Genomic DNA, 144,179 nt, shown 5'->3' with positions numbered 1-144,179 from the left:
CATTCGGTGGAATAATCCTACTTCTACGCAAAATTCTATCGTTTTGTAGACTCAATTCGTCTTTAACTTGTAAATATTGTTTGTACTTAAGCAACACATCAGACTCACCCCAGCAATTCATAATGACTTCTCTCAATCCTTTATATTCCTCATCTTTTTCCACCGCTTCCTTCCATTCATCTTGACTTATGGCAAATTGACCATCAACTTCCTCGACCAATTCTTCCACATCTACAACACCAGAATCTCCTTCCACTGGCATTCTGGACAAACAATCTGCCAAGACATTTTTTTCTCCCCGCACATACTCTACAATAAAATTATAATCCAATACTGATGTCAACCACCTAGAAATTCGGGGAGTCACACTACCATCTAAACCCCGACCACCCTTGAATAAATGAATCAAAGGTTTATGGTCTGTCTTCAGTACAAAAGGTATACCCCACAGATAATACCTATAATGCGCTACAGCCCAACAACATGCAAGGGCTTCTTTCTCAATCGTGGAATAATTCCTCTCTGCACCCTGCAATCTCCTGGAAGCAAAACCTATAATTTTCTCTTCCCCATCAGACTCCTGCAACAACACAGCACCAATACCCACATTACTTGCATCACTAACCACAATAGTTCTTTTCCTATGATCAAAATGCCCCAACGCGGGTGCTCTTGCAAGATAAGATTTTAAATTTTCAAATGCTCTTTCACAATCCAAGTTCCAATCAAAAACTACTCCCTTTTTCAACAAAAGTCTCATAGGTTCCACTATCTCACTGAAATTGGGAACAAACTTTGAACAATATTCCGCCAATCCCAGAAAAGATTTTAACTGCTCTTTATTGATCGGAGAAGGTGCATCTTTAACTGCTCTCACAATACTATTTTTCGGTCTTATACCTTCCGCCGATATCTGATGACCCAGATAATTAACCGTTCCCAATCTAATTTGACATTTCTCTTTCTTTATCGTCAATCCATACTTCTCAACCCTACATAAAACCTTCTCCATAATCTCATCATGGTCTTTGTGTGACCTCCCCACTATCAAGATGTCGTCCTGAAAACACATCACTCTCTCCAAACCCTTCAATATGTTGTGCATCACTCTCTGGAAAACTGCGGAAGCCGATGCCAGACCGAATGGCATCCTCCGGTAGCGAAATGCCCCTAGTGGTGTGACAAATGAGGTCAAATGTCGTGAATCTGGGTGTAAATTCACCTGATGGTACGCCGATGACATATCCAGAACACTGAAAACACAACCCCCACCCATCCCACTTAACATTTCTCCAATATTGGGCAAAGGTTGCCTGTCTACCCATATATTTTTGTTTAAATCTCGTAAGTCAATGCACAAACGAATATTATTACCCTCCTTAGGAGCTACAACAATCGGAGATAACCACTCTGAGGACTCAATCGGTTCAATAATCTTAGCTTGCAATAATTTTTCCAATTCTTTTTGCAAGGCTTCCTTCATCATGTAAGGTACAGACCTTACTTTATGTACCACAGGTTTCGCATTGTTTTTTAACACAATCTTGTGCGTAAAACCCTTCAACATACCCAGATTTTCAGCAAACACTTTGGAGTACTTATTCATTATTTTTTCACCCCAATCATTTTTTGTATCTCCATCACAAGACTTGCTCCCAACATTGTTTTCCACTGTCATTACTGGTTCTAGCGCATTAGGATTCAAAATTATCCCCAAATCTTTCTGGTGTCTCCACCCGAGTAAGTTAGATCCCTCATCCGTGATATATACTCTTCCATATACCCCTCTTTGTTCAAAAACTATGCTTGTCCATTGCATTCCCACAATGTTGATTTTAGAACCCCCGTATCCTACTGCCTTCACATCCGGGGTTGTAAGTTCAGACATTTCTCCACCCAAGTTTCCCACAAAAGCATCTTTTGAAATGAGAGTGAATAAACTCCCTGAATCCACCAATAATTTCACAATACCCTTTCCCACAGTAATTTCACAATGTGGCTTTTCCAGTTTTCCTGTGCTTTCCATTTTTAAGTTCATCGGATTATTACTGACTTTCAAAATCACATCTACATTATCTTTCTCGCCTGCCTCCATCAACTGGCGATCTCCCAGTTCAATTCCATCAACAGTTAAAAATATCTCTCCACAATTTTCTTCCTCATTTTCTATTTCTTTCACACTTGTTGTCGGAACATTCCCTCTGGACCTACAGGCCTTAGCCAAATGACCCCTCTTTCCACAAGACCTGCACGTAGCATTCCTGGCACCACATGCAAAGCTTGAACTTATATGCCCAGGACATCCACACCTGTAGCAGATTATTGGCCTTCGCTCTACCTGTTTCATCGATGTGCTTCCATACCCCTTATATATTGTTTTCTTAACATCTTTTTTTATGTCTTTTACCTCAGCTGCTATTTCTTTCACCATCACTGTTGACGGAGTTTCTGAAATTTTTTTTTCACTATCTATCTCTCTGATCCAATGGTCTGTATCTTCCATGCTTCTAGCGATCTGGATAGCCTCTTCTAAAGTAGGATTCTTTGATAGCAACTTTTCTCTAACCTTCTTATTATTCGTGCATCTGACTATTTGATCTCTTATTAACGAATCACACAATATTCCAAATTCACACGTGACAGCTAACCCTCGAAGAGTCGCTACATAAGATACAACGCCCTCATCAGACTTTTGTCCTCTAGAAAAAAACCTATGTCTTTCAAACACAACGTTAATTTTTGGCAAGAAGTGTTTCTCTAGCATTTGCAATGACATTTCATAAATGTTTACCGGCTGCCCATCACCCATCCCCAGAGAAATTTCTGGCAAATCATCATAAATGCGCCTCCCTTCAACACCCAAATGATGTAATAATATGGCTTGCCTCCTAACAGGCCCATATTTATCTCCACCAATGGCCAATAAATAAGTGAAAAAAATATTTTTCCATCTTTTCCACGGAATAATGGGATCACCAGGCACCGGCAAAAATTTTGGTGGAGCTGACATTGAATCATCAGACATTTTCTAAGTATGAATAGGAATAAAATATAACTAAAACAATTGACTGAAATAATTAATTAAAACAATTAATTAAAACAATTAATTAAAATAATTAACTAAAACAATCAATCATGATAGTCACTGTATACACTGCAACGTGAAATTCAGTTTTCTTTCCTCTTAGCAATTTGCACGCAAGTCCTTTTTCAGTTTTCCATATATCTGGCTTTTACTGTTAGTCCTTCTGCTGTTTCCACGAATCTACAAGTTCCTTGTTCGTACCAGCGTTGTTGTTTCCAGCTTATCCGAGATTCCGCCGATCTTTGACCTTAGTAACAGAGCAGGTAATTATTTAATTGCTTGAATCGTGGTATGAATTCCTTAACGCGCGCGCACTGTTGTCATGCGTTGAGCTCCTTCAACACGCGCTGCGCTAACTCGCGCTGTGTTTATCTTTGAAGACGCGGCTTGACTCGCGCTAATCTTCATTGAGTTCCTTCACCGAGGATATTGTCAACACGCGCTGCATTAACTCGCGCATGTGTTTACTTTCGAAGACACAGCTTGACTCGCGCGCATGTGTTTACTTTCGAAGGCACAGCTTGAGTCGCGCTAATCCTCCTACACGCGCACTGTCAGCACGCACTTTGTTTAATTACTTTTAAGGAATCGAGTACTTCCAATTACCGTGCTCCAAACTTCCTTACACCGGCTTGTTCATCATTCGAGGCACGCTTACAAAACGTTACCAAACTATTAACTGTCTCATATCCCGTAACGCGGTTAACAACAACTGCTCAAGTGCTCCAGTTCAAATATGCAGTAAAATCGTCAGTTTCGGTCTTATACCTTCCGCCGATATCTGATGACCCAGATAATTAACCGTTCCCAATCTAATTTGACATTTCTCTTTCTTTATCGTCAATCTATACTTCTCAACCCTACATAAAACCTTCTCCATAATCCCATCCTCGTCGCCAATTTGTAATAAATAAGTCCAGTTCCAAGTTTAAAGATAGAGATCTTTACTGGTATCAGTCTTCATGACAACCTCCAGCATTACACTGATACTGGCTCCAGTCAGAACATTGGAATACCATAACTCCATTGCATCATACCCTTAACATTCTATTCCAGCATCATCACACATACACATTGCATTCTTTTCATTGCAGAGTGTCTGATTGCTACGTTACGCATTACAATATTTTTACATTGCAAAAATGCCTGATTCTAACATTACAAACTGTATGACATGATATTAGGAGTACAGGTGAAGGTTTAGAAGTGCTCATTAATATCGCCAGAACTTACAAGGGCTGGTTGGCCTAACAACTGGCCAGGAGAAATATTACACAACCTCATATGTTGGATTCATATTGTGTGGTCTTATCGTATATCTTTTTACATAAAGTTTATACTTGTTTTTATAAAACTCGTGTGGAGTCTATTTGTGGTGTCATCATTGGATTATTGTGAGCGTGGTTGCAAATACTTTACACATTTGCCTTGAAGATAAGCCTGGCCTGGCAGTTTGGGCTGGACTGTTTTCATTGGGTGCAGGGTCAAGACTGATTTGCATATGGCTGGGTTCAAACTGGAATGGCATAGTGAGCAGAAAAACAATGGATTTAGGCCCAGATCTCTGTACTGGGGTGAATGTATGACATTGTCTGCATTCTGTCCATCAACTGTTGTTTTTTTATTTACACCGTGAGTTGGACAGGTATGCCCAGACCTGGGTCCCGTTCTCTCCATGCCACTGGAATCAAACTATCCTGGTTGATGAGAGATGAAACCCTGAAACCGGTCCTAGGATGCTTTGTTTCCAGTCCAGGTAGGACCTGGCCTGACAGTTCGAGCTGGACTGTTCCCATTGGGCGCAGGGTCAAGACTGATTTTCATATGGCTGGGTTCAAACTAGAATGGCATGGTGAGCAAATAAACTATGGATTTAGGCCCAGATCTCTGTACTGGGATGAATGTATGACATTGTTCTGCATTCTGTCCATCAACTGTCATTTTTGCATTAAGCCTGGCTGCTCAGGCCAAGCTACCGAGGGGGTGAGCAGGGCCATCTAAGATGACCTTCCTTTCCTTGATGTTGGAACGCGGGTCCCTACTTGGCCTAAGGTACCTACCTCAGCCAACCAGGGATCCTGGGTCTAACACTATCCCATAAAATCTTGTTTTCTGTCATCCATTTCCAACTGACCACAAAACCATGCTGTGCTCGACCTCAAATTTGAGAAAGTAGAGTTGCACTCGAAAGGAGGCTGTAAAATGTCCCTGGAGCAACAAACTGGTATATCATATCTAAAAACATTTAAGCTGTGATCGTTTAATTGGGGATTTGTGCATTTTTAGTTACACCCACATAATCTAGAAAAATTTAAAATTCCGCCCTACAGGTTGCAGCCAGAGTTTTCACTCCTGATACAATTTGGTGAGATTTATTTAGCCACTTTTTTATAACAGTTTTCTGCTCAAGAATTTTGATTGTGGATTGTGTGCTCTCCCACGACCAGAAGCAGGTAGTGTTGAGGGGGGTAGATGAGACTGTTTGGGCGGAAGGAGGACCTCGACATTTTGTAAATGTTGTGTTGTGTGAACATTTGATGCTTTAATCGTACTAAAGCCATGGAAATATTGCAGAGGAATTTCCTAAAGTGGCTGTACATATCTGTATCATTTGTGCTTTATTGAAACCGCAAACCTGTTCATTTGGTATTGAACATTAAAGACAAAAGCAATGTCTATGCGTGGTTATGTAAAATTTTCATCAGTTAGGGGTATGCATTTACTGATGTGCAGGTAGGGTGTGTGTTGGCCGGCTAGATTAGCGGACAGCTAGAAATATTTGTGCTCTGGGTTGGGTGGCTTATGGCTAAGGATGGAATGACTGGATGCTGAATTATTTCAGACCCCCAGCTCCCTCTAGTGGTGAATATTAGCACCCCAGTGACAATTTTTTTGTGTCGTGGCAATACTTGCTCTCACAACAAACCTTTTCACACTAAAGTAACGAGCCTTTGCAAAGCAATAGGTCTCGCATTTGGTGAAGTTGGAGCTATTGGCATTGTAATTGACAATGTGTTTTATTTATGGTTTTAGGTCTCGCCTGAGCCAGCGCTTTAGCGCTGCTCTCCCGAGAGCTTTTGTAAAAGGGGGATCTGGAAGTGCAAACTAGTGCTTTTCAGGCCTCCAAATACAGTGCATGTGCGCCGGGCACGCGCACCATTTGGCAGCCTGAAAAGCACTACCTGATCACTTTCACGGCCGCTTTGATGTCCTCAGTGAGCCGCGCGGCCACTGAGGACATCAAAGCGGCCGCAAACGTGCACACCATTTGCCACCCCCTTCCTGCTTGTTTTAGTTATAAACTAAACTTTCACGTTTCCACGACGATGTGTGAGCCAATAACTTGCCAACACAATTCAATACCGCGACGCATTGCAACCTCAGTCAACAATATATCACCACAGTAACACAACACAGTGCACAAACACCATCACAAAAGGAGGCACAAGACCAAACAACACCGTCCGTATCACAAAATACCGTCACACAAAGAAAAACACCACTATTAACAAACATTAGCATAGCCAATGGCAGGCAGGCTTACCCCATGGGTATTTTTTTTTTTAGTTGCAAGCATATGCAATTGGCACTTAAACATAGCCACCATTCTTCTGTAGATTATATTTTAAATGACCAAAACATTCATGGATGCAGCTTTTTTCTTTTTAAATAGTGACAAAAATTATTCCAATCGCGCCAGGCGGGTACTCGCAAGCATGCGTGCTATTTCTCAATACACTGTCCCTTCAACTCAGGCTGTGGAAATTGTCAACTTAGAAAGATATGGAAACGAAAACATTTTATGCTCTCACTCTGCTGCTCAGCTCTTTCTTTGTGCATCGCCTGTCCTTCCCCTCCCCCCTCATAAAGTTGGTACTAAAAATTAATTTGTAGACCAGCCAGCAGGCTTTTAGTCACAGCCTTCGGTTTATGGTGCAATTAGACTGGAAATTGTCGTTTTCGTGTTTTGGACATTATCTGCCACGAAACAGCAATACTAAGGGGGTAAGGCTGGTGACAGGGTTAGAGTTTAACATATTTGGCTCAAAACGGCAGAAGCTTTGGTTTTCCAGTTACTAGTATTGTATTTTACCATCTATCGTGCAGTTAATGGTGCATTTATTTCTACAAAGCCACTCTGAATTATTCGTCGGCTCTAGTCACCTGACCTGGGTGAAAGGGCGGCACGTGCTCTTCTCCTGGGAAAGAGGCTGGACTCACTCTGAGAGCCCTGGTAATAGTAAATGAACGATCTGTGTTGTTGCTGAGGACTCCCTGCTCTGTTCTGCTTGTCTTGAGGAATGTGCTTCCTTGAGATAAGCACAAGTTTTATGGGGTCCCTTTGCTCGACCCGAAGAATTCCTTGTCTTTGCTTTTGAAGTGTAGTGGGGGGCGGGGGGTTTATGACCCCTCTACCCCTTTGCTTAGCAAACTTTTTGCAGACGTGAGCTGCATCTAGTGTCGCGTTAGAAGTTCTAGAGCCCAGATATTTACTGTTTGCGATAAACAAAAAAGGCTTGCATTTCTGTGAGTCCAAATCATTTCTGATGGCTTATTGCCTGTTTTCTCCGTTGAGGTGGGAAAACATTTTTGGGAGGCTACTCCTGTGAGAACCTGGATATTGTTGAAATATCCCTTAAATCCGGTTTCAAGTAAAGACAAGCATTTGCAATGCAATAGGTCTCACATTTACACAAGTTTAAGCTATTGGCATTGTAAATGAAAATGTCTTTTTTTTTTAACATAAATAAAAGGCATTGTCATTTACAATGCCAATAGCTTAAACTCGCGTAAATGCGAGACCTATTGCCTTGCAAATGCTTGTTTTGTTTGCAGTGAAGTGATTATTTAAATAAAAGAAGCGCACAAGTCTGCCTCACCAGCCCAAAGCAAATTTCCAGAACAAAGGGTGAAACACATCAGATGCAATAGAAAGGAACTCTGTCAAATGTATCTTTAAAGTAGACACCTTGTCAAAAACTTCTCCATTTGTTCTAATACCACAGCGTTTGGACAGAAATATCTTTATTGAAGCAACCCACGAAGGAGCAATCTCTGAAGCTCTCCTTTTGTTTTAAAGCCTAATTTTACTGCATATCCATTTAAATATAGTGTTCCTGGCAGGCGTTTCCCTATGTATGCTTCTAATCAATAGGGCCATGGAACGTCCAAGAAGCACCTGAAATCACAGCAGGGGGTACGGAAAAAACACAGAAGCAGACCACAAACTGATACATCTTAAAATGACTTGGTTTAGTGCTTTGTTTGATCGTTATGAAATAAAGCCTTAAAGAGACATGACTCAGCTCGTTTATTAATTGCCTAGATAAAATGTTGAAAGTCCCAGAGTGCAGTTCACCAGGAATATAGAATTGGTATGCTCCTCACCAAGAACAAGGGCATCGCCTTTCCTAGATTGGGCTTGGATAACTTTTGGTAGTTTATCCAGTGTCAGCTCACAACATAGCCTTACGTGCAGCACAATCCAACACGATTGTCTGTTTAAACAATTGACAACCTTTACCGGCCAGAAAAGCCAATAAGCAACTGCTTCGCTGTCGTGAATACTTCTGAAAAAGAAACATGAAAACAAAGGTCTTTGAACTTATTCCTGCTCTTCTTTACCCTGGAAAGACGCGGCAGAAGAAAAATAGATGGGTAATTAAATGTTTCGAGAAGATAGAAATCAGACATCACTTTAGCATGAAAGACTTCTACGCAGTCCTTAATTTGTCCTGATGGTTTAAGGAGGAACTGGTGAGCCCGGAGTACGTGCATTTAAGTTATGCAAACTCCGGAGCCAAGGCAGGAAACCACTAAAACGGGCATTGTGCTTAAAATATAAAGCAACAGTGCCTGTGCCATGAATACAACAAAAAAAGCAACACAAGGCAGGAAACTATTAAAATACATTTAAAAAGCGGGCCCATGCTAAAATATGAATTAAAAAAAAACATGTGATGGACAGAATTTGAACTATGTCAAACATTCACATGAGTACACAAATCTGGGCCTAAATCCATCGTTTTTTTTGCTCCCCATGCCATTCCAGTTCAAACCGAGCCATATGCATATCAGTCTTGACCCTGTTCCCCATTGGAACAGTCCAACCTTAACTGCCAGGTCAGGTTCTACTGGACTGGAAAACAAGCATCCTAGGACCGGTTTAGGGGTTTCACCCCTCATCAACCAGGCTAGCTTGACTCCAGTGGCATGGAGAGCCTGGTCCCACTGCAAAAAGAACATGTGATCGACAGAATGTTGAACAATGTCAAATATTCACCCTAGTACAGTGACCTGGGCAGAAATCCATTGTTTGTTTGCTCACCATGCCAATCCACTTCAAACCGAGCCAAATGCAAATCAGTCTTGACCCTGTTGCCCATGGGAACAGTCCAGTCCGAACTGCCAGGCCAAGTTCTTCCTGGACTGGAAAACAAGCATCCTAGGACCAGTTTCGGGATTTCACCCCTCATCAGCCAGGCTAGCTTGACTCCAGTTGCATGGAGAGCACAAGACCCACGTCTGGGCATACCCAGATTAAAGCTAGCCTGAGGGGTGTCCCCTAAACCGGTCCCAGGTTGCTTGTTTCTGGTCCAGGGAAGACCTAACTTGGCAGTTCGGGCTGGACTGTTCCCATAAGGAACAAGGACAAGACTGATTTGCATATAGCTGCGTCTGGCCTGGGTTGGTGAAGTGAGCTAAAGGATGATGATGGATTCAACCCAGATCTGTGACTTGGGGTGAGTGTTTAAAAAGTTTCAGCGCTCCGTCCATCATCTCCTTGTGTTTGCTGCGCTAAAATATGAAGCACTGTGCCTGTGCCATGGTGAGAACAAAAAAAACTAACATGAGGCAGGAAACAATTAAAAAAAATGTAAAAAGTGGGTGCCATGCTCAAATATAAAGCTCAGCACCCGTGCATATTTAAGGTATGTGCATGGCGGCCCGTGATGCAGACAGCTTGGAGATAATAAAACAAAAAAATCAGTGAAACTGAGTGCCATGCTAGGCACCGTGGTGGCAGAATACAAAATAAATGAAGTAGTCCATAAGCAGAACAGAGGAAAACTTACCGGGTAACAAAACTGTAGTTGGTCAGTGCTCTTTGTGATACAATGGAAGTGATGTATCGGGAGCACCAGCCAATAAGGAGTCAGCAAAACAGACTGACTCAGCAGTCAGCCTATGGTAACCAGAAGGCGGAATTACACGTCGTATACTGACTACCGCTGATGCTCGACCTAAAAAACGTAGATGGCATGGTGTGCAGAATAACAATTGACTGGGATGCAATTCTGAGTAATTACCAGGGGCTGAGATTAATTCAAGCATTCCATCCGTCGTTTTTATGTATACTTTAGTGTTTTGCTCTAAGTGAGATGGGTATGCCCAGACATGGGTCCCGTGCACAATGTCTCACTGGAACCAAGCTATACCTGGCTGATAAGCCCTAACTAGGGTGAAACCAGTCCTTGGTTGCGTGTTTTCCGGGTCAGGGAGGACCTGGCCTGGCAGTTTGGGCTGGATTTTTCCCCTCGTAGCAGGTTCAAGACTGATTTGCATATCGCTGGGTGGTCCAAACTGAGGTGGCATGGATTTTCAGAATAACAATGGACTTGGGTATGACATGAGTAATTACCAATGACTGAGATTAATTCAAGCATTCCATCCATCACTTTAGTGTGTGCCCAAAGTTGGATGGGTATGCCCAAACGTGGAGCCCTTGTAAACTGTGTCACTGGAGCCAATCTATACCTGGCTGATGAGCCCTAACTAGGGTGAAACCAGACCTGGGTTTCTTGTGTTCTGGTTCTGGGTGGACCTGGCCTTACAGCTTGGGCTGGACTGTTACCATCGGAGTAGGGTCAAAACTGTTTTCGTATGGCTGAGGTGGCAAAATGTGCAGAATAATGAAGGACTTGGATGTGCTGGGGCCCAATTTTCTTGAACCAGTTATCTCAAGAACCCACTCTGGTCGAATGAACCTTTTTACTTGCCCAATAGCGTGGAGGGAGCAAACACAATTATCAAAGAATACCTTCCGCAATTTGACATAATTGAAGACCCGGAAGTCAATTTCTATTCCTTTCGGAATTTTATTATCAGGAAAAACATCTGCAGATACAAGCACCTTAGCACAAGGTTCAGCAAATAAATGGGTACTAATACAAATGCCACTCTACGAAGAATCCGCATACGGCTGAATATGAACAAAAGCACAGCTTCTAAAAGCATGAGGTAGATAACTACCAAGCTAATGTCGATATTAGGAATCATTAAACCAAAGCATTTCTGTCCCTACTCTATGCTGGATGACATCCCTGCTTACCATTCCCTTGAGACCCAAGAACTCGTGAAAAGGTGTCAGAAGTGAACTTCCTAAGAAGTCATCACTTGGAGAGCTCGATCTAAAACGCTCCTTCTAGCTCCTCGCCTATCTCCTCTCTGCTCAACCCTCGGGGCGCTGTCCCTAATACGAAACCCCAAAACACAGAACACGCCTTCTGGCACACCTCCTCAACCAGGTCTTCTTCCAGTAATTTTCCATTCAGCTCCGTCCATCTTCCCTCGTCCATCACCTTGGCCTTGAGTCCCAGACAGCGTCGGCACTAGGAGTTACGATTGGCACATTCCAATGCACTCCCATGTCTGGCTTTCTCCATAATTCAACTGTTAAACAAAGACCTTTTTACTAAGGAATCAACTGTCCTTGCACCTGCGGTGAGATCACAGAGTGAAGAAATACTTTGCATCCCTTACTTCTACAATTTACTGCAGCCTAAAACCTCTGCTAAAATAAATCACTTGCGGCCTACCGCATACAGCTAACATAAGAAAATACCAGGCCTTTCTCGTCCACGATATATGTGACTTCGGGCCTCTACTGGGTTAAACACACTATTAAATTACATTTTAACGTTCATGCTTCTACTTTCACATACATGAATAAACGCCATACATGAATTAATTCAATCGAATTACACATTTAGTTGGGTACATTGCATTAAACAGAAACTTATCGTTTTACATTTCCTTAAATACATTCATTATATGTTTTCTGCACCTCCTAATGCTTCTACATTGCGACATAACTACATTTTCTTACAACATTTCGCACAGCACAACTAAAATACGTTCATTGTATGCGGGTGCCAACTAACAATGAATATGATGCACCCCTACAATTTTCAATACATTTAGGCGCTACATCAGTTCCCCCCTTTGATGACAACTGTCATCACACCATCATTCTCATTCCTCCTGGACTATGGCTGACTCAAACAGCAGTTGCTACCATCCCACCATGTTGAATCCCTTCCATTCTCTTAAGATTCTGATACTGACGATCCTGCAATCTCTCCATTCGCTGCTCATTTGCTCTGAGGGCTCTTTCGGCCTTATTCCCTCTATACCACTTCCAGGCCCTTAAGAGTCCCCACAAACAGATCACACATACCACGGCAATTATGATTGGCTTCAACACAGAACCCAGGAATCCTATTCCGAAGTTCGCAAACCAAGTCCCCACTCGACCAAATCCTTGGCTAATCTTTTCCCACACATTCTCTTCTGTCAAATCTTCTATTTCCTTATGGATCGTGGTGATGTTGACGATATACTTCGCCAGGTCCTTACTGTTGTCTGGAATATACGTGCAACATTCTTGGACCTTCAACAATTTACAGACACCGCCCTCTTTTGCCAATAATACGTCTAACGCAAGTCGATTCTGCAAAACCATATTCCGTATCGACAACATCTCTCCATTCACCAACAGCAATGACCTCGCCGAATTCATCGACAATTCATCCACCACAGTCGCCAACTTTCTTATCTTCACATCATTCAGGACCACACCCAAACTAGGTATTGTCACTCCGTATATGTCCCCAATCACCATTCCTACATTCACAGCTCTTCGCACCTTGGAGTGCCTTCCCGTATCTAACAATTTCAAATCTTCCGTATGGTAAATCTTGGGGAATATAATGGCCAAGTAACACGTACCATACCAATTTGCAGGCAATATCACATATGCATTCCTTCCACACACATAATACACAGTCAGAATCACCTGTATAGACTTCTGTAAGAAATCCTTAGCCGAGTCCTCCATAGTAAAAGTATGTTCACACGTACTATGCCCCACTAAGACCTTCTCCTTAGGAGTGTGGGGCCGGGCAACACACAACTTTCCCCTCTGTACCTCATCCAATGCAATCGGTCCAGAACTTCCCTGGATTTATGCCATCTCTCCTCATCCGTCCAATCCACTGGACTATCTCCTGTATCTCGTGTCTGAGTCAATTTTCTATACCTATCTTCTATCTGGCCTATGAACTTCTTTTCCGTTTCGGACAACCAGCATGTCAAATTATGTCTATGAGCATAAGCAGTATCTAGCTTCGCAGTCGGCTTAAAATACTTCCGAAGCCTATCCTCTGTCTTATAATAGTCATATTTATTCCAATGCTTGTATGCCGGAACTTCGGGAAGTACTGTGTCATAATTTGAGAAGAAATACTCAAACTGTTTCCTTTCATAAAACAAACTAAGCAATAGGCTGCAAGAGATCCCATATGTCAGTGGGAGATGATGGTACCTAATACCCTCATCTACCGAAGCAGGCAACTGCATACACACATAGCAATCTTTCGCATCCATCGCATCCACATATTCGTACAACAGTTTCGCATAAGCATTGAGTTTGAAGTCGGCGCTGGACAAATCTATGTGGAACATACGATTCTCCTCGAGCGTCTGAACTCTCTGATCCCTGTCAGTGACCCCTCCCTGTCTTGAAGTGGTAGGTGTGGGTGCTCCCTGAACCTCCCCCTCCTGTCTATGGGCCACCATATATGAAGTCACTACTACTGCAAATATGACCGCTATCACTACTCCTAACAGTGTGCCTATCACTATTTTGGCTCTACGATGCGTAAACCCAGGCTCTGCCATCTCTGAAATGTTTTCAATGTTCAGTACAGTCTCTGCAGACACAAATCTCTTCCTCATCCAAGGAGTTCAATACAACTGCTCTCTCAACCCAGGGAACTTTTAGCAAAGATCAATTTCTCGTTTCTTCCGATCAACCAGGCTTCCCTAACTCTTCTTTGTCCTTCAACGGAAAATCCCTAAATTTATTCTGCCTCCACTCGGGCCTAGTTTATCTTCTTCTCAACTTTATTGTGCAACAACCTCACAATCAGTCCAGAATAACTGCCGGTCCCAACAGTTCTAGGACCGCCTGCAGTATTTCAAGCTTAAGGGTGGTCAGTTCTTGCGGTGCGGGTATAACTGCAAAGGTTGGGAAGTCTAGTGTTTCCAAAATCAGACCACGAAGGATACTCAGGAATGGTGGATTCGGAATATTGATGGTCAGTACTCCTTCGATCTCCAAGCCTGGAATCTTCAACAACACTTCCACTCTCGGAAACGGGAGACTGTTGACCAGTGTGATCGATCTCAATCTTCCCGTGCTCAGTAAGCTTGGCATCAGTCACTGTGTATGCCCACTCTGGTGAGGCGTACTTTTGGCTCAGCACTCTGATTCGCTTCGATCTTCTCAGAGCACCTTGGGATCGATCTACGTCCTCTTGCTCTGCTTCAGATTCTTCAGAGACTGGGGCAAGATCGGTTCTGGGTGCTGGTTTCAAGTTCTCCAGCCTCTGACTCACGGGCCAAACTTTTCCTGCTTCTGTGGCACCTCCGCGCTCCCTTCTGGTACCCTGTGCACTGTTTTCTTCCTCGGCAGAATCTGACTGAGTACTGCCCCCTGCAGCTTCTTCTTCTTCTTCCGAGTCTTTCAGCGTTATTTTCAAGTCCTTGGTTCAGTGCACAACCAGCTGCGTCAGCAACCCCTACAGCTTGACTTGCCCTCTCAGATGGCCCTGCCACCTCAACTGGGTTTTCGTTCTCAAGAGGGGCTGTTTCTTCCAAGGGTGCTGGAACTCTACGGGTATGGGAGGCGTGTATCCAGTTCGGCAGTCCCCCACACTTCACTGCTGTATTCGTTATCAAGATAACCTGGTATGGCCCGCGCCAGCGAGCATCCAGACAACTCTTCCTCACGTGTTTGCGCACCAATACCCAGTCGCCTGGGCACAGGTCGCTTGCGGCGGTAACCGTTGCTGTCTGCACCTGCTGAGACACAGAACGGACCACGTCAGCCAGGCCTTTACAATAGTCCAAAATCATGTCATCAGTGATGTTAATCAAAGCAGTAGCAGGTATTGCTGGCAAGCGCATCGCCCTCCCCATTATTATCTCATGGGGTGACAATCCAGTCCTCCTATCGGGTACACTCCGGAGACTCATGATAACTAAAGGTAATGCATCTGGCCATTTCAAGGATGTCGAGGAGCATACTTTCGCGATTCGGGCCTTCAAAGTTCCATTAACTTGCTCCACAATCCCGGAAGCCTCTGGTCGGTAGCTGCAGTGCAATCTTTGGTCTACGTTTAAGGCAGCACAAAGCAGCTTCATGATTTCACTATGGAAATGAGTCCCTCTATCTGATTCAAAAGAGGTCGGGAACCCGTACCTCGGGATCAATTCCCTCAATAGCAACTTAGCTACGGTGAGTGTGTCACACCTACGTGTTGGGTAAGCTTCCACCCACCTGGAAAAGACACATACTATAACTAATATGTACCTCAGCCCATTACACTTCGGCATTTCAATAAAATCCAGCTGCATCCTATTAAAAGGTCCACCGGACCTACCTATGTGACTCAATGTCACAGCGGTTCTTTTTTCGTCATTCATCTGCTGACAGGTAACACACCTTTGACACACAGCCTCAGCTACTGTTCGAAACTTCGGATTATACCACGTTTGGCGAAACACTCGCATCATCGCATCATCGCATCCCTGCCAAGATGCACAGCGCCATGTATCAGTCTCGCCATGGGACTCAACAAACATTCCGGTAACACAGCACGTCCATCACCCGAAACCCATATATCCACCTCTCCTTTCTCACATCCCGCTCGTATCCAACTGTCCCGGTCTTGGTCGGTGACCCTATTTTGCAACTGCTTCAGTTCTTCCCATGAGTCTGCCATAGCTAGCATTGCAATATAATCTGTTTCCTCTTCGCTTTCTGCAACATGATTTTCAGTATAATTACATCCCTGTTCTGCACAAAATCGAGCAACCTCATCTGCGTTACTATTTCCCAATGACACAAAATCAGTTCCCATAGTGTGTGCAGAACATGTAACGACAGCAATTTCATCTGGGCTTTGCAATGCTTCCAGCAATTGTCGTACATAATCCCCATTCCTAATGGGTGAACCAGAAGATGTCATAAACCCTCTCTGGGACCATAGCTGTCCGAAGTCGTGAACTACACCAAACCCATATTGGCTATCTGTGTAAATCGTTACACGGATCTTATCAGCGGCCAAACAGGCACGGGTCAGCGCAATAAGCTCAGCCACCTGTGCAGAGTGTACTCCTTCAAGACAAGCGGCTTCAACCACCCCTGTGATGGTACACACAGCAAACGCTGCTCTCAGTCGACCGACACTGTCTCTTAAGCATGAACCGTCCACAAAGAAAATCTCATCTGAAACTGGGAGTGGTTCATCGACAATGTCAGGCCTCGGTTTGGTGCATAGTTCCGTCACATCGAGACAATCATGGTCCTCACAATCTTCATCATCATTTACATTTGGAATAGGCAACAAGGTAGCAGGATTTAAAACAGAACACCTCTTCAACGTTACATTATCTGCAGCAAGGATAACTTGTTCATAACTAGTCAACCTATTATTCGTGAGGTGCTGTGTTTTAGTCCTAGTCATCAACAGTTCAACAGAATGTGGCACATGAACAGTAAGCGGATGACCCATCACAATGCTCTCACATCTTTCGATACTGACACCCGTTGCAGCAACGTATCTAAGACATCCGGGCAACGCAGAAGCTACTGGATCTAGAGTAGCTGAAAAATAGGCAACTGGTCTACGGACACCTCCGTGACTCTGAGTCAACACTGCTAATGCGCAACCTTCCTTTTCACAACAGAATAAGGCAAACGCCTTGTTATAGTCTGGCATCCCCAATGCTGGAGCGGTGCACAAAGCTTCTCTCAGTCTCAAGAACGATTTTAAGCAGTCTTCGTCCCATGGTACCGGATCACTCACATCCTTTCGCATCAGCCTCTGTAAAGGCTTCGCTTCAAAGGAGAAGTTTGGGATCCACTGGCGGCATTAGCCCACCATTCCCAAAAACATTCTGATCTCCCTCTGAGTCGAAGGAACTGGCATCCTCAAAATCGCATCAATACGATCTAGAGACACCTTCCTCTTTCCCTTCTCGATCCGGTGCCCCAAATACTGTACTTCTCTCAAACAGTATTGCAGTTTATTTGGAGACACCTTATGACCATTCTCTCCCAAATAATTCAACAGAGCAACTGTGTCAATTCTGCAGGCGTCTTCTGTCTCCGACGCAACAAGCAGATGATCGATGTATTGCACTAAAACAGAGTTTTGTGGCAACACAAGACCTTCGAGATTCTTCTTCAAGATCTGATTAAAGATAGATGGGCTCTCCGTGTACCCCTGTGGGATACGACACCACGTTAACACGTGATTCTCCAGCCTAAATGCAAAAAGAAATTGGCTCTCCTCATGCAGAGGAATCGAGAAAAATGCTTGACACAAGTCAATCACCATGAACCATTCAGCTTCACATGGGATCTGAAATAGGATCACGGATGGATTCGGTACCACTGGACAACATGGAACAACTATTTCGTTTATTTTTCGCAGGTCTTGCACAATCCTAAATTTCCCGCTTGGCTTCTGTAGCCCCATAATGGGCGAATTACATGGGCTACCCATAATCTCCATCAGTATTCCCTGTCTAATCATGGACTCAATCACAGGTTTAATCCCTGCGACTGTTTCCGGGGATAACTTATACTGGGGTGTCCTCGGGAATTCTGCGTTTGGCTTAACCTGGATTTTCACAGGATCTGCTCCCTTGACTAGGCCAATTTCCTCGCCGCTAAGATCCCATACATCAATAGACACTGAATCTCTCAGATCAAGTGGAAGTTCCTCCACCGTTAAGGCTGGGTACATTTCCACGCACGCGCTCTGATTTGCAACCTTAAAGGTCGCATCATCGTCTCTCGTCTGTACCTCCACTCCTTTCGGGGTACAGTAGATCGTACAATTGAGTTTGCACAGTAAATCTCTTCCTAACAGGCAAACCGGATTAGAGTCGCACACCACGAACTGGTGCCGATCACTGAAATTTCCTATCCTGATCGGAATTGGCTCCGTCAACGGACTAACCAGCTTCTTATTTGCCACTCCTACGACCTGGATACTCTGTCCAGAAAGGGCCAACCGTGGAACCACGGCCGACCTTATAGTCGATCTAGTAGCTCCCGTATCGACCAAAAAGGTCGTAGGATGACCGTCAAGATCTGCTTCCACAAAGGGTCCTGCCTGGTCCACTTCTAGAATGGCCCTAAGCATTCAGTCCTGGTCCTTGTTAGACCCTAGTCGGGCCAACAAGCTTATCTCATTTCCCTCACTCACTTCAAACATTGGCATCTGCAAATAAGTGCGAGCTCCCTGCTGTACAGTCTGTATTCTGGGTGGCTGGGGAACCTGCATCTGTGGTACGCCAGTCCCCCCTTTCACCATTCTAGGTCTGGTTACTGTCTGTACCACCTCCGTCCCAGGGACCTGAACTACCTCCCCTTCCGGCTGCGTCTGATTCCATGGATTCAAGGGACACTCGCGTCTCCAGTGTCCAATCTGATGACACTGGTGACAAGCTGTGGTCTTTTTCAATATCGCCACATCCATTCCCGTCCTAGGGTCTATTGGTCTTGGCCTTCCTTGCCCCTGGACGTTCTGATTTCCTGCCTGATAATTCCCCTGTCTCCTTACCCCTGCTCCACCATTAGGCTGTCCCTGAGCGGTTTGCATCTGAACAAGCATGAGATTGTCCTTCAATTTCCTATGCTTAGATTCAATCTCATCAGCACAGTACCTAGCATACCGCAAAATTTCGTCAACCGGTTTATTCTGCCAACAGATCAAATGTTGCTGTATCATAAGGCTAACCTCTGGCCTCAATCCCAACACAAATTTTGAGACAAACTGTCCCATATCCTTTGTGCCCAACGCATCTAGACCACTGTACTGCTTAAAAGCCTGCAAGAGTCTCTCATAAAACTCATGCACCGTCTCTTTCAGTTCCTGCACTGTCCTGTCTATTTTTACCCAATCGATGTCTTGAGGAGAAACCTTCTCATTCAGCCAGGCAATCACTCGCTCATACAACCTCATTACTGCCGGTGATGGACCATTCGTGTACGCATTTCTCTCAGGCTCTTGAGTTGGCCAATCAATGGCAGTCTTACATGCCGCCCACAGATCTCCCGGGACCACGATGTCGAACAAAGTATTCAGATCGGTCCACAATACCTTTGAGATCTTAACAAACCGATCAACTTGCTTATACCACTCTACCGGCTTCTCCCTAAGCCGGGGAAAATCATTGGTAAACGCCGCCAAATCACCCCTACTCCAGGGTACGTACACGTAACCTCCATTCTGCACTTCCCTTAAAGGGAAATTTCCTATTTTTACTTGGCCTCCACCCGGAGGTAGGGTCCCTCCTATCATTCCTCTAGAACTTTTCTTTTTGGACCATTTTTCCTCCCATTTATCAAGCGTCATCCATATTCGAATGGCCAGGATCAGTTCTCTACTGTGAGCCCTTAATCCAACGACCCTTTTCTCCTCCAGTTCCTGGTCACTGTACTGCAACCTATGGCTTCCTTGCAAGGTTTTAGTCTTAGACAAATCTACCTCATATCGCCTAGCCAATTCTGACAATTTCTCATGTGCCGCTCGTGCCTTCCGAGTCACATCCTTCGCCACAAAAAGTATTTCGTCCGGTCCATATGTTACCACTGTCTCAAGAGATAAGCTTCCGCTTATCATCTCATCCACCTCTGCTTTTAGCCTTACTACATCTATCATTTCAGCTCCTAGAGCTCCTTTCAGTACCTCTCGGCAGACCATCCTTCCTCTACCGTCTTCCTCACATTCCTGATCCCGTGACCTCCCTTCTCGAAAAATTTCCCTTGAGGCGGACCGATCCCCGAAGCTGACCTGCTCTCTCTCTGCCATTCTGACCCTCGGGTCCTGGCCTCTCTGTGGCGGTACCCATGATCGTAAATCTGATCGCGACTCCATCAAGGACCTCGGCCTCTCTGATCTCTGCTCTCTTTGATCCCCTGAGGAATCTGACACAGCTGGCAAAGGTGTACTCCATTCTATAGGATTCGGATTCCGGGTCATTGCACCCGCCAGGCCACTTTCTGCGACCTCTTCCCTGACCTCCTCGGTTGTCCGCTCCGGGTTTTCGCCCTCTCCTGTATCTGGGTGGTAAATCGAAACTATGGGTCCAATGGTAACCGGTACCTTAAAGGCGTCCGGTAACCTCCCCTCTCTCTCTACCTTTAATCAACAAGGGGTAAAGTCTCTCCTCTTCTATCGCCTGCACCCTCCATCTTTTCTCCGCTGCGTCCCATCTAGCATCCTGATAAGCCCTGATCGCCTTCTTCACTCTCTCTTGATTCCTCCCTCTATCTCTATCATGCGCTGCTCTAATCCACGCATGTTGCGCTTCAAACTGTGTGGGCCTTGGCAAAGGTCGTAACCCCGCCATTACAGATTTCAACTGGTACAACACGGCTAGCCTGAACGAGCCTTATCTCGGGAATGCTAATTCCCCTTCACTTTGGGTCATTTTATGCCAATTCTCGAGCCAAATAATCGTGTGCAAACCCACATTCTTTGCCATGTAATGTGCTGGAGTGTCCTCGGGAGGGCCTCTTCCCCCTCTCGAGTAACCACATGCTTATCTCCTCTACACATTTCTCGAAAAACCTTAAAACAGTTCATGATTGACAAATTCGGTCTCACGCTCTGTTTACCTCTTGATATCAAATCCTCCTATCACAGCGCGACACTTTCTGACGTCACCTGTCTTCGTTCGCAGCAGTTCCCTCTCCTCACCATTTACCTTTCACACCCGCACTCGTCCCATTCATACCCTAAATACAAGTTACTTGCCTGGCTGTCCGTCCACAGCCTCTGACTGTTCGTCCACAGTCTCTCGAAATTGTTGACCTCGGCTGGCAACTATCTGTCGCCTCTGATAGATTACAAATACTCAAATCCACATGCAGCAACTCACGGCCAGCGTCAAGTTGCCATACACTCACACATTTACTCCCCCTATCTCGGTCCAGGTGATCGATGGTACCTCACGATCTCCTTTGGGTGGTCAACAAAATCTACCATGGGTGTCTTCTACACCACACTTCCCGGGCTGCGCGCGCTCACAGCCTGATCTCGCAATTACTCAACATTCGCTCTAACTCCGCAAGACATCACACAACAAATCAACACCGCAATCTACAACATCTCATCCTGTTGATAGTCACTCCACGAACTGCTGCTTCCTGCCGTACTGCTACTCGCCGTCTATGTTCATCATCCGCCGTCGTCCGCTGCTCACCATCTGATGATTCACCATTACTTATCGTCTATGGATCTCAAGGATCACTTATCTTATCTAATCATCCCTCGCTATCGGAAGTAACCATCCTACTCTGCTACCAACTGCTGGGGCCCAATTTTCTTGAACCAGTTATCTCAAGAACCCACTCTGGTCGAATGAACGTTTTTACTTGCCCAATAGCGTGGAGGGAGCAAACACAATTATCAAAGAATTCCTTCCGCAATTTGACATAATTGAAGACTCGGAAGTCAATTTCTATTCCTTTCGGAATTTTATTATCAGGAAAAACATCTGCAGATACAAGCACCTTAGCACAAGGTTCAGCAAATAAATCGGTACTAATACAAATGCCACTCTACGAAGAATCCGCATACGGCTGAATATGAACAAAAGCACAGCTTCTAAAAGCATGAGGTAGATAACTACCAAGCTAATGTCGATATTAGGAATCATTAAACCAAAGCATTTCTGTCCCTACTCTATGCTGGATGACATCCCTGCTTACCATTCCCTTGAGACCCAAGAACTCGTGAAAAGGTGTCAGAAGTGAACTTCCTAAGAAGTCTTCACTTGGAGAGCTCGATCTAAAACGCTCCTTCTAGCTCCTCGCCTATCTCCTCTCTGCTCAACCCTCGGGGCACTGTCCCTAATACGAAACCCCAAATCACAGAACACGCCTTCTGGCACACCTCCTCGACCAGGTCTTCTTCCAGTAATTTTCCATTCAGCTCCGTCCATCTTCCCTCGTCCATCAGCTTAGCCTTGAGTCCCAGACAGCGTCGGCACTAGGAGTTACGATTGGCACATTCCAATGCACTCCCATGTCTGGCTTTCTCCATAATTCAACTGTTAAACAAAGACCTTTTTACTAACGAACCAACTGTCCTTGCACCTGCGGTGAGATCACAGAGTGAAGAAATACTTTGCATCCCTTTCTTCTACAATTTACTGCAGCCTAAAACCTCTGCTAAAATAAATCACTTGCGGCCTACCACATACAGCTAACATAAGAAAATACCAGGCCTTTCTCGTCCACGATATATGTGACTTCGGGCCTCTACTGGGGTAAACACACTATTAAATTACATTCTAACGTTCATGCTTCTACTTTCACATACCTGAATAAACGCCATACATGAATTAATTCAATCGAATTGCACATTGCATTAAACAGAAACTTATCATTCTACATTTCCTTAAATACATTCATTATATGTTTTCTGCACCTCCTAATGCTTCTACATTGCGACATAACTACATTTTCTTACTACATTTCGCACAGCACAACTAAAATACGTTCATTATATGCGGGTGCCAACTAACAATGAATATGATGCACCCCTACAATTTTCAATACATTTAGGCGCTACATCAGATGCGGGCAGAGCAATTACCATTGGGGGAGAATAATTCAAGAATTCTATCAGTCACTTTTTTGAATGCTTTAGTATTTTTTCGAAGCATGAACCTTGTACTAATATATGAGTGAGGCATTAAAACATTATCAGAAATTGATTAATTGGAGTGAGAATTCATAAATTGTAGCCAAGTTTTATTTATTTTCATTGTATTCATGACTTTGCTTGAATTAAAGCTCAGAGCCAGGTTACCTGTTTGCTGATATTCATTGTTGCTTTTGGCTACTATTCAAGCAGAGGCATCATGGATGCTTGCCAATATGCTGGTCAAGGGCATGTCTCTAGAACATTCTTGGTACAGGAATCTGGGATGGTTTCCAAGTGTTTGTAACATGTCCGGATATTGTCTGTAATTTAAATTGTACTTGGACAAGTTGTTGTCTCTATAAGACAAAGAAGGTTTGACACTTTTCAGACCTGCACATAATCAGAAATAATGTAATTCGAATACGTTTGCCGAGACCTTAAGTTAAGATTATTGCAATTGAATGTAAGCCAGTGAGACTACTTGAGAGGTGTCCATCCAAAGTGAAAGACAATGGACAAAAGCTCTATGAAGGTTCAGGGTCAGAAAATATGAAGCTTTATGGAATGCTGCTGGACTGAAGCCAGAGAAGTAGAAGAAGCATAAACGTGCCTGGGTGTCCAACTCTTGACCACAATATACAGCTGCAATTCTCAGGTCAGCAATGCTGGCTCTCTTATGGGATATGAAGTTTTGGAATGAAGTCCGCTGAATGGCATAACTGCTTTTAGTCCTATCAAGATCTATTTTGAGGAGAACCTTACTGTTTCCTTATAGTAGTAATGTGATCCCAAATAAAGCCGGGCAACCTTCATACAGGTGTTGTACAACCAACATTGTCTATTTCTATAACCCTGCCAGAACAACCTACTAGAGTTGGAAAGAAGTCTTCACCCACGGTTGTCTTGTGTCATATTTGATCACTGGCATCCTCACAGAGAACAATGGTACATCTTGGTGAGATGTACCAGTAGCATAAGAGCTCCTGTCGTATTTTTTACAAGACAAGTACGTGCAGACACTCCTATAGACATACATACAAGAGGAGATACACTGATTATCATGCTTGTTTTTGGTCCTGAGAAGACCTGCTTGGCAGTTCAGGCTGGAATTTTTCCATGAGGTACAGGGTCAAGACTGATTTGCATATGGCTGAGTCTGAACTGGGGTGGAGAAGTGAGCTAAAGAACGATGATGGATTCAATCCAGATTTGTGACTGTGGATGAGTGTCTGAAAAGTTTCTACAGTCCATCCATCATCTCCTTCTGTTTGCTTTGTTTGCCCTTAGCTGGCAGGGTATGCCCAGACATGGATCCCTTGCTCACTTTGCCACTGGATTCAAGCTTTGCTGGCTGATGAGGGGTGTTACCCAGGAACCGGTTCTAGAATGCTTGTTTTTGGTCAAGGGAAGACCTGGCTTGGCAGTTCGGGCTGGACTGTTCCCATGAGGGACAGGGTCAAGTCTGATTTGCAAATGGCTGGGCCTGAACTGGGGTGGCAAAGTGAGCTAAAGAACGTTGATAGATTCAACCCAGATCTGTGACTGGGGACGAGTTTTGAACATTTTCAGTGCTCAGTCCATCATCTCCTTGTGTTTGCTATGCACAGAACCACTACAATTCATTAAACAAATCCCTAAGTAAGTACTCCTCTAAGTACAAAGAGGCTAGGCTAATTTGTACTTACTCATGTTATAAACTACCAGCTCCCACCACATTTCAAACAACAGTAGCATGACTGGGCTGCATCCATGCAGGGCTCCATTGGCTTGGGTGTGGGCTTATATCACCTACACCCATGCTTGACTCTCGTTCTGGACAGATGACACCATGATGGATACTGCGTAGAAGCTAGTGAGTAGCTTGTATTGCTGCCCTACACAGGACATGGTCAAAAGAAGGAAAAACCTCTGGTGCTTCCCTAAAAGACTTCCCTTATGTTCCTCCTCCAAGAGAAAGTAAGTTCTTCTCAAGCCACCTGGAGCTCCTGGTCTCCCTGATCAATGCTGCCCCACTCTCCTCACACTGCACATTTACATCAGCCAATAAAACACCAGTGGCAGAGCTGCATCCGAGCTCCAGAGCACACATGTGCATTGTATTCACTCTGTCCATACCAGTACTGGACCCTAGCAGGGCTGGTCACAAAGGTAAGTCACACTTGTGAGTAATTCACACATGTAAATTTAGCCTTACACTTTTGAGGTTACTTTAGCATTTTTCTATTCACAAAATCTGAGTGTAAACTTACTTAAAGTGTAGACTTACACGTCTTGTGGTGGAGCCTAACTTACAAGTGTAAGTTGCTACTTAAAAAATAGCATGAAATGAAAAAGGCACTTATAAAGTGCATGGCTACCCTAAGGCCTCCCAGAGCTAAGAACCAGAGATAATCAACGAGCGTTTTAGATGGTAGGGAACAGAAACGTTTTTAACTGTCTGCGGAAAACTAGGTTGTTTTGTTCCAAGCGAATGCGGGCTGGAAGAGCATTCCAACTCTTGGAGGCAATGTAGGAAAACCGTTGACCTCCACTTCTGGCTCTATGAATTCTAGGTATTATGGCCATCCGTTTGTTTTCTGAATGAAGAGCTCTGCTGGGATGGTAAGGAGAAATAATAGACTGTAGAATTAGTGGAGCTTTGGAGGCCATAATCTTGTGGGTAATACAGAGGGATTTGAACTGAATCCTCTCTGCAATTGGCAGCCAATGTAAAGAGGCTATAGGCGCTCGCGCCGATTCTCTGTGGGGAGTATGTAGAAGCAGTCTGGATGCACAATTCTGGACCGTCTGAAGTCTTTTCATAGTAAATTGAGGAGAGCCCAGATAAAGTGCATTTGCATAGTCCAGGCGGGAAAGAATTAAAGCCTGGACCAGCAATTTCTTTGCACTAAATGGGAGTAAGGATAGGACTTTCCTTCCACCCTAAGTAATCCATAGCATCAACCTGCTACCTTCTGGGCTTGTACTTTCATGTCCAGGTTGTGGTCAAACCAGACTCCCAAACTTTTTATTTGTTCTTTGGGTGGTGGTATAATGCCCAGATGTTTTGGCCATAGGGGAGTAAAATCTACTGGAGAAGGTTTCCCCAAAAAACATCACAACTGTTTTTGCTCCATTTAGTTGTAAGAAGGAGCACTCCATCCCGCCGATACTTTTTCCAAACAGTTAGCTAGATTGTTTGACTTGTTTCCAGGATGATTGAGGGAAACTATCAATTGAGTGTCGTCAGCATATGTAACAATTTGTATGCCAAAGGGTTCAACAATTTTGGCCAAAGGGCTCATGTAAATGTTAAAAAGAGTGGGGCTTAGGGATGAGCCCTGCGGCACCCCACACCTCAATGGCATACTCTTGGAGATGGAGTTGTCATCGAAGACCTGAAATGAGCGGAGACTCCAGCCACATTATCGCAGTTCCTGACATCCCTGCCTCTCTGGTCCTAGAGATCAGCAGTTGATGGTTCATGGTATCGAAAGCCACGCTCAGATCTAAGAGGACGATTGCTGCCGAACCTCCGCAGTCTAAGATATTTCTAGTTTCCTCAACGACCGCAATCAAAGCTGTCTCTGTGCCCTGGTTGGACCTAAATCCTGTTTGTGTTGGATGAAAACAGTAATTTTCCTCCAAAAAGGAGGATAGAATGGAGTTGACATGTTTTTCTGCAATTTTAGTGATCCCTGGCAGCAACGAGATAGGGCGATAGTTGGAGAACACATTAGGGTCCACCCCTACTTTTTTAAGCAGAGCTCTCACCATGGCTTGTTTCCATAGCGAGGGGATAATCCCTGTACCAAAGGATATAATAATTCGTTTTAAAATAGTGGGGGCCACTGTTTGAAAAACTTGATTCAAGGCAGTAGGAGGGGCCATGTCCCTAGGAGACCTGATTTTAAATTGTTAAGATAAATTTTAAGAGATTTAATATCCAAAGGCGGAAAGATCTCCAATCTAGTCTCTGGTGGATCTCCTCTGTTTTCCAGCGAAGGGTCACATTTGGCATGATAGTAGCAGAAGGGAACGCTAATTAGATAGATTGAATCTTTGTATGAAAGAACTCTGCTATATCATTGCAACGTCCTATACTATCAACCGCAGGTAAGGCTGGCGATAGAGGGGTGGTTAGTGCTTTAAAAATCTTTAAAATTTCCCGCGGAGCATTAGATGCTGAGGAGATTTTAGCGGCATAATAATTAGATTGTGCTTTGCTAATTTCTAATTTATACTTTTTAATAGCTTCCCTGTAAACATGCTTCTTCTCATCTGAGAAATCTTTCTTCCACTGTCTCTCTGTCTGTTTGCACATTCATTTCAGTTCTCTGAGACCAGGAGTATTCCATGCTATACTCTTTTGGCCCTTTTTATTAAGTCTCCATTTTTTAGGGGCCACCAAGTCCAAAGAAGCTTCAATCCATTCATTAAATTCATGATTCGCTGATTCTGGGTCACTTTCTAACAATGGGCGAGTATTATTAAGAATAGTAGCCCATGACTCAGTAGAGATCTTGGACCAATTCCGGTTAAGTTTCTTGACTGGCCCTGCCGGAAGGGCCTTGGTTGGTGTGGACGAGGAAAAAGAAATCAAATAGTGGTCACTCCAAGATAATGGAGTGGGGTTATCCACTAATGAATTAGTATTAGTAAAAATCGGGTCAAGAAGGTGACCTTTAAGGTGGGTAGAACCATTCACTTTCAGTTTAAGGGACAAAGCCCCTAAGCTGTCAACAAGTTCCTCATCAAAATGGATATTCAGGTCTCCCAAAACAGAGAAATTGGACAGGGAGCTAACCAAATTAGCTATGTTTTCCGGTAAATCAGTATTAAAATGGCCGATGGCTCCTGGGGGGCGATAAATTAAAACCCCAGAAAATGTGCAGGTGTGAGAGAAACTAATTGCGAAGGAAATACTTTCACAGTCGCAAATCAACCCCTCATTAATGTTATGGTATGTTATGTTATGTTAATAGAGCTTGTAAAGCGCACTGTTACCGTGAGGTGTCCTGGCGCTGAAGCGTTGCCTACTGGTCAGATAAGAGGTTCAATTAAGAAAAGAGCCAAGTTTTCAAGCCCCCCCTAAACTCTAGGAGCCCAACTGCTGCTCTGAGCTGCAAGGGGAGGCCATTTCAAGCCTTTGCGGCACAACAGAAAAAGCTCCTGCCCCCCCCCACCCCCAACTAGCTGTTTTAACGCGTGGAACTTTTACCAACATTGCCTTGGTTAAACGTAGGACCCTGGGGGGTAGGTATACCATTGAAAGTGTTGACTCATAAAGACAGGCCCATGCCCCTCCAGGGCTTTAAAAACCTGGCATAGAGCCTTAAATTCTATCCGTTGTTTCATTGGAAGCCAATAAAGGTCCCGGAGTCCCTTCCTTATGGAGACAAACTTGGGAATACCCAAAAGGACCCTGGCGGCTGCGTTTTGCACTACTTGCAATCGATTGAGCTGCCTTTTGTGGATGTTGAGGTATAAGGCGTTACAATAGTCTAGGCGAGACAGAATAAGCACAGTTATCACTGTCCTGAGGCTATCATCCTGGAGAAAACGCTTAATTTTTCTCATAATCCTTAGCAGATGAAAACAGGATAATACCACTTTGCCCACCTGATCCACAAAGGACAGTCTGGAGTCCACCATCACTCCCAAATTTTTTGCCTTACCAGTTGGAGCTGGGGGTGAGCTCAGAGATTCTGGCTACCAATTGGTTGACCAGAGATTTGAGGGATTACCAAAAATAATCACCTAAATCTTCCCTGCGTTCAGCTTGAAACAGTTTGCTGACATCCAGCCGGCAATGGACTGCATACAATTGTAGCAGTCCCGACCAGTCTCAGCCTCTTTGCCTTTTTGTATGGATAACACTATTTGAGTGTAATCAGCATAAGAGCTCAATTGGAAGCCGAAAGATCGAATAAGGGCTGCCAAAGGAGATACATATATGTTGAACAGCGTGGGGCTGAGCGCTGAGCCCTGTGGAACCCCACAGGGCAGAGAGAAAGGTTTTGAGCAGTCAGTACCCATGTCAACTGTTGGAATTCAGTTAGAGAGGAAGGATCGTAGAAGAGCAAGGGCCTTGCCAGTAACCCTCATTTTGCCTAGCCGGTCCAACAATACTTCATGGTGGACCATGTCAAAGAAGGCGGCCGAAAGGTCCGATAGCTAAAGGAATCCCTATAGATGATGGCCAGGCCCCCTCCTCTGCTAAGCGTCCGATCTTGTTTAAGGATAACATAGCCCGGTGGAAGTGCCTTGACCACATCTGGGTCTGACCCACTGGTGAGCCAGGTTTCCGTCAGAAAAACTATATCCGGGGTATTTTCTTCCAATAGTAGTCTGATCTCTATGACATGTTTAGCCAGTGAACGACAGTTAAGCAGGCACATTTTATAATCTCCATTAGGTGGGAAGACCTTACTTCCTGTACAATATGAATCAAGAACAAGAGAACAATGCGGGCACTTGTTTATTACAAAGGGCGGCCCCAGAGTATGGCGGCACCTATGCGTACCCTTGAGGTTGATTAGCTGTGCGGCCGTGTAAGAGCAGGATACCAACTTCGGGGAACCAGGGTTTGTGGCCCCTGGCCCCAGTCGGGCACGGATGGGTGCAGACGGCCTTGCCTTAGGCACGCCTATGGCGCCAGCAGCGCGCCCGTTTCGCGCGTCCGCTGCGCGGCCGTGTCATCCGCCCCTTTCGAGTCATGGGTGAGAGTGCCGACCAAACAGCTGGAGCGCTAACCTATCCAAAATGTCAGCCACCCGCACGGAGTATTGGACACAAGTCCGTCCCCCACACAATGCAGTAAAAATACAATCAAATTAGCAGCAGGTTTTTAAAAATATGTTTGTGCAAATTAGCAGTAAAGTTTTTTAAAACAAAATGCGCTGTGCACTGCAGCCGAGATTCGGACTGCACGCGTCACCTCTGAGCCTGGTTCTGCGCGCGGCGCTTCAACCACCCCTTTTGAGTGAGGGGCAAGAGTGCCGACCAAACAGCTGAAGCGCTAACCTATCCAAAATGTCAGCCACCCACCCGGAGTATTGGACACAACTTCGTGGCCCAACACAATGCCAGTAAAAATAAAATCAAATTAGCAGCAGGTCTATCACAGCGCATTGACAATGCCTGATAGTGCAATTCCCTACTACTTAAATGTAAACCCCATAGGAAATAATGTTAATTTAAATTTAAAATAAATTATTTCTTACAAGTGTAAGTTGCTCCTAAAAAAATAGCATGTCTATCACAACACATTGCCATTGCCTGATAGTGCAATACCCTACCACTTAAATGTAACCCCTTAGGAAATAATGTTAATTTAAACTTAAATTAAATTATTTCACATAGTAAATAAATATGATTTAATATTAAAAATGTATTAATTATGAAATATGTAATAACCGTTTTGTATCTAAAAATTAATCTAATGGAAAATTAATGTAACTTTTTAAAATTAAAATAATTAACTTACTTTTAATTTATTCTACTATTAATGCATAAGAAAAAATATTTTAGGTGAGAATTTATATTTTATTGTAACCTTGGGAAAATAATTTTAATATATTTTAAATAATTTATTTTTAATGAAAATGTAGTTATTAGTACTGTATCATTTTTAGGTCGAGCCTATAGCGGCTGCGCGCATGCGCTACACGCTTTGCGAGGCATGCAGTATTGCAGTATGGAGTGGAAGTTCCATTGACGCTCCGCCAACTCTCCGCCCATGTTTTTAATTGGCTTGTGTCATTGTCTTTCGTAAATTCTGCAGTCTGATTATGAGGCTTGTTAGTTCCTCCTTATTATGGCCATGTTGTCATTTGTACCCTTCCTTGGCTACTTGCCCTTTTACATCGAGTGTTACACAGTACTGTAGGTGTTATTTAGACTGTGAGCACTACTTTGTCCATGCCTTCTCACCCTCTTCTCCCCCCACCTTCTGCAGGCACTCCCGTTGTGCGTGCTCCCCACCCCCCTCCCGTTGTCCGTGATGCAATGCAATAGGTCTCGCGTAAATGCAAGTCCTATTGCATTGCAAATGCTTGTTTTATTTATGTTCTTTTTTGTTTGCCTCGAGCTCACTCCCGCCAGGGTAGCTGTGAACATGCATGGAGGCTGCGGGGAAGAGTAGGGCTGCTTTATCAGCAAACACAGTGTAAAACGCTTTATCTTTTACCATGGTAGCTGTGCTTTTTTTTCAATTCACCCACCCACTTGGCACTCTGGGACCAATGATCAGGGAATGTTCTGCATCTTTTGCAGTCAAACAAATGCCCACAAAGAAGTATTACAGCTTAACATGTGGATAGGTTTAACTTGGAGACGTTGGTTTGTTGGGTTTGGCAGTCCGTGGTTCTAACAGGGCTAATAAGTTGAGTTGGTGTCAAACCCCTCTTCATGCATGGGTAGCATCCTAGAATCACAAGCTGTTTGTGATGATGGAGAGTGCAGTTGGTGCTGGCAATACTGGCACTCCCTCAGACCCTCTTAACCCCCTGCTGAAGCAGACTGTTCTTCTTTAATCTAGTCTGTGCCCCTCATTACTCGGCCCCCTCTTCCTGATCCTGGGTGTGCCCTCATTCCTAAACCCAGATACTGAGCTCTCAGCACAGCTTGACCTCCTCCCTTGATGCTTTACACATGTTTCTCATCAAAAGACAAAATGTTCTGCATTCCAATTAACACGTGCCTGCCTCCCCTTTACCTCCCCACACTCACACACACGTTTTTCTATTTATTTATTTTTTGCAAAAATAAAACTGAAACAAAGGAAAAACTAAAATATTGGTGACTAGCAACCGTCATATTTATGGCAAATCCCAGTTTGGTATCCAGGAAATTGGGGATCAGGGCTTTTAAATGAAGGGCTTAATACGAAAAGGCAGGCAAGCAGGCCAGGGTTGTATAGGATAATATGTGCAATCATCCATAGACTGGAACGGGAGGGAACTGAATACAAGTCGGTAATATGTTAAAAACAGGTACAGCACTGACAGCTATAATACAAGCTTACCTTGCATGAAAATCCTGTTTATCAGTCTGTCTAATGTCTTATTAGGTGTCGATTTTTATTTATTACTGCTAAAGTGGCAATAGTTTAAGCACCACAATATTTGTCAGATGATATTGTGGAACCGTACTGGATGGATAGAGCATAGACAGCAGTGCAGTACCTATGAAAGGCCACCTTATACATTGCAAAAAGAACAATTGATGGACAGAATGCAGAACAATTTCATACATTCACCCCAGTGCAGAGATCTGGGCCTAAATCCATTGTTTTTTGCTCGCAATTCCAGTTTGGACCCAGCCATATGCAAATCAGTCCTAACCCTGCACTCAATCGGAGCAGTCCAGCCCGAACTGCCAGGCCAGGTCCTCCCTGGACTGGAAACAAGCATCCTAGGACTGGTTTCGGGCTTTCAACCCTCATCAGCCAGGATAGCTTGACTTCAGTGGCATGGAGAGCACGGGACCCACATCTGAGCATACCCGTCCCACTCGGGGTGACAAATGCAAAAAGAACAATTGATGGACAGTATGCAGAACAATGTCATACATGCAGCCCAGTACAGAGATCTGGGCCTAAAACCATATTTTTTTGTGCAGCATGCCATTCAGTCCAGCACTTTATCCATCATCTCCTTGTGTTTGCTTTGCTTACCCCATGTTGGCAGGGTATGCCCAGAAGTGGGTCCATTGCTCACTTTGCCACTGGATTCAAGCTAGCCTGGCTGATGAAGGGTGTTACCCAGAAACCGGTCCCAGGATGCTTGTTTCTGGTTCAGGGAAGACCTGGCTTGGCAGTTCAGGCTAGACTGTTCCCATGAGGCCCAGGGTCAAGACTGATTTGCATATAGCTGGGTCTGAACTGAGGTGGCAAAGTGAGCTAAAGAATGATGATGGATTCAACCCAGATCTGTGACTGGGGGTGAGTGTCTGAAAAGTTTCAGCACTCCGCCCATCGTCTCCTTGTGTTTGCTTTGTTTGCCCTAAGTTGGCAGGGTATACCCAGATGTGGGTCCCTTGCTCACTTTGCCACTGGATTCAAGCTAGCCTGGCTGATGAAGGGTGTTACCCAGAAACCGGTCCCAGGATGCTTGTTTCCGGTTCAGGGTAGACCTGGCTTGGCAGTTCAGGCTAGACTGTTCTCATGAGGCACAGAGTCAAGACTGATTTGCATATAGCTGGGTCTGAACTGAGGTGGCAAAGTGAGCTAAAGAATGATGATGGATTCAACCCAGATCTGTGACTGGGGGCGATTGTCTGAAAAGTTTCAGCACTCTGTCCATCATCTCCTTGTGTTTTCTTTGTTAGCAGGGTATGCCCAGACGTGGGTCCCTTGCTCACTTTGTCATTGTATTCAAGCTAGCCTGACTGTTGCAGGGTGTTACCCAGAAACCGGTCCCAGGATGCTTGTATCTGGTTCTGGGAAAACCTGGCTTGGCAGTTCGGCTGGACTGTTCCCATAAGGCACAGGGTCAAAACTGATTTGCACCAAGCTGGGTATGAACTAAGGTGGCAAAGTGAGCTGAAGAATGATGATGGATTCAACCGAGATCTGTGACTAGGGAGGAGTGCCTGAAAAGAAAAGTTTCAGTACTCTGTACATCATCTCCTTGTGTTTGCGTCTTATACATTGAACAGAAACAGCAGCTTGGCAGCCATACAATACAGAGAATAAATAAACTAATGGCAGCGGGAGGGCAGAATTCTGATTATTTAACTCCACTTTTAAGTACAGCTAGTGTTAAAATGCTCCAAGTTTAGCGATCCCTTTCAGTCTCTCTCGCCCTGCAACTTCAAAAATATCTACATAAAAGGAACACCTTGGGCAGCATCACTAGGGCATTAGGTCCATCTTCGGTTCAGGGATGGCTCCACTAGAAATGGTGGCCAACCTCTTGTGTACTGCCGACACGCAGGGCAGTTCTGCTTGTACTCCTACCTTTCTTACAGCCTACAGCACTGTGGTATTGACTTGGACTGTACGTAACAATGCAACCATGATTCAACCAGCCCACCATATAACACCAGGCATCATATTGACACTCCACATAACACCATTCACCAACACAATTCAACTCCACCTAATTACACTCTACTCAATACTACATACAAACATCCCACATAAATCCACTCAATGCCACATAACAATCCACATATAGTCTACACAATGCCACATAATTACACTCTACATAATTTCAATCATGCCACACAGTTCCATGCCTTACAATTCAAATCCACAAAATGTAATTCCACACCACATAATTCCTCATCAAACCACATAATTCAACTACACAACACAGTTCCAGTATACACCACTTTTATCCAATTCACAACAGAGAATTCCACATTGTGCTACAAAACTCAACACCACCTAATTCCACTCCACTACATGCCACTCCATGGCACACACTACCACTGCACATAATTAAATGCCACTCCATGACACACAATACCACTCCACATAATTACACTCCATAACACACAGTTCCACTCCATATAATTCAAGTACACTCAATGGCACATAATTGCTGTCCACATAATTACAATGCACACCATGCCACATAACTCCACTAGACAGAACTCCACTCAACACCACACAATCCCACGTCACACAATTACATACAAACAATTCCAGTCCAACCCACATAATTTCAATTCACGCCACATAGATCCACACCACTCCATAACACATGGCTAAAACACATAGATATTAACAATGCCAATAGCTCTCAAAAATACAAAGCTATCCACACAGTTTCACGCCACACAATTCAACTCAACACATTTCCATTTCAATCCACACCACATTATTCAACACCAACCACATGTCACAACTCAACAACCCAATTATACAATATACCACATACATCACATCCACATCACACAAATCCACATTGTGCCACAAAATTCAACAGCACGAAACATAATTAAACTAGATACTACTTCACAAGACAAAATACCATTCTACATAATTACACTCCATAACACACAATCCCACTCCACATAATTCCAGTACACTCAATACCACATAATTACTATCCACAAATTTTCACTGCACACCATGCCACATAATTCCACAACACAAATACACCCCACACTACACAATTACACACAACACAATTACACAACTAACTAATCCAACCCACATAATTCCACTACACACCACATACATACACTCCATAACACATAGGGAAAAGACATTGCCATTTACAATGCCAATAGCTGTAACTTACATAAAAGCGAGACCGATTGCATTTCTAATGCTTGTTCCATTTAGTTTTACATTTAAAATAAATATATAACAATATTTTAAAATGACATTTAACATAAAATATGTTTTACAAACGTATTCCAAGCTGATAACACGTTTTTACTTTTTACATTGCCAGCATTATTATTCTGATTGTAAGCTTCTATTTTGGACGAGGCATATTTTAATACATTTTTCTAATGACTTGTAACTTAGACTACTAACTGAACTTAATGAAATCCCCTCTCAATTCTTTTGCTTGTGAGTGATGGAGTCTTTTGCAAGCAGAGAGATATCCGAGGTTGTGGGAGAACGTGCTCCAAGGTGATGAATTTGGGTCCAGTGTTATTTCTGCCAAGAGCAGCAATTCAGAATCTTTGAAATATAGGCTTGCCATGCCCTTACCTTGACTGTCAGTGGCACCCCAAAAAGCAGAAATAGACAAGTCACCGGGACTGCACCACTAAAACATGCAATGGTAGCAAACAGATGGCTGATGTGCGTCAGGCCTGTTGTGCATCCAAACAGCATCAAAGAGCGATAGACAGAAGCAGCTAAAAAATGTCTCTTCATGGGTGTATTGCTGTTAGACCTGGCATCCTTGGCATGGTTTTCTCCTAACCTTTAGCCTTCAAACTTGCTGTTTTTGTTGCCTTTCTTTTTGCTGGCACTAAGACTCTTTATACTTTACCACTGCTAACCAGTGCTAAAGGGCTTGTTTTTTCCTTAAACCATGGTAAAATTGACTTATACCCAATTGACAGGTTTAATTTACAGCTAAATCCTAGTAAAGTGGTACTGACTGTGCCCAGGGCCTGTACATTTAATGCTACTCGTAGACCTTCAACACTGATTGTGCCACCTGCTGAAGTAGCACTTTAAACATGTCTCAGACCTGCCATTGCAGTCTGTGTGTGTGCAGTTTTAAGTTGCCATGTCGACCTGGTAAAATGAACCTTTTGCCAGGCCCAAGCCTTCCTTTTTAAAACATATACATCACCCTTATGATAGACCCTGGACAGCCCTAAGGGCAAGCTGGAGTATATTTAAAAAGTTGGACACGTACTCTTATGTTTTACATGTCCTGGTAGTGAAAAACTCCTTGTGTTTGCTTTGTTCACCCTGGAGTTACATTGTTACATTTTATAAGGGTCCGGACCCGGTGGATTGGGCAGGTCGAGAAGTATGCGCATAACGCCACAACCTCCTTCACATACAGGAGCAAAGCCTTGTGCGTGAATCCATCGTGTACTGTTGATGCCTGGGGACCATACTAATTGGGTAGTTCCAGGTTGTAAAAAGGTACATTTAGTAATAGACATCAATGTCGTGAGCAATATTGTACGCCACCAACCCTAGATGTAGATAGTTCACTTACCTTGCTCCTGAAGAATCGCAAGTTGACTGAACTTACAGCGAGCAACATGTTGACCCACACGCTCTAACAAGGACACCACCACGCAAGACATAATACTCGGGCGAGTGCCTTTTTCACTGTTTTTACTTAGAGTAGTAGACCCCCAGAATAAAGCTTGTCCTTCTAGGTACTCACAATCCTATTTTAATCACTACACCACATCTACACAGTTCTGGCCCCACACCCGCACTTCACCAAACAGCTGTTGGATAAAAGATCTCCGATAAAGTACCCCTATTTTAGGGAGCCCTTTGGGTATTGCACCGCCGACCCAACGAGGAGCAGCCCAGATGATGAAGCAAGACACCTGAAAGGGTGTGTGAGGGCATTAGAATCCAACATATGGATTCCCATCTATGACCCATCCAGGGAATAGTGGGACCGAGTCACTCGGGACTCTACCAACACCTATCCCAGAGGAACAGCATAAACTCACTTTTGAACACGGTCGTTGGGGCCTCCCTTTTATGCTGGACCTCCCCACTCCTAGCTGAGTGGAAAAAGGCCCTCCATCCCCCCTCTTGTAGTATACATTTTATAAGTGTAATTTCCAAATGGGAACAGGTTCACAGTTTGCATTTGGTGTCTCTGGAATTGGAATATAAAACACTAACTTTTGGTGAAGTCAGAAATTTAAATTACAATGTTTAAAATGCCTACTTTAGAAAGTTTACATTTCCTTGCCTTGGCGCCTGCAGCCTGTCCCTGGTGTAGCTGACAGTTGAACTTTGTGTATTCCTCCTAGATAGCCACACACAATGGGGATCTTAGGTGTGACTGGATGGGCCATCACTGATATGATGGGAGGGAGGAGCTGGGCCCCACCTCACTTAAACTTGAATAAGCTATTTCCTGTCTCCACACCAAGGACTGCATACCCTCTGTAGTGAGTCTGGAGCTATGGCCAGGAAATCAGGGCAGCTGTGTACTTCAAAGGCATGCTTCTAAAACCTCTACCTACTTCAAATGCACAACTCGGTATAAATACTGAACCTCAGACACCACCACTTCAGTACACTTCTGGACCTGTGGATACTCTGCCAGGAAGAAGGACTGTTGTGCTGCTACTAGGACTGCCACTCTGCTGGACTGCTGCTCTGAAGTAGGAGTGGGTAGAGTTGGAGGAGTGCCACTACGTGGAATTCCATGGAGTTGCCTAAAAACTCTGTGGAATTCTGCTCCGCTCTGCCCTGTGCATGCAGCATGATGCAGGCAGTAGAATTGGAGGGTTCCTGACCTCTAGACTGCCACCTTCTTGACTTACCTGGTGCATTCTCTGTCATGCCCAGGCTGTCCTCCTCCTCCTGGCTGTCTCCTCTCCTCGTCTGTGCAAAACCCAATGCTGTACTTCTTGGGAGGACTGCACATGCTCCATCGTGGTTGGTCTGAACTTGTGACTTTGTCTCAGTCTGGTATGATAAGATATTCACAATTGCCACTTTACACCTTTTTCGTGCTATTTTTACTAAAATCCTTTAAATTGAATATCTCAGGCTCTACTGATTTGATTTTTGTCATTTCAGTCTTGTTTTATTTATTAAAAATCACTATTTGTCTAACTCTGTTGTGGGTACCTTCTGTAGTATGATTTCCCTATGTACTGTTTGAAGTGCTGCACAAATACTTTACACATTGCCCCTTAGTTAAGCCTGACTGTTCTGTGCCAAGCTACACAAGGGTCAGGCACAGGTTAATTTAGGGTTTGCTAGTGATTGCACTCTGAGTTACTGTTTGAGGAGGGTTTTAATCCCCTCAACCAGTAACCCAAATTCTTACAGTACCCCTCTCCCATACCTCAACCATCAAGACAGAATATCACCAACAAATGAAACAACCAATCACAAAAACCTTATTCTCTCTCAAAGGCTTCAAACCTGGAAAAGATGCAGTTATCCCTGCTCTGCTGCCATTGCAGCTGCCCATGTACGTATGCTAGTCACCCACATGACAAAATCTATAAATATCAGCCTCACTGCAGGCAAAGTAACTGGCTCCCATCCGCACTCTTACATCACACTGCTGCTCAAAAATCCATCCTTGACCCACAGAGCCATCCAACATTGCACTGCCACAGGCCTCCCTTGGAATTCCAAAATACATGAAAACCACATACTAACCCATCTCATAAGACACATTAAATCACAGTGCATTCTAAACATGTACCAGTATAGGTTCAGGCTCAAACATGAGACAGATGCCCTCTAGTTAAAATGTAGTATGTTAAACTTGACTTTATAAATAAGGGTTCTTGGAGAATGCTGAAACTAAGTGACATTTTGGCTGCCTTCAATACAGCACCCCACATCTTATGCCACAAACGCTCTATAGTTGCCAAGACCTTAAACAATGCTATACAATGTTTCAAGTACTTCTCTGAGTATTACATCCAAAGCATGTGAATGGAAGAACTCCACTCCCCTATCCCTAATGCCGCAAGCAGAGACCCTTAAGGGCTAGCTTACACTTTTATTAAAATCTACATAAAACGTCTAATAAACGTGGTCTGCTCCCACCACCTTCATTTCTACTCACACACAGAAACTGGGTGCTTTTTTGAAAAAAGGTGTCAAAAAGAACCGAATTAAACATTATGAGGTAATATGGGGATTTACAAACTTGAATGGTGGTTGTATATCCACCGTAATTTTGTAATACTAAAAGCTGTAGTGTGACATGTAGCAGCAGAAGTGTGAGCTGAATAAGCAGATTTTGTAACTATAGATGTAGTAGTATTTGTTGTACTTTCAGCAGCACTTGTAGAAATAGAGCAAACTGTCCTAATATTATGAATGCTCACCACTACTGGCAGCCAACTCAATAGTAATAGTATTAGTAGTAAAAGTTGGACAAGTGTCAGTGGTTCCAGTAGTAATAATAAAAGAAGAATAGGCATATTAACATTATAGCATTACTAGTGCTAGTAGTAGTACTTAGCACACTAACTCTATACATCAGACATGAATTCTGGTGGTAATAATAATATAAGTTATTACAAAGATGTTTGCAGAACATCAGAAAAGTTCAACCCTTTTTCTGATTGCATGTTTGCAAGAGTTTTTAAAAGTGTAAAGTCCAATCCAAATCAATTCCTAATAGCATTTTCCTTATACATTGCACATGCTTCGTCAATTAAGCATATAACCAAGTCACTTCCTCAGGACTCTGTTATGGTACTATATGCAAAAAATCTAGTCAACCTAGTTAAAATCTATCACTTCTGAATTTGCCTACCAATGAGAAAGAGAGGGGGTTATTCAGTCTCTTAAACCTCAGTGCACTATCTTTTCAAAGAGATGGAGGGTTTTCACATAGAGATGCTTCTTGCAGTGGAGAGTTTGGCAACAAGGACAGCAACAACAACATAATAATAACAATAATAATAATACATATAGTAGTAGCAGCATTATTAGTTGTAAAATTAATAGAATCACTTAGTGTACTACTACTAGCAGTAGTTTCAGCAGCTGTACTCGTAGTCACAGTATGAATTGTTGAAGTGTCAGTGTTATGATAGAAAAGAGTAGCAAGGCCATTAGATTGACAGGGTACAAAAAGGAACTCAATAGTTTTTAGAAATGAAGAGGAGACTGTCAATAGTTGAGGATAATCATACCTGTTTAGCACTCCTATTTTTCTCCTTCCCTCCAAGTAGTACAATTAGAGTCCAAGATGGACAGTGGATGGCGGTGGTGTTGGAATATTGCGTATGCTTGATCTTTCATTGACCATGCCAGTCTTATATCAAAACTTAAGGAGACAGGGGGAAGAGTCATTGCTTTCACCTGCTTCTATCAACCAAAAGCATGTCATGGCTCTGCCCCCAGTCAGCTCTAATCGTAACATTAACTCCCATGGGGTGCTCCAAAGGTCCATTCTTTTGTCCCTACTTTTCAACCTGCATACAAGCCCCTCACTGATTTACTATCTAAACCTAGGGCCACATTTTACATTTGTGCTGATTACTACTAAATTATCTTATTCTCTCACAACAAACTCACAGTCAGCCCGGGACACCTCCACCAGCTTAACACACTGTCTTTGGCTAACCAGCTGGTTAATGACCCAGGACCCCCTAAAGACCAACCCCTTGAAAACAGAGCTTCTGAAGACCAAACAATCCACTGCCATCTTGAAGCCCACCCTTTGGCAAGAGATAATGTGCCCTTCACCTCATGCTGCTATATCGTGACCTCTACATTGCTACCACTCTGTCCTTAGACATGCAGGTGACCAACGACTCAAAGAGTTGTTTTGTTTATGTTAAGATCTTCAAATGTATCAAACGAAAGCTCTAAGAGGCAACATAAACAAGAAATCAAAGTATGAACAGCAAAAATGCCAAACACAGAGCACTTAGGACGAGAGGAAATCTTTGAGTTTTTTTTATCCTTTATTTTAAATGTTTAAGAGAAAAGCCAATACAGCCAACGCATTTCACCCATGGCGGGCTTCTTCACGGCTGCAATACATATGAATACAATTTGTATTACAAAAAAACTACCAACAGACATAAAAAACAGACATCGCATATGTCAACATGGTTATCAGATGACACAACTTTTAGACTCAAACATGTACACACAATAAACAGGACAACAAACCACTAAAACAAAATATTGTTTTCAGTACAAATACAAACTATTCAAACTAGACATTTACACAATTAAGAATGTGGTTTACAAGTGCAAAGGAAACACTCACAAAAAATAAGAAAGTGTATTATGTATAAACTATAAATGAGCATATCACATTTCATTGAGTGGTGAGATTAGATTTAAATTGATAAGACAAGACATAATTGACCAAAATATTGTTGTTATTCGTTATGACCCAATTTATCATGAATATAGAGGAGCCTCCACTTACCATCCAGAAAGGAGAAATGCTCCTCTGGAGATACAAGTTCTATTTTCGTGCAGGTAGTGGGGGAAGACGAACAACTCACTAATTGTGTAGTTAAGACAAGTAAGAAGGAAAGAAAAACAAAAAGAAGAATAAACATTCAAAATTAAATAATAAGACATAAAAGGTCCAACTCGCATCCTCTCACTAGCAAAGGAACAGAAAGTACAGCACTAATATCTCATACCTGTATGTGCCAGGGTAAGTCCTTAGTATGAACCAATCCAGACAAAACAGTCTTATGGTGGATGTATTTTCAATAAGGGACCTCGCGATAGTGCTGCAGTAGTGCAGATTTTCAAGCAGAGAGCCTAAATAAAATAAGGCACAGAAGAACAGAGGGAAGAGTTGTATGAATAAAGTCATGAATGCCTATATGAAATAATGAATTGATATAAGAACACGTAGGAAACTAAAAAGCAGTGCAAAAACCAGTGACTGGAGGAGGAAATCCCTCGACAGGATTCTAGAGGAACGATAACAACAAAGATAATACTGTGAGACCAGTGTCTCAGAAGGCCGGTAATGCTCCTTATATTTATAGAGTTTATTAGAACATTGGGATGTTGGGAGCTCCATTGAAAACAATGGAGTGCTCAGGGCTTATAATGGCTGGTATAAGCTCGGAGCTCCAACATTCCAATGTGTCTTTGTTCACAGCTCTGGCTGTGAACAAAGACTTCAGGGAGCCTGAGGGGATTTCAATCCCCTTGCGCTCCCTGAAGGCTTTGTTTTGTTAGAACATTCTGCCCTCTAGTGGCAGAATGTTCTAATAGCCTTATAGCCATTCGTAGTAGGGCTATACCGGCCTTTAAAGTCCCTCTGCTTTGTTAAAGTCCCTCGCCTTTGGCTCGGGCCTTTAACGCTGCAGCGGGCCTTTAACAGCCGGTATAGCCCGCTACGGGGCAGGCTATAAGGCTATATTAAAGAGTCAAAATGGCTGCCCTAAAAAAGTGTCCAAATGTGAGCACGTTAGAAAAAATCCCAAAAAGTAAGGTAAATTTCCTAAAACAATATAAACTACACAAAAGGAGAAAATGACGATACCTGTTCTGGCTGAAGAGTGGCCCAAAACAGCATTAAAGATGTTGAACCGTCCTCCACACCTAGAGTGAAATAAAAAAGTGGAAAGGCCCATAATTGTAGAAATAACCTGTATCTCATAGTTGCTCTCAAATTACTGAATAATATCCACAATAAAATGACACTGGGTGCCAACAGCATAAAAGCCAGTGTGCTTACATAAACAAAGGGTCAATTCAGAATATCTCGTTAGAGGTTAAGTTGTATGACTTTATATTATGCTCAATAGAGAAAGTTAGTGCAAACATTTATGAGCTGAGATCATTTGTAGAACACCTAATATTCTTGTTGTGAGAATATTTTCACGACAAGATTTCTCAATTAGCTGAGGTAAAGTTGCCACTTCGGCAAAGATAAAAACTAGTAAGTACCGAAGAATATACAAAAACGCTAGCATTAAAAACAAGTAAGTTATTATAGATATAGCAGTTAAGCAGAAATGGGTAAAGAGATATTGCAGATACCTCCAAACAGCAGTAGTAACACTTTCGATATCTGTTAAAGCGGAGGCAAAATGCCCGTATGCAATGCCCCTAAGCAAATGTGTGAATTACCTTTTAACAGAACTATAACATTTGACACGAGTATGTGCAAAAACAGTCACATAATGTTCAATCTAATTTGCACTAATGCAGTATAACAAAGCGATACAGACACAAAAATCCCGCCACTGATCACAAACGTGCAGTAGTACCCCATCATTCTTACCCGTCAAGTTTTCGGGCACCACGACACGGCAGAGTCACTTCAATTCAAAAGTGTCAGCGCAGACCGCCATTGGCAGACGTCCTTAAGTACTCTGCCGAAAAAAAGAGCTAGAATGCTTAACTTGGAAACGCGGTCCGCCAAACGGCCACCAGCATTCCCATTTCCTTGTTAAACACTGAAGACAGTTTAAATCAAATTAATAGCAGCAACTAGAGCTAGAGCAGGCAAGCAAACAGTATTAGAAAAATGACGACGGCATACACAGTTCCGGTTTACCTCGAATGTTATCACTAAAGAAAATTTGAACTTTATTAAACAAACAAAAGTCCTTGTAAAAATAAAAAACTATTTATTTTAACCCGTTTTTAGAGATAAAAATAGAATTGTGTAGTTCAATAGTGTAAAAGTCAAGAGTACACTTAATTGTTGCCGAGAAGCGCGGGGAGCAAGTCTGCAATGAACACAATACAAAACCATTTGTAAACATTGGTAGAAATAAAAAAAATACAAAAATAAAAATCATGAAAGATAATCAAAAAGAGGTCCATACAAATATAAAGTACACAGATCAGTGCTAAAGCAACACAATGTGACTAGGGGTGGGCGGAATTTGCGAAATTAACTTTCGCAAATTATCGCGAAAATGTTTAAAATTATCGCAACAAGCGGAAATATCGCGAAGATGCGGAAGTTTTTTTCCGGCATGTTCGCGAGATTTTCTGCATGGTTGCGGGTCGCCAACTTACCCAAGTGGTTGCTTGCGGGCGCGGCCATCTTGTTTTGAGTTGTCTCGCGGTGCATGATCGCGAGAAGAAAGACGTGATCGCGCGACGCATGACGTCACTGCGGGCGCGAACTGTCGCGAGACAGCGCAAATGGCTAAAAACAATACAACATCTCATGGAGAACGCGACCGGATCAAGAAAACTTGTCGGCGAACGCAGGGATTCAGGTAAGGCGATCGCGCGTGCGCGAGTATGTATTATTTTACAGCGCGAGCAAGAAACAAATTATCGCCAAGCTGCGGAAACCGGAATTTTTGACATTTTCGCGCTCGCCGCGGAACGCGAAAATGTCAAATTATCGCAATTTCCGCGAACGGACGGAAATTTTTGCCCAGGCCTAAATGTGACAAGCAATGTTTTCAATAGAATTAGGTCACCCCCAGGTAAGATGTAAGATCGTTATATACACAAAATGTAGCCATAATTCACACCATTTTTCGTAATATTAAAAAATATATATCTATACCCTTTTGTTTTATTTTGTATTTTGAGATTGTTATACATAATGAATTGGGCCATCAACAACATCACAATCATTACAAATTTACAGAAAATATTTTTCTTCAGATAAGCTAAAGCATATCAAGGGAGATACATGATAAACAATGTCAAGAGAGAGGTTAACAAAGATGATGGTGTAGCTCATGGTCATGATTTAAACCTTCTGACACAGACCTTAGGTTGTAAATCCATTTAGCCTCTAACTTGCGTAGTGAAAGCTCCCTATTACCTCTTCTCAGGTTCAAGGAAACCACATCAATCCCATGGAAACTGAAATTAGCTCTGTTTAAGTTAGAGGTACATGCATGCGACACCAATGAGAAAGTTTGGTCACCATTAATACAAGCCCCGCGATGTTCCATAATGCGTTGTTTCAATGGGTGGATGGTGCTACCTACATGTATTTTTTCACATACGCATTTGATAACATATATGGCATATGTGGTTTGACAGGTGATGAGTTGTCTAATGTTGTACTTCTTTTTGGCGTTCTAATCACTCGGTGATTTTATGTCCCAGATGACAAATTTTACAATTACTGCACGGGAAAAAGCCCGTTGGGCATTGTAACCATGATTCATGTGGCTTCTTTTTCTTGAACGTGTAAATGGGGCAGATCATACCTTTTATGGTACGACTCCTCCTGTATGTGATGCCAGGTTTGTCTCTGATCTGATGATTGATACCAGGCACATTGTTTAACACTGCCCAATGGCGGTTCATTATTTTATAAAACTCATGGTTCAGTTTAGAATGGGTGGTAATAAAAAACAGACGTTCTTGTTTCCTTTTTTCTTTCACCCTCAATGTATCTATACGATTGATTTCACATATTTTTTTAAGTGCCTGTTTCAGAAGATCATCATTGTAGCCCCTCTCTTTTAGTCTGGTGACCACTTGACCAGCATGTTCTTTGAATTGATTGTCCTCACTACAATTCCTGCACATACATGTGAGTTCACCAAACAGAATTGCCCACTTGGTGCACGGTGGATGCGCACTTTGGAAGTGTACTATGCTATTTACAGAGGTCTTTTTTCAAAATAGAGTGCTATGTACCTTTGAATCTTTGACATAGAACTCTACATCCAAAAATTGTAGTCTAGATTGGGACATGGTCATGGTAAATCTGACATTGTATGGATTATCGTTGAGATACTTATAGTAGTCTTCAAATGCATTTTTTGTTCCTGTCCAGACGATAATAATATCGTCTATATAGCGTCCCTAATAGTGGACATTCCTCTACCAGTGTGCAGCAACTGCCACCCATACATGTCTGTGTTCCACCCATCCCATGAACAAATATGTGTAGGATGGAGCGAATTTTGAGCCGATTGCTGTTCCCTGGAGCTGCTTGGATCACTTATCCTCATATAAGAAAAAATTGTTAGTGAGGATTAGTGTCACCATTTCAAGAATCATGGAATTATGTTCATAATAGTTGGCTCTACATTTAGACAGAAAAAAATCAATTGCCATGCAACCAAACTCCATTTTGATGCATGTGTAGAGGGACTCTACGTCTAATGTGATCAACCACATCCTGTCATCCCATACCAAGTCATCAAATTTGTTGAGTACATCAGTTGTATCTCTAATGTAAGACGGAAGTTCCAAAACCAGAGGGTTGAGGAAAGAATCAACAAATTGTGACATACGTTTTGTCAACGAGCCAATCCCAGAAATAATGGGACGGCCAGGTGGACAAGTTTGACTCTTATGAATCTTTGGTAGGAGGTACAGACAAGGGAACCTAGGGTTGACAGCTACCAGGAACTTGTGTTCAGTGTCAGAAAGAAGATTAACTTCCTTCCAATGATTACGTTTCTCATTGATTCTGGAGGTAGCCGAAATATAGGGATTCTGTTCTAATTTTCTGTAGCAGGTGGTCTCATTCAACTGTCTATACGCCTCCCTATCATAATCTACTTTATTCATCAGCACACTGTTTCCTCCTTTGTCTGCTTCTCTGATTATCAGAGATTCATCTGTTGCAAGGCCAGTGAGTGACAACCTTTCAGATTTAGTTAGGTTGTCTGTGATATATTTTCTTGGGGAGATATATTCCTTGTCTTCAAGTGCCTGGAGATCTTCCAGGACTAACTGATAAAATGTATCGATACTAGTGAGATGTCCACCATGGGGGACAAATTTGCTACGAGGTCGTAGGCCGCTATCAAGGGTGTAGTCCTGTTCTATACATACGTCTTGAGCGATGGTGGTCAATAGTAAAACCAGTATCGTCACTGAGTGACATTAAAAGTGTAATGTCTCTTAATTCAGAGACCGATAGCTCAGACAATTGAGGTTTACTTGCTGTATGTAGTCTATTATGCATGTTTAAATGAAAATGACATTTTAATTTCAAATTCCTCACAAATTTGAAAACATCAACATTTAAGTCCGAAAAGCAACCATTATTCATTGGACAAAAACTGAGACCTTTATTTAAGGCTGATCTTTCAGAATCAGTAAGTACATGATTAGACAAATTGACAACGAGATCAACCGATGTGAAGTTATCCTGGTCACCTGCTCGCTAGTGGACTCGCGCGCTCAGTCCTGCTGAAGGCGCGCTGTGCATACTTAATTTTTAAAACCACCGCGTTTTGTATTTGCGTTCAGTTAATTTATTCTACCCTGTTTTAATTCTGCGGGGCTGCCCTCTTACCTGCACCATAATTGTGTTGCTCCACCGCTGTTAGAGCGGGTCCTGTCATTGGGGTTTGTGAACTGGGGTATTGGCGGCCATCTTAGATTGGGAGCCGTAGTGACGCTTTTTGGGCACCATCTTTAGCGTCCTGGTGGTGATGCCTGTACGCTGCCACCTTATATAAGGCGGTACTTTAAGGGGGTCAGCCCTGACAAGTTATCCTGGTCACCTGCTCGCTAGTGGACTCGCGCGCTCAGTCCTGCTGAAGGCGCGCTGTGCATACTTAATTTTTAAAACCACCACGTTTTGTATTTGCGTTCAGTTAATTTATTCTACCCTGTTTTAATGCTGCGGGGCTGCCCTCTTACCTGCACCATAATTGTGTTGCTCCACCGCTGTTAGAGCGGGTCCTGTCATTGGGGTTTGTGAACTGGGGTATTGGCGGCCATCTTAGATTGGGAGCCGTCGTGACGCTTTTTGGGCGCCATCTTTAGCGTCCTGGTGGTGATGCCTGTACGCTGCCACCTTATATAAGCCAGCTCTTTAAGCGCACAGCGGTTACGCGCAGTGGGAGCGCCCTCCCTGCGCCTGAGTCGTGCCAGAGTCCTGCCCGTCTGCGCTCGTCCGCGCCGAGTCAGGGCCCGAGGAGGGCTCTAGAGTTCGACTTTAGCAGAGTTGTGGTCGGATCGGTTATTTCGAAATGTATTCGCGTGAGGATCTGCTCAGCCTTCGTAAGTCGTCTTGCTGCACTCAGGTACGCTTACATCCCCTCTCTGGCCCCTATCAGTGTCAGGAGTGTACCTTTAGGCTGACATCTCCTGGTCATATTACTGGCCATAGGGTAATTTCCCCTGAGTGCGCAGACTGCCAAATTCCATCTCTAGCGATTCCACAGGCTACTGATGACTTTAAGATCTGTCATCTTAATGTGAGATCGTTGGTGAAACATCATTTGGACATCCACACCCTTCTTATGGAGGAAAGCCCTGACATTCTCTTTATGTCTGAAACGTGGTTGCATGACGAAGCCTTAGCTGTGGTCAATTTAGCCCTTCCCTCTGAATATGTGATTCACACACATAATCGCAATTCACGAGTTGGTGGCATTGCGGCTGTGATCAAATCCTGTTACTCATGTCTATGGTCGGTCCTGGATATAGTTGACTGCGAATGTGCTCACTTTCGTATATATCTGTTAGTCCGCATTTTACCTTCTCTGGACTACTTATCTACCGACCACCAGGGCCGGACATGGCATTTAGAGCAGCTCTCCCTGAAGTTGTTAGAGCTTTAGCCTTAAGGGCTGCTAATTTTAGTATTATTGGAGATCTAAATCTCCATTTCGATGCCTGTCACTCCTCTGCGGCAGCTAGTATTCTTACCGATCTAGAAGCCCTCCAGCTACCTCAGTTGGTCAAATACTCCACTCATATTGGTGGGCACATTTTGGACCCTGTTTTCACCAATTTATCTATGGTGAAAGTGCTACCCCCAAGGCCTATGGCGTGGACTGACCATCATTTAATTGAACTTCATCTTCGGATTGAATACTCTCCTCTCAGTGTAGCTGCGCCCACGTCTCTCAAACGCCCGTGGAAAGAACTAAAGTTAGCCGATTTTCATAGGCTTCTTGGTTTATATCCGTTGGGCTCTTTTACAGACGCTGAGACGGGTTATGCCCACTTCTGTGGTTGGCTGACGGGAGCCGTAGACTGCCTGATCCCTATGACTAAGAGTAAGCGCCGACGTGCTGGACCTAGTCCCTGGTATGATGACGCACTTCGGCTCCAAAGGAAATCCTGCAAACAAGCAGAAAGAGCTTGGCGTAAATCATACCTGTCTGATAAAAAACTTACATATCTTGCCAGAATAAAAACCTATCATAAGGCGGTCTGTAAAGCCTGGGCCGCCTACTTCTCTCGGGAAATTAATACCAGTACCAATCCCACCAAACTTATATTTATGTTGCTTAAGGATCTGACAGCCAGTAGAGCCCCAGTTGTTGACATCTGTTCGGCCACTCACTGTGAGGGCTTGGCAGCCTTTTTTGTGGAAAAAGTGGAGGCCATCTACCGCTCTTTCCCTGCCTCATCTTTATCTCTGGAGAAATTGGATTTGGGCCCGAAACCACTTTGTCTCTGCGTTTCTTTCCTGAGCACTCTATGGAGGAATTTAACAAAATCGCGGTGAAAGTTAAATCTGGTTCACCCATGGATCCTTTACGACCTGTCTAATTCAGAGAGTCTGCGATCCTCTGCTTTCCTCCGCTCCGTGATTTGATCAATTTATCTTTGAAATCTGGCTCTGTTCCTGAACGCTGGAAACAAGCGCAGGTGATGCCTTTTTTAAAAAAAACCCGCTCTGGATCCTCTAAAATTTGAGAACTATCGCCCCATTTCTCTCCTTCCTTGGGTGGCAAAACTGACTGAGGCTCATGTTAATTCTACTCTCTGTAGTTATATCCATGCTGCCAACATTCTAGATCTGTCTCAGAATGGCTTTCGACCCGGCCATAGTACCAAGACTGCACTTCTATCTATGGTTGAGTACCTTCGAACTTTGGTGGACTCTGGTCAAACGGCAGCCCTAGTGTTGTTAGATCTTAGTGCCGCGTTCGACACCGTTTCCCATGCTATTCTATTACAGCGTTTGGTTGATATTGGTGTCGATCACGTGGTTTCGATCGTTTCTATCTGGTCGTACTTTCAGGGTCGTTACCCCTCCTTACCAGTCTAACCCCCATTCTATCCCGCAGGGGTCTGCTCTCAGCCCCACACTCTTTAATATCTATGTCCAGCCGCTAGCTGCGGTCGTCAATCGTTGTAATCTGACCATGGTGTCCTATGCTGACGACACGCAGCTGGCGGTTGCCATAAGTGGGGCCTCTGACTTAGAGGCCACAAAGTTTCATGAGGGAATTAGGTCAGTGGCCTGTTGGCTGACAGATAACTGCTTGCAATTGAATGCAAAAAAAACTGAAGTGCTCATTGTCGGCAATCAGAGCCATCTGTGGGGTGACCACTGGTGGCCATCTGAGCTTGGACCTACCCCTCTCCCTGCCACCGAGGTAAAGAACTTAGGCATTTGGCTAGATACTAAACTCAGTTTTGTCTCCCATGCTAAGAAAACTGCCGCCTTGTGCTTCGGGATCCTTCGCAGGCTCAGGCCTATTCTCAAATTTTTTGATGCTCCAATCAGACAACTAATCGTACAGGCTACGATCCTGTCTCGGTTGGATTATGCGAGTTCTCTTCTACTCGGAGCCAATCAGGCCGAACTTTCTAGACTCCAGCGAGTTCAAAATGCTGCCGCCAGGGCTCTGGTTGGCTTGCCAAGATTTTGCTCGGCCAAAAAATCCATCCATGAACTCCATTGGCTCCCAGTATCTCAGAGGATTAAGTTCAAATCTCTCTGTCTTTCGTTCAAAATTCTGAAACACTCTTCCCGTCAGATTTTGGAACATCTTATCTCACCATATGCACCTGCGCGAACCTTCAGATCCTCAGGGCTCCATCTGGTCTCAGTTCCACGCTTTAAAAGGGCTAGAGCTGGGGGCCGCTCCTTTAGTGTGCTTGCTGCCAAGCTTTGGAACTCACTCCCTGCCCACATTCGGGCCATTGATGAGCTCCTGACTTTCAGAAGAGCTATTAAGACCTTCCTGTTTTCCTTGGACGCTTAGCATAGCCTGCTCACTGTGTTGTTTGTGTGCCGATTTCTTGTTCAAAAGCGCCGGGACGCCCCTTTGCTGGGTCAGCTGTGCGCTATATAAATCTGGCTAACATAACATAACATAACATACAGGGTTTAGAAAAAAAATCATTAGGAATACATTTGGCCTTTGTTTGTTCAGTCTCATTTTCTGATTCCTGGTGAGTACTCCTTCGTTTTAGTCTATTTTTTCTCCTCCCCCCTCTCCCCTCTCCTGGTTTTACGGTATGTATTCTCCTATTTATTGTCCCTCTTCCTTGATGGTCTGATTTGATCTCGCCTGGTCTACTACAGCATTATCTATTTGGCCGCAGCTGAAAAACTTCTGCACAGGCTTCTATTAGTCAAAAATGTGGCAGCACACTTCATTAATGGCGTCGGCATCGTGATCACATCTCACTTATTTAACGTGCTCTTATAGCAGAATACGGTTCAGGGCTATGTCAATCATGCAGACAGATGTCTGTTCTAAAACCTTTGATTTACTAGCAGCAAAGTTCAGATAGCACCAATCTGGGAGGAGACAACACTCTTTCATGTATCTAAAACTGTCACTTTTGATCAATGTTCCTTCTTAGTGGCAACATCAAAAAACATAGAATACCCTCTCTCTAAATCTCTGTCAAACGTTAAATTTGAATCCTTTTAGGAAGCAGATGAAAACATGTTCTTTTATTCGATAAACTCCACAGATGGACCTGAGTTGGGGGTCACTCAGCCACTTCCTTGCCTCCCTGTTTCTGTCACTCTTAAGTTTTAATTCCGGCAATCTATTCATTTTAGTACATTCTACAGTGCCAAGAAGCTTAGGTGTACGAACATTTTATAAATAAATACTTATATAACATAACATGGGAAATTGGCAAATATACTTAGGACTCACTTTATTTCTCCTCCTAAGATATTAATCTCTAACAGTGCCAGTGGATCCTGCAACTTGTAGATAGATCTCGTTAGATAGATCTCATATGACATGTTTTCCATTACCCAAATAGTCAATAGTGTGGAAGGTCAACCAGTTTCAGTATTAGTTTTATGGGAAACCTCTTTTATATGTCCTCCAGAAAACCTCTGGCTGCTTTCACTTGGGTAAATGTTGTGTTTTATTTGAATGGAAACTATATATATGTAGGTTATAAGACAGACACCTCCACTTTAAAAGCTAATAAATCTTTACTGGCATTCCGTAAATCACTCTTTTACTCCTGAGATTCTAGAAACATGACTATTTTGTTAGCTCTCTATGTAACATCCCTCTTCTTCGTGGCACTTCTCAGATCTTAGAACAGCAACTAAAGTAATATTTAAAACTGAAGAGAGAAAGGGGATCAAGCTGCTACATGTGACCATAAAGGTGCAGGAAGAGAGTAAGAAAAGAAACGTGTTTTTTCAATTAATCTTGGGCATGTCTTTCCGGAAAAGAGGCAGGATTGGGTTCTGATACTTCCCAGCTGCAGTTGCTGTCACTGTGAAGGAGCATTTTTGAACCTGGCACCTCAATTCGTAGAGTTTAACGCTTTTGTAGTGTCTTTTGTCCCCGGGACAGGAGACTTGAGAGGTAGGGATGATTTTTTGAATTGTTTTTAGACCAGACAACATTTTGAAGTTGATTCTGGTGTTTAACAGTGGCTCCCTGATGAGGTTCCCTGAGAATGGGGGAAATAAGTTTGAACTTTGATGAGGTTACAGCCCAGCATGTATGCACGTGTACAATTCATATAGTTGAAATCTAGTTACAAAATAGCTGAATGCAGTATAGGTGAAAGGGGTGTATAGTAAAGAAGTAGGTGCAGAAGAGAGCTAGGTTGAGTGGATGACAGACCAGGCAGTAACATGCAGTGGAGCAGGAGCACTCAGAGGAGGGTAGTGAGAGGCTGTGATTGCTGAAAAGAAGGGAGGTATGAAGATTTTCAGTGTTGTTTGAAGAGATGAATTGGAAGTGGTCTCCACCTCTTAGGATCTGGGATTGAGGACCCTAATGTTTACTGTTTACATTATATTTTGAATGTTTTTACTTTATCAACATCCTATGAGAATAGATCCTCCAGTACATGTTTTCTCTTGGCATTCTAGTACTCATCGTCCTGCTGTTAAAATGCAATAAACAGGAATAAGTCCCAGAATGTAAAACCACATTTTGGACTGGACACATTTCTCGTGGATCAGCCTGGGAAATATGAGGACTGTACTAGCCATGCCTGTTTCTTGGTGTGCATCAAGCTTTAGACGGGGCTTATAATTTAAGATTTACATGCTGCTAAAATACTGTGGTTATTTTATTTCATTTTTTCATTAGCTTTTCTAAAAACCCTTTATCCCTGATGCACATTTTACTAAGTACAAGCTCTTGCTGATGCGCTCATTAGTTGTTTGTGAATACACAAACTTTCTTCATGAGGTTTGATTACAACTTAATTATCGGATTACATATATCATTAGTGGATCCAGGTTGTTTAATAGACACTTTCATGTTTCCGGCCCTGGGGTGGCTGTGGGGCCTGTGATAAAGTATGCATGTCCTCATTAATGATATTGCTATGGAAGTCCAAGTGATGCCATCTGCTTGTGTGCGGTTGATTATGTCAAATTTCTTTTGGTTATCATCCCTTTGCTAGTGATAGTGAAACAGGATTATACAATCTCTGCTATGTTTCATTTTGCATATTGTTCCACACCTTGCATATGTGTTCCATGGTCCACGCCCAACTCCTTGCCACATCAGTATTTTGAAACTACAAAAATGACTAGGTCCTTCCCTGTTTTCGTCTTTTTTCTTCAATCTTTTCTTTTAAAGTGCAAATAGCAGTGTTTGGAAACCACCAGTCCTAAACGAAAGTAGGAGACACCTTGTGGTGTAACTGTTCACACACAAGGTAAAGATATAAAAAACTAAGAAAAGAAAACAAATGGAGTGTTTGAATGCACGAATGGATGTTAACACAAGCACTTTTCTTTTCTTTTTTTATCCAGTTCTTAGCTCGTTCCTGGTCCTGTGGAGAACACCACCTAAAATTTAACATGGGGTTCAAAATGGGTAGACCACTTCTTGTCCAAACAAATGTTTGCTAAAATAACTTAACCGGTTGACCCATTTCCTTGCAGAATATATACCTGTTGAGCTATTTTGGTTACCTGAGTTATACAATGTTTGGCAAGGGCCCTCATTGGGGTACTGCTGTTTTTTGAAAAGCTCTTTTGTAAACAGTCTAGATCTGCACTTTCCGCAACCTGGGCTTTCTCTTCTTCTTTCACCTTTTTCCCTTCTTTTTCCACTAACACAATTCATGCTTTGGAACTAGAACTAGTTCACTCTTTGACACTTTTATGTTAGACAAGTAATGTGATGTTTTGTAATCCCATTTATGTGAACTGTTTATTATTCATATAAATGTGTAATGTTATTGTTTTGTGGTTCTCATGAACCAAAAAAACGAAATAAAGGAAGAAAAGTAAACAAATAAACTAAAGAAAAAAGTGAATTTCAAAAATGTTGAGAAAATATATATATATATTTTTTTTTACAGTCACTTGTGATTGTGAAGAAATAATGCTTTAGCAATCATCAGCATTGGCAATTGTGTTGCTTTTCAAGTATTATACTTGGCCTAGCCTTGCTGATTAGGGCCAGAACCCATTAGTGTTTCTACAATCATGTATTTAGGACATGTACTTATTGGTGAAGGTGTTTCCCCCAAGCCTGCACTAATAGATGCCATTCAAAATGCACCTCGTCCAAAGAATAGAGAGGAAGTGAGATCTTTCCTTGGACTTCTGGAATTTTATTCCAAATTTGTAAAGGATATTTCTAGCAAGGTTTTTTGCATTAGGCAGTTACTTAAAAGCAGAGTAAAATGTTTATGAGGTGAGGAGTGTCAACGAGAATTTGAGGATATTAAGAATGTAATTGTCCAAGCTCCTGCACTTAAAGGATTTGATCCTGAGTTGGACAACATTGTTACTGTAGATGCGAGTAATAAGGTACTTGGTGGTGTTTTGTCTCAGATAGACGTTGATGGTAAGGAGAACATAATGGCATACGCTTCTTGTGCTCTTCTCTCACTGAGGAGAAATTCTCAGTTTATGAGAAAGAAACCCATGCATGCGTCTTAGCTTTGGAGCATTTCCGCTTATTTGTGTGGGGGAACCCTGTGAAGTACGTAGTGACAACAAGCCCTTGGTCAAACTTCTGACCTTAGAAGGAGTTTTCAATACACCTGCCAGGATTGTGAGACTGTCGATGTATTTGCAAGCCTTTATTTACAAAGTTGAATGTGTTTCTGGGAAAAAAAAATTTGTTGCTGATTTTTTGTTAAGGTTGCCAGTTGATCTGCAAGAATGTGATGGTCATGACTGGAACGACATACAGTTTGCTTAAGAGAGTACCTCCTACCTCTTTGAGACAGAACATTGTTACATTCTGTCATGATGATCATTGTGGAATCATTAATGTCAAACAGAGAGTGAAGCAATGGTATTGGTGGCCTGGCATGGATGTGTTTATCTAAAGAATTGTGAGGGATTGTGTGTGGTGCACTAATTCTGATAAGTCATTAGTCACCTTAAGGCCAAACATGTGTGAAACAATTGTGCCTACCAACCATTGCACAATGTGGCTGTAAATGTAAATCCAGTATTTGTAAAGCGCGAACAGCTACCCGAAGGCATCCAGGCACTGGGGGCCGTCGGGAAGATTAAGCAAGCTATTGCCCAGAGACACATTGGAATTGAGGCAATTATATCATTGCTCTCATTGATGTGTTTTTAAGGTGGCCTGTTCTGAAAGTTGTGAACAAGATAACTTCAGATTAAGTTTTGAAGTTTCTTGACACGGGTTCAATGAGGAAGGGCTACCAGCACAAATCGTGTTTTACACCAGGGTTACATTTTTGTCTAATGTCTTCAAGGAGTATTTTGACAGAGTGGGGATCAAACACAGGATGGTGCCTTTATATAATCCTAGCGGTAATGGCATGATTGAGAGATTTAACAGATTGCTGGAGATTGCGATACAAATGGCTGTCAAGAATGGCAGTGATTGGGAGGTTCAGGTCTTCAGGCCTTTATGGAGGTACAGATCTACACCTCATGATGCTTTAGAAGTGTCCCCGTTTGAGGTCATGAGAGGTTGTGGTGGAAGAACCAAGTGTAACCCTGAGTGGATTTTAGAAGCTGCAGTCAGTACGGTGCCCGTGGAAGTTGTGAGATCCAGAATTGTGAATAAGCACAGGGAATATAAGGAGACATTTGATCGTAAACGTGGCTCAAAGGGAGTTGCTACCAATGTGGGATGCTGGGTCAAGATTAAAAAACCTTGGAAAGTAAGGAAAGGTGAGAGTCAATTCTCTGAACCCCTGGAAGTGACAAAGGTTTTGCGAAAAGCTGTTCAATAAAGTGATGATAAGGTTTGGAATTTCACACGTGTTGCTATTTTTCACAATGGTCTGAGTCCCATGAAAAATTGTGATAACAGAAGCAATTGCAATAATAATGTTACTTGGAATACTCATTTGGATTGGATTGTGTGTGCAGATGATATTGAACGCATTCTGGTTTGAATGATCGTGCCATCAATAACAATAATGAGGATCTGGCGGAAAACAGGAGGGAAGGAGTAGAGGGTGCTGCCCTTGGAGATGGTGGTGATGCAGTGGAGGAGCTAGGTATGGAAGGGTGTTCTGGAGGTGTGGTTGGTGAAGAGGGCAAGCGCACAGAGGGGCTTGACAAGCATGTCGGCACCAAACCTAAATGGATGTCAGACTTCATTTGTAATGACACATGTAAATAAGTATTCATCCAATATGTTTTTTGTTGTTGTTTTCATTCTCTCTTCTTTTTGTTTTGTTTTAGGGAGGAAGATGTGTTGTGTTTACTTTTGCGTATGTGTTCCATACTTTGCACATGTTTAGAGCTCAGCTCCTTGCCACAGCAGTGATTCTATTTTAGATCCCTCAAGTGGATGTTAGGAGCAAGACTAAGGATGAAGGATTCCCCCTTCTTGCTGCACCAGTGATTTTTTTATGAATAAAGGAACTTAATTTACTTCATTCATGTCCGGCTCGACTTTACAATCTCTGAAAGTATCTGACTTTTTCTACTCTCAATGACCTTCATTATTACGGTTTGTTGGGTCACTCCTCACCCGCACATCCTTACAGAAAGTTAAAATGTCGGCAACAGAATCTAGAGGAAAGATGCAGCATTCTCATAAAAATAACCAGCTGACACTTCACCTTCAACCTCCAAACCTTTGAGACCTTTATGCAGAAGATTTGGTGACTAGTGACACAACAGAACGAATTACATCTGACATCACTTTAGTAAGAAGAGAAAGAACTGATATTAGCAGGATGAAGGCGGCTCTACACGTGTTGTATCCTGTAATCTGCTAGTTCCCTGCTGCTCAGCCAGTGTGTATGGGATGTAAAAGAGTGTCCATGAGTGCATGGTTTGTATGAGTGGCCAGTTGGAATGAGTCGGGCTGAGCAGCAAGCAGGATGCTGCTTCCGGTGGGCACTATCTGTATTCCTAATGCTATGCCTATACATATTGGTTTTGTTGTATTGATTGTTTACCATAATTAATGGGCTGTTTTCTGCTGTGGTGCATGATCCATGTGAGTAATAAGTGGGTGTTGTTGCACTTTTTGATTAGTGCATGAGTCTTTTGCAGTATGGAGTGTGTTCAACATTTTGAGGTGCACAGTGAAATTTCTTTATGTGTAGGGGTGTGTTCTTTTTTTGAGACTGTGTGTGGTGTGTTGGTTGGTAGATACTCATTGCATAATTCCTTGTGTTTGAGAATTGGTTGGGTTGGAAGGTACCCTGAGCAAAGGTTTCCTGTTAGTGGGGATGTCTGTGGTTGTAAGATACTTATAATGTGCAGTAGTGGAAGAGTGTTAGTTCCTTTGTCCTGCAAGGTGTGCATTAGTGGGAGTGTGTTGGGGGCATATTATCAAGACAGGCGATAAAATTATCGCCGCTTTGGTGGCAGAAAACTGCCGCTAAAACGGTGAAAATGGGCTTGATAATATGCTCAATGGAATTCCAATTGAAGCCCATGTTAGATATGAAGGACATCTAACATGGGCTTCAATTGGAATTCCATAGAGCATATTATCTAGCCCATTATCGCCGTTTAGCGACAGTTTTCTGCCGCTAAAGTGGCGATAATTGTATCGCCTGTCTTGATAATATGCCCCTTGGTTCCTTGGTCCTGCAATATGTGTAGTAGTGTGAGAGCGTCATTTCTTTTGTCCTGCAATGTGTGCAGTAGTGGGAGTGCATTATTTCCTCTGCTCTGCAGTATGTGCAGTAGTAGGAAAATCACTTCTTTTGTCCTGCAAGCGTGCAGTATTGGTGTTCTACAAGGTGTGCAATAGTGAGAATGCCTTAGTTCCGTGGTCCTGCAGTGTGTGCAGTAGTGGGAGAGCGTCACTTCCTTTGTCCTGCAAGGTATGCAGTAGTGCGAGTGTGCTAGTTCCTTTGTCCTTCAGTATGTGTAGTAGTGGGAGAGTGCCATTTTTTTTGTCCTGCAATGTTGTAGTAGTGGTGTCCTGCAAAGTATGCAGTAGTGGGAGTGTGTTAGTTTATTTGTCCTGCAGTATGTGCAATAGTGGGAGAGCATCTCTTATTTTGTCCTGCTACGTTGCAGTAGTGGTCTCCTGAAAGGTATGTAGTAGGGGGAGCGTGTAAGTTCTTTGGTCCTGTAATATGTGCAGTAGAGGGAGAGCATCACTTCTTTTGTCCTGCAGTATATGTGGTAGTGCATTGGTTCCTTTGACCTGTAAAGGGTGATTGAAGGATATATTTATAAGATGTATCAATTTATGTAATGTGATCTTTCTTTACAATTTAAGGAGTGGGTGCATAAAGTTACAGCATGTATTGTGTATGTGTTTTTGCTAAGCAGCGTCCTGTCGTTTTCCATTGTTTCTATAAAGGGAGAAGATATGTTTTATCCTGTTATCTCATAGTTCCTTGCTGATCAGCCAGTGTGTATTTGAAGTAATAGAATGTTCATGAGTGCATAGTTTCTATGGGTGGTCAGTTGGAATGAGTGCGGCTGATCAGCAGGATGCCGCTCCTGGTGGGCATACTTGCCATCTTATCAGTTACTTGGAACTGATGTAACTGAGACTGAATAAACCTATTGTTATAATCTAGATTACTGGCTACTGGACTGATTACCTACAAAGGCCTTACTTCATTTACAAAAAACTGAAAGCCCTAGATACTCATGAATCTGCTCTGCAGGAGTTAGCTTGGGAGGAGCTATGCCTGTCGTGTGATAGTGGGGCTAGCTCACTCTTTTGGAAAGTGCCTAATAATCCTTGCTTTGCGGAAGTCTCTGGCCCGGCAATATGTTGTTATATTTTGTAACAACAATGGGTCAGCCACTTTGATGGTGTTTACAATCAGGAAGGGTGCAGGGGGATAATAACATGGCAGTAGAGGTTTTAGCAAGTGTCCCTGTGGTCTTTGCCTACAAAAAAGTTACCCTGGACATCATGGCATTGTCCCACAACAAGACCCCAGGCCCAGAAGGAATTCCCCTGGATCTGTTCAGGATAGAGGGGGAGGTTTGGGGGCCTCTTCTAACCCAGGTCTTAAACCCCGCCACTCGGGAGGGGGTGATGCCCTTGTGTTCCACAGCCATGATTGTCCTGGTCTTTAAGAAGGGTGACAAGGACAATGCCCAATGCTACCACCTCATTTCATTAACAGACACAGTGGTAAAGGCATTTGGGGAGCGTAATTCTAAACAGGTTGCAGAAGTGGGCGGAGATGAATAATATCAGGAGCGATGTCCAATATGGTTTCAGGTCTGGTAGGTCCACCTCTGACCTTTGCCTTAATCTCCATCTTATCATCAATAAATGCAGGGTTGCCCAGTCAGAATCTTTGCATTTAGCTTTCATGGACTTAACGTTCGCGTTTGACAGGGTAAACTGTGTTAAACTCTGGGTCTTGCTCTTCAAAATGGGCGTTGACCCAAATATCGTGTCCCTTCTAGCTAACCTTCATTCTGACACTTCCACCTCGGTTCGTTTCTCACGGGGCGCTGCTCGCACCCTGTCATTCCCCATTAGTAGTGGTGTACGCCAATGGTCCATACTTGCTCCATTCCTGTTCACTTTATATGTGAATGGGCAAGAGTCTGCTCTCCTCTCAGTTCAGGCAGACTGTCCTAGGGCTGGAGCTAGATACCTCACATTCTTGTTATAAACTGATGATGTGGTCCTTATGGCTCACACAGCTCAGGTGCTGGAACTGCTCCTGATCAAGTGTGTTTCATTCATTGGGGATCTGCACCTGTCCGTAAATTGTTTTAAGTCCTACATAATGGTTGTCGGTCCAAAGTCCATTCGTAGTAAGACCTTTAATGTGGCTAACCACACTTTGGATAAAGTCTCAGCTTTTCCCTATCTGGGATTCTATTAGATGCCAAAAACAACTGGAAGCCATTCATTGAGGGCCAAAGATTTGAGTTTATTAAAACTATGGGGGTGGTTTCCAGTTTTACATGTAGGCTAGGTTCCTGGTCACTGAGGTTCCTCCTAAAAATGTATCAGGCCAAATGTGTGTCCCAGCTGTGGCATCAAAGCAAGGTCTGGGGATATTCAAACTTGGGCAAGATCCAAACAAATTTTTACGACAGGTAGAGAAGGGTCCATATCTGCATTCAATGCACATGGAGCTTGGTCATGTGATGGACACAGTGGCTCTCAGCCCTCTACTGTCCGGGACCAGGGAGGAACTAAAGCTTAACCGTTTGATCCTTGTGGATTTTCAGGCACTTTACCTGGTGCACAAAATCCCATGGATAGCCTACGTGAAGGCAGCCTTTACCTCTCTTGTGAGAGCAGATATTTTGATTGATCTAATTTTTTAGTCCTCTCGCAATTTGACATGTTAAGAGGTTGTTCTTGGATCAAGCCCTGCTGGATAAAGAGGAGCGTGAGGTGCAGAAACTTTCGGTGCAGGGACGCATGCATGTTCACCATCAGCGAGATAGGTTTTTCCTGGCCAGGCTCAGGTTTAACTCACTTCACCATCTTTTGCCCTCTCTAAATGGCTGGGCTTTGCCTGATTGTAGGCTGCCCTGTGGTTAGGACACTAAGTCTCCAGTGAACACCCTACACATTATTATGTTTTGTTGCTATTTGAGTAGGTACAGGAAGATATTTTCAGTCCCCCGGCTGCAGACCTCAAATTTTTCCCAATTAAGGCCAGCTTTGGTTTACCTGCAAATGCTCCCCAATGAATTTGTTTTATGTTTTATGCTTTTTGCTAGCTGCATTGTTGTCTAGGAGATCGAGACTCGATTTGTTCTTGTACTTTTCTGGCGGACTGGGGCTTTCTGTTTTATTGACTGTCATTTTTATGTGGAAATGTTTCACTGAAATGATTTTATATTTATGTCTTTTTTATTCTTTTATTGTTGTTCTTGTCAACCAAATAAAGATTTTATGATGATGATGATGATATTAAGTTGGCGATTTCTATTTCAGAAATAATAATGAATCCTTTGTCAAAACAAGATCGCATGCAGATTTTATCCCTACAAAAGCAAAAAAGAACACTAATCAAACTGGAGAACAACAACAATACACAACTCATGCTTCGCAGTTCTAAATCAAATGAACTTTAAAACTTCATGATTGCATGTCATGCTTAGAAAAATAGGTTCTGGTTACTTAAAATGTAATTCCTAGACTAATTTGGAAGTGATACAACTCATTGACTCCCTTAAAAGAAAGAAAACTGATTTTCTCAGAAATGTATTTGAAGCTATTCAACATTAACTGATGGATACTTTCAACAATTTCTTCCATATAAAATGATGCATCACTAAATATGATATTACCAAACTATTTACTCACGGTAAAAAATTGCTAGCTTGCTTAGGTCATACTGATTCAACTGAGAAGGATGCTCCTGGCTTATTATTTTCTTTGACACAAATACCAATACCATTTATCCCTTTCCCAAAAGTTTACTTCTAATTCTGAGCATTTGCAGCATATCAATTTACATTTGTTCTTCTTGCACTGTATGTCGGTGGGGCTGTGCTTTGGTGGCATTGACAGTATGTTGTCATTTAGCCAACAATACCAGTATTTAAGTAATGTGAAGGAATGAAATCACCCTACTAAAACAAAGATGATGGGCCATTTTAGTCCAAATCGAATTCTAACATCAGTTTTACCAAACAAAGCCATGTTGATGATGCTGATAGAACCCGTAAACACTAAATGGTTCATATTGTTTTTCCACTTGACAAAATTAGATAAATCTGTGTTGCAGTTTATTCTCCAATTTTGCTGTTGAGTGGGATGGTGCAACCAAGGATGACTGACTACTTTTGAAAGGCTGTTTTAATGAGACAGGTGCACAAAGGATGACGAAAACCTTGGCTCAAAAGCTGTACACACTGAAAAATCTGTCCTCACTATACATTTTGTAACTGTCCTAAAACGCTACCTCACCCCCCCAAACAACCCTTCACAACCAAACCAACAAAATTCAATCACAACTGTCATCATTCAACTCTCCACATCTCAACCTCATGCCTATCCCACTGTGGTTGTCTTGTTCTATTACTGAAACTCCCCCTCTGACTTCCCTCTCCTCCCTTCTCCCCAAAACCTGAACTGGGTCTGTACAGGACAAACATTTAGTTGCAATAACAAAGACTTATCTAAACCCACCAATGCACCTGTTCATAATCAGCGACAAGAACAAATAACAAACCATACTCTTAACGCTGACCTTCTTGCCTCCTTCATCTCCTTCAGTGGCTGTAGCCAGTGACTGGCGAACTTCTGCCCAGGTCATCAGTGCCTTTTGCAATTCCACATTCCTGATGGTGCTCTGGGCTGGAAGTCCCCTCTCTTTACAGACCTCTTTGAGCTGGGCCACAGTGTACAGAACTCTTTGAGCTGGGTCACAGTGTAGGACTCCATGTTTACCAGCTCATCTCCATGCATGCTTATAAAGGTGGATTCAGGCACAACAGACAGAGAGAGACCTTTTAAAAATCAGAAAGGCTAATTAAGGGAGAATTTAAACTCAAATTGGACTTAGATGTGGAATGGTAGTGTACACCAAATCACTGTATGGCACTGCACAATTCTTATCCTCATCGCTAAACACCAGTGAAATTGGGCTAGTGGTTGACTGAGGTCAATCAGCAACCCCAATCCTAGTCAGGGTGAGGCACAAGCAAAGACCAAATTTACCTGTGCTCAACCCTCTGGTAGCTTGGCACAGAGCAGTCAGGCTTAACTTGGAAGCAATGGGTAAATAGAATAGAAATCTTTCCAAAAATGGAGGTTGGTGTTTGCCTATTGCAGGCAATGTGGTTCAGGGGGAAATGGAATAATCATTACACACGTGAATGATGCTGATGTATCTGCAGTGCACCGCAGACAGGGTGTCCAAGAGGGAATGGAATTATACCTACAAAGAAAACTGAATGCTGTTGCACAGCTGTGCGCCTATGGTGGATGGATGGGTAGATTAACTGAGGCAAAATAAAAAAATAAACAATTAAACCGTTTTTAAATCTAATTAAAATTACAAAAAATTATATTTTTTTAAACAGTGAAATAAAAAAAGAATAAAATGTAATTTGTTTGAAAAAATTCACGATGTTTGTATGACAGCATGACAATAAACCTATTGTGAGACAAGGAGGTGCAAAATATATATTTTTTAAGAATACATGTAATATATAAGCTCTTTTCATCAAAATCTTATTCTTAATAGACATACTGTAATGATCCTCACGTAAATCATTAATCTGATATCTCACATTCATCCATGCAAGCCTATGGCAAAGGCACACTGGCTGGACGTACAAAATAGCTGCCAGCCAATGCCACATGGTCAAACAACAACACTGAGAAAGTTGGCATGGGAAACAAAGAACACATGCAACCCTATGGCAAAATCACACTGGCTGGAGACACAAAATTTCTGCCAGCCAGTGCCACATGGTCTAACAACAACACTGAGCAAGGAGGCATGGGGACCAAAGAGACATTTGGGCCTAAGGACACAGACTCCACAAAATGCCTCCCAGCCACATGGCATGGAGAACAATGATAAACTAATGATGGCCTATGGAAAACACACACACACTGGACAGATAAAGGAGGCATGGTAACACTGAAGAAAACACTACCATTAATTCAGCAATTCCGAAATTGACATTTAACTAACCTATACACAATTTAAAACAACAACCATCCTTCCAAGGTATCAAATATTACGCCACATATATACTTTTTGCACACAAAAACATTGTAAAATCACCCCAAAATACCACATTTTTAATTCAATTCAATGGCCCTAAATATTGTTTTACAACAACATATACCACAGAAACAGTTGTTTCATGCACCCATGACTAGCACAAGCCTGGGCTTACTCGTTGGCCTTTAGGCAGACTAGGCCACATAGTAAAATAAATAAATATTGCTAATTTAACAAACATGGAGAAAATATATTGAACTGTTTGTTCCTTTAGAAAAGAAGAAAAATTAAATGCGAAAATATAAGTAGTCCACTACTGAAAAAATGCAGGCCACCCACCACAATAACTTTACAAAATTGAATAAAAGTACAAACAAATTCTGGTGCATGCCCTCTATCAAACAACTTGTGAAATCTCAAATACAAAGTCCTTAAATTCAAGTGTATATCTGCAGCAGCCAAGAAGAGTGATCCTTCCAGATCCAAATCCAGATGAAAAGTGACCAGGAGATTGACAAAGCCCTGGGAGGAGCCTGTTGGACAGGAACAGGAAGTTAGAGCATCTGGAGCACTTCCTTCCAGTTGGAAAAAAGAAAGTTTAAAAAAAAGGTTTCACGCACAAGAAGAAAATCCACTTCTCAGCTGCTTCTCAAGCCCAAAAGCTACTTGAGCAGTGCGTTCACGGCCGCGATTGCCACTTAATTGGCCCCGTCATGGTCAGAAACCGTGCGAGCGGGAGTGAAGTATCGTCCACACTCGCTAGTGTGTCAAAACTTGATTATGCCTATTCCCTCTATCTAGGGTCCAATAAGGCGGAGGTCTCGAGGTTGCAAAGGGCACAGAATGCAGCAGCAAGAACACTCTTAGGCCTGCGCAAATCTTGCTCTGTGTCAAACACCATCCGCCGTCTTCACTGGTTACCTGTGGCTAGGCGCATTGAATTCAAAACCTTATGTATCTCTTTCAAGATTTTGAAACTGGCCACTCCTCCCATCCTGGCCGATCTCCTGTTGCCATATGCCCCTACACGGCTTCTCCGCTCACAGGGCCAGCACTTGGTGGTGGTCCCTGGAGTCGTAGAGTTTGGGCCGGTGGCCGCTCTTTTCGTTAAAGAGCCGCCGCTCTTTGGAACACACTCCCTGGGCAGATTTGTGGCCTTGATAATTATTTAGCATTCAGAAAGGCCGTTAAAACTTATCTTTTCCCTGCATCTTAGTCCTTGCCTACTTCTTTTGCTTTGTCAGTCTTTCCTGTACTAGCGCCGGGACGTCCCTTTGCTGGGGTAGCCATTGCGCTTTATAAGACACAATAACATGGTGCTCACTTGCGAGCGGCAAAAAAAAATTTGAGCACACAAACGGAAAAAACTCTGCTTTGTGCCTAGGAAACTCAAACTTTAGGAACTCCACGCTGTTCCGCAGAGCATGGAGTGCCCAAATTCTGAAAACTCAGAGAGTGGAGCTGAATTTGCCATCCGGGCCTACTTACCACTCAGGTTGCTCCAGTGGTCTGATGGAGAGGACATTTATCAGGCCCATTTGAGAACAATACAAAATAACCAACCTCCACGAGGTCCAAACATTTATATCCTTTTATGATTATCTGGACCATTCTCCTAACACACCTGGGGACATATGTATCAAAGGATTTTGTATTCGCAAACGCTGCGAATCGCAAAAAAACAGCGTTTGCAAATACAAAATCGCAAAAGGAGATGTATGAGGCATTTCAGCCTCGCAATCTTAAGGAATCGCTAAATTTGCGATTTCTTAAGTTTGCGTAAGCATTTAAGAAATCGCAAATAGCGATTTCTTAAATGCAATGTAACACGCACCCAAGTTGTGCGATTTCTCCTTAAGAAATCGCAAATTACCACCAACTTCACGTTGGTGGTAAGTTGCGACTTCTTTGAAATATGCACTTTTTTGCATATTTCAAAGTGCCATGTGGTGCACATACATGCCCTTAGGGCATGTATATGCGCCATATGTGCACACATGCTGATTTCAGGGGTGCATCAGGGTGTCATCATGACACCCTTGCACCTTTGAAAATATTCTCAATTTGCAATTAGCAAATAGCGATTCGCAAATTGAGAAGGACTTCCCATTCATTGCTATCGGCCTCCTGGCCCATAGGAATGAATGGGAAGGTATTCCTTAATTGCGATTTCGCAATTTGCTAATCGCAATTAAGGAATTTTAAGAAATCGCAAAATTTGTGCGATTTTTTAAATACATCCCGTTTTGCAATTCTCAAATAGCGATTCTCAAAAAATCGCTATTTGAGAATCGCAAATGGAGATGATGATACATATGCCCCCTGATGACCTCATATTTCCTATCCACCCATGTACTGTTGAATGGAAAGTTACTCTAAACAACTGTTGGCCAATCTCAACTTTCAAATCCAATATCCAAGTTACCTCATTTTCTGAGAATCTTACAAGGAATATGATGAACACAATTTATTGTAGATATGTTGTAAATAGACACATTTAAAATTCAAATAATGTGTTATTGTAAAACCTTCTTGTAATCCATTTTCATTCTTTTTATCATCATCATCATAAAAACTTTATTTCAGCTCAAATGGCCATAAAAGCACAGTTAAAAAACAATAGTGTAAAATGGTTAAAATCCAATTACATGGAAAATATAAAGGGAGTCACATCCACACAGTGTAGCAGCATTTCTGGGCATCAACCAACTTTAAAAACAGGACATAAAGTGCTTATGGGAGGTGCAGAAGATGACTAGATCTCATGTGTGCATTTACTCTGCCAGCATATTTATCTCCAATTGTCAGGGTGATTACGATAAAATAGAGTAAGAGCCATATACATTAAAGATCCAGTTCTATGTACATTCTAGTTCAAGTAATAAAAAGCTTTAAAATCAACATTTTATCACAAATTCATCGTTTGTTAAAAAAAAAAGATAATCATGTACACTTATGTATCCTATTTACTGGTTCTTTACAATGGCTCTGCGTGTATGCCACATGGAGAATAAATAACGTGAGATTGAAAAAACAATGGGGATGCGTGTATCAAATTTTTAAATGCTGTGGCCATCGTGATCTTACCTTCTTATACCCCTGACAGAAAAATATCACATGGAGGTCGGTCTCTTCTACGTTGGGGCATACTGGTCAGTCTGCGTTTGTGTGTCCCTCCCACTTTTTTGTAAATGAGTGTAATGGTAAGACTCCATGCCTCCATTGCAGCTAGAGCTTTTTTGCCAGAAGCGGCTGTATGTCATCTAGCACTGGTTCTAAAACATATATAGATTTTATGTCTAGAAACTCGGCCGTCAGTCTCCCTAGCGAGGGTCTCCTCTCTAGCTGGGAGAGTTTATGTTCTCTGAAACTCTCTACCAGAAGTTTTCTAGAGGTTATTTGGGAGGTTGCTTCAGCGTTATGCCAGAGGCTACACCTGCCCAAATCCACACATGTTTTCTTAATGTACGATAACCAGGACCACTTCCCTGCACCTCATAGCCCCATGACATCAGTCAGTTCTTCTCTATAGGAGACCAATTCAGGGGTAGACCACAAGCACCGCCAGTATAATATGGGCCTAAGTGCAGCTTTTTCCTCAATGGGTCTAATCCCTAGGTCCATACGTAAAAGTGTTAGAGGTGTGCTAGGTGGTAACCCCATGAGTTGCCTGGCAAATGACTTCTCAATGCGGGCTATCTGGCCAGATGGACAGTGCCCCCAGAGTTCTGCTCCATAGAGTGCAGCCATCCTAGCCTGGGCCTTATAAATTTCCACAGCCGGACTCACCAGTTTATCATAGCAGAACCTATATAGTTGTAAGATGCCACCCGTGGTCTAGGATAATTTTAAACCTATTTTACTGATTTGCGCTCCCCAGTCCATTCTTTCTTTCAATGTTATTCCCAGATAGTCAAAAATGGGTACCCCCTCTAGAGGACTACCATCCAGACAGGGTTTTAGGCGGGTGGAACTGCCTTCATTGAAAGCCATGTACTTGGTTTTTTGCGCATTGATTTCTAGACCCCTATGTTTGCAGAAGGCTCTGAAGTTATTCAGCGTCCTCTGGATTCCCATGGGGGATTTGGCTAACAAAAGCATGTAATCTGCAAACATAAGGGAAGCTATTAATCGTTTCGCTAACTTTGGGGCGTCAATGTTTGTCCCAACGCTCAGTGATTCGATCAAGCCATTGATGAAGAGGCTGAAGAGAGTTGACAGGCAGGGGGGATGAAAGTTTACCATTTTTGCCAAATCTGATTCGAGCAAATTTGCCCTCGTGAAGATCTTTTATCTGATGACAAAGATAATCTGGGACTCCCATGTCTAATAGGGTTGCCCACAGCTTGTCCCTTGGTACTAGGTCGAAGGCTGATTTAAGGTCTACAAAGATGAGATAGAGGCTGCCACCCTCTATACTCACAGTTTTCCAATGAATCATCTGTAGCCTTAAAATCTGGTCAGTTGTTGATATCCTTGCTCATAACCCGGCTTGGAGGAGAGTAAGAATGTTATGCTCCTCCATCCAAATATGCAGGCGCCCCAAGAGGACCTGAGCAAAGATTTTTGGACTTACGTCTATTAAGCTAATCGGGCGATAGTTGGTAGGTAGGAGCGGGGAGCCCTTTTAATATATTGGGATTATTTCAGCCCCGGCCCAAGTAGTTGGAATTGCCATGCCCAGGAGGATTGCATTAAAAAGTGTTAATAAATAAGGGGCCCATACAGTCGGCTCAGAATGAAAAAGATCTCCAGGGATCTTGTCCAGCCCGGCAGCTTTTGTTGGTTTAATCATGACCAAGGCATCGCGTACCTCTCTCAGTGTGATCGGTGGGCTTTCTATGGATGTCATGCAAGGGGACGGTAGGGGTCTGTTGGCTAGCCCTTCCCCGGCTGCAGCCCTTGAGTAAAATGTTTCAAAGTGAGCCTTCCACAACTCTTTACTGATATTAGGTTCAATGGCTGATTTGCCCCCCTTAGACCCTGAGTTGATAATGTTCCAAAAGGACCTAAGATCGTGATTTAGTAGAGCACTTCTGAGCTCGGCCCATTGTTGCGATTCCCAGCTTTTTTTGGCCTTTATGATGTCATTCTTGTATTTTGCCCTTGGAGCTTTGATCACTGGCCTGTCATTATTTTTGATGGTAGTGGTTAAGGCCTGTTTAGCCATACGGCAATCAGGGTTAAACCACGGGTGTTGAGACTTTTTAGTCCCCCTAGGTTTTTTATTTTGGTAGAAGGAAACTGCCATAGACGTAAACAGCTCTTGATTGTTTTTAAAGATTATTGAATTGCAATTGGGTATGCCCTCTGTCTCTGTAGCTTCAAGTACAGGCTTAAGGTATGGAAGGATGTGTTGGTGTAACTTAGCCAATTTTTCTACTGACTGGGAAAGTTCACTCCAGTACAGTCTTCTCCCTCCGTTGTACTGGGTTAAGCATGTGTCTGCAGGTGTCAAGTTATCAAGTGATTTCTTGGCCTGTGCTATTGATAGTGATAAAATGAGGGTGTTATGGTCACTATCTAGATGGGGGCTGATTTTAAAATCTAGTACTCTATGCCATGATTTTGTGTCTACCATGATATAGTCAATGATAGAGGGATGCCCTTTCCTATTAAACGTGTGGTTCCCGGGCATGTCAGATGGAGTGCAGCCATTACAAGCTCTCATTGAGAAGTTTAGTGTGTGTGTGCTTGACTGTAAAGCTAGTGGGGTCCATGCCCTTGTGTGGGGTATAGTGGGCTCTGAGGTGGACCAGTAGCTATCCTCTTCACAGAGAGTGCCCGTGACCAGCCCTTTCAGAGGTTCAAATTGACAATTAAAATCCCCACCGATGACTACCCCAAAGTTTGCGGGTATGGTTGAGAGACAAGTAGTTAGTTGTTTTAGTGTAGAGGACTCCCTTCCCTTGGCTACTGGACGAGAGTATACATTAATTAGTGCTATGTCAAGACCCTTATGAAAGGTAAGGAGAACACAGAGAATATCACGCGAGAAACTCCAGCTGTTTTGCCTCAAAACCCAGGTGGGCTGCGACTCAGGTACGTACACCGCCAGAGGGTCTGCCCTTTCCCCCATGAGTAGCTGAGATGTTAAACGATGCATAGCCCATTCTACATAGGTCATCTTTGGCCCATGTTTCTTGGAACATGTATATTTCATGCTGCTCTATAATGTAATGTAATGTAATGTAAAAGAGCATTTGTAGAGCGCAAACTGTCACTCCGCAAGGAGCCTCCTGGCGCTAAAAGGACTGAGTGAAGAAACTGAAATGGGAAGAATATCAGGGAAAACTAGATTAGTGCAAAGCAGAGGTCATCTGGACATTTGTAAACCCAGGTTTTAAGTGCTTTCCTGAACGACGTCTCTGATTGTTGCGTACGTAGGTCAGACGGAAGTACGTTCCATGCCTTAGAGCCAAGATAGGCGATCGTTTTTCCGCCTTTGGTGGCAAGTTTGAAATGGGGTGGTTTTAGTAAATTGGCCGAAGAGGATCTGAGGGTCCTGGTAGTAATGTAGGGTGCGAAACGAGCTGCAAGATATCTGGGGCCTGTCCGGCAAGTGGCTTTAAAGGTGATCAGAAGCATCTTGAAGAGAATCCTTTTATGAATAGGGAGCCAATGCAGAGTGTTTAGAGCAGAGGATGCTGATGAAGTACGTGGGAGCCTGAGAACCAGGCAGGCCGCAGCGTTTTGTGTTATTTGTAGTCTTTTGATTGTGGATTTGTTAGCCCCGGCCAGCAGGCTGTTGCAATAGTCCAAGCGTGAGAGGACTAGGGCAACTGTTACAGATTTCCTGGCCGCCAAAGGGATCAGATCAAAGAATTTCTTCAAGGATCTTATTACACTGAAGCAAGTGCCTGCCATGCCCAGAGCATGGGGGAGGAAGGATAAGGAAGAGTCAAACTTGACCCCCAGGTTTCTGGCCACCTTAACTGTATCTGGTGGGGGTGGAGTACCTTCCGGCCACCACTTGTTAGGGATGAAAGTAACATTCGTGCCAATGGGTAGAATTTCTGTTTTATCGGTGTTACATTGTAAATGATTGTTCTTCATCCACTGAATGACTTGAGAGAGGCATGATTGGAAATTGCTTTCGGCTTCATTATTGTTTTTGTCCAGGGAGACGATCATTTGAGTATCGTCGGCGTAAGAGGTGACTTCAATTCCGAATGATTTTATCAGGAAAATGAGGGGGGCCATATAAACGTTAAACAACAGAGGGCTCAGGGAGGAGCCCTGAGGGACCCCTGTGGTAATAGTCTTCCCTGTGGAAAGGAAGGGACCTAGTGACACGGTTTGTCTGCGATTGGTGAGGAAGGATCTAATCCATGCCAGTACAGAACCCGTGATACCGCCGCGTTCGAGTCTAGCCAGAAGGATATCGTGGGAGATGGTATCGAACGCGGTGGAAAGGTCCAGGAGGATTAGTACTGCTTTTTTTTCCAGAGTCAGCAAGGGTCTTTAACACCTCTGTAATTTCTAAGAGGGCAGACTCCGTTGAGTGCCTAGGGCGAAAACCAGATTGCTGCGAGTGGAGGATGTTATTTGATTCAATGAAATTAGAAAGTTCTTTAAGTACAAACCTCTCCGTTATTTTGCCCAGTACTGGGAGCAGTGATATCGGCCGTAGGTTAGAGAGGACTGATGCGTCTATATTTTCCTTCTTTTTAAGGGGTTTGACCAGTGCAAGTTTCCAGTCCTCGGGGACGATGCCTGTGTCCAACGAGGAATAAAGGAACCCCATTACGGACAGTCCAATTTAGAGAGTAGTCCAGCTACAATTCAAGAAAGAATTTGGAGGGTGGCAGGGCCTATTTTGTCAATTGAAGTGGGGAGAATTATAATTTCATTGTCTTGGCTGCCCAATGGGAGTTGGCGGTGCTCCTTTCGATGTGCTGTTGGTTGGATCATGGATGCCTTTCAGAGAGTGTAAGGTGGTAACTATATCCCTCTGGGGTGTGATCGAGGTCTGCATTTCATGGTGGGGGGATCAGGGGTTGGAGAGATCGTGATTGCTGTCATATATGTGGTCCCTGGTGGCTTCGATATGTTTGTCTCGCTTCCTATTACTGTCCCCAAGCTCTGTATTGAGGGTTTTCTCCTCTATTCTCTTGTCTTTTGCTGTGTCCCCACATTTCCTCGGGCATTTTATCAAGCACAGCATTAACATTATTGCCGCTTTAGCGGCAGAAAACTGCGGCTAAAGCGGCGATAATGGGCTCGATAATTTGCACTAGAGCATTCCAATAGAAACCCATGTTGACACCAGAACATGGGCTTCTATGGTAATTCTCTGCGGCATATTATCAAGCCCATTATCGCCGCTTTAGCAGCAGTTTTCTGCCGCTAAAGCAGTGACAATTTTAACGCCCTTTCTTGATAATATGTCCCCTAGTTGGTTATGGAACTCTTGTGGGGGAATCTCTCTCAAGAGTCAATCTACTGATTCTAGGGGGTTATATCTATTCTGTACTGGGATATTAACCCCTTCAGTGCCACGCCCTTTCCCCCTCCTGTGCCGGGCGTTGCATTAGTGGGTGGGGTTCATGACGAGATAGTCTCGTCATGGGCACAGCGCAACCGTGCTCCATGACGAGACTATCTCGTCATGGGCACTGAAGAGGTTAAAGAGTAGGGGAGAAGGTTGGCCCTGGCCTAGTACGGAAAATAAATTTCCCTGTGGCCATTCCCTCCTCCATTGGCCTTGTCTTCTTCTTGCAGATGGAATGTGTGTGGGGGGTAAAAATGGCCTAATGGTAGACAACTAATGCCCCCCTGCCTCTCTGGTAACAGCAATCTAGAAGGGATTCTACAAGCGCTGGATTTTTAAAGTTAATCACAACACAATCCCCATGTGTTTTTTGGTCCCCATCCCTCCCAGCTCACCCTGCGGGCCATGATGATTTCATTAATGTCTCTGAAAAAAATCTGTTATTAGTTAGCCAATTCGAGCATTTATTTCTTAGATCAAGATATGACTCTCTGGCCTCCTTTTTCAATTCGGGGACACCTGTTAAGATGACTACATAGGTGGTCGACTCCAGGGGGAGGTTTATTACTGGGAGGGATGGCCCTATGTCATGTCTACCCTTGTATGAAGCTTTTTTATTCCCTGTTCTCTCACTGCAAGTGTTGTTTGTCTGAAGACAGGTTGGAGTTTGGGCTTTTTCCTTTCCTGACTGCGTGCCCTGGTTGGGCTCTTGGTGGAGTGAGCTGGTTCCTTTTCATATCCCCACTGTATTTTTCGGGCTCTGACCCCCGCCCTCCTGGTTGGGATGATTTGTTAGGATTGATGTTGGTGTGTTGGTGATCACTAGGAGATCAGGGTTAATGCTTGAGGGTCCTGATTTGTATTTACAAGATTCAGTGGTTCCTTTGCCCTTAGTACTGCATCAAACTTATCCACCCATGACTCGACCATTTTAGTAAGTTTATCTATCCTTTCCCGTATGTTTTTAATCTCGTCCTTCACAATAGTCCTTACTTGGACCTGCAGGTCTGCCATTACGTCCAAAGCCCAGGGAGGCTGTTCCAGATCTGGCTGTAGGGGTATTCCCAGTGTCGCGTCCCTTTGGATTCCAGGAGTCTGATGTGTCATTGTTTGTTTCTTACGCTTTTGGCCGAGTAATGCGGCTGGTTTGGTTTTCTTGACTTTGGGGCGAGCACCTTCGTGGTAAACCACATCCACGGAGCCCGCTGCCCGGGTCCTAGGAGGGGAAGTTGGAGGTTCTTGGGGTGTGGGTGGTGATGAACCTGTTTCATCGTGCAGACTAATGGGTAGTGCTAAATCGGGGGTGAGAGACAGTCGTCTTTCAGTTAGTTCAATTTCAGTGGTGACAACTCCAATGGCTTTCTGAAGCATTCTATTTATGGAGGTTGGTTTGTTCAAAGAGGAAGATTGTTGGAGTGAGACATTGAAGTTCCCCGCACCAATTCGCCTACCCATATTGAGGCTAGTGGCCGAAGAGGGGGTTCACAATACAGGAATCACTAACCTTGCATCTGCGTCAGGATGGATCTAATTCCAAGAATCTGCAAGGAGGTGTGTAGAAAACCAAGGGGGTTGGCCCAGCCCACCCTCTTCGGGTCTCTGACGGGCTCGGATGGGCCCGCTCTTGGCCCGGGCATGCCCGCGCGCATCCTGCACTGCGGGAGGGCCGCTTGCAATTTAACGCGCCTCCTGGCGCCGCGATGACTCCCTCAGCAGGCGTCTGGCAATGCCTGCTGGGGTTTGTAGTCCTTCTGATGTGGGACCGGGAGGGCAGAGCAATCAACTGGCGAGCCGTTTCCCTCACGGCTGGTGAGAAAGGAGAGCAGGCAAGTAGCAGGAGCCGTTTCCCTCAAGGCTGGTCAGGAAGTAGAGCAGGCAAGTGACAGAAGCTGTTCCCCTCACGGCAGAGCCTGCAACAGGTGAGCGCGTCCCCCTTTTTATCACAACCTGTGCACACTGCACATCACTGTTAATATCATTGACAGCCAATATATCCAGAAACACATTTATCCAGAAACACAAAATCCATATTTCAGTATCACAAGCATATATTTCTCTAAGCAAGCTGCAAAGATTGTGGGTCCAAACAATACTTTAATACAAATGTGGTAGACATAAAACACATCAATATTTAAGTCAGTGCTAAATATCAGAGATAACTGTTCCTCAAAATTCCTTTGGGGTCATCGCCAACACATTTGGCTACCCCCATGATCTCTGCAGACATTATGCTCAGATGCAAGTCTAAGGTACAACAAATTCCCATGGATAGGGTATGGAAGGTAACATCAAGTCTGCCTGCTTTATAAGATCTTCAAGTGGATCCCCACAGAGTCCAGGAAAACAGTCACCCATGCGCTCATCAGTAGCGACTCGACTACGGCGATGCACTGAATGCTGGCCCCACTAAGAAACTACAAAAGAAACTGCAGAACATCCAGAGCACCTCCGTCAAACTCATCCGAAACATCCCATTCCACAGCCACATCACTGGCCACTTGAGAGGCCTTCACTGGCCACCTATCAATAAAATCAACAAAATAATTACCTTGAAGCTCCTCACGCACACCTACAAAGCTCTCCACAATGCCGGACCTACATACCTCAACCACTGTTAAACTGACCCTGGTCACCATCCTCACCTACTCGAAGCCATTATTCCTACTTCCATTGTACCATCATCTGTTACTGCTCCTCTTTTCCATGCACAACGCTCCCCTCCATGGTGCAACTGTCCCTGAATTTGTAACAATTCCTGCTTGTTTTTTTTTGTTTTTTTACTACTACTTGTTGTCGACTTTGCATTTATGTCCTTCCTTCCATCCTAATGTAACGCGCTTTGATATCCCCCAGGATCTTGTTTGCACTATATACATCTTTATAAATAAATAAAATAAATAAAAATAAATAAATAAATAAATAAAATACCATGGATCCACAAGACCACGGCTCAAGGAAGATCCTTCTCCTGCCTTTTTGCAAATATCTGGATCTCCCTTTATCTGCAGCTCTGGCAATCACCATCACTGCCGCAATCCAGGAACAACCTCAAGACTTAGCTCTTCAATGGAACCGCAGATCCTTCCCCACTCCAGCATCTTGAGACCCTCATGGGCTATACAAGAAATCTGATTGATTGATCAATCAAGTCTGTGTTCAAGTCTTTGAGACACACACTACATGTGTCAACTTAGTCCCCTTGTTGATATTCATATACAGTGGTATATCTCCATGACTGAGAGCAAGTGCACATCAAATAGAAGCATCACCATTCTATCAACGGGATATCAACTTGCACTGCCAATCTCTCCAAAGCCCATATCCGTATGATAGTCCAAAACAATGATTTAGGCAGTTTACCATTCTAATTAGGAATGCATAAGAATATGTAATGCAAGCTAATGTGCTCACTGTACTGAATGCATCCAGGTCTTCTGCTTAAAAGGTGAAGCAGCTGCTGCCAATGTACCTTCGATTGCTCAGATAAATGAACAGCGTGTCTCTTTCAGAACCACCGGACCTCTCTCGTGTCTCCATGAAGTCAGCAAGGACATGCACACAAAATAGCAGTACTTCAGTTATATTCACTGCATGGAATGGGGATGATGCACAGCATAGAGAAAGCCATTAGGGGTGGGATGAATGAGGATTAATCTAATGGCAAATTTCAGAAAAACTGTTGTTCTCTCTTCACCCATCACTTGTTTCAGAAAGAAAACTTGGTTGCTTGAGGTATTAGTCGGAGACTGCTATCCCAGCCTTCAATTGTCAAACCATGTGTGACAAAAGAGAAACCAGCATCACAAGATTTGAACACAAATCCCTTCAGCTAACAGACAGGTCAACCACCCCAAGCTTCCCCTCTCCAATCCCACATTGCTATGAAGAGACCCTAACTGTAGACCCAGGTATCAGTCCAGTGAGAGATAACCTTACCACTTCTCACTATATCAGAAGAACACTTCCCAAGATGAATGATGAATGGAGGGGAAACTATGAAGATAAACAAATTTCACCTATTGCAAACATACTATCTATCTCATTCTTTGCCAATTACATAGACCTTCCTATTTGGTTTTTTGCAGTGCATTGGGGTTCATTGCGCCAAATGAGAAATGACATAGAGGCATGAACTATATGTCTTGAAATTATGTTGCAATGTTTCTCACTATCATTTCAATCAGGCAGCACTGGTGACACCACAAGGCTGCACAGTGTATCAAGCAGAACAAAACAAACTCAATTCAGTCAATGTGCAAATCCAAGAACTCTACCTGTAGACTTGAAACTGGTGACATGTGATCTGATTTCCAGTTTAAAATATAGTTTTAAATATGGAGTACAGGGGAATCATTGAGACATCTGCCAAAAGCAACCAAATGCCAGGAACTAGCCTCGCATGCCAGCGCTGAAGCTTCCTGGACAGATTCTAACTGACTAATTCCAATTAAGTGGTTTTCAGCTGATGACGAGTAAAGAGTGATAAGTTAAACATCCTCCTACATTGTGAGCTCTCTTTTATTTGTTTACATTTTTTTATTTTGGGAAACAGCCAATAAAATGCAGTCACAATCAAGTGTGACTGTTACCACAAAGCTATTAACACGCATATGCCTTTACCACGCATGCCATTAGCACCCGTTCCTTTAACATGCATATGCATTTACCACGCATGCCTTTACAACGAATGATAAAGGCTCATGTCTGGTAATCACTTTGTGGTAAATAATGGCTTTGTGGTAAACTAGAATGCCTCAAACTGTAGATGGATGAGCACCCAATGTATCCAAAAATAAACAGACCCTGATTTAATCAGACGAGTGCGCATATGCCACGTTCGGCTTAACTAAAAAGGTTGAACGTGCTGAGTTGATCCTACTGCCTAATGCTTTTAACACGCATGCCAAATGTTAACCACGCATATGCCTTTACAAACCATGCCTTTACAATGAAATATTCATAATAAAGGCATGTGTGGTAAAGGCATATACTTTGAAAACACTTTTGTAGAAAAGGCATGCTTGGTAATGACCCATGCATTGTATTGACGGCATTGAAAAAGCATGCATGGTAATTGCATGCATGGTACCGTCATATGACCATTTTTGTTATGGTTATTTAGGGCCAAATTTCTGAAAGCATTTCAATGTGTTGTTAAATAATATACAAAAAGGCATTATAAAGACTGGCATCTCTTCAGTCTTGAAAGGAATTAATCACAGTACATAGAAGATGGTAGGCCACTTACGGCCTGATATAAAGAACAGCAAAACACACAAGATGATGGACGGAATGTTGCACATTGGCAAAACATTCACCCCCAAAACCGGTCCTAGGATGCATGGTTCCAGTCCAGGGAGGAACTGGCTTGGCAGTTCGGGCTGGACTTTTCCCATGAGGCACAGGGTCAAGACTGATGTGCATATGGCTGGGTTCAAAGTGGAATGGCATGGTGAGCAAAACAACGATGGATTTAGGCCTAGATCTCTGTACTGGGGTGAATGTATGACATTGTTCTGCATTCTGACCATCACTGTTGTTTTTGCATTTGTCACACCGAGTGGGACGTTTATGCTCAGACGTGAGTCCCGTGCTCTCCATGCCACTGGAATCAAGCTATCCTGGCTGAAGAGGGGTGAAACTCCGAAACCGGTCCTAGGATGCTTGTTCCAGTCCAGGGAGGACCTGGTTTGGCAGTTCGGACTGGACTGTTCCCATGAGGCACAGGGTCAAGACTGACTTGCATATGGCTGGGTTAAAACTGGGATGGCATGGTGAGCAAAAAATCGATGGATTTAGGCCAAGATCTCTGCACTGGGGTAAATGTATGACATTTTTCTGCATTCTGTCCATCAACTGTTGTTTTTGCATTTTTCACCCCAAGTGGGACGGGTATGCTCAGACGTGAGTCCCGTGCTCTCCATGCCACTGGAATCAAGCTATCCTGGCTGAAGAGGGGTGAAACCCTGAAACCGGTCCTAGGATGCTTGTTCCAGTCCAGGGAGGATCTGGCTTGGCAGTTCGGGATGGACTGTTCCCATGAGGCACAGGGTCAAGACTGATTTGCATATGGCTGGGTTCAAACTGGAATGCATGGTGAGCTAAAAAAACTATGGATTTAGTCCCAGATCTCTGTACTGGGGTGAATGTATGACATTGTTCTGCATTCTGTCCAGCAACTGTTATTTTTGAATTTGTCACCCCGAGTGGGACGGGTATGCCCAGACATGAGTCCCGTGCTCTCCATGCCACTGGAATCAAGCTATCCTGGCTGAAGAGGGGTGAAACACCAAAACCGGTCCTAGGATGCTTGTTCTAGTCCAGGGAGGACCTGGCTTGGCAATTCGGGCTGGACTGTTCCCATGAGGCACAGGGTCAAGACTGATTTGCATATTTCTGGGTTCAAACTGGAATGGCATGGTGAGCAAAAAAACGATGGATTTAGTCCCAGATTTCTGTACTGGGGTGAATGTATGACATTGTTTTGCATTCTGTCCATCAACTGTTATTTTTGCATTTGTCACCCCGAGTGAGACGGGTATGCTCAGACGTGAGTCCCGTGCTTTTCATGCCACTGAAATCAAGCTATCCTGAATGAAGAGGGGTGAAACCCTGAAACCGGTCGTAGGATGCTTGTTCCCGTCCAGGGAGGACCTGGCTTTGCAGTTCGGGCTGGACTGTTTCCATGAGGCAGAGGGTCAAGACTGATTTGCATATGGCTGGGATGAAACTGGAATGGCATGGTGAGCAAAAAATGATGGATTTAGGCCCAGATCTCTGTACTGGGGTGAATGTATGACATTGTTCTGCATTCTGTCCATCAACTGTTGTTTTTGCATTTGTCACCCTGACTGGGACGGGTATGCCCAGACGTGAGTCCCGTGCGCTCCATCCCACTGGTATCAAGCTATCGTGGCTGAAGAGGGGTGAAACCCCGAAACCGGTCCTAGGATGCTTGTTCCAGTCCAGGGAGGACCTGGCTTGGCAGTTCGGGCTGGACTGTTCCCATGAGGCACAGGGTCAAGACTGATTTGCATATGGCTGGGTTCAAACTGGAAGGGCATGGTGAGCAAAAAAACGATGGATTTAGGCCCAGATCTCTGTACTGGGGGGAATGTATGACATTATTCTGCATTCTGTCCATCAGCTGTTGTTTTTGCATTTGTCACCCCGAGTGGAACGGGTATGCTCAGACGTGAGTCCTGTGCTCTCCATGCCACTGGAATCAAGCTATCCTGGCTGAAGAGCGGTGAAACCCTGAAATCGGTCCTAGGGTGGTTGTTCCAGTCCAGGGAGTCCCTGGATTGGCAGTTCGGGCTGGACTGTTCCCATGAGGCACAGGGTCAGGACTGATTTGCATATGGCTGGGTTCAAACTGAAATGGCATGGTGAGCAAAAAAATGATGGATTTAGGCCCAGATCTCTGTACTGGGGTGAATGTATGACATTGTTCTGCATTCTGTCCATCAACTGTTGTTTTTGCATTTGTCACCCCGAGTGGGACGGTTATGCTCAGACGAGAGTCCTGTGCGCTCTATCCCACTGGAATCAAGCTATCCTGGCTGAAGAGGGGTGAAACTCCGAAACCGGTCCTAGGATGCTTGTTCCAGTCCAGAAAGGACCTGGCTTGGCAGTTCGGGCTGGACTGTTCCCATGAGGCACAGGGTCAAGACTGATTTGCATATGGCTGGGTTCAAACTGGAATGGCATGGTGAGCAAAAAAATGATGGATTTAGGCCCAGATCTCTGTACTGGGTTGAATGTATGACATTGTTCTGCATTCTGTCCATCAACTGTTGTTTTTGGATTTGTCACCCTGACTGGGACGTGTATGCCCAGACGTGAGTCCCGTGCTCTCCATGCCACTGGAATCAAGCTATCCTGGCTGAAGAGGGGTGAAACCCTGAAACCGGTCCTAGGATGCTTGTTCCAGTCCAGGAAGGACCTGGCTTGGCAGTTCGAGCTGGACTGTTCCCATGACGCACAGGGTCAAGACTGATTTGCATATGGCTGGGTTCAAACTGGAATGGCATGGTGAGCAAAGAAATGATGGATTTAGGCCAATATCTCTGTACTGGGGTGAATGTATGACATTGTTCTGCATTCTGTCCATCAGCTGTTGTTTTTGCATTTGTCACCCTGACTGGGACGCGTATGCCCAGACGTGAGTCCTGTGCTCTCCATGCCACTGGAATCAAGCTATCCTGGCTGAAGAGGGATGAAACCCATAAACCGGTCCTAGGATGCTTGTTCCAGTCCAGGAAGGACCTGGCTTGGCAGTTCGGGCTGAACTGTTCCCATAAGGCACAGGGTCAAGACTGATTTGCATATGGCTGGGTTCAAACTGGAATAGCAAGGTGAGCAAAAAAAAACGATGGATTTAGGTCGAGATCTCTGTACTGGGGTGAATGTATGATATTGTTCTGCATTCTGTCCATCAACTGTTGTTTTTGCATTTGTTACCCCGAGTGGGACGGGTATGCTCAGACGTGAGTCCCGTGCTCTCCATGCCACTGGAATCAAGCTATCCTGGCTGAAGAGGGGTGAAACCCTGAAACCGGTCCTAGAATGGTTGTTCCAGTCCAGGGAGTCCCTGGCTTGGCAGTTCGGGCTGGACTGTTCCCATGAGGCATAGGGTCAAGACTGATTTGCATAGGGTTGGGTTCAGACTGGAATGGTATGGTGAGCAAAAAAACAATGGATTTAGTCCTAGATCTCTGTATTGGGGTGAATGTATGACATTGTTCTGCATTCTGTCCATCAACTGTTGTTTTTGATTTGTCACCCCGAGTGGGACGGGTATGCTCAGACATAAGTCCCGTGCTCTCCATGCCACTGGAATCAAGCTATCGTGGCTGAAGAGGGGTGAAACACCGAAACTGGTCCTAGGATGCTTGTTCCAGTCTAGGGAGGACCTGGCTTGGCAGTTCGGTCTGGACAGTTCCCATGAGGCACAGGGTCTAGACTGATTTGCATTTGGCTGGGTTCAAACTGGAATGGCATGGTGAGCAAAAAAACGATGGTTTTAGGCCCAGATCTCAGTACTGGGGTGAATGTATGACATTGCTCTGCATTCTGTCCATCAACTGTTGTTTTTGCATTTGTCACCCCCACTGGGACGGGTATGCCCAGACGTGAGTCCTGTGCTCTCCATGCCACTGGAATCAAGCTATCCTGGCTGAAGAGGGGTGAAACCCCAAAACCGGTCCTAGGATGCTTGTTCCAGTCCAGGAAGGACCTGGCTTGGCAGTTCGGGCTGGACTGTTCCCATGAGGCACAGGGTCAAGACTGATTTGCATATGGCTGGGTTCAAACTGGAATAGCAAGGTGAACAAAAAAACGATGGATTTAGGTCAAGATCTCTATACTGGGGTGAATGTATAACATTGTTCTGCATTCTGTCCATGAACTTTTGTTTTTGCATTAGTCACCCCGAGTGGGACGGGTATGCTCAGATGTGAGTCCCGTGCACTCCTTCTCACTGGAATCAAGCTATCGTGGCTGAAGAGGGGTGAAACCCTGAAACCAGTCCTAGGATGGTTGTTCCAGTCCAGGAAGGACCTGGCTTGGCAGTTCGGGCTGGACTGTTCCCATGAGGCACAGGGTCAAGACTGATTTGCATATGGCTGGGTTCAGACTGGAATGGTATGGTGAGCAAAAAAACCATGGATTTATGCCCAGATCTCTGTACTGGGGTGAATGTATGACGATGTTCTGCATTCTGTTCATCACTGTTGTTTTTGCATTTGTCACCCCGAGTGGGATGGGTATGCTCAGACGTGAGTCCCATGCTTTCCATGCCACTGAAATCAAGCTATCCTGGCTGAAGAGGGATGAAACCCCGAAACCGTTCCAAGGATGCTTGTTACAGTCTAGGGAGGACCTGGCTTGGCAGTTTGGTCTGGACTGTTCCCTTGAGGCACAGGGTCAAGACTGATTTGCATATGGCTGGTTTCAAACTGGGATGGCATGGTGAGCAAAAAAAATATGGATTTAGGTCCAGATATCTGTAGTGGGGTGAATGTATGACATTGTTCTGCATTCTGTCCATCAACTGTTGTTTTTGCATTTGTCACCCCGAGTGGGATGGGTATGCTCAGACGTGAGTCCTGTGCTCTCCATGCCACTGGAATCAAGCTATCCTGGCTGAAGAGGGGTGAAACGACGAAACCAGTCCTAGGATGCTTGTTCCAGTCCATGGAGTATCTGGCTTGGCAGGTCAGGCTGGACTGTTCCCATGAGGCACAGGGTCAAGACTGATTTGCATATGGCTGGGTTCAAACTGGAATGGCATGGTGAGCAAAAAAATAATGGATTTAGGCCAAGATCTCTGTACTGGGGTGAATGTATGACAGTGTTCTGCATTCTGTCCATCAACCGTTGTTTTTGCATTTGTCACCCCGAGTGGGACGGGTATGCTCAGACGTGAGTCCCGTGCTCCCCATGCCACTGGAATCAAGCTATCCTGGCTGAAGAGCGGTGAAACCCTGAAATCGGTCCTAGGATGGTTGTTCCAGTCCAGGTAGTCCCTGGATTGGCAGTTCGGGCTGGACTGTTCCCATGAGGCACAGGGTCAGGACTGATTTGCATATGGCTGGGTTCAAACTGAAAGGGCATGGTGAGCAAAAAAATGATGGATTTAGGCCCAGATCTCTGTACTGGGGTGAATGTATGACATTGTTCTGCATTCTGTCCATCAACTGTTGTTTTTGCATTTGTCACCCCGAGTGGGACGGTTATGCTCAGACGAGAGTCCTGTGCGCTCTATCCCACTGGAATCAAGCTATCCTGGCTGAAGAGGGGTGAAACTCCGAAACCGGTCCTAGGATGCTTGTTCCAGTCCAGAAAGGACCTGGCTTGGCAGTTCGGGCTGGACTGTTCCCATGAGGCACAGGGTCAAGACTGATTTGCATATGGCTGGGTTCAAACTGGAATGGCATGGTGAGCAAAAAAATGATGGATTTAGGCCCAGATCTCTGTACTGGGTTGAATGTATGACATTGTTCTGCATTCTGTCCATCAACTGTTGTTTTTGGATTTGTCACCCTGACTGGGACGTGTATGCCCAGACGTGAGTCCCGTGCTCTCCATGCCACTGGAATCAAGCTATCCTGGCTGAAGAGGGGTGAAACCCTGAAACCGGTCCTAGGATGCTTGTTCCAGTCCAGGAAGGACCTGGCTTGGCAGTTCGAGCTGGACTGTTCCCATGACGCACAGGGTCAAGACTGATTTGCATATGGCTGGGTTCAAACTGGAATGGCATGGTGAGCAAAGAAATTATGGATTTAGGCCAATATCTCTGTACTGGGGTGAATGTATGACATTGTTCTGCATTCTGTCCATCAGCTGTTGTTTTTGCATTTGTCACCCCGAGTGGAACGGGTATGCTCAGACGTGAGTCCTGTGCTCTCCATGCCACTGGAATCAAGCTATCGTGGCTGAAGAGCGGTGTAACCCTGAAATGGGTCCTAGGATGGTTGTTCCTGACCAGGGAGTCCCTGGCTTGGCAGTTCGGGCTGGACTGTTCCCATGAGGCACAGGGTCAGGACTGATTTGCATATGGCTGGGTTCAAACTGGAATGGCATGGTGAGCAAAAAAAACAATGAATTTAGGCCCAGATCTCTGTACTGGGGTGAATGTATGACATTGTTCTGCATCTGTCCATCAACTGTTGTTTTTGCATTTGTCACCCCGAGTGGACGGATATGCTCAGACGAGAGTCCTGTGCGCTCCATCCACTGGAATCAAGCTATCGTGGCTGAAGAGGGGTGAAACCCCGAAATAAGTCCTAGGAAGCTTGTTCCAGTCCAGGGAGGACCTGGCTTGGCAGTTCGGGCTGCACTGTTCCCATGAGGCACAGGGTCAACACTGATTTGCATATGGCTGGGTTCAAACTGGAATGGCATGGTGAGCAAAAAAACAATGGATTTAGGCCCAGATCTCTGTACTGGGGTGAATGTATGATATTGTTCTGCATTCTGTCCATCAACTGTTGTTTTTGCATTTGTCACCCTGACTGGGACGGGTATGCCCAGACGTGAGTCCTGTGCTCTCCATGCCACTGGAATCAAGCTATCCTGGCTGAAGAGGGGTGAAACCCATAAACCGGTCCTAGGATGCTTGTTCCAGTCCAGGAAGGACCTGGCTTGGCAGTTCGGGCTGAACTGTTCCCATGAGGCACAGGGTCAAGACTGATTTGCATATGGCTGGGTTCAAACTGGAATAGCAAGGTGAGCAAAAAAAATGATGGATTTAGGTCGAGATCTCTGTACTGGGGTGAATGTATGATATTGTTCTGCATTCTGTCCATCAACTGTTGTTTTTGCATTTGTTACCCCGAGTGGGACGGGTATGCTCAGACGTGAGTCCCGTGCTCTCCATGCCACTGGAATCAAGCTATCCTGGCTGAAGAGGGGTGAAACCCTGAAACCGGTCCTAGGATGGTTGTTCCAGTCCAGGGAGTCCCTGGCTTGGCAGTTCGGGCTGGACTGTTCCCATGAGGCATAGGGTCAAGACTGATTTGCATAGGGTTGGGTTCAGACTGGAATGGTATGGTGAGCAAAAAAACAATGGATTTAGTCCCAGATCTCTGTATTGGGGTGAATGTATGACATTGTTCTGCATTCTGTCCATCAACTGTTGTTTTTGCATTTGTCACCCCGAGTGGGACGGGTATGCTCAGACATGAGTCCCGTGCTCTCCATGCCACTGGAATCAAGCTATCGTGGCTGAAGAGGGGTGAAACACCGAAACTGGTCCTAGGATGCTTGTTCCAGTCTAGGGAGGACCTGGCTTGGCAGTTCGGTCTGGACAGTTCCCATGAGGCACAGGGTCTAGACTGATTTGCATTTGGCTGGGTTCAAACTGGAATGGCATGGTGAGCAAAAAAACGATGGTTTTAGGCCCAGATCTCAGTACTGGGGTGAATGTATGACATTGCTCTGCATTCTGTCCATCAACTGTTGTTTTTGCATTTGTCACCCCCACTGGGACGGGTATGCCCAGACGTGAGTCCTGTGCTCTCCATGCCACTGGAATCAAGCTATCCTGGCTGAAGAGGGGTGAAACCCCAAAACCGGTCCTAGGATGCTTGTTCCAGTCCAGGAAGGACCTGGCTTGGCAGTTTGGGCTGGACTGTTCCCATGAGGCACAGGGTCAAGACTGATTTGCATATGGCTGGGTTCAAACTGGAATAGCAAGGTGAACAAAAAAACGATGGATTTAGGTCAAGATCTCTATACTGGGGTGAATGTATAACATTGTTCTGCATTCTGTCCATGAACTTTTGTTTTTGCATTAGTCACCCCGAGTCGGACGGGTATGCTCAGATGTGAGTCCCGTGCACTCCATCTCACTGGAATCAAGCTATCGTGGCTGAAGAGGGGTGAAACCCTGAAACCTGTCCTAGGATGGTTGTTCCAGTCCAGGAAGGACCTGGCTTGGCAGTTCGGGCTGGACTGTTCCCATGAGGCACAGGGTCAAGACTGATTTGCATATGGCTGGGTTCAGACTGGAATGGTATGGTGAGCAAAAAAACCATGGATTTAGGCCCAGATCTCTGTACTGGGGTGAATGTATGACGATGTTCTGCATTCTGTTCATCACTGTTGTTTTTGCATTTGTCACCCCGAGTGGGATGGGTATGCTCAGACGTGAGTCCCATGCTTTCCATGCCACTGAAATCAAGCTATCCTGGCTGAAGAGGGATGAAACCCCGAAACCGTTCCAAGGATGCTTGTTACAGTCTAGGGAGGACCTGGCTTGGCAGTTTGGTCTGGACTGTTCCCTTGAGGCACAGGGTCAAGACTGATTTGCATATGGCTGGTTTCAAACTGGGATGGCATGGTGAGCAAAAAAAATATGGATTTAGGTCCAGATATCTGTAGTGGGGTGAATGTATGACATTGTTCTGCATTCTGTCCATCAACTGTTGTTTTTGCATTTGTCACCCCGAGTGGGATGGGTATGCTCAGACGTGAGTCCTGTGCTCTCCATGCCACTGGAATCAAGCTATCCTGGCTGAAGAGGGGTGAAACGACGAAACCAGTCCTAGGATGCTTGTTCCAGTCCATGGAGTATCTGGCTTGGCAGGTCAGGCTGGACTGTTCCCATGAGGCACAGGGTCAAGACTGATTTGCATATGGCTGGGTTCAAACTGGAATGGCATGGTGAGCAAAAAAATAATGGATTTAGGCCAAGATCTCTGTACTGGGGTGAATGTATGACAGTGTTCTGCATTCTGTCCATCAACCGTTGTTTTTGCATTTGTCACCCCGAGTGGGACGGGTATGCTCAGACGTGAGTCCCGTGCTCCCCATGCCACTGGAATCAAGCTATCCTTGCTGAAGAGGGGAGAAACCCTGAAACCGGTCCTAGGATGCTTGCTCCAGTCCAGGGAGGATCTGGCTTGGCAGTTCGGGCTGGACTGTTCCCCTGAGGCACAGGGTCAAGACTGATTTGCATATGGCTGGATTCAAACTGGAATAGCACGGTGAGTAAAAAAACAATGGATTTAGGCCCAGATCTCTGTACTGGGGTGAATGTATGACATTGTACTGCATCCTGTCCATATGTGTTGTTTTTGCATTTGTCACCCCAAGGGGATAGGTATGCTCAGACGTGAGTCCCGTGCTCTCCATGCCAGTGGAATCAAGCTATCCTGGCTGAAGAGGGATGAAACCCCAAAACTGGTCCTAGGATGCTTGTTCCAGTCCAGGGAGGACCTGGCTTGGCAGTTCTGGCTGGACTAGTCCCATGAGGCACAGGGTCATGACTGATTTGCATATAGCTGGGTTCAAACTGGAATGGCATGGTGAGCCAAAAAACGATGGATTTAGTCCTATATCTCTGTACTGGGGTGAATATATGACATTGTTGTGCACTCTCTCCATCAACTGTTGTTTTTGCATTTGTCACCCCGAGTGGGATGGGTATGCTCAGACGTGAGTCCCGTGCTCTCCATGCCACTGGAATCAAGCAATCCTGGCTGAAGAGGAGTGAAACCCCGAAACCTGTCCTAGGATGCTTGTTCCAGTCCAGGGAGGACCTGGCTTGGCAGTTCGGGCTGGACTGTTCCCTTGAGGCACAGGGTCAAGACTTCTTTGCATATGGCTGGATTCAAACTGTGAGCAAAAAAACGAAGGACTTAGGCCTAGATCTCTGCCCTGGGGAGAAAGTATGACATTTTTCTGCATTCTGCCCATCAATTGTTGTTTTTGCACTTTTAGAAAGTAGGCATTTTCTTGTTTAACTATTCTGTGCTCCTTTGCCTGTTTTGGAGTGACAGGGGCTGGGGATGTAAACTCACTATAGAAGCGCCTGGCCCTTCCTGGATGGCTCAGAGCTGAGCTGAATAGACCTTGGCTGCATTTAGAGTAGTGGGAGGAGTTTTCCTTGCACCTGAATAGGGTCTGTCTCCCTTGCAAAATGCTGTCTCCAACAACCCCTGTGGGCAAACTGCACCAGTGAGGACAGAACTGGTTTGTACTGGACTCAAAGCACTTGCACAAAGAAGAACAAAGACAAAATGGGTTATAGGTAGTGAACCTTCAACCCTATAACTTTAGCTCACTTCTGGACTCAAGAGGAACCTTGGCCAAGGAGAAGAGCTGAAAAGCTGTGAGGAAGAGTACTACCCCTTTTGCTGTGTGCGGTGTGGGGTTGGCCTGCAGTTGCTGCTTCTGCCAAGGAATGGACAAGGGCTAGAACTTTGCTCAGAAAACTGCTTGAAGAAGAATCTCTAAGGGCTTGTGTGCGTTTGCCTACTTTTCTGAAGTCTCAGGGAAACAAATACTTCACCTCCAGCTCCCCTGAACTATAATGCTGAGAGTTCTGACCTGCCAGGAGGTGCATGATCCAGTTCTGTGACTGTGGAGGTTGTTACTGCTGTTCGGAACTAGAAGAAACTGTGCGGCTGTTTTTCAGATGCAGCACAGCTGTGCAGGAAGAATCTCCATGCACTGCCACTGTGCTGCTGCTGGGACGACGCAGTGCCTACCCGCAACTACAAGAATTGACGCATCGTAAGATCACGGCTGAAGAAACCAACGCAGAGCCGCTTGCCACCAACACGTCCTGGATTTCCACGCATTGCACCTGTGTGGTAAGTTTTTTCCGACGCATTACCCGCAGACCAGAACCATCTGCATGACTTCCCCCTACAGTCTGGATTCCACACATCACTGCTGTGTGCAGCGGAACTGTTACATCGCTTCCCCAAGGACTCAGGAACTGATGCCTTCCTTTGTTTCTCAACGCTTACCTTCTCGGTGGTTGTTTGGCCTTGTGAATTTTTATGCATCTGCAGGTACTTTGTGTAAAATCACACACCCATAGTTTTCTATGGACCAAGTTTGCTTGAAACCTTTGAAAAATCATATTCTTGGTGTTATTACTGTATTACTGTGTGTTTGAGTACATATACTTTACTCATTGCCTTTGGGATAAGCCTACCTACTCATGCCAAGCTACCAAGGGGGTGAGCAGTGGTTATCTAAAGTGTGCATCCCTCTTACCCTGATTAGAAGTAAGGGTCCCTACTTTGACAAAGGTACCACCTACCTCTGCCAATTAGAGACCCCCAGTTCTAACAATGAGTGTATGTAATAGGGTGTGGGGAAGGACTGGCTTCTCCTTTCAAACCTCTCTCTCAGATGACTGTGTGCATAGTAGGATGTGGGAAGGTACTGACATCTCTGCTGCAACCTCTCTCTGTAATGATGGGTATGCATAGTAGGGTGTAGGGATGGACTGGTCTCTCCTTTCGGACCTCTCTCAGATGATAGCTGTGTGTAGTACGGTGTGGGGAGCGACTGGCCTTTCCTTTCAGAACTCTGTCCCAGATGACGGGTGTGCATAGTAGGGATTGGGGAGGGACTAGCACTCTTTTAAGACCTCTCTCTCAGATGATGGGTGTGTGTAGTAAGGTGTAAGGATGGACTGGCCTCTCCTTTCAGAGATCTCTCTCAGATGAAGAGTGTGATTAGTAGAAGGGACTGGCCTCTCTTTTCAGACTTCTCTCTCAAATGACTGGTGTAATTAATATAGTTTGGGGAGAGTCATGCCTCTGTTTTCAGTTCTCTCTCTCTGATGACTGATGTGTGTAGTAGGGTGTGGTGAGGAATAACAAAACGTACTATACCAAATATTATGATACTACATCTCCAATAATGCCCGTGACTTTACAAATACATGGTCATCACCACTAGAGTGTACACACACACTTGAAAAAGATGAATTGTCAAAACGCGTCGTGGGATTTCATTGGAGAAAATTGCTTTTGGAATAAATTAACTTGTCAAATTCTCTCTGGGAGTGCAGCATATTTTTCTGTTGGTGGCAAATATTAATGGGGTTTGTGGTCTTTTACCCCCAACACTGCACCGGCAGTTACAGCGCGCCGTGTGTAGACCACTTTGTTGAACAAGATTTGAATCTATGCAGCGCCTGGTGTTGGGCAAACATTGTCAAGAAGTTGGAGCAGAGATACCAATCTCAGCGTATTTCTCCGTTGGTGGCAAATATATATATCTATATCTATAAATATATATATATATATTATCTACTGGCGGTCGCCAGTAGATAGTTATAGTTAGGACCTATTTTCCATAGGAAATCCGCAACATTCTATTCCAAATAAGTCTGGCGCCGGTTGACGAATCTTCGCAAAATTTTCTGAACTTTTGGCCAGCTCTGCTCCGCTCCTACCCTGAAAGTTTCGTGGTGATTCATCAAGCAGGGGCCGAGAAAAAAGGGGGGTCCCAAAACACGTTTTCCCCATTCAATTTCCCATAGGGTCTGTTGTCGCAGCTATAGCCTGAACCGCTAAACGGAATTACAGCACATTTGGCAAAGAGGTAGTCCTCAGTTCAGACTCGTGCCTTTTGCATAAATGGTGTGAATCCGTTCAGTAGTTCCTGAGAAAATTAGAGTTAAAAGTACATATATATCTATGACCAGGGAGGATCCGCGGACCCTACACGCACTGTAAGCGCTCCCTCCCCGAACCAAGCACGCACCCTCCCGATCACACGCTGAATGCTAATTGGCTGTTGAGTGTCTGTCTACATTTGAAACCAGGAACTGTTGGCGGCCATTTTCTGCCTCGGTAGAAGCGAGGCCGAAGAAGCAAGGGGAATAAGTGTGTAAAACATATAAAGGGGGCAGAGTGGAAATACTCTGACCCTCTAGAGGTGCTTAGGGGGTTGCAGAAGGACCCCCTGGGGCCCCCTTTTTAAAGAAAAAAAACAGAGAAATGCGCCCAAGGTGCGCGCATTCTATCGCGTTTGGTGCACGGATCCTCCCGCGTTGACAAGAAATCATTGGTTGTATGACAACTTTCTACACTGAAAGGTAGGGTGTATATTTCTGTTTTTTAAAGGCATGATTCTTATTGGTTAACAAAAACTGATTGTAAGGAACATTGTATATGATAAGCTGATATGTTAAAAAGTCAAGCACACTCGCTGTCTTGTTTAGCAACATTGTGTGCTGAACTTGTGACCTGTGTGCTCAGTGCAGTGTTCCATGACCTGTTTCTCTGGTAATAGGCAGAAGGCAGATTGGGGGAAGGGTTGAAATGTATTTCATTTGGAAAGGGTTGAAATGGTTAACCAATAGAAATGTGTGTTTGCTTTTGAATTTATGTGTGAAGGATTGTGATTTGATGTTTACATGTATATGTGTGGAAAATGAAAGGGAAACTTTTCCATTCTTTGTTTTTGCTGAGAGGTGCACAGTACAGAGATTCTGTAAAAGAAAATCTGCTGTGTGACTGATATACATCTTAATCTACAAAACAACTTGAAAGGTGAGTTATTTAATTGTGAGGGGATGTATGTCGACTATTTTGATTTTAATCAGACTAATGTATTTCTCCTGCTAAAGTGTAGGGAATACTTTTTTTCTCTATAATCTTATTGACAGTGTGTGTGCATGTAGAAACCATTCTGTGATAAGCATTTGTGTTTTTCATGTGTTTGCAGACAGATAACTGCTCTTTTTATATTTTGGTAGAATTAGAAACCAGTCATTGTTTATGAATTTGTGAAATGAGTTATGTTTCTATATTAAAATGTAGTACTCCTTCTAGATGAAGAAATGTGTTTTGGTATAGTGCAAGGGATAGTGTTGTTTGTCTAGAATCACACAGTGAGTATGTGTGCATTTGGGAACCACTGTCAGAGAAGCATTTGGTAACATTGTGTATTTGCTGACAGATAACTGTTTGAAAACCTGTCATGTTGTCAAGTTTTAGTAGCATTAGAAGCCAGTCTTTGCTTATGCATTGATAAAATAAGTCATGCTTTGACACTAATGTGCTGTACTTTAATATGTAGATTGTGTGTAGTCTCCTTACCCCTTGCACAGTAGTGAATGAGTTTTGGTAAGCTGCTAGGGATAGTGTTGTTTGTCTAGAATCACATTGTGAGTCTGTGTGCATTTGGGAACCACTGTGAGAGAAGTATGTGGTAACATTGTGTATTTTCTGACAGATAACTTTTTAAAAACCTGTCATGTCATCAAGTTTTAGTAGCATTAGAAGGCAGTTTTTGCTTATGCTTTGATTAAATGAGTCAGGCTTTGACACAAAAGTGCAGTCCTGAAATATGTAGATTGTGTGCAGTTCCCTTACCACTTCCACTGTAGTGAATGAGTTTTGGTAAACTCCTAGGGATAGTGGTGCTTGTCTAGAATCACACTGTGCGTCTGTGTGCATTTGGGAGCCACTGTGAGAGAAGCATTTGGTAACAGTGTGTATTTTCTGACAGATAACTTTTTAAAAACCTGTCATGTCATCAAGTTTTAGTAGCAATAGAAGCCAGTCTTTGCTTATGCGTTGATTAAATGAGTGAGGCTTTGACACAAAAGTGCAGTCCTGAAATATATAGATTGTGTGCAGTTCCCTTACCACTTCCACAGTAGTGAATGATTTTTGGTAAACTCCTAGGGATAGTGGTTGTTGTCTAGAATCACACTGTGAGTTTGTGTGCATTTAGGAACCACTGTGAGAGAAGTATTGGGTAACATTGTGTATTTGGTGAGAGATAACTCTTTTAAAACCTGTCATGTTGTCAAGTTTTAGTAGTACTAGAAGCCAGTCTTTGCTTATGCATTGATAAAATGATTCATGCTTTGACACTAATGTGCTGTACTTTAATATGTAGATTGTGTGTAGTCTCCTTACCCCTTGCACAGTAGTGAATGAGTTTTGGTAAGCTGCTAGGGATAGTGTTGCTTGGCTAGAATCACACTGTGAGTCTGTGTGCATTTGGGAACCACTGTGAGAGAAGCATTTGGTAACATCGTGTATTTTCTGTCAGATAACTCTTTTAAAACCTGTCATGTTGTCAAGTTTTAGTAGCATTAGAAGCCAGTTTTTGCTTATGCGTTGATTAAATGAGTCATGCTTTGAAACTAATGTGCTGTACTTAAATATGTAGATTGTGTGCAGTACCCTTACCTCTTCTAGACTAGTGAATGAGTTTTGGTAAACTGCTAGGGATAGTGTTGCTTGTCTAAGATCACACTGTGAGTCTGTGTACATTTGGGTAAGGATTGTGATAGAAGTGTTTGGAAACATCGTGTATTTGCTGACAGATAACTGTTTTAAAATCGGTCATGTTGTCAAGTTTTAGTAGCATTAGAAGCTAGTCTTTGCTTATGCATTGATAAAATGAGTCAGGGTTTGACACTAAAGTGCAGTACCATGTACTATTCTCTTCACTGTGCCAGAACTGAAAATTTAAAATGTTTACCCAGGCACTGTCCTAGCAGTAGTCTGATGATTTAGTCAGTTTCCAAGTACTCATGTTGTGAACCATACATTACCACATGGACTGCTTCAAATGTCTGTGCAGTATGCATGCAGTCTTCTAACAACCTATACACTTGTCTTTCACATCTTCAATTCCCTAGTCAGTTTCCATACAGTCCAGCAAAGACCCTGTCACTAACCCAGTGTGTCTCCTTATAGTACTGTAATCATTCAGTCAGTTAGCACGTAGTCTTTTAGTGAGGTAGGCTTTAGGGCATGAACTGCTTCAAAGTAGTATGCACTAAGCATGTACAGGCACATGCATCAAAGCTATTTGCGATCGCAAACGGCGCGAATCGCAAAAATCGGCCGTTTGCGATCGCAAAAATAGCTTTTGCGATGCATGAAACAACTTGCCACTCGCAATTTAAGAAATCGCAAATTATTGTGATTTCTTAAATAGCGATTGCATTTAAGGAATCCCTAATTGAGATTCCTTAAATGCAATGCATTACAGTTTCCAAAATAGCAGATTTCGCTATTAGCGTGAGCAAATTACCATGAGGCTGGACCTCATGGTAATTTGCGAACACTTAGAAAAATGCACTTATTTGCATTTTTATAAGTTTCATGTTGCCCACACACATGCCCTTAGAGCATGTGTGTATGCAACATTTGTGCAGAGTGAACATACATGGGTGCAATAGGGTGTCATTTTGACACCCTTGCACCATGGAAATTGCGGGAGCAATTTGCGAGTACCTACTGGTACTCGCAAATTGCTCCCGCAATCTCTAATTCATTCCTATGGGGCTGGAGGCCCATAGGAATGAATGGGAAGACATTCCTTAATTGCGACTCGCAATTTGCTAGTCGCAATTAAGGAATTTGTGGGAATCGCTATTTCTTTAGCGATTCCTACATGCATAGGGTTTTGCTATTCCTTAATTGCGATTCCTTAATAATCGCTATTAAGGAATCGCAAAACCCTATGATGATGCATGTGCCTGGTAGTGTTTTAACCATCGTCACACTTGTGAATCAGGGCTATAGTTTCTTAGTCAGTTTTAATATAAAATGTGTTTGTACAGTAATGGAATAGTATAAATTTGAAAGCTATTAATATACATTTATTTGTGATTCTTTTTTACACATACAGAACAGGAGTGTTTCTCATCTGTTTGCACTCTTCTCGTGCAAGATTGTTTGGATGACGGGTCCTTCGGTGTTTCATCATACTTGCCGTGCTGTACGAGTGTTTCTTGTTAGGATCCCCTTGCAATAAAACTATTTTGCATATCTTGCACGTGACCAAGGTGGCATTGATGTTTGTTTGCCCCTCGGGAAAAGTAACAAATTTCCACACCACTGAAGGAAAACGTTGTGGGCATGGTGCGTCCTCCAAAAATTCATCCTTAGATTCGGTGAATATTTTAAAGCGACAACATTTACAGTTTTTGTAAGTTAAACTTATCAAATTTTGTTAGCTGTAAGCATTTTATATATCTGTGATTTGTATCTTGTGGCATTTTGTTGAGAATAGCATGTTGTTGTTTTTTTAACAATCTTTTTGATTGTTTTTTTTTTGCCCGCTGTTAAGTGATGAGTACGATTGAAATCACTATTTTTAGTGAAATTTAATATTTTCTGAGAACAGCAAAAAAGGCAAACAAATTACTTTGTGGAAAATATGCTGTGTTGTAAAAAAATTATTATTACATGTTATAATTTTTCTTTTCTTTTCTTTCACAGATCCAAATTTAAAAAAAAGCAATTTATATGAATTTAGATTGCAATGAAAATCTGAAAAAAATGTATACCATTTTTTATTGCTATTACTGTGAAGGTAAGTTTAACTAAGTCTCAATATGCAGAATGAGGAGGTCTGCAAGAAGCCACAAAGTTGAAACACGTTTCTTAAAAATACTCTGTTTATACCTATGTAGTTTTGAAATCTGACCATAATCAGATATCATCTGACCTGCAAAAAAAGAGATTTGAGGGGTTCATAATATTTCCCATTGTAGCTATTGAAGGACCGCAATTATTTCAATCATTCTTCTTTGTGAACATCTTTGCAGACAAAACTCTGTGCTTACCTTCTATCATTCGCAAGGAATTTTTAAACTGGAAATATGTCACTTTTTGTAACATAGTTATTGCGCAAGACACTCTTTCATATTTACAAGAGAGGAAAAGGCCCTCTGTACACTTTTTATACTCCATGTAAATACAACCTCATCATGCACACCAGTTTGCATTGAAAGGGTGTTCTTTAAGTGTTGTTGTACATGATTGCACTGAATACTCATAGAACAAGACACATGTCTAGATTTGTCAGAAATCATAAAACTTGATTTGTGTGTGAATGCTGCACCATTCTAAAATTGATGTAGGAAAGCACAACAAGGAGAATTGTTTTCATTCCTCCACATTTTTACATCTTCAATGCATGCTAAAATGCTCAGCATACATTGAAGGAGAAAAATGCCTTTTCTGATTGTTTTTGAGCAGGAAGGTGTGTTTCCTGCACAAAAACAAACAGCACATGACACAGATATCCTTGCACTATGGTGCAAGGGTGCCTGTGTCACCACATTTCTGCAGTTTAAGCAGCCGTGCAGAGAGAAGCATAGATTTGCAACATATTTATGTACATATGTTGCATCCCTGTGCTTCGGAACTACTACAGCTCACTGTAGTTAATGAGGTTACTGTGTGATGCTGCAGCACTTCCTCATAGTTCTACACTCATACATTCACCATACGCTACTAATGCATTCGTTCAGTCAATTACGTACTACACATACATTCATCTAAACTTTCACAGACAAACAAACAAATATAGCTCTTTTTTTAAACCAGGAAAGTTAGTTCTTAGAAGAACTTTTTTTTTTCTTCTTTTTTGTTTTTCAATTTTTTTGTACTTTTTGGAACAATTTTGTTATTTTTTTGTTTTTCTGAAAAGGAAAAAAAGACAACAGGAGGATCAAAACAGTCAACTTCTGCAAAAAAAAAAAATTTAACACAAGTTTAACACTTGTGGTTTTGCTGCGCTCGGCAGATTAGTTCAATTGACTGCTCGCCGTAACATAGTAGTTTGTTGCATTTAATGCAACTAATTGTTTGTTTTCCAAATTCTGAATGTATGTCCGGGTGAGTGCTCGATGGTGATGCTGCAGAAGTGCTTGCCACTGCTGGCTGAGGCTGCTGTCGGAGTCTTCTGCATTCCTGCTTGGCCAGATTCACGGGATGCAGAGTCTTCAGGTGTTTTAACATACTCGCAGTCCCACAAGAGTATTTATTTGATGGATCTCCTCTGGAAAGCACTCTTTGACATATTTTACATGTCACTTTAGTTGAATTAGTTTTATTTTGTCCTTCTGGGAAGGTAAAAAATTTCCACGCCATTGTCTTCAGAAACATTGCAGCTGTGGAAATCTTCCTCAAAAAGTTTCTTCTAGTTCTAAGGTTGAGATGTTCCTCCAAAGAAGCTCAAAGAAGAATGATTGAAATGGGTGGGTCTTTCAATTGTTAGAATAGGAAGTGTAATGAACCAATCAAATCTCTTTTTTTGCAGGTCACATGGGATCCGCGCACCCTGCGCTTACGCATCACGCACCCTGCGCGCATCCGCGAAATTCAATTAAAAAGAAATATAGGATTAGATGTAAAAATATATTACTTTTAAGACTAGTTTAGAGTTTGTCTTCAATTAATATTCACATGAAATACATATATGCATGTTTTTTAAAATGTTAAATATTTCGCCGGATCCGCGCACCCATCGCGTCATACACGTATATGACGCATCACGGAAGCGCGCATGCGTCGTGTTACATACATCGCATGTGTCGCGTATAGTCTTGGAGTCGCGTACCGGTCGCATTGGAAACACGTACCCAACGCATACCGTGCGCGGATGCTTTCACGTAGGGATCGAGAACGGTGCGCATAGGGTGTGCGATTCCCCCAAAAATGGAAAAAAAAACAAAACATAAAGTTTTGAAAATATAGTTTAAAAAGAGTTTTCAAAATATACAAAAATATTTTTTTAAAACCCAATAAAAACAAATAATATTATTTAATTTATAAAAGAATTAATTGAAAAAATAAGTTAAAAAAATGGTGATAAAATAGTATTTCAAAAAAACATAATTAATGAAATTGACACATTGAAATTGAAAAATATAGAAATCCAATGAAAATCATTAAACATGATATCTTTAGAGATAAGTTATAGATAGGAATTAGCATTTACAAAACCTTTGAAATTCACTGAAAAAACTATAGGTTTCGTGCACGTTATAGTTAGGAATTGGCATTTAAAAAACCTTTGAAATTCACTGAAAGAACCATAGGTTTCAGGGGCGTTATAGTTAGCTGGACATTTCCCTCGTACAAAACCCTAGAAATTCCCACATTATAGTTAGTTCAGCTAACTATAACTCGCGCCCCCGCAATGCACTGCTGATGACGTCACATATTACATCACTCATGACATGGTCAGTGACATCACTGATGACATTTCAAATGACAGCACTGATGACATCACTGATGACATCATCCATGTGATAAATTAGTGCATCTTCTCACACCCTAATATAACCTTTGTTACACCGACTCAAAATTTCAGACGGCCATTTTGAAACTCATAGATACTCCAATACCAATAACTACATACCCACTCATTAACTCTTAGGTCTACATGCACCTCCACTCACTCACCTGTACAGTCACTCATACTTACAGTCACTCCGTACAAGAGTATCATATGCATTTATACACCTATATAGACACTCACACACCGCCAATCATCCATTGAGGTACTGACACACCTAGTCAGTCGTGCAAGTTATTAAACACAGTCCAATTTACTCACCTATACAGTTAAACACACTCAAGTTCACTTACTCATAAAAATAGTACCACATTCTTACACTCTTATACAATCATTGATACAAGCACACACTCATCCATACAGCCACTCTCACAATCACACACTCTCACATATACCCACTTATATACTCTTACACACATATATACTGCCTTTCACATATGTAGTTAGTCACACATGTACCACTGAGATATACATTCAATCCCTAACACACCCATACATACACTCATCCAACCATACAGTCCATCACAGATGCACTCTTAAAACCATGCACCCATAGAATCACCCACTCACACATCTATGCATAGAGTCACACACACCCTACCCACACAAACACTCAGGTACCCATAGAGATACTCAGACAACTTATCAATAACCCATATAGACACTTATATAGCTATTCACAAAACCATGCAGCCACTTATACACCTACACACAGACACATACAGACATTCACACAGTTTAGTCACTAGTCTGCCGTAAGATACATTTAATGACTCACTTATAGAGTCAGTTACGCACCTAGAAAATCATCCATTCACACACTTGTACACCCACTCATTCTTCAACAGACCTTTCCCTATATATATTAAACATATTAAAACTGTACAGAAACACATACTCACTGGATGATGTAATCAGTGATGTCATCAGTGATGTCATTTGAGATGTCATCAGTGATTTCATCAGTGATGTCACTGACCATGTCATGAGTGATGTAATTTGTGACGTCATCAGCAGTGCATTGCGGGGGCGCGAGTTATAGTTAGCTGAACTAACTATAACGGGGGAATTTCCAGGGTTTTGTACGAGGGAAATCTCCAGCTAACTATAACGCCCCTAAAACCTATATTTTTTTCAGTGAATTTCTAAGGTTTTTTAAATGCCAAAACCTAACTATAACGCCCCTGAAACCTATGGTTTTTTCAGTGAATATATATATCGATATATATAGATATTTAAATATATAAATATAGATAAAGAAATGACCTCCCTTCTGGGCTTTGTGGGGTAAAACATTTTTGTGGTAAATAAAATGGTAATAAAATATAATTTTATGTTAAAAAAAGTAAATTCACTGAAAAAACAAAGGTTAAAGGAATATTGTTAAATTTCTTAAAACAATATATGTAACAACAATATTAAGAACATACCTAAATATTATATTCTTGCCTGCCATATTCCTGTCGGGAATATTTCCTGCATCATTACTATTATTTGGCGGCTCCACATGCCAAATTAGGATGTGACCAGAAACATCAATTTTTCCATTGCAGCTTGTGCGGCAGCTGGAAAAGGGCTGCAGCACAAGCTGTATAAGAACAATGAACGTTTTCAAACATTCCTGCCTTGTGTGGTAGGCACCATGCGGTGCCTGCCACATGATGCAGGGATGTTTATGGGGGCACCACATGTCTCCCCAGGCCCCATAGCAGAGGACCAGTGGGGAAGGGGGCCCTGCTAGGGGTCCCCAAAGTCAATTTCCAAATAGCTTTTTATGGCGGTCGGACCGCCATGAAAGGGCAGGCAGAAAAGGCAGGCAGAAAGCGACATTTTAATCCCAACGGCGGAGCCGAGCTGGCTCTGCTGCCCATTTGGGATCACTTTTCCTTCCCCACCCGTCCCTGAGTCCTTCGGAAGCAGAGCGGAATTCACACACGTTTCCTCCGACCGCCAGTATCATAATACAGCGTGTTAGACCTGGCATCTTTTGGCGTGGTTACCCCTGACTTTTTGCCTCTACCTCCTGTATTTTTGGATGTCGTTTTTACTGGTATAGATGCTTTGGGCACTTTGCCACTGCTGATCAGTGTCAAAGTGCAAGTGCTCCCTAGGGAAACTGTGATGTAATTGGCTATACATGTTTGGCATATTTGTGCTACCTGCAATGCCCTAGTAAATTGCACTGAGAGTGCCAGGGCTGGTAGTACAAATGCTACTAGTGGGCTGCAGCACTGATTGTGCCACCCACAGGGGTAGCGCTAAAATGATGTCTTAGGCCTGCTTGCAGTGCCTATGTGCCGTCCAGGACTGCCATGTTGACCTGGCCAGTGCAACCACTGACCAGGCCTTATCCTTCCCTTTCTGTACATGTAAGGCATCCCTATGGTGGCCCTAGGTACCCCCTTGGGCTGGGTGCAGTGTATCTGAAAGGTAGGGCATGTACTGTGGTGTGTAACATGCCCTGGTAGTGAATTACAGCCATTGTCGTTTTTCACTGTTGAGAGGCTAACTTGCCCATAGGACAGAATGGGGGAGGCTGTTTACATGCCTATCTTCCACTAAAGGCTAGATGGAAAATCCAAGTTTGGTATCTTTGTGTTCAGAATTTAATTATACATCTTTTTAGAAAGATTGTTTTTAAATTCACTGTGTGAGAATGGCACTTTTTAGAAAGTAGCTATTCTCCTGTTTAACCTTCCTGTGTGCCTGTGTGCAGATTGGCTGACTGGTGTCATGTGATGGGCTAGGTGGCTCCAGGAGTCTGGATGAGTCAGCAGCAGGGTGAATAGGGAGATCTGCTCTAGATGGGTGGGAGGAGTAGCCCCTGGGTTTAAGTAGGGCTGCCTCTGCCAGCACAATGCCGGCTCCACCCCCTGCTGGCCAGGCTGAGGACTCTGCCTCTGCCAGCACAAAGAAGGCTCCACCTCCTGCTGAGCTTCTAACGACCCTGCCCCTCACTCTGAAAGGAACTGGTTTGAGCAGGGGAATCCCCCCACTGAAACAAAGAGAGACAAAGACTTGGAGGGGTATAAGAAGAGGACCCCAAACACCTAAACTTTAGGTCACTGTGGAACTTGAAGAACTGAAATCTTCATTCTCAGGGTAATATAACAAAGAACTTGGCAAAGAAGCTGAAATATGAAAAGACATCTTTAATAAAACTTAAATGAGTGAGACTACGTCACACAGAAGCCTTAGCAACTGAATGAGGCAGTCTCCAGAATGGTCTTAGCTCAGACCTTTTATACCATTTATTATGCCCTAGGCATGCAAGGGAGTTGTACCAGTCACATTCCTAAACAAATGAAAAAGTTAGAGAGGCAACAGGTGAGTAGCCTTTGGGGTTTTAGCAGGATATGGGCAAAACATTATAATTACAGGGTTTCATAAAGGTTACAGTTGACAAAGGTAAAAAGACCGGACAAAACCAACATTCTTCTTTAGACAAGCTGGACAAACCCATAATAAAAATGGTCACCTCCCCATCGTAAATAGACCATAAAAACAAGAACAGAAACAGATAGGAATAGGATAAGGCATGTTTGTGTGTAATAAATATTTACAATGTCCTGTGCTCTGATCCTTAATCTTGATCAGCTAAAGGGCAGGAACTGGCTTGGCAAGGTCGGCCTCAGGCAATAGAGTCAGCTTTCGCCAGGTCATGCAGGAGTCAGCACAAACCCAAGCTAAGGTTAATGTGTCCTAAATACTTGTTCAGCCACAGTCAGGGCCTATGTAAAGGGCAACCACAAAATGGCTGCCATGCACAAAATGGAACCCAAGGGTTCAGAACAAAACCTTCAAATACACAGTGAATCCATTGGTGTAACATGACGCAAACACTCGTATTTGCTGAACTTCACTGTTTACGGTTTGCTGTTACCAAAATCATAACAGAATCATGACATTTAAAACACAGGTTCAGAATTCACGGAACCACAAACTAAGAAGGAACCTCTGCCAAGGAGAAAGCTGGAAGGAACTGAAGAGGAGAAGACTACCTGCTTGCTGTTTTGCTTTGCTGCCAAGGAGAGGGGAAGGACTCTGCTGGGTCCCTTTCTTTAAATTCTAATCTCCAAGGGCCTGAGGAGAGCTGGCTCCCTGTTAAGAAGTCCCAGGAACAAAAGGACTTCTCCACCAGCTCCCCTGGAACTCTGCTGAGGGAGTTCTGACCTGCCTTGGAGTGCTTGCCTAGTCTTGGGGCCTCAGGAGGTCGTTTTGCTGTGTTTGGGAGCTGGAAAGCAGAAAGTGTGAACAAGAGTAACTGGTACCCATCACATCATCTGTTTGAGGGTCGTATCATCTGGTTGCAAGTCGCAAGATCGAGAGTGCGAGAAGAATTTCATTGCAGCGTCATCGCAGCACCCGGAGTCCCCGCATCGCCAAGTGCGTCGAGCATCGTCCCGGTGCGTGAAGATTCCTGACACTGCGAAGGTCATCGCGGGCCGCACCACTGCCGGTGCGTGAAAGTATCCAGTCGCTGCGTGCGTCGATGCAGAGTCCCGTCCCGTGGCGCATCGAGGGTTGCGGCCCCAGAAGTCAACACCGCGCATCGCGCCCCATCGAATAGTGTCGCAGCGTACCTGTGCGTGAAGCTTCCCTCTAAGAAACCTATGCAACAAAAGCCAAAGACATCGCATCCTCCCCCTACAGATCGGAGCCGGCGCATCCACCTCTGCTGCGTGAAGCAGGGCTGCTGCAAAGCCTCCCCAAGGTCTCAGGAGTATTGCATCGCCTTTGCCATCTTCATTGTTATAGCTTTTGGGAACCTTAGCGCAACTACAGGTACTGTTGGGCACGAGAGTGTCGCATTTTGTGCATTGAGAGTCGCATTGTGCAGGACACTAATTTTTACATCCTGGAGTACTTTCTACAAACTCTTGAACTATCTTTAATGTAACCTTTTTAATTGTATGTTGGTTTTTCTGTAGTATTTGGTCTTGTGAAGTTTTTAGTAAAGATACATTATTTTTCTAAAACTGGTGTGGAGTAAATCTGTGGTGTTTTCACTGTGTTACTGTGAGTGTTGGTACAAATACTTTACACATTGCCTTTGATAGCCTAGACTGCTCAGGCCAAGCTACCTAGAGGGTGAGCAGGGGTTATCTTAACAGTTTATCCCCCTTTCCCTGACTAGAAGCAAGGGTCCCAACTTGGACAGTGGTATATACCCTGCCAACTAGAGACACCCAGATCTAACACAGCGGCTAGATGGAAACCTATGATGTCTAAGGGGAAGCCTTCTGATGAGCTTTCGGGTGGCTTTCCGCCTGACATCATAATGAGGCCCTCAGTATTTTGTTCAAACATCATGGAGACGGCGCATCATTGCAACAGAGTACCCATTCTCCTCAACTATAAATCTGATAAGATGAAAATGATGTCCTTATTCATTATTTAAGTTTATTTGAAAAACATAAACATATATACATATGTTTTATCATTAAAATATACATATATAAATAGATATCACTAATTTAACTAATTTAACATTAATTCCTATGATTAGTTATTTTCAAGTGACTGCTTTCGAGACTCCAGGAATTCCTTTCTTTATTTTCCATTGAGAAATGGCCTGCACTTCACTGGGGTCAGAGTCCAAGATGGCACAATACTAAATATCTTCACATCCCTAAAAAAATACACAAAGTAAAATATAAACATTTCAAACGTAAATAAAAAAAAAGTATTTATTTTAATATCTTTAATTTTTTTAACGAAAACATTCATAATTTATTTAAAACAAATAGATATACTGTATTTAAAATGCATTTATATTAAAAACAAAATGAAAATACATTCCCAAATTTATATTCTAAATTAAATTTCAAAATCATTGGAAAAATATATGAACATATTTAACAATTTTAAAGACAAACATTTTACTGTTATTTTTAACGATATTTCTTAAAACAATATATGTAACAACAATATATGGAACATACCTAGAAAAATGAAATTCTTACCTGTGATATTCCTGTCGTTAATATTTCTTGCATCATGACTATTATTCGGCCGCTCCATCCATTAAATTAGGATGTGACCAGAACTGAACTCCCCTGGTTCAGAGTCCACATTGGCACTTTGAAACTCATACAAGCTAAGTGGAACAACAAGCTTCAGAGAAAACAAAATCTGACTTGTAGATAAAAGAAATCCTCTGAGCACAGACTGGAGAACCAAGCAAACATGAGCAGACAAGTGGAAACACAGTAGCTGAAGAATGTCTGAACTGGGAAAGTGCAATGTTAACAACACAGAAAACAGAATTGTGACATACGGTTGACAATCCTAGGCTTATTTAAATAGAAAAGGTTCAACAAATGAACGAGAAGAATTAGTTATAATACCTTGAAGAAATTATGACTTCTTCCTAAAGTGAGGAATTAACTGGATGGTAAAAAATACAAAAACCTCTGGAACAGATTTCACCAGCGATTCCATGGACATGATGGCCAGTAAATCGTGGCCACGGCCCTTGGTAAGTAGCAGCTGTAAGTTTTTCTTTGCCAACAAGTGCTTTGGATAAAGGATAATGTCTATTTTTAATAAAAAAACAATATGCCAGATAAGGCTTCCATATTACCTGCTTCCATTGTTTTCCATCAGAGTATGTTGAAGTTCCAGTGATTACCCAATTGTGGGGCTTGATTTACTCCAGTGCTTGGCTGGAGTACATTTAAGCCTGTGTTTGACATTGTAGGGCTTTTTGACCTTAAAAATGTAGTTTGTGTATTTCAATAGTCCTACTTTTTGGAGATGTGTGTTTTGTATTAGCATGTCCCTCCTAACCCCCTCTTTAAATATCCCTTAATCAAATCCACTTTTGGGTAATTATTCCCCATTTTCCAACACTCTGCCTGGACACATCTGCATTTACTACAAAGCAGTATGTTTACGTGTTCAGAGCTCTTCACCACTATGGCGCAAACGATAGGAGAGTCATATTGTTGGGTTTGATGAGCAGTCTCATATGCTAATCAGCACTCTCCATCTAGTAAGAGAGGTGACAGCAAACACACATAGTCCAAGATTCCCCAGCAGCTTTTCTGTAATGGTTTGACCGAAAATCTCTAATTAAATTCTCTGATCAGTTGGGAGCTTGTATGAAAGAGTCAGGGTCTCATGACCTACCCAAGACAACATATCCCTTCCATGTTATGAGTTGTTGAAGAACACCTTTTCTGATTGTAGAGTCTAGAATTTCCTCTACCTCAAATTCTTTCTGCCACCTTTCTGTTATCTCTGGAGCAGATCAGATCTGTCGTTTTCATTGTGCTGGTTTGGCCATAGAAACATGAAACACAGGATGAATCTTCCAACTTTCTGGAAGATTAAGTCAGACTGCTGTATGACCGCCCAGTTCTAGCATCGGAAAGAGGCCAACAGAGCGAGGGACATATCTCTGATTTGACCCGGTGAATAAATGTCTGTTACTAACCATATCTGTTGCCCTTCTGCTTTATTTGGTGCTGGAATTATTTTTCAAGCTGCAAATCTTTGATATGATGCTTTGGACTGTAGTAGATTTTAGAATACTGATTGATGGACTGCTGAGAGGGATTGTAACACTTACTGTTTTGATGGGATGGGATATTAATGGATAAAAAAACTGGAAAGCCACACTCAAGGGTTAAAACCTTAACACAAGAAGGAGAAAAACCATTAAAGCTGCAGAGAGTTACTACACACACATTCTGCTAGAGGTATCAGTTTTCCTAGTGTTCTGCTACAAACCACTGCAAATACTGCTATATGGTATGCTTGAGTTTATTAATTGATTTAACGTTAATTACACCGAATGTCTTTAATAAAGTGTTCCAAAAGTAGCATATGAGCTGCTTTCCTATTTTTTATATAGTATTCTCTGGTAAGCCATAGAGTCGGAATTTTTTGTCTTCGCCTATGAAATAAACGTTTCTGACTTCTCTTTCTGATTCAAATTAATCTCTTGCAGTCTTTGTTCGTGATTTAACCACTCCTGTTCCTGTTCCTGTTTTGTCTACTAAAGTGGATGTTCCTCTGTGACCAGGTATGTCTTATGAGAATCAAGAAAAGAAAAGTGAACAATAGGCACGTAGGGCGTTGGCACACTTCATGCTTTTCAGAACTCCAATTTTTGTGATTGGTGACATTTTCAAGTAGCCCAGAGAGACGTGTTAGTCAGAGATGTGGAGTTTCACCCGTAGTTGTCTCTCCAGGTGAAATATAGCAACTGAAAGTCAGGGCCTATGAAATCATGTCCACTTAAAAGAGTGGCATCATATTTCGTCACTTTACTCATTCAGTTGTGGCAGTTCGAGTGTAATTGCTAGTTTTTTATACATTGTTAACCAGAAGTGGCCAGAGTCTGGCCTTGCAAACTTTAACCATACCTCCCGTTGATGTGCTCATATCATGCAATTAAACAGCAACATTAGAAGTCAGGAGTGAAGTATATTCTGTCAATCTCGCTGAATTTAAATGTTTTATATCTAGCAGGGCATACTCAGTCTTTCAACCTCCATAAGTGGATAAACTAAGTCTACTTGGTAATAGCAATTCATTAAAAAAAAGCTGTCAAAACCCCTAGAATCTTGGAAAGTCATTGTGTTAACTTATTGGATCTCAGTCATTTCTGTTCTGGATGTCAAGCAAATACGAGTCATTTAATCACTTCCAAATAATAAAGGATGCTGTTGCATGAGCTAAATAGGTTCAGCACACAAAACATAAGTGGACCTATCTCACATCCAGTAGAGTATACAACTGCCAGAAACTGATTTACTCAGTTCCTTCTTCTCTCCTATGGTATCCTCCACCATCCAGCCCCTCGGAATGAACAAAAGGTAGAATAAGTAAAAAAAATGTACTCCAATAAAAAGGAGTTTCTTCCAAGCGTTCTCTGTCGAGTCCTTTGCCTTGGGTTCTCTGCTGCCTTTCTTCCTGGTTATTCACAAATAAGCAAGATGCTTGGGTTCAACCTCACTATTCGTCTTTATTTCTCATATTGGTTCCTGCGGTTGGCTGTCTTCATAAATATAACTTTTGCTTCCTTTGTGGATCCCTCACTCAGGTGTTAATTGTGTCAACCTCTTATCAGCGCTATATCTGCCCTGGGACTGGTTCATAACTTGCACTCGCACCCCTCTTGCCTGACTGCATTTTACAGCTCCCAGCCCCACAAGCAGTGGCTGCTTCTCCATTAGAGGGAGGACCATTATCCCGCCTGCTGCGAGCACAGCGAACGTGAAAAATAAAATGGTAATAAAATTATTTTATTACCATCTTATTTTTTACGGCTGCCATTCCAAGCTGAGTTCGAGGGCGGAGCATTGGTGTTGATTGACAGCAGGGAGGAGTGGTGCCAACTCTACTTTGAAGTGCACATGTTGAGTGGCCTTGAGTGGCTTGATAAATCTAGAGTAACGCAAGTCAGCTCAATTCGCTGCCTTGCACAACTCTGCAGCAGAGAGGCAGTCCATGAGTGGAGACTGGGCGTTCCCACGCTTCTTCCCATGCATTTTGACACATTCCCAGCTAGACCAACAGTGTAAGACCTGAGAATTCCTCAGAATTGTACGCCTCACCACGAGAGGTGAAACATAGAGAAATATTGTTCTTTGCCCACATTGTTTTTTCTTTCTAAGTGTGCTGCATTCTGCAGCACAATTAGAAAGGGGAAAAACCCTCTGAGGATTGCTTCATGTTGCAGACACCCTTGCAACATGACGCAAGAGTACATGCGTGGCGCTGGGTAGCCAAAAGTGCACCAGCGCTGGGAAAGGACAGGAATGCACCGTATAATAGTAAATACGGAACAGTCCCACCCTTTCCCTTTCAAGCAACGCAGCAAGGTGGCTTGCTGTCTTGCACTGCGTGAAAGAATGACAAATCTGCCCCACTGTTTATAGTGAGTCATGATTGAGAGGTTTGTCATTGAGCCTAAAGGCATTGCTAGTTTCTCACTGGGCCAGTCAGTTCACCCACCACTTTCAAATGTCACCTGCCTCCACTGACCACAAGTCTCTTTTGTAAACTCTTTTTGATCTGCCTTATGGGATTGTCTTTAGCGTTTGACTACTACCAAAATAGGAATATAAAATTAATAACAATAATAAACAACTGAAAAAGAAACACCACCCTATCAAAGAGAAAGGGAAAAACTGTTTTTCTCTCGGTCCTTTCACCACCCCCTGGGCAATGTCTTCTTCCTCCAGCCGGATTAAATACTGGCAAGATCCTCTGACTATACCTGCTCCACCATCCAACCTATGCATCGTCATCTCAGATGGTCAGCATCCTTTGGTCAAAGGCCTGCAGCAGTCATGGTTCCCTTTTTTCTACCATCCATTTAGACATCTATGAAGTCCTCCTGTTGGGAGAATCCTCCATGTCATCTTACTTGGTCAGCATCCTTCCTGGTGCATGGTGCTCCTGGGTAAAGTGGGTCAGAGGGCATGTTGTCTTTTTACAGTCCTATCATTACACTTAATTTCCCACTAGTCTAGCTCTTTCCTTTCTTCCCTGTACTTGTCCTTTTTTCCGATCTAATCTGCTTTTATTTTTCCAGGTCCCGCCATTTAAATTGCCGGCCCAGGAAGATGTCATGAGAGTCCTGCCCAGTCTTCAGACAGTTCTTATCACTGACGTCAAATCTTCTACAAGAGCTGCCCTCTTTTTAAATCCATTAAATGGCTTAATAGAATAAAAGCATTGGCAAGTCCAGAATGTTTGAGGGTCTTAGTGGCTTTGCCAAGGCTTGTTATGAATGGATATCTTATTGTTGCTAACTGGCATTTCTATAATGTACAGTTGGTAAATGGAAAGGCATTGCAGCACTCTAGATACTGAGGGCATGCTTTCCAATATATTACAGGTTTCAATGGCAGACGATTTTAGTGTTAGATGATAATAACAGTAGCATTAAACACATCATATCTTAAACTGAAAATATGAACAGGGGATTTACTAAAACCTGGATAAGCTACTCTTTTGTTTCACTCGGCACTTCAAATATAGCGCGACATTAGGCACACCACAGACCCTCTGATCGTAGTGATTCCCTGTCAGCTGAATTTTTTTGTTAAAATAGGATTTGGAGGGAAAAAACCTGCAATTCCTACTTTTATTTGCAGAATGTAAGTGTTTCAAGGATTATTGTGTTGCAAAAACATTTTCTCTTTTCTGTTCTAAGAGCAATCTGCTTGAATTTTATGTATTTGCAGCACAGCACTCCATGTTTTTTTTCCAATGACAGGAGCTCCAGAGCAGGACATTCATCAATGAGAAAAGGAGATGATGCAGCTAATCCCGGCCTTTGTGTTTTCTTGCTGATACTTGGATGATGTTAGAACTTGAGTCTCTAGTTGTAATAGGATTGCACCCTGTCCGAGTAGGAACCACAATCCTCCTTGTCAGGGCAAGTCAGATACACAACCTAAATTAACCTGTGCTCACCCTCTTGTAGTTTGGCACAGAGCAGTCAGGCAATGTGTGCAGTGTTTGTGCAACACTTAAATTACAGTAACACATCCAATCAATAGAAGTTGAGATATGAATTTTTAAAGATTAATTCCAAAAAGAGTGCTTAGAAGTCAATAGCGCTAAAGGGTTACTTGCAGTTGCGCTAGACCGAGGTAAATCAAAAGTTAAGGCCGATCATGATGGAGGGCAGGCCGGCAACAGGACCCACACAGGGCCTACTGAAACAGTACCTTTGTATGGAGCAAGTGTCGTAGCTGAAGGCTTGATGTGTTGGTTCCAATTAAATGCATTTATGTCGAGCCTCACAGTTAGTGTCGGATCAGCACTGCATCAGAGGGCACTGAGTCAGTTCCAATCAGTGCAAAGGGATCATATCTCGATCCTTACAGAACACATCTACAGAACCCTCTTCTGAGGCCCAGGTCTGAAAAGGGCACAGCCGGCAAGTGTTGGACTCACAGATAGCACCAGCAGATTTGCAAGAAGTATTTTGTTACCATGAGACTTCATAGAACAGTATGTAAGCCAGCACGCCCTAAGAGAAACTTGGGTTCAAGGATGTAGATAGCAAGTCCAGTCCTCCTCACTCCCAGGCAAGAAGCAGCAGTCAGCAGGCCAACACAGCACAGCGGGTAGCAAAGTGGCAGTTCCTCCTACAGCACAGCAGAGCAATCAGTAGGCAGCAGGTGAACACAGCAATGTGGGTAGGAAAGTGACAGCCCTTCCTACAGCACAGCAGCTTTTCTTTCAGGCAGAAGGTCCTTGGCTCCAGCAAAGTTCTGATTTCATGGTGTCAGGGATCCAGTACATACAGCCAAATGTACCTTTGAAGTGGGAGAGACATCACATAGGCCTTTTAAGATCACACATACCCTGCCATTCCTGCCCCGGCTCCAGACTCACTACAGGGAGTATGCAGATCTTTGTGCTGGGGCAGGCAATCCACCTCAGGAAGGCCCATCAGCCTGGTGATGGGCCATCAGGGTGCAAATGTAACACCTCTTCTCCCTTAGTGTGACTGTCCAGAGGGAATGCACAAAGCCCAGCTGACAATCAACCCAGATTTGTATTCAGATACAGTTAGAGGCACAGAAAGATTAAAGTAAGAAAATACCAACTTTCTGGCATTATCATCAGACTTACCATTTGAAATCTAAATTCACCTTAAGTTGTTATTTTAAATTGTAAGCCCAGAGACAGCAAACTCTAAATCTCTATTTGTTCCCAATTGTAAATGACACTTGAAAGACGCAGGAAACTGGCAGAGATGGCGTGTGACTAACTGCCGCTACTTCCAAATCAATCTCTCTCGCTGGATCTACGGTGCGGTGGTCAATGGCTCAGTCTAGGAGCAAGCTCTGTGAAATGCTCAGAGTATGTCCTGCTGTGGGAAGCACTGGAAAGTTTACTGCTGATTCACGGGTCCTTCACTTTCTTATTTTTTACTGCCTGGCTGGGATCCGCGGTTACTCTGGCTCCAAAGAAAACCGTGGACTTATCGGATGGCCCTCAGAGGCGGGAAAGCAGTGAAGTTGCGGACCACAGGAATACCCAGCAATATCTTAGTATCCACTGGGGGCAACCAGCCATTGGAGACATGCGGAGTGGTACCCAACTTGAGGCAGCGTGATGGGCCTGGTAAAGTGAAATTGGAAACAGGAGGTAAAAAAAATGTTGCAGTAAAATCTACGCTACAGGTAGAAGGGGGGCTGGCACAACTCACTGTTGCTTCTATGTTTACAAGTTCATCAGGAGATTCACAGAAAACCAATATATCATTAGTGGAGGTTGGGAGATAAAACCCTGATAAAGGTGTCTGGGTATGAAGCAATTGCTGGGAAAGAGGAGGAGGATGCGTGATTAATGGTTGGTGAAACTGATGACTCGGCGTCCCTAGCTATCGCGCTGGACTTACCCATAGAGAAATCAGCAAGGAGTGAAGGTAAGAGCGAACCGGTGCCCATGGTGCAAGGTGCAGACACCAAGGAGACCACCTTCGGCAGCAGGCTCTATCGGACTAGAGGTACTGACGGATAGAGCGGTGCCCCCTTCCTGAGCGGTTGCCAGGTAGAGGTGGGGTCCTGTACCCAGCTGTGGCGGGTATCAGCACATTTTGATAAGTGACGGACCCATGACTTTGTATTGGTCTGATATCCTTTTTTTGTTTATCTTCACTTCATTGTAAGCAGCAGCATCTTTCCGCAAGGTCCTGACGAAAGCCTGATCCAATTTGGATCTTTAGGGCTCAAACATGTTGACCGCTAACCATCACACTACAGCGGTCCAAATCCATACCGCTGGTGCACTGCTATTTTAACTCTGACAGTAGGCATATCTTTATTAAAGTGTTGCTTTGATGCCTCCTAGCCAGTTTTAGTTTTCACATTTCTTTCACAATTTTCCCCCCTTTTTTTGCGCTGCGACCTCACTCATACATCTTTGCTCGCCATATGTGGATTTAGTAAATCCTCCATATCCTAACTAAAACATCTCTGAGCTCCTCCCTCTTAGAGAGGGGGTTGTAGCCCTCAAAGGAACTAGGATTTTCCTTTGGGAGGAGAATCCCTATGATGAAACATGTTACCTTTGATGAGTGAGGGATTATGTCCTTTAAAGGGATCTGCCCTTATATGTAACCTTTGACTATTAATTATTAATTAATAGTTTGTTTGTTTACCCTATCTATTTATATATGTAGTTTTAGTTCAGGGTTACTGTAGACCCTAGGATTTCTATGTTTGATAACAGTTATTTGGGGATATAATCCTTAGTGGTCTTTAAACTTTTTCCCTTGGACCCTCTTCTTTGAACTGTTTTGTTTTCTAAACAAGGAGACCAGCTAGATGAAAAGAGATCTGGGGGAAAGAAAGCCCGCAACACCCCTAAGCGCAGGGCCCTCTAGCTTCATACGCCAGCATGGAGAGGCTTTCTCACTCGAGCTCCCAGGTGAGAGGGTTTTCTTACTGACAGATGATTCAGATGTCACAGGTCAAGAGGATACTCCTTCAAGTGGTGAGGCTCTCTCTGACTCTTGCAGCAGTACTTCGATTGAGGATGCTCAACAAAGAAAATTTCCACTAATAAAAAGAAAAAAAGCAAAGAAAGCTTGAAAAGAAGCACCAGTAAACAGCTAAAATGAGATTGTTTCGACACTCAGATATTGCCTCAGGAGGAGGGAAGGGAAGAAGGCTCTGATGAGGCTGTACTGAATAAGGAACCTTCTCTGACCACTATCTTCATGTCTATTAAACAAATGCAAGAAGAAAGTAGAAGCAACGGATGCAGGGCAAGAGTTGCTGCAAAAAAGGTTCAAATAAGTATCCACAAGTTGGATAAAACATGTGGAGAAATTTTGAACCCTTAGTTTCTGTTGAAACGCGGACTGAGGCACTAGAAGTTGAGGTGGAATCTCTGAAGCTTTAAAGTACCGGCCAAGGTGGGGCTATGTCAGATGTTATGCTTAAACTTGAAGACCAAGAAAATTGCCAGCGAAGAAACAACCTGCATTTTTTAGAGATTCAGGAAGGACTGGAAGGTAGCAATCCTTGAACCTACATGGTGAACCTCCTGAAAAGTGCATCCATGACCAAGTGAACTGTGATTTGGATCCTGAAATACAGAGGGCTCATCGTTTTTCGTTATTCTTGAAAAAACATCCTCAATATACAAGAGAAAAATCTAGAGCTATGTTGTTTTTTTCCGGAAACTTTTTACTGAGGCAATTAGTGTTTGATCAAGCCTGTCCCAATGCTCCAAAATCCTGTAATGGTGTTTTATTCTTCGCTAGACCGGATTTTGCTCATGAAACAGTGGAAGGATGTTGGCGCCTAGGGCAACTGTTCGCTCCCTTGCAAAAAATAGGGGCTGAGGTCTTTCTCCAGAACTCAGCGGTACAAAAGGGGGTGGTGATGGACGGAGCATCAGAACCAATCAAACACTCACACCCAGTCAACAGATCTGGGTTTGATCCATCACCGTTCTTTAGCCCACTCTGCCACCCCAGTTCAGACATGGCCATATGCAAATCAGTCTGACCCTGTGCCTCATGGGAACAGTCCAGCCCGAACTGCCAAGCCATGCCTTCCCTGGACCGGAAACAAGCTTTCCTAGGACCGGTTTCTGGCATTTCAGCCATCTTCAGCCAGGCTTGCTTGAATCCAGTGGCAAAGTGAGCAAGGGACTCACGTCTGAGCATACCCTGCCAACTTATGGCGAACAAAGCGGTCCAGAACTCAGCAAGACTTAAAATTTACTTTAAAGGAATGAAACGCTTCTTTACATCTGAGGTGCAAGCACAGGAATACTTGGAAGAAATCAGGAAACAAGAAGGAGGGAAAGGCCCCCCAAATGAATAGATGACTTCTATGTCTTATACTATGACTGTAACAATTATAAGGAGGGCTGAGTAATCGGAAACAGATTATGAATTAATATTATGAAGAGAGAGATGGCGGGGCAGGGTGTCTGACGTACATCGCTCAGGCTATGCCTGATTGCCTGTGTGTTTGGGGGGTGGGGATGGGGAGGGAGGGGGGCAAGGCTTTGGTGGCCACATGGAAGGTGATGTGATAGGACAAAGGAAGGCAATTGTTTGTGCAGGGTTTTCATTTATTTTCATTTGTTTTGGGACATTTATGCATATAGATGAGGTATAAAATACACTGTAGGCTAAAGAAATCAACTGAATGGGAAGATTACGGATAGCTACGGTGAACATTTGTGGCTTAAATGATTTAAAAAAGAGGCAGATGGTGTCACAAGGTTCCATTCATTACAGGCAGACATTGTCTGCCTGCAAGAAACTCATTTAGAGGATGTACAGCAAGGTCTTTTAAATATCTGGGCTATAGCATTGCGGGGGCAACGACTTAGGGAACTCATACAAGGGGGGTTGCAATATTAGTTTGGAATAAGTCAATACATTTCACCCAAGTTTGAGGGGATGTATCAGGGCGATGGGTTATAGCCGGTTGCAGAACCCCAGGGTTGTCCAATTTGACCTTATGCTCCTTATATGGTAGCAATATAGATCCTGCTTTATTAGAATGGGTATATAATAAATTAGTGCATTGGCCACTTCCAATCATCTTATGCGGAGATTTTAATATAAATCTTGCATGTAAATGGGGATGGGATCAAAAAATACGAGGGGAGGAAGCGCAAAGTGATCCAAGCACTATGCAATCTATGTCAGATACATAGACTGTGTGATGCATAGTCCATAAAGAGACCGTTAGAACACAGGTTTCCTCACTAGTCTGCCCCGCACCAGAAACATGTATGGTTGGATTCTTTTTTTGTTTCATCTATGATTCTGAATATAATTACAATTGAGCGATTTCCAAGATTCCTTTCAGATCATAGCCCATTAGTATTAGAATTGATGGTGGAGGGCATCTCCACCTGAACTTTTGAGAGGGCGCTATTATTAAATGAGGCCTACGTGGGACACATGAAGGAGTGGATCTCAGATTTATTTTTTGTGGAGGAATATGGGTGCTGCTTCACTGGGAATAGTTTGGGTCACTTTAAAGGCAGGTATCCGGGGAGAAACAATTCAATTTTCAATCAGAAAAAGGAAAAGGTTCATCTGTGCTTAACCAACAAAATTTGTCCCAGGCATAAGAAAGTCTGGTTATTGCTCTAAAACAGAATAATGGGGTGGAGGAAGCCCAGGCAGAAGTGGCCCTCGCCAAGGCAGTAATTGGGGCAAGGTTACTGAAGAAAGCATTAGATAAAACAACAGCTTACCATTAGGAAATGTATGAGTATAGTGAAAAGGGAAAATGTTGGCCTCCTACTAGCAATAACAATGAGGCAAGAATTTACACGTAGCGAAATTGAGTCAGTGAGAGATCCCACACTAGGGCTGGTATCTGAAACAAATGAAATTCGAGCAGCTTTTCATAAGTTTTACCAGGCCCTTAACACTGGAGACTTGGGGTGACAAGGGAGTCAATGTGAGGATTTAATACTTAAATATTTGGATCCATCCATGGCGGAGGTACTGTCACAGGAAGAAAGGGAGGTATTAGACTACCTATTGAACTGGGAGGAAATTATAGAAGCAATGTCAAACCTACCCAGAGCAAAAGCGGCTGGTTCAGATCTAATCGCCACAGAATTCTACAGGATCTTTGGGGAGGAAATAAAAGAAATTGTGACAACTTTGTTTTTACAGACCTCGGAAGGAGTGGTTCTGCCAAACTCCTAGGATCTTGCAAAGATCTAGTTTTCTCAAAGAAAAACAAACCGGTGTCTGAGCTGGGTTCCTATCGCCCTCGAACCTTAATCAACGGGGATGTCAAAATATACTCCAAAGTTTCAGCCACGCGTCTATCGCAGGTTATTCACAGGATAGACTCTGTCGGACAGCATGTATTTAACCCCAGTAGGGGTACAATTGATCACATCAGAAGGGTCATTACCTTGCTTGATGTTAGTCAAGTGTCAGGAAACCCTATGGCGGCAATTTTCCTTGACGCTGAAAAAGCTTTCGATAGGGACTCCTGGCAGTTTCTCTGGGCAACAATGCAGAGGAAAGGGATAGGGACTATGTTTATTGGAGCAGTTAAAGCTTTATGTAAGGATCCTGAGGCTAGAGTTCTTAAAAATGGGGAAATGACCGAGTCCTTTAAAATTGCGAGAAGGACATGACAGGGGTGTCCCTGCTCACCACTCCTTTTTGCATGACACAGTGATCCTCTTTGGAAATACCTGGAATTGGCCCATAGTACGGTTTGAGTGTGAGAGTAAGGTATTGGCTTATGCTGATGATATAGCTTTAGTTACTTCTCATCCTGAACAGGCTATTGGTGTGGTAGAGGAAGAAGCATGTAGCTGTGGGATAAGACCCAGATAGTTACTAATGAATTTGTATCCTTTGATGATTATCAGGTAGTAAAGAAAGCAGTATATTTAGGGATTACGATTAGCTCTGATCTTGAAGAGGTGGTAAAGGAGAACTTGGGGCCATGTGCAGAAGAGACTAAAAAAGCGCTAAAAAAAGATGGACCCCCTACATTTAACACATATTGGCAGAAGCAATTTATTTAAAGTTGAATTCCTCCCTAAACTACTATATTTTTTTAGAGCAATCCCCCATGTCTTTTAAAATGTTTGGTTTAAGAAATTTGAGAGCATATTTGCACAATTTATCTGGGCATATTCGAGTTCAAGAAGATCGTTTACATTTGTATCATTACCTAGGGAGCGTGGTGGACTGGCCCTTCCCAACCTAAAGCTATATTGGTGGGCTGCCTCACTGATACAATATACAGTTCTTTTGAGGGTTGATACCATCAGGGGGAGAACAAAGTACCCCACCCCTTGGGAACTAAAGATTGGCTCTAAACCCTGGGGGTGCCTATGGCACCAGCTAGATCATTGCTACTACAAAAGGGTACGTTTTAAGACATTGCTTATAGCTTTTAAGGTATGGGCACCTATACGGCATCTAGTAGGTATGTTGAGGCTGAATTACTATATCCCTGTGTAGTGTAATGGAAACCTACTATATATTTTTAACGATCTTTATTTTAAGATCTGGATAAAGTGTGGAATTAAGCAAATAGGCTGTTTTTATTTTCCTAGTGGCATAAAAATGTATGATGAACTAAGGTTGAAATGTTGTCTTACCCAAAGGGACATTTTTAAATATCTTAAAATTAGAGACTATTTACAGAGAAAGGGGGAGGGGTGAAGAGACTTGGGAAGAACAAACTTGTGGATAAAATAATGCAGCCTATTCCTTCCAGGATGGGAAGAGTGTATAAATTGCTTAACGTATATATGAAATGAAATGAAATGAAATGAAATGAAAAGTGGATTTATAAAGCGCAGTTGCTGCCAGAAGGCGTCCAAGCGCTACTTGAAGAAAGGAGTGAGGGCTGACCGGGAACACTTCGGGAAGCTAATTTTGGAAAGTAAAAAGAAAAGTTTTCAAGAGTTTACGGAATGAAGAGAGATTGGAGTTGGATCTGAGTTGAAGGGGCAGGAGGTTCCAAAGTTTGGCGGCATTGAATGAAAACATCCTGCCACCAGACCGCATTCTTCTAACTCTTGGTACAGTTGCTAAGTAGGCCTGACTGGATCGGAGGTGCTTTGTGGGATGATAATGAGACATGAGGTTCCGGCAGATTGCCGGGCCAGTATCCCAGAAGGCCTGATGAGCAATGCACAGCGCTTTAAAAAAAATTCTTTGACGGACCGGGAGCCAGTGCAGTTTCCTCAGTCCGGGTTTTACTGATATTTTCCGGGGTAGTTGGAGTAGTGTGCGGGCAGCACAATTTTGCACTGTCTGCAGCTTGCGGAGGGTGTATTCGGGGGAGCCTAGGTATAGAGAATTATTGAAGTCAAGTCGAGACTGTATCAAGCCCTGAATGGTGACTTGCCTGGCCTCCATGGGTAGTAATGGGAGCACTTTCCTAAGCATCCTAAGCAGGCCGAAACAGGTTGCAGACAACTTCGTGGCTTGGGTGTTGAGTGTTAGAGCCTTATCCAGCCAAATGCCCAGACTTTTTATATTGTCCTTAGGGACAGGCGGGGTGCCAAGGCAGGGTGGCCAAAAAGGGTCGAAGGAAGTGGGGACAGCAGGTCCCAGAAACATCAGCTCTGTTTTGCTCCCATTGAGTTTGAGAAAAGATCTTGTCATCCACACTTTCACAGCTTCCAGACAGTCCCTTAGTCCTTTTTGCATGGGGCCGTTGTTCTCCTGTGCAAGGGATACCACTAGCTGAGTATCGTCCGCGTAAGAAACTATTTTGATGCCAAATGGGCGGACGATCTCAGCCAGCGGTCGCATGTAAATATTGAACAGTGCAGGGCTCAATGATGAGCCCTGCGGGACCCCACAGGTGAGAGGATTTATGAAAGATGATTTGGAAAGATGCTCTATTAAGTGGCAGGAGAAAGTAGATATTACTGATGCATCCTTTCAAAGTGCCTTTTCAAACACCCAGGATATTTTAATACCCACTAACCTCCAAGCAGAGTATTATAAGACCTTTTTTGAACTGTATTATACACCGTATCAGATAGCTATATGGAGTGCTGGCTCATTTGTTGGTTACATATAATCTGGAGAAAGCAACATATATGCGAAAGGGATACAAGGCGAGAAAGAAGGGTATAAGAATTTGGAAGTATTTAGCCAATTGGGTTGAAAAGTCGGACACTTACATTTCACCAATATGTTGTGCTGTGTGCTTTTAACATGCTGTTTTGTAACTGGAGCTTGAAATTAGAATTAAGTCTGTGTGGCTATTAGTCCTAGCGTTATGGGACTTGTATAATACATTGCACCTTTGCAATTTGAACGTATTGTTAAAAGATGAACTGCATAAGAGATCAAATGAGAGAAATGTAGATGTACATTGTGGAAATATTATGCTGCTAACTGAGGTTATGATTAAATTAGAATGAAGAATATGTTCCTGTTAGCACCTTCAATCTTGCCTTATTGCACATTGCGCACTAGTACATTTTAAGCCTATCATCACACAAGTTGATTTTTTGTGTTGTTTTCTTTTTAATTAGAGGTTGCAACTAGAACTAAGCCAATGTGGTTATTAGCCCCAGCTGTATGGTATCTGTAATATATGTTGCACTTTTGCACTTTGACCTTATTGCTTTAAAAAAAATATTTAAAAAATGAACCGAAATAAGAGGTAAAATTATGGAAATCCATAGGCACTTTGTGGATCTATTATGCTGCTATGTAATGGGATTATAAAATCTAGAACCCAAAAAAATGCTAGTTTGATTAGCTTTGCATTAATGCACATTTTGCACTATTCGTACTTTAAACCTGTCATTGAAAAGGTTTATGGACGATATTTATTAAGAATCTTTAGTGCCTTTCTTTTTACTTTTGGATCTTACACACACCGCCTCAGGAAATACACTTTTGTTGGTGATGTACGTGTGGGTTGGGGAGGGGGAGGGGACAGGGTTTGGGATCAACATGTGGGGGGGGAGAAAAATTGCTATCTTTGTCTCTCACTCAAAAAAAAGTAATTTTGTACTACCAGGAAATATAAAACTCGAACGTATATGTCCTACCTTTTAAATAGGTTGTACCATGCCCATAGAGCTGCCAAGTCCTAACTTAGGGGTGACTTATATGCAATAAAAGGGAAGGTTTGGGCCTAACAATTAGGTTAACTTCTCAGGTCGAAATGGCAGTTTAAAACTGCACACACAGGCTCTGCAGTGGCAGGCCTGAGCCATGTTTAAAGGGCCACTAAGTGGGTGGCCCAGTGAATGCTGCAGGCCCACTAGCAGCATTTAATTTACAGGCCTTGGGAACAAATGGAGCTCTCTACTAGGGACTTATATTAAATATGCCAATGTGGATAAGCCACTGTTACCATGTTTTGAGTACAAAGCATATGCACTTTAGCTTTGTTTAGCAGATCTAAAGTGGCCAGAATCCTAAAGCCAGCAAAAATTAAGCCAGAAGGCAAAATGTCAGGGGAAACCATGCCAAGAATGGCAAGTTTAACAGATGGCAGTGGGTAAACACACATCCCTGCAACCTGATGTCCCAATCATGTTGTGCAGGATAATCAGATAAAAGGATAGGTAAAGTTTACCTACCCTGGCCTTGGGCAGATTTGTGGACCTCCTACTTTTTTAGTGAAGTGCCATGTTACCCAAATTTGGCTAGTTACACAGTAATAAGAATTACACCCAGAGCTGTTTGTGATGCATGTCTTCTGCACAGGATAGCTTTCAATGAATGAGGATGATGGATAATAAAGCAGGAATGCATAAGATGATAAACCCAGCAACTTTCAACACTACTACCAATTTTTGACACCTTTTATGAATTGAAAAGAGGAAGAAACAAGTATAAGGTGAACATAGAGGGCATTCCAGGTTCTTGCATCATAATCTGAGACGGCATGTTGGTGTGTGCATTCTTTCCCAGTCGTTTGTATTTCCAGCTTGGTTTGGGATGTGTTGTAGTTAGTGCTGGTGCCACTGTGTAAGTATAAGTAGGCAAAATGACGTGCACTTTTCTATGCATTTTAGGTGTAAATACATGTTTTCCACTTGGGTGGCTGTGTGAGGGAAAACTGTACATGAGGTATGACCTCACATACAAATTTTGAGCAAGTCACCTGGTCAATGTACTGGGAGGCTGTTGGTAGGAAAACTTTACATGCAATATCCATTCAATATTTTGGATGGTCATCTTCAATACAGTTTTTACTTGAACCAGTCTCCTCCATGTGGAAATTATGTAATAAACCTTGAATAAACAAAAAATTAACAAAAGGCACAATATCCATCAACTTGGATGCAAACAAGATTTTGTTGTCATAAAAACATGAAGCTGATCCTACAGGAAGTTTAATTAAAAGTCAAAGTAGTCAAGTTCACTTGAAATGCATGCATGTCTTATAGATCACTCAAGTGATGCTGAAGTGGGCACTGGCAAGGAGTGGGGGGCTATTTGATTCTTTCAATATCTAGGAGAACATGTTAACATTTCTTTGGCTGTCTATTAATTGAGCCACTGTGTGAAGAATGGCTTGGATTAGTGTCAATGAAAACTGTGAGATAGTGAGTTTGCTTCATCGAGATGACATAGAACTAGGGCCTGGACTATGAAATGAAACTTAGTAGGAGGGTAGAAGCGCTTGGTTGTGTTTAGTAATGTAAGCTGTACACTTTCTGTTCGTTTTTTATATAGTCGTTGAGGGATAGAAGTGATCAATGATGTAGCAAAGGTCAGACTAGGACAGCCACTAGACCACGCAAACTCCAGTGGCCCATCCAACAATGGCCATCCACTTTTATCTTTTCAAATTCCATAACCACAAAGAGTAATAAATATAAAAAATGTGTTCTAAGCGAAACCTCCCAGTGCTTTGGGGGATTGTTTCTAAAAAAAATAAAAAATAATAATGAATAGCAGTGATTTACTAAATGTTGTCAGGAGCATCTTTTCTGAAACATGTCATTTGACTGGCTGGTGGAGACGGGACTTTAGTCAACCTGATACATTTTTGCATCTTTGGATGTAAACACAGCCCAGGTTTAGAAAGGTTATATTCTCTGGAAAAGTGTCTAAACCAATTTACCAACCTGAGCCAGGAAATCTGGTGGACTGTAATCCACAAACCTCCTTCGCAGTACTTGAGGATGTATGTACGGATCACTCCGGTGAGACTGCAAGAATATTTGTTGTCTTAGAAAACTCCGAATTTCTTTTAACCATAGATGGGCACACACAAGTAATGCACAGTATATATTTAAAATACTTTTTTTTTAATGAATGCATTAATCATGTGTAGATTATTTGAATAGATATAACTATAACAATAAACAAAACAACAGCATTAAAAGCAATTGATACAAAATATATCACAAAGAATTGCAACATTGTTGATGACATTCCTGGAAATCTAGCATTAAATAAGAAATCAGTCTTTAATAACCCACCACGCCACCTTATATCCTTGCTAAATTTTCTTAGCTCCAAAGTGCCAATTAAAGTTTCTACGTTGACCTCTATCCTGCATATATTAGCTGAACAACAGAATTGTTGTCCCTCCTGTACTTCGAGACGGTTGCTCTCTTTGCCAGTTATGATGTCCCCAAGCAAGCTAAGGGTAGACGTTAGTGAGCTGATGGCTTCAATTAAGGATGTTTGCAGCTCAGCTCACACGGATCTCTCAGGAAAAATTGAAGACGTCTCTCTGTCGAATATATTGTCACGCAAGGCCAAAATGCACGTTTCTGATTATTTTTAGGGGTAGGTGTTACTCACATAATTTGCTGTAGAATAATTATGCTAAATAACAGCACAATTATGCAAGAATACTCAGAATTACGCAAGGAATGTGACCCTGTATTTGGCACTATTTTCTTGGCAGGAAATGCACCATTGCGTCCAAAATGGACACCAGGATGCATTTTGCACTGAGAAAATAGTGCTAAATGCAACAGCGCACAAACAGCAGTAGCCAGCAGCTGGTCGAACTCGCTAAATTTGTTTTTCCTAGGCTCCTGCAGTAGCATTTCTGTGCCAAGTTACTCATACATGAAATTATCAAAGTTACTTTAATTACTTCAGAGTAATTAAAATTTCACACAGGCCTCCTTATTATGAACAGATCACGCTATGAATGATATAAAATGCCTGAATTTGCATATGAATTCTGTTGCACTTTCACTAAATTCTATTTCAAATTATGAATCACATGAATACATATACAATAATTGATGTTCTGTCAGCCTATGATAAAGCAAAATGTTATATGTTGTACGTGTGTATTTACTACTAAACGAAGCGCGCATTTATAAATGAAAAAATGGGCACTCAAATATATGGATATATAAAATGCAGAGGGGGTAGGTAGGTACATAAGCAGACAATGTAAAGCACATATAATCCCAGATTGGTAGGGCAACAACACTAATAAATATATGTGTGTTCGTATGTCGATTATCATTGGTAAATATAAAAGCCAGGCTTAAAGCTTTGAGTCCCATTCAACTATGCATCATGATACAAAATCTAAAATATTATTTACAAGGAATTAAAGGTGGCTATAAAATCATCAGCAGCTACGGATCGCCTTTCTCTTATTTTACAAAGTTTATTTAATTCTGTAACAGATCGTTCAAATTTGAATAATTGAAAAGCTAATCCATAGGTGGGTATGATGATGTTTAACTAGTCTCACATGCAGCAGGAACGTTGGAGATGTTGGAACTAGTTAAAGTGATACTGGAACTCACCAATTCGAGATTGTGATAATGCCTGAAGGCAATTGAAGACTGAACATGTGGAAGTCTCAGATGAATGTGATATCGCAGGTGAAAGTGAAGGTGTAGCTACAGCAATTGCATCGGTACATGAAGTGACAATGCATCCAAAAATGGTGATATTAACAGTCCTGTGTAAGTCGGTCCATGTGTTAGCATGGGTGAAATTTCAAAGGAAGCAACTTTGTAGATCTGCATTGAAAGGACATGATGCACTCTGATAGGACAAATCAGGTCCAAGAAAACAACAGAAAGCAAAATTATATATTTATTTATTTATTTTGTGTCTTATAAAGTGCCTGAATTACCCCCAAAGGGGTATCTCCATGCTATGGAGGTGCTAAAGTTAGGAACAGAAGAGGTTTTCAAAAAAGTTCAGTTTTGATGAGCTTTCGGAAGAGTAAATAGTCAGGGCATTTCCAGAGGTGGCTGGGGAGTTGATTCCAGTAAGAAGGGGCTAGGTAATAGGAAGATTTCCCACCTGTGCAGGATTTCTTAAAATGGAGCACCAAAAGTAGCGATTTGGAGCCTGACCGGAGTGTTCTGGAAGGCTGATAACGGGTGAGTCTAACTGCTAAGTAGCTAGGGCTGTTGCTGTTTAGTGCCTTGTGCACAGTGCTGCAGATCTTAAATCGCATCCGCTTGCGGATTGGTAACCAGTGTTGTCCATGAAGAAGCGGCAGAGAGATGGTCCTTGCAGGAGAGTTGGAAACTAGACAGGCCGCAGTGTTTTGAACCACCTGGAGTCTGTTGAGGGAGGATTTGCTGGCTGAAATCAGGAGGGCATTACAGTAGTCTAGACGGCTTATTAATAATGCCTGAAGGAGTGGTTTACGAACTGTCATAGGGAGAAAAGGGAAAACCCTCTTTAAACGGCTTAACGTATGAAAGCAGGAGCCTACGGTGATAGAAACGTGTTCCTTCATTGTAAGTCTTTGGTCCAGGTGTGCACCTACGTTTTTTACCACGGCTTTGGGGACCGGGGTGGCACCCAGTTCAGTTGGCCACCAATCAGGGGACCAGAGTAGAGGAGCTTCTCTGAATAGCATGATCTCCGTTTATCCTGCATTAATCTGCAGTAAGTTGTTCCTCATCCAAGCAGCAATGGCTATCTTGCCTTCTGAGAAGGTCGACTGGGTGTTGGGAGAGTTTTTGTCAAAAGCCATTAAAAGATGGGTGTCATCAGCGTATGAGATTGGAATGAAGCCCAGTTCCCTGAGTAAGTCCGTTAGAGGAGCCACATAAAGAGTCAACTCTGAAGTTTAAGATCAAAAGGCACCGAGGTTGATGGTTTGAGTACGGTGAGTTAAGAAACATGACAACCACTGAAAGGCTGGGCCGTGGATTCCAATGTTTCTCAGTGTGTTGAGAAAGATGAAGTGGGATATAGTGTCAAACGCCGCTAGACTAGATTCTCCTGAGGCGGAAGCAAGGAGAAGCGCATTTTTAAACTTCTGCACTGCTTAATAATCTTGCACTGCTGCATTACCTTTACGGAAATTAATTGTTTTTAATACTTTGCCACATTCTGCCAGGTTGTTCCACACCTCCCTCCCACTCACCGCTTCCAGCCGATTGAGGTGCTCGGCGGTGAAGGAGCCGGTTTACTTCAGAGGCAGCCAGGGGAGCGAGCGGCCATCTTGCAGGTAAAAGAAGGCTGGCGGGCTAGTTGTGGGAATACTCCTGTATAAATGAACGCGTCAATGCGCGCGCGCAGCGACGCGCCAAAGGCATGCCTAAGGCAAGCCCGTCTGCGCCCGTCGGTACCTGGCCGAGCCCAGAGGCCGCTCACTCTGCCCGAATTGAGGTAAATTGTCCCCTTGCCTCTCGTATCTCCTATTCGGGCAATCTCCTACCGAAGCTTAGTAGAAGGGAGTCAGCTAATCATCAGAACCATCTGCGTTGCCAGCAGAAATTCCCTAGTATATTGGAGGGCACAGTGGCCTGCAGTCACTGTCAATTTCAAGGGGTCCAGATATTAGTGGACCCTGGGATCAGGAATAATCTAATGGGGCAAAAGGCCAGTGGGCTAAAATGCATACTATTCAATATAAGCTCATTTGCAAAGCACCCTTTCGAAAACTGGGACATGATTTCATTGCGTACCCCAGATATATGTTTTTTTATGGAAACATGGTTAACCCCCACTAACTATCCACTGATTGAAATGGCCATTCCAGAGATGTATACCTTGTTGCATCTGGACAGAGAGGGAAAGACAGGCAGTGGGATAGCTATAGGATATAAAACGCACCTTACAATAAATTGGTTATCCACACTAAGAAACGACAGTATGGAAATAGGAATTTTTAAGATTGCCACCTCTGCTACAGATAGCTGGAACGGAGCCTTATTATATCGCCCGCCGGGCTCTAAGACTGACTTCGCAGACAAACTGAGCGAACTAATTGCTATGCATGTGCTCGCTGCAAATAAGTTCCTCCTATTGGGGGATTTTAACTTCCATTGGGAAGACCTTATGAGCTCGGAGGTGAACAAACTCATGTCCTCCCTCGATATGCTTGGCCGGACCCAAAGAGTGACTGGTCCAACTCATAGTGCCCGGCACATGTTAGATCTTATTTTTTCTAATATGAATAATCTAGCCTGTAGTTCCCCAGAGCCGCTTACCATGCGATGGTCAGTTTTGCCATTGAGCTGTTCTGCCCTAAGCCTACTAACCCTATTCTGATGAAGAAACATACAATGCTTCGGCCTTGGTGCAATCTTACAGTTTAACTCTTTGTGGAGGCCTTTCAACTAGAGAAAGGGAAAATGGAGATAGCAAATGAGCTAACGTTGGAGGACTTCAACAAGGCGTTTTCAACTGCCTTGGATGTAGTCATTCCTAAAAAGAACATGGCTCAGCGGCCAAACCGCCCGTCAGGCCCCTGGTACACCAGCGACCTTAGGACGGAAAAGTCCAAATGCAAAAGATTGGAGAGAGTTTGGCGTGTCAGCAAAGCAATGCAAAATAGAATGCAGTACAAACATTCCATGACCTGCTACCACCTCAATTTAAAACTGGAAAGACGCCAATTTATTTTTAACCAAATTGAAGGTGCTGTGAATGCCCCTAAGGCACTTTTCAGCATAGTAAAGGAATTTGTATCTTCTCGAGCTTGCAGGCAATCTCCCGTGGAAACACAGGATAGCCAGTTATTTTCAAGATAAGATCACTAGAATCTACGTGAATTTCCCATCTAAAAATGCGTTTGCTCCTGACGCTCTCAGATATAGGGATCTGGAAAAAAGGACAGGAAGTACTCTGGAATGCTTCGCCCCAATCCCTCTTGAGGAAGTCTCTAAAGCACTTGCCTCAGCTAAATCAGTCTCACCAACTAATCTCTGTCCTTCTAAGACGATGGTTCTTTTAGCTACCAGTTGTGCGCCAACTATTCTCCAACTATATAATTCATCTATTCAATCTGGGAATATTCCAAGAACATGGAAGGAAGCATACGTGCGTCCCATCCTGAAGAAACCAATGGCAGACCCGCGAGAACTGGGAAATTACTGCCCGATTTCTCTTTTACCTTTATTGGGAAAAGCGTTTGAAGGCATGGTAAATAAACAACTAAGCCAATATCTAGAACTAAACGAAATGTTGGATCCTTCACAATCGGGATTCCGAAATGGGCTACAGCACCGAGACTGCCATTTTAGCAGTCACGGATTCGCTTAGGCTACAAATTGATGCAGGGGGTTCAGCAATACCGATACTACTTGATCTCTCCGCAGCCTTCGATACCATCTCTCACAAAGTGCGAACGGAATGATTGGAATCTTGTGGTATCCAGGGAAGAGCCTTAAAATGATTACGTAACTTCATGGCTGGGAGAACACAGACGATCATGCTTGGTCCACACTTGTCAGACTCAATCAACCTAGATGAAGGCGTACCTCAGGGCTCGTGCCTAAGCCCGACCCTATTAAATATTTATATGGCCCCGTTAGATGGGATAGCGGAACAACTGGGCTTTGAGATCATCTCTTATGTTGATGATACTCAGCTTACCTTCTCAGTTTGCTCTGACTTAATAGCAGAGAAAGCTCGGTTTGCCAGAGGAATGCTTGAAATCTCAAACTGGATGACGCGGAACTGTCTCCAGTTAAACCCTGGCAAAACCGAGCTAATGTTGATAGGTAAAGCAACAGTCAGCTGGTCAGATGACTGGTGGCCGGTCCAATTGGGAGCTGCCCCTGTCCCGACCCAATGTGTTATAAATCTAGGGCTAAAATTAGATCAGTCTCTATCTATGAGAGACCATATAGCCGTGACAACCAGCTCATCCTATTATAGCCTGCGTCTGCTGCGTAAAATCTTCCCCTTTCTGCCCACAACCCATCGCAAAACCTTGGTCCAGGCTATGGTCATCAGTCGCCTGGACTATGGTAATGCCTTGCTGGCCGGGGTAGGAGAGACCTTGTTGAGTAAACTCCAAGTGATTCAAAATACTGCAGCTAGGATGGTAATGAATCACCCAGCGGGCTCCGCATGGGTGCCCCTGTTGCGAGAACTCCACTGGTTACCAGTGAGAAAAAGATTGTTTTTTAAGATCTGTTGTCTCACGTACACGGCACTTAATGGTAGAGGCCCCAAATATCTCCAAAAAAGACTATTTAAGCACGTACCTAATAGAAATCTTAGGTCCGGCGCGCGGGCTCTCCTACAAGTGCCGCGTATAAAGCTATGTCGTTCTGGAGGAAAATCCTTTTCGTATTTAGCACCAAGATATTGGAATGAGCTTCCAGACTCCCTTCGTAAAATCACAATGTATAGCACATTTAGGAAACATCTGAAAACCTTTTTATTTTAAAATGCCTTGTCCTTCTCAGTCTCAGGAATAACTCTAGCTAAGCGCCTAGATGCCCCCGGGTGAATCGTGTGCTATAGAAGCTTATATAACATAATATAACATAACATAACATAACATAACAAAAATCCAGCAGCACCAATAGTGTTGCTTGTCCGTTATCCAAGGAGTGTCTTAGGTTGTCTGTGACAGCAATCAATTCTGACTCTGCAATAAACCTAGGTCGAAACCCAGACTGAGAGTCGAGACAACCTGTTCCTTCAATGTACTCTGAGAGATGTTTTTTAATGTGTTTTTCCAAGAGTTTCACAAAAAAGGTAACAGAGAAATAGGCTGGTAGTTGGACAGATCGGCCCATGGGGCATTAGGTTTCTTCCAGATGGGAATTATTTCGGCGGCCTTTCATTCGGGTGGTAAATGGCTCTTGCTCGAGGAAAGATTAAGAATTGAGCAGATAGCAGGTGACAACTGTTTAAAGAGTAATGAAGAAACTTTACCAGGTAGAATATCCTGAGGGGAACCTGATTTGCCAATTTTCAGTAGAGACTCCACAGTATCAGTTGTGAGAGGGGGACGCAATCCAATGAATGTGAAGTAAGTGAGTAAAAGGGACAGAGGGTAGAAATGTCATTTAGAGGGACGCTATCTTTGGTGATATTATCGTAAATATTCTTGATTTTCTGGATGATGTTGGTGGCTAACTTATCACAAAGTTCTTGTGATGGAGTTACTTCATTGTGACAGGCCTTAGGATTTGTGAAGGAGTTGAGGATGCAGTAGACTTCTTTGGAGGATTTTCCTTCCTGATTAAGTTGTGACTCAATATGGATTCTGCGCGCATTATTTAGGTTCTTATGATAGTGGGCTAGAGAGATCTTGTACATTTCTTTACTGTTAGCGTCATGGGAGAGACGCCAGCTTCTTTCCAGCTTTTTACAGTGGCTTTTTTCCTTCAGTAGATCTAGAGGGAACTGTGCTGCGTGAGTGCGTCTACTAAAATTATAGTAGGATTTTAAAGGGGCCAACTGATCTAGATTTGTTTCTACTATGGTGTTATAGCTAGCCAAACAATCCTTGATGTTTCCTAATGCCAAATTGGCATTGACAAGAAATATGTCTGCAAAGCGATCGGGCGTGATTTTATGCCATTGTCTTCGAAGACTTTAGGAGGCTTGGCGGAAGCGGGAGTGGCACTAGGTCCTTTTATTTGAAAACTGAGCAGAGAGTGGTCAGACCATGTGAGTGGGCAGGGGACCTCACAGCAGATATTGGAAGAAGTGGTCAGGATAACATCTAAAGTGTGTCCTGCAAGATGTGTGGGACCCGCATTGATCTTCACTAGTCCCAAGGTGGCTAGGTCCACCAAGAGCATCGAGGTATCCACATTAGAGGTGATCTTGCTATGTACTTTAAAATCTCCTACTATGAAGAAGTGTTTAGTGGAGATAATGTGGGGGGCAATTAGTTCCAAGAGTTGTAGCGAGAAACCCTGGAGGCTGTTATATAAGTGCACCATTCCAACAATAGTGAGGTTGGAAGTCAATTCTGAAAACAAGGATTCCTAGTTTATTGCCACTGCATTGTTCAGGTATAGATACCTTAAAAGAATCCTTATGAACAATGGCTACACCTCTGCCGACCTTAGACTGCCTATCAAGCTTTTGAATGTGTTAGCCATCAGGGATCGCCACCGTGATAGCCGGGGTGGAACTGGGTTTGAGCCAAGTTTCCGTTAGAAAGCAAATATCGGTGTGTTCTAAGGAAACCAATTCCTAGATTTCGTTTGCATGCTTGGGCAAAGATCTGACATTAGCCAGGAAGCAGTGCCAGCCCAGGCTAGAATTGCAGATAGAGGGGTTGGGGGAGGGAGATTATGGCTCTTTCCTAGGGCGGATAGCGACGGACCTAAGTTTTCCTGCCGCAATTCCAGGCTGTGGAATTGACAGTTTCTACATGCAAAAGGTTCCTCCATCTCTGGGAGGTCCTTGGAAGTACATTTGGAAGCGCTTACCCATCTTAGTGCTAAAAGCTCTGTGCGCGTATAGGAGTGTTTCTGTCTGTGGCTAACCCCTGGTTTAAAAGGAGCAAGGGTCCTGGCTGCTGGCGACGGCTGGGCGCGGACGGGCACCAACGAGCTTGCAATTAGCATGCCGGTGTCGTGCCCACTGTGTGCGTCCACTGCATATTGAGGCGGGCATAGGTTTAAATAGACCCAGGAAGCATCTAAACTGCTAACCCTGTGGCTTCACCCCTGTCCGTAAGTGAAAGAAGGCACCATCGCTAACTCCCTCCACACATCGAGTAAAAGAGTAGCCGGTGAGTTAAAATGACAGAATAACAAATAATAGAATAACAAAGTGTCGAGTGATTTAAAACAGCTAATATTCAACCAATATGATAAGCGTATATTTTAAGAAGTAGCAGCCTTACTCTGTGGCGCTTTGTTCCAACTGACTCTTTGAGCTGACGGTCTGAAAACAATTCAAGCACTGAAACAAGAGTCTTACGCAAGGAAGATGAAGTGTGCGAAAACAGTCTGCACTCAGATTGGCAAGCAGTTCCACACCGAGATGGATGACATACTTTTGCAAACATTGCCATTCAGTTGGATAAGATGGGTTGCTGCTCATGTTGACCTTCATTGCTTTAGCAAAACAAACATGAAAAATGCACATTCCACAGTGAGAATGGCTGTTGATATTCCACCAAACAAGCTTGAAAACAAAGAACTAAAAATGTAGGAACAGTCCCCAAAAATAGACTTAAAGCTGGTCAAAGAGCTAGGTCCAATTGTTTAAAAAGGTGCACAATGCAATTGATGTTTGATTCATAGAACACACTACAATAGATCACCAACTGAAATCGAAAACTGAGTTTACAGAAGTTGTGAAATCTCAGAAAACAGAATGGACTGTTTGTAGAGCAAATATCTTGGCTTCAGAGGTCAATGGATTCTCTTTCTGAGTTTGTATTTCTTTGAGCGCATTTAATTTATTAAACGACATATTTGTCATATAAATTATGGGCCATAAAATACTTTAAAAAACATCTACAAAATAATGAGTAGAAGAGTTAACAGATATACAATGATTGAGCATTCCGCCAACAGGAAAAGTTTGTTAAATAATGATAGCTATATAATTCAAATTAAGTGTGTCGGGAGGTAATGAAAGAAGCAGTTGTCATAAAGAGTTTATAGGCAAGGCTAGACTTTAAAGAGTTACAAACGAATTGCTATAGACTCATAAAGGAGTGCTATCCTAACGGATTAGTAAATGAAGCTATGCTAATGAAAGTATGATTAGTGTTAGTCAAGCAATGGCATTCAAAAGAGAAACTCTGGGGGTGTTGGAGAAATGTAGTTTGAATGTGCTCATACCATCTAATCAACGTATATTTCTGATTGTCATAGAAGGAAAAGCAGAGATCGGAAACACATTACTCCATGCAGGAGATGTGAATCCCCGGCAAGTGAAAAAAACATACTCACGATCTATTCAAGAAAGATGGCTGTTTCATTCATCAATGACCTAGGCGCCATATGCAATGTGAGTATTTGTGGAGCCAAACCTAATTATGTCAGTGCATGCATTTGAGCTTGCATATAGTGTTACCCCCTTGTGTGCAACGGACGGCCAGGAGCTGTCTGAAAACGCAGTTGGCATGTGCCTCGGACGGCTCCTGGCCGTCCTAGCACCCACCCATGGGGAAAGCGCTGGTGCTGCCCCCCTGGGTCGCCCTTCCTGTTTCCCCCACCAGGGATGGCAGTGAAAGCCCTTCCGCTGCCTCCACCACTCACCCTCCACGTCATCCAATGATGTCAACTTGCACCACTTGATTTGTGCACGATGTGTATTGCGTTATCTTGTTTGTAATTTCCTTTTCTTTTTCTTTTTCTTTTTTAGTGGGATATTGTTGGTTTTTGCTGCGTCTGTGCTGAGTAGGTGGTGGTGAGTCTAGCTGTCTCCGGCAAGTGAATGGTCTCATTTAGGAGTATATAGGTCTTTGTGAAAAAGCCACATTTTGTTTATTACTTATTTTACAAAGCTTTTTTTGTTGACATGTTTGTCAAGTTAACTTTATTAGTAAGGATTATGGCTAGCCGCAGGATTACTGCTCAGAAGCAGGTTGGTATATTTTTTTAATCTTCCTCTGACCATGATTATGAGACTGACAGTGCATCTGAGGCAGAGGAGGAAGTGCATCTGAGGCAGAGGAGGAAGTGCAAGATTCTGGCAGTGAGTTTTCTGTCCAAGAGGAATCATCTGAACCTACTCTCATTGAGGTTGAAGTGCGTGTTTTAGAGGACACTGATGTGTTGATGGTGCAGCAAGAGGCATCTGGATTGCAGCTTGGGTCTGCACGGCTTCCCATTGGATGTGCTAGACTCTGGGTTGATCCAAACATGGTTCAGCCGGTGTTTCCTGCCTTTAGGGGTGATGCAGGATGTTGAGTGAATTGTGATTTTTTTTTTGCCTACTCAGTTATTTCAGTTGTTTATGGAAGATGTATTTTTGGTTGAGATTGTTGAGCAGGCTAATTTATATGCTGAACAGTATTTGAGGGACAACAGTGCCAGACTTAGGCCCAGCTCCAGAGCTACCCAGTGTACTCCCCACAAATCTGGATGCAATGAAGAAGTTTTTGGGTTTAACTTTTTTGATGGGCTTGATAAGGAAGCCGTCCCTATCTTTTCATTGGTCTACCAGTCCCTTAATGGCAACGGCCATATTTCCTATAATTATGAGTTGTGATCAATGTTGCCTCTAATTATTTTCCTCTGTGTGCGGCAGAGTAAGGTCTCTGTGCGCTGCAGCCAAGGCTATGTACGCCAAGAACCTGACCACGCGTGTAGACCAAGGCTTTGAGTGGGATGAAAATACTCGCGGATCTTTCAAAGGGGTGTAACCAATGCAATTAAGGGTGTGGCTTTGAAGCAATTACACAAAAAATATGTGCATCGCATAGTGTGCCACCCTACTGATATTTTGTTGCTTCTGTCATTGCATCCAGATATATAATACAAGTAAAATTACACCTACAAGAAGCCAAGACTATTGTCTTTGTCAATGGTTGTTTTTTGCATCAAGTTGTATATAATATTGAAAATGCTTCTGCTCTTGTGGTTGGGGTTGGGGCTTAATGCTCGAGCTGTCAGTTTAGGAGATGGGTTTTTAGTTTCGGTCAGCCTAACATCCTGTGATTCTGGGCAAATCAATTAATCTCCCCATGCATACAAAAAAATATATAATAATAAATCATTTAAAGCGCTCCAATACCTTTGGGTTGAGTTCGCACTATATAAAAACTTGCTGCATTTCTTTTCTAAATGCGGGGTAGAAACCATAACAGATGGAGAAAGAATGAGGGAAAGAGAGGGAAAGAGAAAGAGAGGGCAGATATGAAGAATGAAATATAGGAAATATAAAAAGAAGGAAGAAACTGCGACAAGAAGGAGAGGTCAATATAAGAATGGATACAAAGGTGAAAGGTTTGAGAGATGGAAGAATAAAGTTATATTTGCATGGGTGGGTGCACGTAAGAATGGATTGAAGGATGAATGTTTGGATAGATGGATGGAAACCTGGATGGACGGGTGAAAGGAAGGGTGATTGATAAAAGGTGGGTGAAATGATGGATGGATGGATGGAATGGTAAAGGAAGGATGGATGGATTCGATGAAAAGACAGACGGATGGGAGCATAAATAGACAGGTGAAATGGACGCTGGATGAAGGGCTGAAAGGGTGGAGAGATTAATAGATAGGAGGGATGACAGGACCTCTTCTAGGGAGGACAGAGTGTAATTTCTGATAGTTATAGGTTTCCCTGGTCATCACTGCATAATTTTGCTCGCAAAAAGTGTCAAACATTGTCGTTGAAATGTCACTCAAATATACTAAAATTAGGAAAATGTCACACACAGCAATCTGACACCTTGACAGCTATGTACATGGACGTTGCATGTGAATTATGTGGGCATTTGTGAAAGTATTCCTGTTAATCACAGCGCCCGTCATGCACTGCAATTAACAGGAATACTTTCACAAATGCCCACAATCAGCCCGCATCCTCTCTCTATTGATAAAAGACATGAATCAAGTCCAGAACCATGACGTGTGCTTTACACTCGTGCTTTTGGACTTGCTGCATTTGTAATGGATCCTGGCTGCGGCTGATTGTGGGCCTTTGCAGAGGCGTAGCTACAGCTTGTGGCGCCCGGGGCTATCCCTCAGATTGCCGCCCCTGGGAGGGGGGGTTGCTGGGGAAAAAGGACGGCAAGCACTTGAAAGAGGACCGAAAGACACGTAGTATCGCCGCTAATAGTTACCTCGATCATGCAAGTTACATGCACATACATGACACGGTCCAAGGCTACACAGTTGAATACACCGGTGACTGGCAGTGACTGGCAGAACAAAAGAGAACACACAGACTGCATGATCTATCTGGGGACTCAGAAAGACCACATGTGACATCCATCAGAGAGCTGCGTGAACAATTACCTGGTAATCCCCTCAGCACAATGCAAACATGCACATACATGACACTGTTCAGGGATCCATCATGTATAGCTGACATTAAATGACCATTCATCATGGTTCACCCATTAAAGCAGTGCACTTTGTGATCTGCATGGTACATGTTCTTTGCAGCAGGCAGATTAACCCTCTGTGCTACCTTTCCACGAGTCAACCCTTCCACTAGACAAAACTGGGATCTCTCTCCAGCTACAACCTAATTGTGCCCACTATAAACACTTGGATGTGGCTCGATTCAAATTATGCACTTGATAAGAGTAATATGCTGCCTAAAAAAACAAAAGTAAAAGCAAACACTCATTGGGAATGCAAGATTAAGTAAAGCATGTGAAATGTAAGCAGAAACAACATGGTTACCTTAACGATCTCTCACTCACTATTCAGAAATCAGCGAGTGGTTTTACCTGAAAAGTTAAGGACATGACTACAGGGCCCTGAAGGGAACCGTTTCAAAGTCCATTGCTTATATCCTTACAAAACGTAAGCAGTATGGTTTAAAAAGACCACATCCATAAACACCGAGCCATGGTACACATTTTGTTTTCCAATCCACCCATCAACCAGGTATTGCAGTCCCTCCAGGAATGGTACACTTTCCCACCTGTGGACAACAATGCTGTTCAAGGAAAGACTAGAAAACAAAAGTAGTGCTTCACTGGCAAACTCTGTAAAGTGAGGCTGATGTATTTGGATGTGAATAAAACCAATCTGACCACTTTGCAACTGTCTTGCTTTATTTAGGTATGTATTTATTTTTCATATTTAAAACCTATTTCTCTCCATCCCGCTGCACTTTGGAATAGAAAAATGTCAGAAAAAGGGCATTTCTCGCAAGAGTGTTTTTCTTTTTTGGATCCATTTCACAGGGAAGCAACTAAATGAAAGAAGGAAAGAGAGGTTGTGAACCGTTTCTTCAAGTCACGGTTTTCAGTAAGTAAGGAGCAAGACAGAAAGAGAGGGAATAATAGGAAGGGGGGGGGGGGGCAGCTGCCAGCACAAAAAAAGAAGAGGACATTGTCCGAGTCCTATTCCTTCTCTGCCCGTGCCCGAACATCCACGAAACAACCCCCTAGCTACGCCACTGGGCCTTTGTGAAAGGATTCCTGTTAATCCCAGCGCCCGTCATGCGCTGCAATTAACAGGAATATTTTCACAATGGCCCACAATCAGCACCCAGCTGCGCTGTATTTAGAAAAGAAATTAAGCAAGTCCGAAAGCACGATGTGTAATGCACATGTCGTGCTGTTGGACTTGATGCATGTCTTTTCTCAATAGGGCGCGGCTGGGTGCTGATTGTGGGCATTTGTGAAAGTATTCCTGTTAATTGCAGCGCATGACGGGCGCTGGGATTAACAGGAATCCTTTCACAAAGGCCTCAGGCAACCGGTAAATTGCCGTTTTTCGCCGCTCACGTTTTAAACGAGGGCGGCGGCGAGAATGTGTGCACGCTTCACATGGGACACTGCGCGCTTGGTGCCTTAAAGGTGCGCGGGCACTCAGGCGCGCACGTTAGAGGGAACATAGGTTGTGATCGGTATTTACTTTTGCTTAGGATGCTGCATTTTCTTGCTAATGCTTCAGCGTTGCCACAAGATCACCCTGATTCTTTTTAAGATTCAGCCTGTCCTTGATCACATTGTAGATCAATTTTCAGAGATCAATACTCCAGGGAAAGAAATAGCTATTTGGTCCTGTTCAAGGCCGTTTGGTTTTTAGGCAGTACATTCCTTAAATGAGGGAAGATTATGGAATTTAAGATGTATATGTTGTCTGAGAGTAGGACAGGATATGTATATAATGTCTGGGTGTACACTGGTAGGGATTCCACTATTGACCCCACTGGTTGTCCGTCCACATTTGTAGTTTCAGAGAAAATTGTGTTTGAACTTGGTAGAAGAATTTTTAACAAAGGTCACCATTTGTACCTAGATAACTTCTACACTGCTGTGCAATTGTTTAAAGAAATTGTTCAAAGTGGACACTGTTGCTTGTGGCACAATCCGATCTAACGGTAAAGGTTACCTAAAAGAGCTTGTTTGCAAAAAGCTTGAGAGGGGGCAGTGCAGTGCCTTGAGTAGTGATGAAATGCCAGCTATGATATTTGTGGACAGGGGGAATGTCTACATGTTGACTACCATCCATGATGAAAGTACTTCACCTGTGACTGTTTGGGGTCAGCTTCTTGATGTGCGCAAACCTGTGTGCATTGTAGACTCCAATAAGCACATGGGTGAAATAGATAGACTAGATCAGAGGTTGGAATCTTGCACTGCTGTTCGTAAAGCTCATATTTGATATAAGACGTTGACCATCAACCTCTTCAACTTAGCAACTTGTAATGCTGTTGTTGTGTTCTCCAGTGTCAAGGATGACTTTTGATCAGGAGTCCGTGATAGTCAGCCTTGTAGTTGAAAAGGCAAGTGTTCCTAGATTTGGAGTGGTGGAGGGTGTGGCTATATTGAAAGATCGCCACTTTCCTGATTTAATTCCTCCCATGCCCCAAAAACCCCAATCCCTGTAAGAGATGTAGAGTCTGTTTGCGAAGAGGTATGTAGATTTGTATGCACTGTGCTGATTTTCCTTTTAATACTGTGCCCACATATTTCAGATTGTATCACACTCAAAAGAGTTTTTCAGAGCAACCGTTAGTTTAATTGTGAACTGCCTGGTCTGTATTGAATTATATTTGTGGTTCTTTTCACGGTTGGCATTAGTATTATGTATTTAGATATCACTGATGTGTTTAATAGTTATAGTTTAGTATCTAGTTCCAATTGGTTAGTGTCTTCTTTCTTCTTAAAAAAGATTTAATGACGGTGTGCGTGGACTGGCGTTTAGAATGGCTGTGTGCATTGACTGACACTTGACTGGCAGAGTGCGTGGAGTGGCATTTAGATGGTGGTGTTATTTGAAAATAAACATGTAGGAAACAAATACAAGGTGGATCTATGCTAACAACAATATGTAGCCAGAAACCAATAATTATTCAAAAATATATTATTTTATTTATTTGTTTTTGGTATAAAAGAGATAATCTTAGAAAAATATTTTCACTATTAATAAAGAATCAGTGAAGTTTACTGAAATGTAATACAATCAACACAGTGCATTAACCAACGGATTGTCTCATTTGGCCAATGAAATTTGGTACATATAGAGAATAGGAAATTGGTGCAACCATAATTTGTACCTATTTATCTAATCATACACAGCTATATACGTTGTATTGTGTTATATCAGTATTAGATCAAACACAAAATAACTCATAGGCTAAACAACGACAAATACATTAAAACAGATCAATACAATATTAGTAACAGACTACCATACAATATCGTCATGGCTAACATGGTTTACAATCAACACGCGTTTTGGCGGAACGCCTTCATCAGGTAGCCATTTATGTCTTAAGAGATGTATTCAAAGAGGTTTCAAACTGAGAAGCTTAAAATATCGGCTGACAGTGTCCATGGATATATCTTCTACCTTTTAAATTTGGAACTGTGCTTCAAGATAAATAATGACTTGATGTGAAAGTGCGATGCTCAAATTTCTCTCCAGGATAGCCAACAACTATGGAAGAGACAGGAAGGTTCTTCAATAGGTTCCAACAGTTGTAGTGATTTTACATCACATAGTCTGATAGGAAGTCCAGCTGATGTATATACTGGTGGGGGGTCTCTGTAACGGGTAGCTCGAAGGTAGTTACTGGATTTATGTAAAAACGTAGTTCCCGTTATGCTGAAGGGTTCGACACCATCAAAAAATTCATTGACCGGATACTTTAGGAAGTGTAGAGTGGTTTTCGAAAGGGCTAGGAGAGGATTCGAAACTCTGCCAGGTCTTTAGGTCGAGAAGGTTGCCATCTCCACCTGAAAACTCTGCATTCGTGCTGCACCGTCGTTCTTCGTGTACTGAATAAAATCGCAGAACGTTTTCTTTCTTGTTACATTTTATTTGATGATGGTGTGCGTGGACTGGCCTTTAGCATGGCGGTGTGCATCGACTGGCACTTGACTGGCAGAGTGCGTGGAGTGGCATTTAGCTGGTGGTGTGCATGGACTAGCGTTTGGCTGGCGATGTGCGTGGACTGGGGTTTGGCTGCCAGTGTATGTGGACTGGTGTTTGGCTGGTGGTGTGCATGGCCTGACCCTTGGATGGCAGTGTGTGTGGACTGGGGTTTGGCTGGTGGTGTGAGGGGCTGACATTTGACTGGTGGTGTGTGAGTAGTGACTTGCTGCTGGTCATTACAAACACTGCTAGCCAAACACCACTACACACACTACGTCAACCGACAGCCAGTGTGATTGCTGTGTCAGTCATGTGGGCGTATGAAACTGATGGGCTCTTGAACGGCTGTTGATGTGAATGTTGTAATATGCTGGCTGTGCAGCTGGTGATGTAAATGGTCTTGTGCGTGTCACATATGGAAGGTGTGTGAATGGTCTGTAAAGAGGTTGGTGCCTTGCCGTGGCTTTACAGCTCACGAGCTGTGAGTCATTGGTTCAGGATTTTAACCTTTTAAATATTAACAGTGCATTTCCTTTTTGGGAAATCTCTTGTTAATAAAATGTTACGCTTGTTACGCTTGTTAATAAAATGTCACCTCTCGTGCGAAATCCAACCAGTATGAGTGTGTGTTAAGAAAGGGTTTTTTGGTTTGGCTAGGGTATGCACCTAAGCCAGGCAGAACCCACCACTCTAGTCAGGGCAAGTGAGTTACACACTGACGATAACCCCTACTCACCCCCTTGGAAGCTTGGCAGAGCAGTCAGGCTTATCCCAGAGGCAATGTGTAAAGAATATGCGCAACATACTCACACAGCAGTGACAAACTAGGCACAGCACAAAAGAAACTCCATACAAGGTTATATCAAAATATCCTTTGTATTATACATGAAAACAGAGTAGATGACAATCACATATATTACCGTGCCACTAGGCACTTTTCATGACTTCACAGGGGTTTTATAAATCACTTGGCCAATCGGGCCACCGTCACAAACATCATCAGCAGGATAACCAGTAACTACTGGTAGGATGACACGTAGCGTAAAGCATTAGGCACAAACATCATCAGCAGTGCACTATAGTAACCACTTGTCAAGTGCACACCTCATAAAAGCATCATGCCCACATTAGGCATACCACCATTACATCACTGAACCCATGGTGCAAAACCCTGGCAACATAACATTGCATGCATATTCACATCAGGGCATATAGTGTGCAGCGACGACCTAGGGCCGTGCTCCTGCGCTCCTTGTACACATTATTGGGTAATACCCATTAGGGTGCCGGGTGCAGCAATACGGGCATGCCTCTTATAGGTAATGCGGTTACATAGGGATTTCCTTAGAATACGGGGATCGTGGCCTCTGTTGAGGTATTACCCCATCCTTGCATTCAGAACCAGTGCCCCCAAGTATGCAGCTGTATGTGGGGGAACACACTGTCCAATTTTGCAGGGCAACATCCCTCAGCCACCCCGCGTGTCCACAATTGGATGACAGCCGCCACTAATGTACCAGGCAGCTGCCGATAAGCAAGGCAGACACGGGTCCCTCCTACTCACAGCGGATCAACAGGCGGCTGTGGTGAGACAGCCCCTCCTGCATCTGCCGCCTACCCTCTTACCACAGTTCCGGCTTCCTCATGGAGGGACACTGCCTTTGTTAGTGCTGACTCATCACTCTTGTGCTGGCAAAAAGCCTCTGTTGAGCCAGGGCCTTTCACACTGACTCTTTGATCCGTGGCTGCCCGTAACCACACGGTGCAGCCGCTGCGTGTTGGGATGGAAAGGGGGTGGTGACCGGAAGGAACACAAGGCAAAATCTCCGTTGTCTCCTTCTATTCTGTCCGGTCTCTTCGGCCTGGCCCTCAACCTCCGCTGGGCCCCACCCACGGCCACATGGGCATTACTGGGCCATACAGAGTATTACCTGCAATGGGATTCCTCATCATCTCTGCAGGGTTTTGGCAGCCTGGGGCCATGTAGCAGAGTCCCAGCTGCCGCAAGCTAACAGGGGAGCCTGGAACCCCTGAGGGAGAGGGAGAGCACCTCCGTGGTTGTAGCTCTCCCCTCCCGTTGCTCAACCTCTGTGGGGAAAAATGCAGCACAGCACATGCTCCTTCAGGAAATCACTGGGACCAATCAAAGTAATAGTGCTCCTCCTAAGAGAAGTGCACCTCCAGAATTCAGAGCTCTTCACCACGCACTGTATGTAGAGCACTGGATTTTATCAGCAAGGTGCAGGCAGGCAGGGCAGCACGTTAGGACCTCAGCGCAGGGTTTTAAGTCCATACTTTAGAAGGGTCCAGTCCAACGGCGGTTCCTCCTGGCAGTCCAACAGCCTTCCAGGTAAAAGTCCAGACATTGTCTTCTCATGGGGTCATAGCCCCTGTACTTATAGAGCTAGCGTCTTTTTTCTGGGGGCACTTTAAAACACATTTACAAGTGCACAACACTCCCCATTCACATTTTAAGTCCTGTCCCCAGACACACCACAGGGAGGCAGCACCAGCATTGTACAAGGCAGGCACAGCTCTATTCAGGTGCAGGTGCTACTCCCCCACCACTCCAAATGCAGACCAGGTCTATTCAGATGCAAGGGGAAACTCCTATCGCTTCTCTAAATTCAGCCCAGGTCTATTCAGCCTAGCACTGAGTCACCCAGGAAAAGGCAGGACACACCTCAACCCCCCCAGGGACTGAATGGAGTAAATGCACATCCCCTCTCCCCTGTCAGTTAGAACCAGATGGTAAATACACATCCAGGCAGGGCATGAAGACACATCAGCACACAGAAATACCCACTTCTAAAAGTGGCATTTCTAAAATAGTAATAATAAATCTGCTTCCACCAAAAAGCAGGATGTATTCCAAACTTACCATACATAGTCATGCTACCCCTCTCATGTCGGGGATTACCACTGAAACCCATATTAGGGGATTCCCCAATGCAAATCTATGAGCACAGCAGTGAGAAACCAATTAGGCTATTTGTCAGTACCAGGAAATGCCACACAGTTAAGGCACATGTCCTACCTTTTACCTACACTGCACCATGCCTAGGGCTAGCTAGGGCCTACCTTAGGGGTGACTGATATGCAGTAAAAGGGGAGTTGCAGACGTGGCAACCACTTTATATGCCACATCACGGTGGCAGTAAACTGCACGTGCAGGCCCAACAGTGGCAGAGAGGCCTGAGGTAGGTTTGAAAGGCCATTTCGGCTGGTGGCGCAAGCAGCGCTGCAAGCCCAGCAGTAGCATTTAATTTACAGGCCCTTGGTATATGGGATACCACTGTAGAAGGGACTAATATATAAATTAAATATGCCAAACAGATGTAGAGCAATTTTACCAAGATTACAAGAGAGAGCACATGCATTTTAGCACTGATCGGTATTGATAAATTGCCCAGAGCCATAAAACCACCAACAACAGGTCAGACAAATACAAGAGGACTCCAAAAAGTTCTTGGATTACCCTGCAAAAAGGGCCAAGTCCAACAGTGTGCACTTATGGAATAGCTAGTTCTGAAGTAATATTTGTCTTTTCTGTCTTTCTCTGCCAGGGTGTACATTGTCTCTCCATTGTCTTTTGATGTGAGGGTTGTAATGTGCTGCGTCTGTGGCTGGTGGTTGAAGCGTGTGTGTCAAGTAAGAAAGGTGTGTGAATGGCCTTTAAAGAGTTTGGTGCCTTGATGAGGCTTTACAGCTCATGAGCTGTGAGTCATTGGCTCAGGTTTTTAACATTTTAATTATTAGCATTGCAATTCATTTTCGTGAAATCTCTTGTTAATGAAGTATACATTTTGAAACCTTTAACTCACCCTAGTGCCAAATCCAAACGGTATGTGTGTGCACTTAAGGAATGGTTAGTTGTGAAGTAATATGTGTCCTTCCTGTCTTTCTCTGCCAGGGTGTACATTGTCTCTCAATTGTCTGTTGATGTGAGTGTTGTAATGTGCTTGGTCTACAGCTGGTGGTGTAAACGTTTGTGTCAAGTATGAAAGGTGTGTGAATGGCCTGTAAAGAGGTTGGTGCCTTGACATGGCTTTACAGCTCACACGCTGTGAGTCATTGGTTCAGGTTTTTAACCTTTTAATTATTAGCAATGCAAATCCTTTTTGTGAAATTTGTCGTTCAATAAGTATTCAGTTAGAGCTTTTTGCATACCCTTGTGCCGAATCCAACCAGTATGGGTGGGTACTGGAGGAACAGTTGGCTAGACAGTAATATTTGTCTTGTTGTCGTTCTCTGCCAAGGTGTAGTTTGTCTTTGAGGAAAATCTACCAACTGTAGATATTTTGTAAACTGAAAACAACAGGGAGTACTGGGAGGTGTGCCTCTCATTGATCCCAACAACTTTTCTTACCCACAATGCCATGCAAACCTCAAAATGTGACTACAGTCACACATTTTCCTTGCATTACGGTGCCATAATCTTCTGGAATCGGAAAAACCACACTTGTAACCCCACCAAGCATTCCCCCAGGTGCCATAATCTTCTGGAATCAGAAAAACCTCACTTGCAACCCCACCAAGCATTCCCCCAAGTCTCCAGACAAAAACGGTACCTCATTTGCATGGGTGGCCCAAGTACTTGTGAGATGGAAGGGCCAAAAATGTATTGTGAAGGCATCAAAATTATCCATCACAAAACAACCTGGTTTTGCAAGGGGAGTCCCCTGGGTTTTTTGCCCCGGGCTCGGCGGCCATTTAGGGAATCCTACCAAACGCAGACCTTTCTAAAAATTAGACACCTGGGGTAGCTCAGGGAGGTATTGCTTGTGTGGATCCCAAAAGCGTTCCTACGTATAATCTCCTGAAAAAGCATATTTTTCTCACGTTTGTGTATGGGAAGTCCTTGGGAAGTCCTCTGAACACAGGGCTGACACATATTTCCTAACACCCACATTCCCCCAGGTCTCCCAATAAAAATGGTACCTTACTTGTGTGGGTGGGCCAAGTACTCACGATAGGTAAGGGCCCAAAACTTATTTTGGAGGCATCAAAATTACCTATAACAAAATAACCTAGTTTTGCATGGGGAGGCATTTTGGTTTTGGCCCTGGACTCAGCGGCCAACTAGGGAAACCTACCAAACCCAGACATTTCTGAAAACTAGGCACCCGGGGCAGCCCAGGGAGGTATGGCTTGTAAATATACAGGTTTGCTATGTGCTGACTGAGCTAGTGTCCAAAATACTCAGCTAGACACATTACAAACAAAGGGCCTGTATTCACTGGAAAAATATGATGTGCCAATGTAACGTTTTGGGCTCTTTCCTGTCGCGAGCACAAGGCCTACCCACACAAGTGA

Source organism: Triturus cristatus, chromosome 7 (genome assembly GCF_964204655.1).
Source record: "Triturus cristatus chromosome 7, aTriCri1.1, whole genome shotgun sequence".
In the NCBI taxonomy this organism is placed as follows: Eukaryota; Metazoa; Chordata; class Amphibia; order Caudata; family Salamandridae; genus Triturus; species Triturus cristatus.
The sequence above is the reverse complement of the archived record's forward strand: the minus strand, read 5'-3'. Positions refer to the sequence as shown.